Source organism: Rhizophagus irregularis, chromosome 29 (assembly GCF_026210795.1).
Source record: "Rhizophagus irregularis chromosome 29, complete sequence".
Lineage (NCBI taxonomy): Eukaryota > Fungi > Glomeromycota > Glomeromycetes > Glomerales > Glomeraceae > Rhizophagus > Rhizophagus irregularis.
In genome coordinates, this window is record NC_089457.1 from 3,170,826 (window position 1) to 3,301,072 (window position 130,247).

At 29.8% G+C, this 130,247-nt stretch overlaps 25 protein-coding genes across 25 annotated transcripts; 11 read left to right on the forward strand and 14 right to left on the reverse strand.

Annotated features, from left to right (window-relative positions):
* Positions 1 to 1,616: 1,616 nt before the first annotated feature.
* Positions 1,617 to 3,873, forward strand: OCT59_020030 (uncharacterized protein; the record flags this gene model as incomplete). Its single annotated transcript, XM_066143915.1, has 14 exons — positions 1,617 to 1,748; positions 1,814 to 1,910; positions 1,986 to 2,043; positions 2,111 to 2,130; positions 2,195 to 2,287; positions 2,360 to 2,463; positions 2,542 to 2,563; positions 2,637 to 2,676; positions 2,753 to 2,794; positions 2,860 to 3,070; positions 3,156 to 3,218; positions 3,300 to 3,390; positions 3,463 to 3,589; positions 3,678 to 3,873. The coding sequence occupies 14 exons, from the start codon at positions 1,617 to 1,619 to the stop codon at positions 3,871 to 3,873; spliced, it is 1,296 nt and encodes a 431-aa protein (XP_066005619.1).
* Positions 3,874 to 17,457: 13,584 nt separating this feature from the next.
* OCT59_020031 (uncharacterized protein) lies at positions 17,458 to 18,319 on the reverse strand (the record flags this gene model as incomplete). The annotated part of the gene is made up of 5 exons (XM_066143916.1): positions 17,458 to 17,714; positions 17,795 to 17,839; positions 17,919 to 18,002; positions 18,071 to 18,092; positions 18,164 to 18,319. 5 exons carry the CDS (start codon positions 18,317 to 18,319, stop codon positions 17,458 to 17,460), a joined length of 564 nt encoding a protein of 187 aa, XP_066005620.1.
* Positions 18,320 to 18,584: 265 nt separating this feature from the next.
* On the reverse strand, positions 18,585 to 19,391 carry OCT59_020032 (uncharacterized protein; the record flags this gene model as incomplete). Its single annotated transcript, XM_066143917.1, has 4 exons — positions 18,585 to 18,636; positions 18,717 to 18,752; positions 18,819 to 18,886; positions 19,290 to 19,391. The coding sequence occupies 4 exons, from the start codon at positions 19,389 to 19,391 to the stop codon at positions 18,585 to 18,587; spliced, it is 258 nt and encodes an 85-aa protein (XP_066005621.1).
* A 2,555-nt stretch (positions 19,392 to 21,946) lies between these two features.
* Positions 21,947 to 22,927, reverse strand: OCT59_020033 (uncharacterized protein; the record flags this gene model as incomplete). Its single annotated transcript, XM_066143918.1, has 3 exons — positions 21,947 to 22,155; positions 22,233 to 22,312; positions 22,395 to 22,927. The coding sequence occupies 3 exons, from the start codon at positions 22,925 to 22,927 to the stop codon at positions 21,947 to 21,949; spliced, it is 822 nt and encodes a 273-aa protein (XP_066005622.1).
* A 5,931-nt stretch (positions 22,928 to 28,858) lies between these two features.
* OCT59_020034 (uncharacterized protein) lies at positions 28,859 to 29,964 on the forward strand (the record flags this gene model as incomplete). Its single annotated transcript, XM_025326928.1, has 3 exons — positions 28,859 to 29,433; positions 29,507 to 29,855; positions 29,923 to 29,964. The coding sequence occupies 3 exons, from the start codon at positions 28,859 to 28,861 to the stop codon at positions 29,962 to 29,964; spliced, it is 966 nt and encodes a 321-aa protein (XP_025173720.1).
* Positions 29,965 to 30,896: 932 nt separating this feature from the next.
* Positions 30,897 to 31,910, reverse strand: OCT59_020035 (uncharacterized protein). The gene is made up of 4 exons (XM_025319475.2): positions 31,654 to 31,910; positions 31,472 to 31,569; positions 31,177 to 31,408; positions 30,897 to 31,101 (listed from the first exon to the last, which is right to left on the reverse strand). The coding sequence occupies exons 1-4, from the start codon at positions 31,884 to 31,886 to the stop codon at positions 31,065 to 31,067; spliced, it is 600 nt and encodes a 199-aa protein (XP_025173719.1). The 5' UTR covers positions 31,887 to 31,910; the 3' UTR covers positions 30,897 to 31,064.
* Positions 31,911 to 32,309: 399 nt separating this feature from the next.
* On the forward strand, positions 32,310 to 33,312 carry OCT59_020036 (uncharacterized protein). The gene has a single exon (XM_025319474.2). The coding sequence runs from the start codon at positions 32,630 to 32,632 to the stop codon at positions 33,131 to 33,133; it is 504 nt and encodes a 167-aa protein (XP_025173718.1). The 5' UTR covers positions 32,310 to 32,629; the 3' UTR covers positions 33,134 to 33,312.
* Positions 33,313 to 34,932: 1,620 nt separating this feature from the next.
* Positions 34,933 to 36,414, reverse strand: OCT59_020037 (uncharacterized protein; the record flags this gene model as incomplete). The annotated part of the gene is made up of 2 exons (XM_025326927.1): positions 34,933 to 36,079; positions 36,158 to 36,414. 2 exons carry the CDS (start codon positions 36,412 to 36,414, stop codon positions 34,933 to 34,935), a joined length of 1,404 nt encoding a protein of 467 aa, XP_025173717.1.
* A 490-nt stretch (positions 36,415 to 36,904) lies between these two features.
* OCT59_020038 (uncharacterized protein) lies at positions 36,905 to 37,824 on the reverse strand. Its single transcript, XM_066143919.1, has 3 exons — positions 37,751 to 37,824; positions 37,530 to 37,646; positions 36,905 to 37,437 (listed from the first exon to the last, which is right to left on the reverse strand). Exon 3 carries the CDS (start codon positions 37,433 to 37,435, stop codon positions 37,043 to 37,045), a length of 393 nt encoding a protein of 130 aa, XP_066005623.1. The 5' UTR covers positions 37,436 to 37,437; positions 37,530 to 37,646; positions 37,751 to 37,824; the 3' UTR covers positions 36,905 to 37,042.
* Positions 37,825 to 40,717: 2,893 nt separating this feature from the next.
* OCT59_020039 (uncharacterized protein) lies at positions 40,718 to 42,276 on the forward strand (the record flags this gene model as incomplete). Its single annotated transcript, XM_025319472.2, has 1 exon — positions 40,718 to 42,276. One exon carries the CDS (start codon positions 40,718 to 40,720, stop codon positions 42,032 to 42,034), a length of 1,317 nt encoding a protein of 438 aa, XP_025173715.1. The 3' UTR covers positions 42,035 to 42,276.
* A 249-nt stretch (positions 42,277 to 42,525) lies between these two features.
* On the forward strand, positions 42,526 to 43,422 carry OCT59_020040 (uncharacterized protein; the record flags this gene model as incomplete). Its single annotated transcript, XM_025333290.2, has 1 exon — positions 42,526 to 43,422. One exon carries the CDS (start codon positions 42,526 to 42,528, stop codon positions 43,420 to 43,422), a length of 897 nt encoding a protein of 298 aa, XP_025173714.2.
* Positions 43,423 to 43,904: 482 nt separating this feature from the next.
* Positions 43,905 to 45,257, forward strand: OCT59_020041 (uncharacterized protein; the record flags this gene model as incomplete). Its single annotated transcript, XM_066143920.1, has 7 exons — positions 43,905 to 43,921; positions 44,207 to 44,237; positions 44,312 to 44,344; positions 44,685 to 44,707; positions 44,778 to 44,906; positions 45,054 to 45,159; positions 45,237 to 45,257. 7 exons carry the CDS (start codon positions 43,905 to 43,907, stop codon positions 45,255 to 45,257), a joined length of 360 nt encoding a protein of 119 aa, XP_066005624.1.
* Positions 45,258 to 46,989: 1,732 nt separating this feature from the next.
* On the forward strand, positions 46,990 to 49,205 carry OCT59_020042 (uncharacterized protein). The gene is made up of 4 exons (XM_025311218.2): positions 46,990 to 48,085; positions 48,153 to 48,212; positions 48,298 to 48,376; positions 48,445 to 49,205. Exons 1-4 carry the CDS (start codon positions 47,155 to 47,157, stop codon positions 48,809 to 48,811), a joined length of 1,437 nt encoding a protein of 478 aa, XP_025173713.1. The 5' UTR covers positions 46,990 to 47,154; the 3' UTR covers positions 48,812 to 49,205.
* Positions 49,109 to 57,444, reverse strand: OCT59_020043 (uncharacterized protein). Its single transcript, XM_025319471.2, has 26 exons — positions 57,238 to 57,444; positions 57,128 to 57,147; positions 56,858 to 57,050; positions 56,687 to 56,790; positions 56,474 to 56,607; positions 56,244 to 56,406; positions 56,046 to 56,158; positions 55,848 to 55,964; positions 55,676 to 55,783; positions 55,503 to 55,595; positions 55,213 to 55,429; positions 55,025 to 55,137; positions 54,859 to 54,951; positions 54,699 to 54,781; positions 54,490 to 54,634; positions 54,299 to 54,413; positions 53,988 to 54,163; positions 53,765 to 53,923; positions 53,596 to 53,690; positions 53,038 to 53,512; positions 52,014 to 52,963; positions 50,972 to 51,951; positions 50,179 to 50,897; positions 49,936 to 50,094; positions 49,759 to 49,863; positions 49,109 to 49,674 (listed from the first exon to the last, which is right to left on the reverse strand). Exons 1-26 carry the CDS (start codon positions 57,429 to 57,431, stop codon positions 49,252 to 49,254), a joined length of 6,246 nt encoding a protein of 2,081 aa, XP_025173712.1. The 5' UTR covers positions 57,432 to 57,444; the 3' UTR covers positions 49,109 to 49,251.
* A 706-nt stretch (positions 57,445 to 58,150) lies between these two features.
* Positions 58,151 to 60,114, forward strand: OCT59_020044 (uncharacterized protein; the record flags this gene model as incomplete). The annotated part of the gene is made up of 8 exons (XM_066143921.1): positions 58,151 to 58,324; positions 58,622 to 58,866; positions 58,929 to 59,050; positions 59,125 to 59,221; positions 59,292 to 59,536; positions 59,608 to 59,729; positions 59,792 to 60,007; positions 60,085 to 60,114. 8 exons carry the CDS (start codon positions 58,151 to 58,153, stop codon positions 60,112 to 60,114), a joined length of 1,251 nt encoding a protein of 416 aa, XP_066005625.1.
* A 46-nt stretch (positions 60,115 to 60,160) lies between these two features.
* Positions 60,161 to 61,465, forward strand: OCT59_020045 (uncharacterized protein; the record flags this gene model as incomplete). Its single annotated transcript, XM_066143922.1, has 5 exons — positions 60,161 to 60,450; positions 60,522 to 60,668; positions 60,738 to 60,813; positions 60,895 to 61,017; positions 61,098 to 61,465. 5 exons carry the CDS (start codon positions 60,161 to 60,163, stop codon positions 61,263 to 61,265), a joined length of 804 nt encoding a protein of 267 aa, XP_066005626.1. The 3' UTR covers positions 61,266 to 61,465.
* Positions 61,466 to 66,128: 4,663 nt separating this feature from the next.
* Positions 66,129 to 66,644, reverse strand: OCT59_020046 (uncharacterized protein; the record flags this gene model as incomplete). The annotated part of the gene is made up of 3 exons (XM_066143923.1): positions 66,129 to 66,244; positions 66,355 to 66,534; positions 66,599 to 66,644. The coding sequence occupies 3 exons, from the start codon at positions 66,642 to 66,644 to the stop codon at positions 66,129 to 66,131; spliced, it is 342 nt and encodes a 113-aa protein (XP_066005627.1).
* A 434-nt stretch (positions 66,645 to 67,078) lies between these two features.
* On the reverse strand, positions 67,079 to 67,965 carry OCT59_020047 (uncharacterized protein; the record flags this gene model as incomplete). The annotated part of the gene is made up of 3 exons (XM_066143924.1): positions 67,079 to 67,330; positions 67,403 to 67,677; positions 67,776 to 67,965. 3 exons carry the CDS (start codon positions 67,963 to 67,965, stop codon positions 67,079 to 67,081), a joined length of 717 nt encoding a protein of 238 aa, XP_066005628.1.
* An 809-nt stretch (positions 67,966 to 68,774) lies between these two features.
* Positions 68,775 to 69,616, forward strand: OCT59_020048 (uncharacterized protein; the record flags this gene model as incomplete). The annotated part of the gene is made up of 2 exons (XM_066143925.1): positions 68,775 to 69,412; positions 69,613 to 69,616. The coding sequence occupies 2 exons, from the start codon at positions 68,775 to 68,777 to the stop codon at positions 69,614 to 69,616; spliced, it is 642 nt and encodes a 213-aa protein (XP_066005629.1).
* A 3,897-nt stretch (positions 69,617 to 73,513) lies between these two features.
* On the reverse strand, positions 73,514 to 74,106 carry OCT59_020049 (uncharacterized protein; the record flags this gene model as incomplete). The annotated part of the gene is made up of 2 exons (XM_025311217.1): positions 73,514 to 73,681; positions 73,756 to 74,106. 2 exons carry the CDS (start codon positions 74,104 to 74,106, stop codon positions 73,514 to 73,516), a joined length of 519 nt encoding a protein of 172 aa, XP_025173708.1.
* Positions 74,107 to 114,562: 40,456 nt separating this feature from the next.
* OCT59_020050 (uncharacterized protein) lies at positions 114,563 to 116,251 on the forward strand. Its single transcript, XM_066143926.1, has 3 exons — positions 114,563 to 114,771; positions 114,938 to 115,907; positions 115,972 to 116,251. The coding sequence occupies exons 1-3, from the start codon at positions 114,586 to 114,588 to the stop codon at positions 116,064 to 116,066; spliced, it is 1,251 nt and encodes a 416-aa protein (XP_066005630.1). The 5' UTR covers positions 114,563 to 114,585; the 3' UTR covers positions 116,067 to 116,251.
* A 1,396-nt stretch (positions 116,252 to 117,647) lies between these two features.
* On the reverse strand, positions 117,648 to 118,721 carry OCT59_020051 (uncharacterized protein; the record flags this gene model as incomplete). Its single annotated transcript, XM_066143927.1, has 3 exons — positions 117,648 to 118,267; positions 118,358 to 118,445; positions 118,602 to 118,721. The coding sequence occupies 3 exons, from the start codon at positions 118,719 to 118,721 to the stop codon at positions 117,648 to 117,650; spliced, it is 828 nt and encodes a 275-aa protein (XP_066005631.1).
* Positions 118,722 to 119,331: 610 nt separating this feature from the next.
* Positions 119,332 to 119,592, reverse strand: OCT59_020052 (uncharacterized protein; the record flags this gene model as incomplete). Its single annotated transcript, XM_066143928.1, has 1 exon — positions 119,332 to 119,592. The coding sequence occupies one exon, from the start codon at positions 119,590 to 119,592 to the stop codon at positions 119,332 to 119,334; it is 261 nt and encodes an 86-aa protein (XP_066005632.1).
* A 4,632-nt stretch (positions 119,593 to 124,224) lies between these two features.
* Positions 124,225 to 124,797, reverse strand: OCT59_020053 (uncharacterized protein; the record flags this gene model as incomplete). The annotated part of the gene is made up of 1 exon (XM_066143929.1): positions 124,225 to 124,797. The coding sequence occupies one exon, from the start codon at positions 124,795 to 124,797 to the stop codon at positions 124,225 to 124,227; it is 573 nt and encodes a 190-aa protein (XP_066005633.1).
* A 54-nt stretch (positions 124,798 to 124,851) lies between these two features.
* On the reverse strand, positions 124,852 to 125,139 carry OCT59_020054 (uncharacterized protein; the record flags this gene model as incomplete). The annotated part of the gene is made up of 1 exon (XM_025326921.2): positions 124,852 to 125,139. One exon carries the CDS (start codon positions 125,137 to 125,139, stop codon positions 124,852 to 124,854), a length of 288 nt encoding a protein of 95 aa, XP_025173702.2.
* Between the last annotated feature and the right edge of the window lie 5,108 nt (positions 125,140 to 130,247).

The following is a 130,247-nucleotide window of genomic DNA, read 5'->3' on the forward strand; positions in this document are numbered from 1 at the left end:
GTCGTCCTTGGTTGAACGGTAAGAATCTATTATAGCATGAAATGCTTCATATCCAACTTGCAGTATGTTTGCCCATCATAGAGCGGCAAATACGAAACGTGTATATCGCATTTAATTTGTAAATGTCTATTCTTTTTTATTCAAGGCTTTTTCTGAAGGGAACAGTATATCGGGATGGATCGGATTTTACGTCCTAGGTTCTGGTTGGCTATCTTTTGAAGCTTCGTGGTGATAAGGTTACGTGACTTTTGCTGGAAAATAGAATTAAGCTTTTAGTGTTATAACGTAAAGAAAAAAAGTTCACAAATATAACAGTTAATGCAGGTAGATTATGTGACGTCCCAAGACTATCCAACAACGTGTAGCACAGTGGAAGCTGACTGGATACTAGCAGATTATTATCAATTGGTGGAATGATTATGTTAAGATGTTCGTTATGAAATGTGGACAAAATCTCTTCAATATTTCATCTTTATTGCTTTTACTGGGAATTTAAAATTTTGATCACAATTATAAGAATCTTGGACTTATGATTAATTCTGGAAGAGGGTTTTTTATATTTTTGTAATATGTAAAATTAAAAATATGTACTCCTTTCTTGGATTTTTTTTCAATTATCCATGACAGTTACTCGTTTTTAAATGGCAAGATTTGTTTATTTTAAACAGATTTTAAATTATTATATTGTCAATTACTATTATTTATCAAAATTCGAAGGTCACTTACTGGTGTATACGAGGTTATATTGTCTACTGCAGGTTACTATGATTAATTAGATAATTATATAAAAGGGTTAAAGGTGACATATACAAATACTGGCTATGGAAACGTTCTTTAACGTTTCGAAATCTTTTTATGGCGCTAAAATTAATGGTAGAAAGGTTGATGGAACATAAGAGGGAAAAAAGAACTGGAAGATACAATATGAGAGGTTATTTGTCAACTTTGTCAACTTTATAATTCACTTTTTAAAGTATTCTGGAACTTATTAAAATTTTTGATTTTTCAACTTTTTTTTTCATCGTAGTATAATCGTTAAACAAAAATGTTTTTAAAGAATCCTAATATTTCATAATGATCGAACTTTTAGATCATAAAAGAAACTATATTTCCGTTGAATTCTGTATATCTGATATCATATAATCTGTTACTAACAAATTATCTAAATTATATTTTTTTCCTATCGATCTAACTAATCCCAAAATTATAGTATTATCAATCCCTTGAGTGATAAAATTTAAAAGTTTACACAAATTTTTTTGCTATGGGGTTGGTAAATATATATAAGCAGTGATGTGCATTTTGTGCTTCCAATAGAATAAAATTCGGATTGGAAGCTTCCAATCCAAAGGTTTTATTAGTAAATTATGCTTCCAAATCTTCCAAAGGTGCTTCCAAGAGTGCTTCCAATCTTCCAATGGCACATCACTGTATATAAGGTCTAGACCACGTTTTTTTAATCAAAAAAAGAATACTAAACCTAATTTAAATTATTGTATTACACACAAGTAAATAAATAGGTTGTTTCTTCAAACTCTTATCACTTGTCTTAAAAAATAAATACAAACTCATGAAATTTACGATAAAAAAAAAATCCTTGAATTTGAGGTCTTGATATGATGAGTCTAAAGGTTTCTCTCTCAATGTTTATGACATTATTTGGCTTAATTTGTATTATTAATGAAACAAATGGATTGGATAATGGACTTGGTAGAACTCCTCCGATGGGATGGAATAGTTGGAATAGGGTAATTGTTTACTGCGGAATGAATATCGAAATAAAATAATATAATTATTTCTCAATTGATTTCAGTTTAATTGTACTATTGATGAGAATCTAATTAAACAAACTGCTGATGCTCTTGTTGATTATGGATTACGTGATATTGGTTACAAATATTTGAATATTGGTAAAAAAAATTACATTTCAAATTTTTTTAAACTTATTTAAATGTATTATATTTACTACGTAATCGTTTTTCTAGATGATTGTTGGATGGGTGAAAGGGATGAACAAGGATACATTCATGCTAGCAACATCACGTAAGTTTAATTAAGTGATAATTTATAATATTAATTATCCAATGCTCATGACTGTATTCTCTATAAGATTTCCAGGTGGAATTAAAGGTAAACCAAATTTTATTTTCTCGAATTATGTAATTCTTAACCTAACGCGTATTTGATTTTATAGCATTGGCTGATTATACGCATTCAAAAGGACTTTTATTTGGAATTTATAGTGATGCAGGGTATCGTACATGTGCTGGACGAATCGGAAGTCTCGGTATTTTAAACTTCTACATATTCTAAATACGAATGTTTCAACCGGTTTTATTTATTTATTTTTTTTTTATAGGATTTGAAGATGTTGATGCAATAACATATGCATCATGGGGAATTGATTATTTAAAATATGATAATTGTTATAATGAAAGTATACCTGAGCGACAACGATATGAGGTGAGTGAAATTTAAATTTCTTTGACCCGGAATAAATCATTTAATGTTAATTTATATATAATTATTCTTTTTTTTTAGATTATGCGTGATATGCTCAATGGTATAAATTGTATCTGTTAGTTCGTTGCAGTTAATATTTGTATTAATATTTAACGCCATTTTTTCTTAATCAGCCACTAAAAGACCTATTTTTTATAGCATTTGTGAATGGGGGTATGAGATTTTTTATCGTAAAATGCGATTATATATTAAACTTTTCTTTTTAATTAACGCAATATTATATTTTTAGGGTAAGCCAGCCGTTCCTTTGGGCGAATGAGGTTGGAAACAGGTATCTCATCAATTTCTCTTTTTCATTGGTACTTTCACATATCTAAATTTATTTAATCATATAAGTTGGAGAACAACAGGAGACATTCATTTAGGATGGGAATCAATTCTAGATATATTACAGCAACAACATAAAATTACACAATATGCAGGTCCGGGTGGTTGGAATGATCCTGATATGTTACAAGTTGGTAATGGTAATTTAACTATTGATGAACAAAAAAGTCATTTCTCTTTATGGGCTGCTCTTAAAGCTCCTCTTTTACTTGGTTTTGATGTAAGTTATAGTTTTATTAAACTGATTACTATTTAAAAGACAAATGATGGAGATAATAATAAAGCTTTTTTTTGCTTGTTTGTAGATTAGATATCCACCTACTGATGTTTTGGGAATTGTGAATAATACTGAAATTATTGCTATTAATGTAAGTATTATTAGATTGTGAATTTTAGATTTTATAGAGATATAAGTTGAATTAATTAATAAATTATATACATTCTTTTAGCAAGATCCGTTGGGAAAATCTGTAAATATTGCTCAAAGTACAAAACGTATGGATGTTTGGACTGGCGAATTATCTGACGGTTATGTAGCTTGTAAGTTCAATCGGTTTATAAAAAAAAAGATAAATATATAATTTAGTTATTAATAAAATATTTTTTATTTAGTATTATTTAATAAGGCTGAAACATCTATTACCATTAATTTAAATTTTACTGCACATCTAAACGTACAAGGTGAACTTTCAATTAGAGATTTATGGGAACATGAAGACAAAGGAGCTTATAATGACAGGTAATTTATGATCTTTTATCTTATTTTAAAGAAAAAAAAGTTTCCATTTATTTAATCATTTATTTTCATTATTATCTATGTATAATAGCTATTCACGTGAAGTACCTAAACATGGTATAGTTGTATTAAAACTTACTGGAGGAACAAAGATTAAAGAATATCCTGATTTCATAGATCAATATAGTGATGCTGCATTAAGTGAATTTGTAATTAAATACGGTGTTTTTGTTTTATTATTGATTGTTATTGTATTTCAATATTATATTCGTTACTTTTGTAAATAAAAAAAATAAACATGTTTCTGTTCTTTGTTGCTTTGTTGGTGAATATTCCATATTTATAATAATAATCTTAAAGTTGATCATCGAAAAAAATAATTTTGACAAGCAATATTGAATTTTCAAGACCATAAAATATCTACACAAATTACTTTCTTTTAACAATTCTATTATCTCTCTTTGAGCTACTAATAATTCCACTTGTATGTTGATGACTTTTGTTCTTAATTCTTCATGTTCAGGACAATATTTTTGTTTCTTTCATAAATAGTTCATATCAGTATTGAAAAATAAAAAATTTAAATGCAATTAAATACCTTATACCATGCATTAACAATATCAGATATCTATCATATTTATCATAAATTTTTTCTTTGGATTTGGAATGAAGTTGCTTTTTAAAATGCTCAGCTCCTTGAAATAGGACTAATGTTTGTATTTCTATAAACTCTTTCAAAAATCCTATAATAAATTCTTTTATCAAAAAGTATCCATTTTTTTAATAATAAAACTTTAATATAGTTTTACCATATTTTGTTATTATGCCTTTAGTTTTAATAAATAACCTTATATTTCTTTAAATACTATATAAATAGGATTTACTTTTTTATAAAATAATTTATCTTTATCATATTTAAAAAAATGCTTGTATTTTAAATTTTAATATATATTAAAATATATAATTTCTAAAAATGATTAATAGTTTTAAAAATTATAATCCTTTTTGGTTTTATATAACAAAAAAACTGATTATATAAGATGCAATCTCTTATAATCTTTATTAATTATGTTATAAATCAATAAAATTGCAGTTTTTTAAGAATCATAATTTTCTAAAGACTAATTAATATATACTATAAATTATATTATAATATTAAAATAATAAATAGAATTTTTTTATTTATTTAAATAATTAAAAGTAAACTTTATATTTTTAAAAATGTTTAAAATTTTTAACTTAAACTAAATTAAATAAAACTAATATTGTAAATTACAAGTATATATTGATCAAATTTGTAAAACTAATATATAATGATGCAAATTTATTATTCAATATACTTTAAAATATTATTTTATAATATTTAAAAAAAATTTTTTGGAAAAATTGCTTTAAAAGCAAATTAATTTGCAAAAAATAATTTCTTGAAATGTATTAATTTATAATTCACCAGTGAACCATAAAACTTGGCTATTAAATTCTGGTAAAAGTTATATATATATTTACTAATAATGTGGAATCTACAATTCTAGTAATGCAAGGTACAAATTACTAAAATAATATAATATAAAAACTAATATTATAGGCATAAAAATATGCCAAATTTTAAGCATCAAAAGACACTTTTATAAGAGCTGAAAATTTGAATTTAAAAAAAAAATCTAGTATTTTAAAAATTTTAAAGATAATGTTCATCATCTAGTAATCATGGAAAAATAAAATTTGGTTCATCAAATTCGTTTCATCAAGATGCATTTAATAGTAATATCTCTACAACTAATATAAAGTAAGTTATCCCATATTTTTTTCCAGAATCGCAGATTTTAAATTATTGATAAAATATATGTGAACTTATCACCATCTTTTAATAGTCAAATTTTATAGTTTACTGGCAAATAATGAATTAACTAATTAAATATATTAAGTATTTCTTATTATAATAAATTAGCTAATTAAATTCTTTAAATTCTTTATTATAATTTTATAGCAAATTTGAAATGAAAACCAAAAAATTCATTATATCAAAAGCTAACTGTATATTTTATAAATTATAATTCAATAATTATAAAAAGATGAAATACTACTTATTGGATTTATTTTAATAAGATGAAAAATTAAATAGTAGTAATTTTATATATAATAAATATTAAATTATATCATATATTAGAATTTTATATTTTTATTTACTATGTATTTTTACATTTTATTAAAACTATCACCATTTGACTTATTTGCTAAGATAATAAATTTAATAAACTGTATTTATTTCAGTTTATTATAATTATTAGATAATAATATAATGATAAAATATATATTTTTTAATTTTATTAAAAAATTTTCTATTAAAAAATATTTCCAAATAAATCCTTAAATAAAAAAAAATTTCTCAAATAAAAAAAATTATATTTTTTAAAACAAATAAAAAATTTTTTTTTAAATGATTTTTGAAAAATTTTTTAAACAAAAAAGATTTTTAATAAAAATATTTCAAAAGTTTTTTAATTTTAAACATATAAAAAAAAATTTAAAATAAGTTTATTTAAAATTGAATTCTAATATTATATATATATTTTTTTAGGGTTTTACTTTATCTTTTACTTTAAATTAGTAAGTTTTAAAAGTTATTTTTTTTAAGTATCAGCAATAACCAGTGATACTTTAACATAATTATGTTAAAATGTTACTAATGATTTAGATTAGATTATGTAAGTAACTTCATAATCTATAAGTGATTTCATAATCTAATAATAACTTCTAGTATTTCTTACAAGTCAAATCGAATTGAATTTCAAATTAATTTTTTATATAATAAAATTTGTTTTACGCTAATTTTTATAGTACTTTAACTATATTATTTATATTATGCAAGTCTATGCGAGTTATTTTGAGTTACATATGCGGAACACTAATAACTTCATAATCTATAAGTAATTTTATAGTCTAGTGATAATTTCATAATCTATAAGTGGATTTATAATCTAGTAGACTAGTAGTAATATTATAATCTAATTATATAAACTAACAGTTACTTTATAACCTAATTACATCTAGCTGTGACTTTATAATCTGTTAATAACACTTTGATCAGTTATTTGTATGCTTTTTAGTTATTATTTTAATTATTTTATACTTTATTATAATAGGTAACATTATATTTTAATAGTAACTTTATTATATTTAAATTAAAATTTAAGTATATTATAAGACTATTATAAGTACATTTTTTATGTATTTAAAATATACTTAAAATATATTATAAAATATATTATAAGTATATTTTAAGTATGTAAAAAATATATCTATAATATACTTGAATTTTAATTTAAGTATAATTTAAATATATTTTAAGCATTTAGGCAAAAATTAAATATATTAAAAATATATTTTAAGATAATTTTAAATACATTTTAAGTATATTATAAGTATTTTGCAATTTTTAAATTAAATATATTTTAAAAAGTTTTTAATTATATTTTAAATATAAATACTTTTTATAGGGTAATGATTAGACTGATAAAGATAGAAAGACTGGTATTAGTATGATAAAATGAATATGATTTTTAGAGTACATTAATGAAAATATAACTCCTTCTTTCTGGTAAATAGAAAAATAGGTATATTTAAAAAAGAAGCAATTGAAATCAAAAAGAAGGATAAAAAACAGAAATAAAAACTTAAAAATAATATTAAAGTTATGGTTACGGCAATAGCTAAAATGAATCAGGTACAAGAAAGAATTTGGAAAAAAAAAATAGAAGTTAAAAAGAAGAGATAAGCATATAAAAGAGAAAGATCAAGGATGGAATTTGAATTAAGAATGAAAGAATTAGATTTGAAATTACAAAAAAAGATTAATTTTATATTTTAGCCTTTATTTTTGTATTAATTTTTTTTTTTATTGAATTTAATAAAACATTAAATATTATTGAAATAACTGGGTTATTATCTGATTTCTTTTTAATTTTCTTGCTTTTTTTAAAGGATTTTCACTTAAATTGTAAATATTATTATTTTCTTTATTATCATTATCACTATCATCATCATCATTATTGTTTTCATCTAGTTTATTCCAACTATTATTATTTGTTTCTAAAAAATTATATAAAATTATACAATACTTAGTAAAATGAATGGCAGTTGATATTTTCTAATATTTAATTCTTTTAAATTACTAAAACTATTTTTAAATCTACAAAATGCATTTTTTACTACTATATGATATAAAAAATGAGTAATATTAAATTGTATTTCTAAATTATTTTCAAAGATTATTAAAGAGTTTAATGAGAAAGATAAATAGTGGATATGTAGAATTCCCAAGTAAATAATCCAATCCTTTTATAAATGTAAAAACATTTTGATAAAAAAAAAGAATTTTGGTACACTTTAGTATTATGAATAAAACCTGGCCATTTTATTTTATAATCAATAAAAATGCTATAATAATTAACAATAGTACAATACCTTGACATTGAATTGAATACTTTTTTTATGATTCTAATAAATTTTAAATTATTTAAATGGAGCAGTTTCTAATATTATATGGGTACCATTTATATTACCAATAACATTATTAAATTCTTTAATATTATTAAATCAGGACCCAGAAATATATATATAAAGGTCAGGTGGTGAAAAATTTTTTTACTATAAGCTGTATGCAGAGACTTTTTATATGAGTAGTACACATAATTGACACCTGATATTGAAAATCCTGCAAAAATACACAAATAAAATTTCAGATATTAAGTTATTAATTATTTTATTATGGTTTCTATATTATTTATAAAACCAAGTACTAATGTGAAAAAATAGAATTTACCATTTTTTTAATTAAAATTTCACTTTTTAACCCTTAGAAATTTCTTTCAATTAATACTAAATATTACAATGCGGTTAATTAAATAAATATGTACAGTAAATATATTATATATATAAGATTAGCCAAATTTAGACTAAAAATACGCAAACTAATTTTTTACATATAAAAATTTTGATAAAAAATACGCAATCTTGATGATCTAACTATAGATGAAAAATTCTAAAATTGTACGCAAATCAAAACTTTACTCTGTCTAATTTCACTATAATAGCGACACATTTGTGTACCCTACCCCTATATAGTATATATTTCTGGATCCTATTAAATCCTAAATAAATTATCTTTCTTAATTTACCTGTTGGTTATTTAACTAATTTACTTTTTAATAAAAAGACAGCAATTATAACTCTTTTGCAATATAAATAAACAGTACCTTTTGAAATACTATATTTTGATGAACATATATATCAAAAATTTCATTCTTTGAACCTACTCTTCATAAAAAAAATAGCTAATTGTAATTTAACTAAAGCTTATTCGTAATTACTAGTTAGCTGAAAAATTAGATGTGGTTGATTTTTTATTAAAAAATTTTAAAAGCTTTATAAATCCATTTTCATTATTTTTTTAAATATTATATCATTATATTTAAGAACAATTAAATACCAAATTTAGTAATATTATAAATATAAGATTAAATAATAAAAACATAATCAAAAAAAAGCTACTTTATCTTTTTCAACTTCTATTCTTTTAAAATCATTTGCTTCTCCTAAATTCTTAAAAAGCATTTTATAAAATATGCTGATAATAAATTTTCAATATTTTGCTGATATCTTATTTACAGGTAAATTTTAAAATAAAATATTTCTTTTAGCATTATAAAATAAGAAAAAAATTTTTCTATATTTTTTTTCTAGAAGAAAAAATTTATATAGTGATCCAATTAATAATCATATATTTGGATTGGTTAAAGAATTTTGTAATTAAAAATCTGATCAATTAAAATTGAACAGGCTTAATTCATAAAAACTAAAAAAGATTTTGTAAAATAGACAAAAATAGTTACTTATAATGAATGTGAATTGAGTCATTCCAGAATTTTTTAATGGAATTGTTAGTGAGTTCTTTTTTATAATACTGTATACAAATGGTTTTTTATTGAATATCTCTAATTCAAGAAAGCAGAAATCCTGGCTGGTCTCTCAAAGACAATTATATATTATAATTACAAAAAAGCTATACAATATATTTTGGAGACAAAACCACCAAAAGATATTCTCTTGCCATTATAAAGCAATTGATGACAAAGATACAGGTTGAGTTATATCATTTTCATAACTAATTAAAAAGGTATTTATTAAATTTTATTTAGGATAGCAAAGAAATCAAACAGTTCTGGAAATTAATAACTGTAGAAAAGAAATATACAGAACAGTTAAAAGTTTTCAGAGATAACGATAAATTTAAAACTGTAAATATTATATTGTATTCACTAGCTTGTATGTGATTTAATTGATCAATAATTAAATTGGATACATTTTTTCTTTCAGAATATTTTCAAAATTTGCAGTAAAAGATTCAATGATGAAATTAATTCTACTATTGAACAAAATGCAAAGAAAAAAAACTTAATAAGAATAATAATATAGCATACCTACTTGCATGAGAATAATAACAGATAATGCAGATAAAGCTCAAAATGAAAAGGCAAATAATAAAAAATACATGAATGCTGATAAAGAAAAGATTGCATTTTAGATTATTAACAATTAAAAAAAAAAATGGAATTATTCATAACACTTCATAAGCTGATTTTCACATAACAAATATTTGATGTGTTATTTACAAAAGTTATACCTAAGTTGAAATCCTTTAAAAGTGTTGTTGCAGGATTCCAGAAAACACTTATATAGGTAAAATCACAAAAATATTTTTTATTAATAGCTTTAAGCAAAGCTTTTTATTATGATTGCTAAGCATTGTTGATATCTAACCTTAAAAATTATATAAAAATAAATAAATCAATCTTCTAACCTAATTAAATTTTTATTATAATATATATAATTTATAAAATATATTTATTAACTAAAAATATTTTATTAAATACAATTTTAAATATGATCAATACATTGTGAAGCTAAATTAAACATAATATACAAGTAGATTAACAATATTCAATTAATAAAATTAAATTAATTTTATTACAAAAAATGTAAATTTCTTCACAAGTATTATATTTACACCCATAAAAATTAATATATAGGTAGTTTTGACCTTGCTGAACAATTTCAATTAATTTAGAAAGTCAATTTCATTTGACTAAAGTGTGTAATTACACTCTGAAGTTATAAACAGAGAAATAAAAAATTTAGAAGTTAGTACCATTATGAAAAATGCACTTTTCTCCATAAGTATTATATCCACATTCATGAAAATTAATATATAAGTAGTTTTAACCTTACTGAACAACTTTTAATTAATTTAGAAAGTCAATTTCATTTGACTGAAGTGGTGTAATTATGCTTTGAAGTTATAAATAAAAAAGTAAAAAATTTAAAAGTTATTACTGTTATAAAAAATATGCTTTTCTATATAAATATCATACTTAGCCATATGAAAATTAAAATACAAGTAGATTTAACTTGCTGAACAATTTTACTTAAGCATAAAAGATAATTTGATATAACCAAAATAGTGAATAGTGAAATTATATTTTAAAGTAAAACATATTTACAGTAATTTTATTTAACAAAATAAACATGTATAATACAGTTAAACTTTGATATAGCAAACTCTTTATATAGTAAATTTTTCAGACAACTATAATAAATTTCTCTCGCTATAATAAATTAACCAATCAAATCTCTTAAAATCTTCACTATAACCTTATAGCAAAATTGAGGTCTGGACCCTAGGGTTCGTTATAACAAGTGTTGATTATATAGGCAAATGTAGGGGTATAACAGGATCCCATTTACTTATAATAAAGGTCATTGTAGAAAATTGGCCCTTTACTAATAGTTTTTACCTTACTTTTTTCTTAAATTCTATTGGTTAATTAGCTAAAAAAGAAAAAATTCATAATAATGTAACATAAAATTTCCTTTTATAGTAGGATCTGCAAAGAATTTTATATATGATTTTTACCTTAGGCCTGGGGGTGACCTATCTTATAAGTAAGCGGGATCCTAGTATAAGGGGCGTGCCAGAAATCACGTGATTATCTTTTTCATTAGAGCAGCCATCTTCTTGTGTGATTGAATTCTGATTGGCTAAAAATATATACAGTATAATATATAATATATTACATTAATATATATATTATAATACAATTAGTTTGCTATCTAATAATCACTGGTAAAAAAATGGTCTATCCTACACATATCCTACACATATCTTACATATATCGGCATCAAAATGTAGAAAATAAACTTATGAAATAATACACATAAATACGCATATCGGGTACTTATATATATAGTATACCTATCAGGTACCTGATATATGTATGATATATATATTAGTACCCGATATGTGTATGATATGTGTATTATTTGTGTATGATTTTCTACATTTTAAGTACCCAATATGTGTAAGATATGTGTAGGATAAATCATTTTTTTACCAGTGAATCCAATTTGCATAAACTTTTTTTTGTTTTGTAGCCCCATTTATGCTTTATAAAATAAAAAACAATTCATTGAAATTGGACTGCTAGATGGTGAAATAATTGCAAAAAAGCTTGTTAATAAATAAATTATTACCATATATTATATATATTATAATACAATTATTTCACTATCCAATAATCCAATTTGCATAAACTTTTTTTTTTGCGTAGACCTCTTTATGCTTTACAAAACAAAAAAAAATTCATTAAAATTGAACTGCTATATAGTAAGTTAATTGCAAAAAAGCTTCTTAATAAATAAATTACTATATATTACATATATATTATAATACAATTATTTTACTATCCAATAATTCAATTTGCATAAACTTTTTTTTATTTTGTAGCTCTCTTTATACTTTATAAAACAAAAAAAAATCATTAAAATTGGACTTTTAGATGGTGAGATAATTGCAAAAAAAAGCTTCTTAATAAACAAATTATATATTTTTACTATAAAAATATACTATTACCATAAAAGGTATATTGTGACACCTGATTGCAGGACCTGACCCCCCACCCACCCACTAAATCACGTAATTTCTGGCACGCCCCTAACCATTCTTACGAAGAGAAGAAGTAGATATTGCGAAGTCCGTGACTGAGGTAGTAGAGTCATAGGTGATGTCACATTCAGACTAATGACTTAGAAACACAAAAATAAATATCAAAACTACTCCTAAAAGCATCCTCAAAAAATTTTACCTAAGAACAGAGAAATTACATAAGGATATTTAAAAAAAAATAGCATACTCATTATCTTGATTAAATTTAAACTATAATCTGACTTCAGAAGTGTTTATAACATCTCATAAATGTACCTTGAAAGTAACAAAAAAGTTGCAAAAAGGTAACGGGAAAGTACCAGAAACTGAAGGTGTAATAGGTGCAGTAAATTAACAATAATTTTGGCTAATACTATTATAACATAATTTCAACCAAAACTTTAGACAATAATTTGGTACCTAAGCTGAAAATAAAAGAGATCTAACTGGTGAATTAATAGAACCACTTTAGCTTCCTGCCAGTTTTCTTTACGCTTCTTTCCAGTTTTATGACATTACTATAATACTGGCATAATGTTGAGATGGAACTTAAATCATATGTCTAAAGATCGGCCAGAATTATGGCATAATATTAGCCAAAATTAATCACAAATCTACTACCATCTGATATCTTTTTTTACATCATCTTGACACCATGAAAGGTAACCAAACAGATCCAGAAGAGATTACCCTCAACACCTTAATAGGCTACTAAACAGGTTCAGAAATAGGTAAACAAATGAATAGCATTTATTTTATTAATAAAAAAAGAAATAAAAGTATAAAAACAAACAGATAGCATCTTAGCAGTAAAAAGGCTAAAGATAAAGAAAAAAAAAGCAACAACTAGATCATGAAGTTGTCATTAGTTTATAATATTACAGTTATTATTAGATTAAAAAGTCACCATTAGAATATAATGTTACCTATTATAATATAGTAGGAAATAATTTAAACAATGACTAGAAAGTCATAAATAAAGGTATAGAAACAACCAATCAAAGTGTTATTAACAGATTACAAGACACAGTTAGTTTACGTAATTAGGTTATAGAAAACGACCAATCAAAGTGTTATTAACAGATTATGAAGACACAGTTAGTTTATGTAATTAGGTTATAAAGTAACTGTTAGTTTATGTAATTAGATTATGATATTACTACTAGATTATAAACCCATTTATAGATTATGAAGTTATCACTAGACTATGAAATCACTTATAGATTATGAAGTTACTTACATAACCTAATCTAAGTCACCAGTAATGCTTTAACATAATTATGTTAAAGTGTCACTGGCGACTTCAGCTTTAGCTTAAATTACAAATTAAAGCATTTAGTTATACTACTACTAAATAGTAAGTTTCAAAGTTTTTTGTTTTAAAACTTGTTTTTTTGTTTTTTTTTAAAAAAATAAAAATTCTAATTTATATATCAGCTTTGACATTACCTTTTGTCTTTTGAATTGGTAAATTTCAAAAATCTCCAATTTTTTTATAGATATCATTTTGATTTTAAGCTTAAATAAGTAAGTTTCAAAGCTTTTTTAAACTTTTTTTTTGATTTTTTATTTGAAAAAGAATTGATTTTTTTTATATAAAAATAAATTGTTATATTAAATGCAATTAGAATATTTCTGATTTAACAATTTAATATTATTAATAAATTCTAATATTAGTTAGTTCCCAATATTGCAATCGATTTATCCTGATTTATTAGCTTAAATCCAATAAGAAAGACTATTTGCATCTAATTGGTTATTATTTAAAATAGTATTTAGACCCGATAGTTAACAATTTGGTCTTTTTTTTTTGTAAAATATTGTGTTAAACCTAATGTTATTAGAATTTAGGTTTGACTATTAAAAAACCTGTTAACGAATTGTTCAAGAATAATTATCAACTTGTTATTACCCATTAAGCTATCCGATATCTATCCATTAAATAACTTTATCTTAACAGATTAAAATGGGTTAAGATGGTTGGACCTGATAAGAAAATTAACATTTATCAGCTGATCTATGGAATACATATTTTAATTTTAATATACTGGAACCTTGATATAATGGGTCTCGTTTTGTCTGTTAACAATCTGAATATTATTAGATCTGTGAAGTTATCGTCTGCGATACGTTTGTTATAATTGCTTGTGAAACTTTATGTCGTACATGATGACATTCATCAAATTCGAATCTGAATCAATTATACACCTAATGATTATTTTTCATTAAAAAACGATAGTTTTCCTCTTACTCCTCTATTAGTCTTTATTTTGTGTTTGATTAACACTAATGATAACTGAAACAGCAAATCAGATACTAAATCGCGTCGTCCCGGTTTGCACATGGCAGGTTCCAGGTTCAACTAATTCAACTGGGCCAGCTTATCCTCGCTTTCCAGGTGTCGTGAGAGAATGGCGTGACTTCGGCCTAGATGTCATTTTGAATCGTCATTTTCCGGGAGGACAGTTCCCTGCGTTTCCAACTAATACAGAGGATCTACATGTAGAAGAAGATGCAAAATTTCGGTTTTATTCTAATGTTATAAGCCCAGTTGTACCACTACTAGGAGGAGCATTATTTAAACACAGATGTATTGGAATGTTGGGTGTTTCCGATTTCATTTTATGCACTAATAATCCCCCAGTGGGTCTGATGCCCATGATGCCTGTGGAGGTTAAAACGTTTCACAATTTGAGGTTAGGTAATTACAACCTCTGGGAAATTTATCGATATGCTGACCGGGCTCAAATAACGGATCAAAATTTTAGGTTTATAAAAAGGATCTTATCTCAGGTGTTTGGCGAAATGGCCTGCAATGGCCTTCATTACGGGATCTTGACAAGTTATTCTGATACGTACTTTCTCAGACGATCGGAAAATGAACCAAATAACCTCTATGTTTCTCATGTTTTTCATCCTGATAGTATCAATCCGACTTTACGCGAGTGTGTTTTCCACATCAGTCACTTAGCTATTAATGATACCGTCGGTAATAGATTGGATTGTGTAATAGATGACAAATTTACATCTTATCAATGCTCTTTTCTAATATCTTCTTGTTGAACTAACTCTTGTTTTACCAAAAACTTAAATTAAAGGTACTTGTAAATATTAATGATACTATCGGGAATAGATTGGATCATATGATGGATGACAATTTTACATCTTATGATGATGATGACGACGAAGATGATGATAACGATGATGATCCTGATGATGATCCTGATGATGATCCTGACTATGATCCTGACGATGATTATATTCCTCCTGGTTCTTCTAGTTCAAAAAAGAGGAAGAGTTCTTCGATTCAGACTGGTAGCAAGAAGAGAGTGACTGCGTTATCTTCCAAAGGAATCACTACAATAGGTAAATATATAGGTAGTGGAACCTTTGGAAAGGTTTTTTCTGGCTATTATGATGGTCAATCCGTGGCATGGAAGACTTGTGATGTGTACAAGGAGCAAAAGGCGACGAAAATGCTAGAACATGAGGCTCATATTTACTCTATTTTGAAAGAATGTCAAAGTACAAAATTTTTTTATTCATAATATTTTTAGATATTATTAACTTATCTATTGCAATATTTATTATAGGTCATGCTGTTCCACGTTTGCTCTATAAAGGTTACATTTATGACGGATATCTTTTTGCGTTAGTATTACAGTTAATTGAGGGCGCCCATCACGTTGATCCAGAAAGACTCACTAAAGAGGAAAAAAAAATAATAGTCAATCAACTCAAGTCAATACATAATTGCGGCGTCCTTCACAATGACATCTCAAAGCAAAATATTCTATATGAACCAAAGAGTCGCCATTACTTTTTTATTGATTTTGGCTTAAGTGAGATCGTGGATAATGGGTCGCCGAAATTGCGCAAGGAAGAAAAGAGATTAAAAAAATTTTTACAACTTTAATTATCTGGATGTATAGTGTTTATGTGAGAAAATTAGAATCAATTATGATGATTGTCACTTCGACCAGTTTGTGGGCACTACAATTTGGAATTAGAATTACTTAATTAGGACTATTCTTTATCAATGATAATGTATCATTATGCTAGAAGGCTAGATGGAACATAAATAAATTTTTATTGCAAGTTACAATGTGTATATAACTTTTCATTTAAATCATAAAAAATATAATAAATCATGATATATTTGCGCAATTTATTTTTTGCAATGTATATTATTTAGGCAAAATTTTATTAAATAATAAAGCGAAGTAGCAAACGAACTGTATGATGCTATCAAAGAGGGAGGGAGTACGCGGATCCGGCATAATATATCTATAGCTAATTATTTTGTTTCTATTGCTAATATTGCTAATTACGAGATTCTCATCCCTATACTCTTTTTCTACACTAGATTTTCGAAATAATACATATCTACACCAATAAAGTATTTAAGTTGTTAATAAAACTTAAAAAATTTAGGATCTATAGCATAAATTCAGAAGATAAGTCACTGAAGAAAATAAAGCAATTTAATATTTCTGATTAACACTTACCACTAACTCCACTCCGTCTCATATTCAAGAAATTTGTTGAATGCGTTATTACAAATGTGTTTTGATTTTTTTTATCGCTAGAGCGATACTGCGCCAAACACCGATATTTAAGATTTTGACAGGGAGCCCCCGGCTGAAATTACAGTCATGTGAATTTTTCTCTATAGTTTTCATTGCGCCGAGTCAGAATTTCAGATTTTTTATTGTAAAACCCATTAACCAATTCAAAATGTAAATTGAGTATATTGAATCTTGACTTTGATTGAATTTCCAAATAAATTTCTATAATTAAGCCAGTTATAAAAAAAAAAAACAAAAAAAAACTATACTTTTTTTTGTAATTTTAATTCTAATTTTTTCAATTCTAATTCTTTCATTTTTAATTTAAAATCCATTTTTAATCTTTTTATTTTATATGCCAACCTTTTCTTTTCAACTTCTAATTGTTCCTTTTCTAATAACAATTTTTTTTCCAATATTCTTTCTTGCAATTGATTCATTTTAATAGTTATAACTTCAACATTATTTTTAAGTTTTTCAAATGCTTCTTTCTCAATGATACCTGTTTTCTTACTAATTGCTAAAAAAGGAGGTACATTTTAAGTACTCCAAAGATCTTATACATTTTTTCATACCAAAACCAATCTTTCTTCGCTTTACCTTCTTTAATTAATATATAATTCTTTATTAATCCACTAATTTTACCTTAAAAAATAAATAATTAAAAAATTTTAATAATTTTAATATATGAATTAAGAAAAGAAAAAAATAAACAATTATTTACTTTTAATTGACATTCCCCCTTTTTTAGGTAAAACATTCTTTGCAATATCATCATAAAAACTAGTTTTATTTCCTTCAGACCAAGCTGAATAATTTTCTTTAATATAATCAAGTAAAATATTGATTTCTTTACATGTCCACTTATTTATTAACTTATAATGTAATCCCTTTTAACCTAAAATAAATAAAATAAATAACTTATTAATACTTAAATGATTCTCAAATATATACTTATTTGTTACTGACTTGTTCAAGTTGATTTAAATTTTGAGGTGAAGTGGAGGAGCGTGTTGTTGAGGAAGAGAATTTCGTTGAAGAAAAGCGTATTGTTGTTGAGAAAGAATATGTTGGTGACCGGGAAGAGCGGAAAATTGTGGGTAGAATTGTTATCAAACGCGTCATTTTCTTTTTCATGAAAGTTCATGAAAGTCGGTGTTAATAGTTTGTACTTTTGTCAATAATTTATGAAAACGCGAAAAAACTTTTCGTAGTTCGGAAGTGGGACACTGATCGAGTTACACAATTTCGCTATCCAATAATTATCAACCCAAAAAAACTTGACATGTATTATTAATATTATTATTTGCACTACAAAGGCGATGATTTTAAATATTTTTAAAATACTGTAAAAATATAATCCAATAAACATAGAAACAGATTCAATTTCCTATTCCCCTATTTCCCTTATTTGTCTTATTTGTAAAATATTATCTTTTGATCTATTATGAAATATATATTAAAATTGATAAGCTTTAGGTGATTTGCAAAAAATATTTTATAATTTTCAATTATGACTTACTTCGTTCTTAAAACGATACTACCAAATACAGTACGACTACGGCATACGCCGTATATCGTAATGCCTTTATAGTTAAGTCATTTAAATAATTTCGACATATACCGTAAGTCCGTAACACCGACATCGTAATTCAGCCGTAATTCAAGAATTTCGATGGCATTCGATAGCACCTATAATACTTTTCAGTCAATAATATCGAAATTTTTGAAAGAAACATGATTAGGGATTGTTGACTGATTCATCGTTTATCTAGTAATCTAGTAATCTAGTAATATAGCAATCTAGCATTGCGTTGTTTGAAAATTTATATATTTTTTTAAACCTCATATGAGCGAGTGAGTCATATCGTTAATATTGACTTTTTGTTCTTTTTACTCATATGTGAGAAATTCTTTTTCAAATTCATCGATTTCGTTAAAAGTTTCATAAAAATTCTAAATGATGAATAAACACGGCTATGCTCAAAAGAAAATAACATATACAGTAAATTGATTTAATTACCCATTTAATGTATTCAATGATTCAAATGAATAATGATAAATTGGCAATTGATTTTATATCATACAATCATACATGCATACTAAATACTAATGTAGTAACGTTCCATTCCCTTGGAATAGAATTTTCCTTTTTTGAATACATAAAAGGAAGTATTTTACTATTTTCATTTCTCATTTCAATTTCGAATGAATTTAAATTTAAAAAAATCATGAGACAATACAAATATTACCAAAGATTAACTCAAATGTTGTGTACATTCATTCTCTTTTTTTTTTCATAAACTCAAATGAAAAAAAAAAATCGATTTTTTTTTTTTTAAAACAAACAAATAATAAACAGATAATGTAATATCATGTGGTTGACATTATAGAACATTCGCAAAAAATTTCGTAATATTTTTTAAAAATATTTTAATGCAATAAAATCTGATCCCATTGTACAATATTTACAATGCTTTTTTTTTTAAATGAAAGATATTCTTTATTTTATTTAATTTTTTAGGATTAAGTATTTTTATTAAAAAAGTAAAAAGTGGGTTTTACGTTTCACATTTGTTTTACTATAAATTTTTAGTATTTTTTTTATTTATTTATTTTTTTTTCTCATTAACACAATCATTTATAACTTAGTAGCACAAATGTTAATACGTCACCGAAGTCGTCACATTATCTCAGTTTGTAACAGACTATCAGATATTGACGGAATATAAGATATATAAGATTAATCAACATATGAAAAAAAAAAAAAAAAGTTATTTACCTAACATTTAATCTACGATAAATAGAATCAGATTTACGTAAGAACGATTTTTTTTTAACGAGTTAATTACAAATGGTACGTCACAATCAGCACCCTGGTGACCGGGTCACCAAGACACAACATATTGGTTAAAAAAAATTAAGTTCGATGATTTTACAATGAAATAAAATCTGCGCAGTACGCAGTAACAAAAAAAATGATAACAAGATAAAGCTAAAGTTAATCTATATAATCAATTTAACGGTAAACTCTTTTTTAAAAAAAAATCAGCCAAATTTACTTTTTTAAAAGAATTGATAAGAAACCTGTTTTATAAACAGAGAAATCTTTGTCCAAAAATCAAAAAAAAAGACAAATCAAAGCAATACAAGTTAAATCAATCAATTAATCGAATAAAGATGGAATGTTTAGCATTTGGCCACTTGGCGTCTAATAAATAAAGATCTTCTAAAGAAGGGTTTCTTTTTTTAGGTTTTATTGTTTCGTCAAATTTGTATATATGTATATATAATTGTAACAATATATAAAAAAATATATATATATATATATACAGTACAGTATATACAGTATAATAATATTTTGATTAAATTCATATAAATCATTAAATTTAAAAATAGAATTGATTTTACTTGATAATGCATAAACTACGAATAAAATCTGTAGGCTTACATCTTAATTCCAAGAAGTTTTATTCCTCGTGTACATATTTCGTTTATTCTTTGTATGACAATAACGTGAAAAAGAGGAAAAAAAAAGAATGTATGGATGTAAACAATTAAACAATCATAAACAAAGATTTTTTTATCGGTTAATCAGGTTCGGGATTTGTCCATGACAAAATGGAAAGATGCGAAAAAAAACGCGAATTTACTTAAAAAAAAAACAGATTGGCAGATGTTTTTTTAATTATGATTGGATCAAAAAAAAAAAATTCTAACTTTATTATTATCTCCGATAATCCTATTATAATATTATTATAATATTATAATATGCTTTTAAAAGAAATGTTACACATTTTATTATAATTTAATCTAGTTTAATCTTTTCAAATATCTTTTTACTTTTTCTTTTCTTTCATTGGTTACCTTTTACCAAATAAGTGTTAATGAAATCTTCTAGATTATTTACTTTTCTTTTATGAAACAAGAAAATAAACTTGTATTATCTGAAACTATTTATCACTTGTACTCCTTTTTTAACTAAAAAAAAATCAGTAAAAAAAAGGAATAAATACAAACAAATAAATCGCCTTTTTCCAATAAAAAACTGTATGTATCACATTCGCCCACCAAATAATATCAAATAATATGAAAAAGAATGTGGGGTATAATAAGTTTATCAAAAAAAATAACGGTAGAGTAATAATAAATTAAGTAATTAGTATTAGGTATCAGGCGTAATCAATATTATTATTATTATTTATTTGAGAGATGTCAATAAAAATAAAAATAATAATAAATATTTTTAATATTTTTTGATATTATTTTTGGTAGTTCATATAAGGACCAATCAAACTAACCCGAATATTTAATTTATTAGTAATACTCTATAAGTTTATTCCGTGTTTTTAATTTTAAAAAAATGGGATCAACTTTTTACTGCGTGTCATTTCCCACGTCAAAAAAAAATATAAGTTTTTAAGTACTATAATTTTATTTACTGTATTTATATTTTATATATATATATAATCTTTTGTTTATATTTTACATAATGGATCTTATGCGATCTTTTCGCTTTTGGCCATTAAATGAATAATCTTACATTACTAGCCCTGTTAGACTTTATTAGTCCAGGCATAGTTTTTTTTTAAAAAAAAAAAATTGTGTAAAATTGTGTAAAATTGTGTAAAAGTGTAAAAATTGAAAAATAAATTACATGATTTAGAAATATAAAAATATATATCTATTTTTTTTTTTCTTATGAAATTTTACCAAAATTTACAAAAAAAGTGTAATCACGATGATTGAATATTATAAAGATGGTCGAAAAATTTCGTGATTTAAAATTTCCGAACTATCAAGGACACCAGCATCAACGAGTATTTCACTTAATCGACCATTTGAATGCATAGTAGCAAGTTCATCGCTACCACCGATTGATTTACCATCAATAAATATATTTGGAAATGTACTTCGATATGTTGACTTTATCAATGCTTGTTTAAATTCATCTGCATCATCTATAAAGAATGTGTAAGTTATTATATAATTTGTAATGATTTATTAATTCTAAAATGAAAAGTAATAATAACAATACCTCTATTATCAACTTCGATTATCAAAACACTAGGTGAAATATGATACAGTGAAAGAATATGTTTTACCTTTCGTGAATATCTGTGAATGAATGAAATTAAATTAAGGATCAAAAAAAAAGATCAAAAAAAGTTCAAAAAGTTCAAAAAAGTTTTTTACTTACGGACAATAAGATTTACTAAAAACTACAACAGGATTATCATGAACCAAATCATCAATTTCCAATTCAACTTTAGTTTGTGGTTCAGAATCATAATAAAAATCCAATGCTTCCTCGAAACGTTGTTTTGCAATATTTGGTTGATGATTAAAGGTAAAATGATGATCATCTTGTGAATCATAAAAATTTAATGGTTCATGAACACCATGATTATGACCACTTGGACCAATACGACCATGATTTTCTACTTCCAATCCATGAAGTCCTTCTTCACCTCCTTCTCCCATAACGGAAGCAGCTGCCAAAGCAGCTTCATTATTCTTATTATAATATCGTAAACTATGAATATTAAATCCAGTACCACTAAATTCTGCTACTATCCATAATGAGATTAAAAATGCTACGAGTGTAGCTCCCAATATTCTAAATTTTTTTGTTTGAACATAATGATCAATAAAATCTGATAACGTATGATGATTATGTGCATTAATAGGTGTTATTGGATAATACGTTGGTAAGATCGCCGCTTTAGACATTTCTTTAAAAAAAATATATATAACGAAAGAAAAAAATGGTCGACCAAAAAAAATGTGTCTTAATTTATAACTTTTTTTTTTATGCGATTACGTAATTGACGGAAATTTGACGGATTATGGTTTGTTTCGTTAAATAATAAAAAAAAAAAAAATTTTTTTTTTTTAGTAAAGTATAAGGGCAAAAATGTATAAATTGAATAAGGAATAATAAATGAAAAGATACCCGTATCTGTAATTGTTAATGTATAGAAATAAATGATAAATCGTTTCAAAAATAAAACAAAGAAAAACAAGAAAAAAAGGAAAAAAGGAAAAAAAAATTTACAAGAATAAAAAATAATAATTTACAATATAATATTTTTAATATTTTTTTTTTATATTTTTAAATGATTTTAAATAAAAAAAGGTTTGTTTCTTTTATAATGGGAATTTTATTTTAAAAAAAATTTTCATTAATCATTTATTTAAAAATATTCGATTGAGAATAGAAAAAAAAAAATAATAATAATAAAAATAAAATTTTTTTTTTTTTAGGAACAAGAAAGGTGGAGGTGACCCTTTTGAGAATCCTTCGGAAATTGTGTACTTTTTAAGTTTTTTTTTTTATATATATCGGATATGGAATTAGTAGATTATATAATTTATTATACAAAATAAGATTATATATATATATATATATACTATATATTTTTTGTTTGATATTTATATTGAAACCAAACAGTTGGGGTGGTTACAAAAAATATTTGTAAAAATGTTATCCGACATTATAATTGGTGGATCAAATAGCCATACTTAATGGGCTTAATGGGCGGATAAATGATCTTAAATATTTTTTAAACAATATTAACAAAGTTGGGCACTCAAAAAGTCGGGTGACAGGTGACTCATATATTGTGAAACTAGTCATGTAAAGCATTAATTAAATTTTTAATACAATTGGAATTTTTTTTTATATTCAAATAAACATCTGACTTTGACTTTGATGAAATTTCTTTTCGAAACATTAAAAAAATCATTCCTTTTTTTTTAATTATTAAAAGAAAAAAAATATATATATTTATTTATTTATTTTTATATATAATATAATAATAATGTACATGATCAATTTTTTTGTCGATTTCACATTGTTACCTCGCATTTTGCCATCATTTATCCGGCTTTTATCGGATATTTAATCAAAGGTCGGTCAATAAACTAGCATTTAAGTTAAATTTTTTTTTTTTTTAACAATATCCATTTAAAATGCTATATCCAATTTTACTTTTATGGTTCCTTTATGTACCAATATTGGATTTGGATGAACACAATGATACTATTTAAGTAATAGTTTTATGTCACCAAATTTGACCAATAAAATGATTTTATTACCTTTTTAATTACTTTTAATAGGATAAATGTTTGAATCAAGATATGATATCTGATTTCGTAAATAAATAAATGTATACAATAATTACATTGGTTACTAAAGCGGATAAATAATAATTATTAAAATGTTTCAGATAATTGTTTCAAGACGATGTCTTTGTTGTAACTTTTTGCAGATCTTTCGTTTCGAGAACCACTTTATTTTGTAGTACTACGGAACGTTGGTCGATTTAAATTATTATAATAGTGATGAACGTGATGTAATTTGATATTCGGCTAGACACCTGCTTAGGAGGTAATGCTTTTCCGGAAGAATTTGTCCCATGTAAAAACTTCCATCCGATGATTTTCCATTTAAAGCTGCCTATATATGACTATACGACCCGTTCCATTTCACATGAATTATAATTTCTGTTCTTATAATAGATTTCCTGCCAAGAAAAAGAAATTTTTTTTTTTTAATTACAATTGTTTATTAAATGGAAATGGAAATATCTTTGTGTTAAAAAAAAGCCCGTACCATTTCTTCATTCCCTCTCCGGCTCATAATTCTTTCTCGATATCGTCTAACTTTTTTTAGTATTACCGATTTCGCATTATCAAAATTTTTTAAACTTTAAAAAATAATTTCTCAATAAGTAATAGACAATTTCCAAATTTGTATACTGCGTACCCAAACTTTATAATTTTTGGGATTTGAAAGATAGTGTAATATTTTTTTGGAATATCTTTTTTCTTGGCAAAAAAAAAAAATTGTTTCATTTTTTTAAGTCTTTCATATGTCTAAAAAGTATGTTTAGTACAAATAAATTATATAATTTCATTATTGAAACATCCACGAATTCTTGGCAAAATTTGTAACAAAAATTACGCACGTTTTTTTTATAATCTGCAAGCAACTTCTAGTTTCACTTTTTTTGCCAAGAAAAGATATGTATCACGTGATAAAATACGCCAAATTACATTGAATATCAAAAAGCGTTTTTTTTTTTTTCTTTTTCGTAATTACATATTTTTTTTATTACTCTAGGTGTAAAAAAGGATATTCATTTAAACAATGTAGAAAAATCTTTTTCTTTTTAAAAATACTTTGGTACTTGAACTGTTTCTTTTATTGTTTCGTGATTCTCCTTGATTTTGAAGAAGTTGATTATCAATCATGATTTAAGGAATAAAGGAAATAAACGGAAAATTAAAAAACAACAAATAATCAAGTGTAAAGGTACAAATTATTTGCTCCCCCTTTTTAAATTGCCCGTTTCAATCAATTAACTTGTTTCCAATTAGGAAAATCTTTCTAAATAAAAAAAACAAACCCGATTATCAAAATTTCTTACCCCTCCTTCTTCCCCTTATCATTTAACACTTGAAAATTTTTTTAATTTTTCATCCCTTAAAAATAATATAATTAATATGAATCTAAATTTATTGTTAAGTCGATTAAGGATGTGCATAATAGTGATATATTTCATCCAGTTAGTTGATCGATATTGAGATGAGAGACGATTAATTATGAATATCACTATAATGATCTTTTTTAAAAAAAAATCGAACATTCTTAATAGAAAAAAATCCACGATATATTAAATTGATTAACCGGGTTAAATGTACGTTTGAGTTACGGTACGTTTGAGTTACGGTACGTTTGAGTTACGGTACGTTTGAGTTACGGTACGTTTGGGTTACGGTACGTTCGAGTTACGGTACGTTTGGGTTACAATACGTTTGGGTTACGATACGTTTCGCCGAAGTTTATTTCGCCGAAACTCATTCATTTCACTGACGTCACATTTTCCGAAACCGCCTTTGATTCATTTTACAGTATTATAGCAAATTTTGAAATATAGTGGACACTTGATTGTCGGGATTGTCGGGTACTCCGTACTCGGATTACTCGGCTAGTCGCGTTATTAGAAAAGAAAATAACACGGAGTATATTTTAATTAAATTTTAATATAACATAATTTACATTATACAATTACTATATATATACAGTATGTGTTCACGTATATCTTTTCTAATAGCCCAGTAACCTGAGTATCCGACAATCCCAACAATCAAGTGTCCACTATATTTCGAATTAAGGAAAGCAAGAAACATTTTTAATGATATAAATTTTTTTGTTTCTAAATTCTAACCGTACTACTTCTATATAAGATTACATTTTCCCCATAAAAATGAAATATTAAATTCGTATGTGTAAAAAGCGGCTAAAAAAAGCACAATTTTGTCCAATTTATGTCTTATTACAAAACTAAAATTAAACAAAATGGTGCTTTTTTAGACATTTATTATATATGAGCATAAATATTAAATATAAAATAAATTTAACACATTTCTTCGGCACTTTGAAATTAATACGCAGTAAGGAGTGAAATGATGTCGGTAAAATGAAAGTCAGCAAAATGGCGTCGGTTAATTTCATGTCGGTGAAATGGCCGTCTGTAATTAATTTTCCAGATAAAGGGCATTATTCAAAATATCTCAATCACAATATCGTTATCATATTTTTTATTATTGGGTTAGCAGTTTGGATGATATTTTAACCACCATATCCAATAACTGGGTTATACGTGTTATACGTCCAAGATCATATTCCAATTGTTCCATATACAGTACAGAAAATAAGTATTAGTTATTTACTGATCTAGTAGTATATCATCCTTCGGATGATGACCCATTTATATACTAAACTAGATCATAGTATTATCATCCTAGATATACTAATTGGTCCGCCAGGCAGAAAAAATCCCAAATATCAATTAGTAGAGGATTAATATATGTGATATTTAACCCAAATATCAGCATATTAAAACCTATAATAACTAATTCCTAAAACGCAAAGATTATAAGGCTTTAAAAGGATATAATATAAAATCATTCTAATTCTCATTTAAGTAATAACCCCCTAAAATCTCAACTTAACTCCTTTGTACGAGCTGTACACAAGAAATTAAATGGTTAAAGTCATAATAAAAATTATTATGTGATTTCTTTATAAAATAGGGAGTAAAAATGTTGAACTAACTTAAATTAGGAAAATTAACAAATATATTACAATATATGTATTTGACCAGCATTATGAAAAATTTAAAAGGTATTATCTACAAATTTATTTTAAATGTGGGTCCCATTCACATATGATATCATATACGTTCACTTTTGGTGAGAATTTTAAAAAAAGTAGAAATCAAACGAATTCAACGAAAAGAAGGGATCGATCCATGGAATATTAGATTATCTCTAGGATCTTAGATGATTGTTGTAATATAAACTTTTCCTTTTTTATAAATATTAAAAAAGAGAGATGATTTTTCCAGAAAAAACAAATTCACACGAATTGTTATAAAAACTGGTTTTATTCCGGATTCAGATAAAGAAAATTCAAGGGTATAAAGATCTAAATGTCACGAGTCCAAAGAAACCTTAACCATATTTGTGCACCCCACGCTCACCACATGATCGACTAATTGATCGATAACATCATAGTTAACAATATACAAATTATAAAAAAAATGTAAACAAAAAAATATTTAACATCTAAAAATCACATATTAAAAAAAAGCCACCTTAATTGTGAAAATTCACATTTCACAGCATTGTAATACCATTATTTTTAAACACGCGAATGTGAGTCACCGTAATTCTCTTAGTTTTATTTCCGTAATGAGAAAACTTTAAAATATTACAAGTTTAAATCCGGAATAATTTTTTTTTTCTTTTTTCTCTCAGGTTTAAATAAAGTAAATCACGCGTTAATCAAACGGGGTAAATTTGCGTAACATTTTGGGGGATGTTTGAATGCGTTGATCTACACGTCATATATGTCATTTAAATTATATTTTTTTTCATTTTTGAATGTCAAAAATGTGAAATTTGAAAAATAACCCAAACTGTTATTACGAGTTAATATTGAAAATAAGAACGACTTTTGGTAAGAGAAAAAGCAAAGAAATCGTACGGTTTTCTTATCAGTCATGTACAGTATTTTTTAAATGTTATTTACACGATGTTTATCGGTTATTAATTATTTTTATAAAGATCTTTCCTATTTTAGAATTCACAAGGTTCATGAAAATCGCAAATCATGGTAGATCCAATCGTAACTTTTTAAGCTGTCGTGTAAAATAATAAAATTTATTTTCGAAACGATAAAAAATTTAATTTTTTCCTTCCCTGTTTTCTTCTTTGTACTTAATAAATATAATATACATATCTATTTATCTTTTGTGATCATTAAAAAATGCAAGTTGTAATTTAATATAAAAGATTTTGTTGGTTAGTTTAAAAAAATCGGGCATTATTAGAAAGTTTTCCGGAAAATCTGTTCATCAATTAACCTTAATAAGTAAAACTTCCGTTATTTAAAAAAGTGTAATGGATTTGTTTATCGTAACATTAAAATCCTGTAATCTAGTATAAAAACTTTGAAATTTTTTAGAAAGGTATTTTTTCAAAAAAAAATTAGAAATTAAATTTTTGTATTCATATCATATTTAATTAATAACAAACATAGAAATTTTTTAAAATATTTTATTTATTTTTCTTAAAATAAAAATCAAAAAAATGAGCACTTCAACTTCTAATATACGAGATAAAATTATTGAATCTATTAAACATTTTTCAGAAATAAAACAACTTGAAATTGAGGATAAAGTTATTCAAAATGAACTTGAAAAAATTTCTGAACAAGAAGAAAAATTTCGTGATTTTGCCAAAGATTATGATCAAAGATTAAGCAATCATGCTGATGATTTGATCACATTCGCTGAATGTTGTGAAGAAGATAATATTAGTAGTGATGAATTATTGGTATCTTTAAAAAAATTAAGTGATGCTAAACTTAATAAGAGTAAATCTGAATTAATATTTCAACTTGAAAATGTTAAAAATTGTTTAAATGGAATCATTAATGAAATTACTAATTATGATGATAAAATTACTAAAGAACAAACAGATTTGAATAATGAAATTAATAAATTAGATAAAAATACAAATGAAGCTATATTATTCGCAAAAGGTAGTGTATTCTTAGTTGGTGTGGCTGCAATTGCTGCTGTACCTTTCACTGCTGGAGCTTCTTTAGCTATTCTTCCTGTAAAACTTATCGTTACAATAAGCTCAAGTTTGATCGTTCATGGGTAAGAATTTTTTAAAATTTTATATCCTTTATCAAAATTATATTATTGAAATTTTTTTAAAATTCTTTTATAGTGCCGCCACTGCTGTAGTTTCTACTATTGCTGCAGGTACTACTACAATTCAAAGTAAAATTTTAAATTCTAAATTAAAGGGTATTAGAGAACAAATATCACGATTATTACAAGAAATACAAAAAAGTATCCAAGATATAAATACAATTATATCACATTGTGATTCCCATTTTGAAGAACAAATCGCTGAAATTGAAGAAGTTGAAAAAATTGTTGACATTTTTAAAAAATTGGATGATAGAAATGGTAGACAATTAATCAAACCTATCGCTAGAACTATTTCAACTAGAGCTCGAAAAAATTCTGAAAGTTATAGCGTTGACATGCGACAAGTTTTGAAGAGAGATTCGGTATGGATTTATCAAGTTATCTTTTTTCTTTCAAAAATTAAAAATTCATTTATTTTTTTTTTCCTAGGGATTCTACGATTGCTACGTTTGCGAAGAATTCGAAGATTAATTTTTTTTTTTTTTTGACTGTGATCGGGTTATTAATTGGGTTAATTGGATTGGATAAAATTTGGTTTTTTTTTATTGTTTTTTTATTGTACTTCAAATTATTGTAAAATTTTATTAATCGGACAATTGTAATTTAATGTAATTGGTTGGTTAAAGAATAAAATAATTTATTCTTGTGATTTTATATATTCTATTTCACGTGTGATACATTCCACCCAATAAGATTTGATTTACTCTATCCATGTGATCGATGTGATCTAGGCAGAATATGGAAGTGGGTGTTGAATGATTGGCTGTCATTGTGCCACGCATATCATATCGTTTAGTTAAATATGAAAATAGGAAGGAGTTCCATAATTTTCATAATTTTGATATAAAATTATCAGATCGATTTGTGATTGGTCCTAATTTACCACGTTGTTGTCGTTTTGGCAAAAATTAGATAACCAATCATATATTACTCTACTCTAAAATAATAACGATAATGATATTTAGTATTATACGAAGGAATAGTTTAATTGGAAGAAAATATTTGAATGTTTATTCTGCTGCTTTAGCAATTTTTGTCATATTATCTTTTGGGTATAAAATTATTTAATGCTTAAGGTAAAGAAAAGAAAGAATAAGAAAATTATTTAATGCTAAAGAAAGAAAAACGATAATGAGATTCAAACCAATACAAATATAGAATTTTCATTGGTAAAATGCTAATATCACGTAACCAAATTACTATATCTCTTACTATATTTGAGAAAAGCACGTATCATTGTTTTAAAATAAATTTCGGTCGGCTCTAAAAAATTTATGAAAAATAAGTCGATTTACTATAATAAATTTATGCAATGTATAGTCTATTCTCATAAATATAATTTAGTATATTCATCATAAGTGTATTGATACATTTCTTCACATAATTGAAATCTACTGCTTGGCTATACTTAGAAATATATGGTTTAATTTTATTAGAAATATGTTCAGTTAACCAAAAAATAATACATTTTAATAGTATGAATGGCTGTGTCTGCATTTTCGCATGTACTCAAAGCTAGAGGATATGTGTCATTACGGATATCGTAAAAATAATCGCATGATAGAATTTTATTAATGACTTAGACGGCAAGGATATTCGCGTAAACATCTAATAATAATATAGAATTGTTTTAAATAAATATATATGTGTGTATATATGTGAATATATACATAATATACTTACGACCAACAAAATTCATATCTACAGTTATCACAGGTCATATGGTCACATCCTTTATTTTTTTCAATAGATAAAGAGCATTTGGGGCATTTCTTCGTATTTTGTGATAAATATTCATCGGGTTTTTTCATATTTTCATCGTATTCTTCACAAGTTTGATCCTCATGCCAGGTAACATCATGAGTATAACATGACTTTACACCACAATTATAACAGATTATAATCGGTGAAATATCTATACGGAAGAAAGATCTTATAAATAACTCAAAATTATGAGTCTCATTAATATAGATTATACCTTTTCCCGTATGTATTTGTCCAACTCCACAACGAGCTTTGCACCATCTGAAATCAGGGTCCCGTTGGATCACAATATTGTAAGTAAGCTCATCATATCTGAATCAAAAAAAGAAATTAATGCGTTAAGTAATATACCCATCTTGATATAAGAAAAGTTATAAAAATAAACAGTTGATGTACTCTTTAAAAATATCATTCGTTGTGAAATTTTTAACATCATGTCTTTTCATTATTTCATTACAGTCATTCATAGGACATTTAAATTCAAGGATATTTTTACTATCGATTTGACCTTTAATGTATTCGTTAACACATTCCGCACAAATAACGGCATGATGTGTACATTTTTTAGTTATTTTACGGAAATCCCTATTTTCCGATTCACAACAAAAGATACATTCGAAATAAGACATTTTAATAAAAAATTTGTTTAATATAAAGCAAGAAATGTTTTCTTGTTAAAAAATAAGTTAATAATTTATGGAAACATATTGGCGTATTTTTGTAATTGGACCTAAATTAAGGCCCCAAATTATTATTAAATGTATGTATAAACTGTTGCACAATTTTCATAAGTCGAACACATGACGTATATATCGAAAATACCCTAAAAAAAAAAAAAATTTAATAATAATTGTCGCGTCAAACCCATCTCCTCCCATCTCTCTTCAAGGGTAAATTATATAGAATATACCTGATTAATATTTTTCAAAATTATAATTTTTTATTTTATATTTAAGGTATTGACCGTTATTTGGGGTCATGTCACAAAAATTGGGGTAGTATTAAAACGTAAAATCCATAATTCCCGATTTACAACTGATTTTGGATTAATGATGCCAATCATTATTGTACTAATCCTGAAATAATTCTGATTTATATCTGATTTAGAACACTAATTTATAGCGATTTATAGCTAAAAATAATCTAATTTACACTATTTCGATTAATGATGAAGACAAAATTTCCAAAATAATACGTAGTGGCGTTTGGTTCGTGTAAGATAAGAATGATAAGAATTTTTTCGTTTTCGGGATTTCCACGGAGTACGATTCGGATATTTTTTTATTTAGGATAAAAAGGATAAAAGGTATCTTGGTCTTGATAAAATATTAAAAGTATTCCTTTAATAAAGTTCTTGAACATAAAAAAAAAAATGTCCATAAAATTCTTTGTTACTCTTTCATACAACGGAGTTGAATTGCCACTTGAAATTTGTTCTCGTGATACCATTTATGAAGTGAAACAAAAAATTGAAAGATTAGAAAATATTACAGAATCCATTAGACCGGAGAAACAAGAATTACGTCTCGGTGCCGAAAAACTTAAAGATGAGCTTAATGTATCAGATTGTGAAATTCATCCAGGCGACAATATAAGACTTGTTCAAAAAGTTGCGGGTGTTATACAGGTGTTCATTAAAAATACTGTCACGCTTGAGGATAAGATGGTAAAGTCAATCGCTATTCTCATCGATCCAAGCTGTACGGTACTCGAGTTGAAGCAAAAATATTATGACAAGACAAGGTCTTTTCCGGTAGAAAAACAGAGACTTTTATGGAGCCGTCATCAGTTGGAAGATGAAAGGAGTCTTTCTTCATATAAAATTCCAAACGATTCAAATATTAATCTTGTTGCAAGATTGCCCGGAGGTCTTTAACAAATGGAATATAGGAGTATTTATTAATAAAATTATTTTTCATTAGGAGAACGGATTAGTGTTCTTATTGAAATTTCAGATTATTCTAGAGCAAAGTTGAATTAATAAAGAAAACATACATTATAACAAATTCTTCAAATGATTTTAAGAAATAAACGGATACCATTTATTATACTATATAATAAAGTTGTGCCAACAAGTTATGAGTTCAATAGTTCAATACAGGCATGAAATATCACAAGCCCTATATGGTCAAATTTTAATTAAATATTTTATTTTTCATATAGGAAGTCAATAATATTAAAAAAGGTTATAACTTTTCTGAAAGCTAATCCCTAAATTTATCATTAACAAACATCTTGGCAATTGTTTCGGATGAATTTTTATAATGGTCTAATGAACCTTTAGTACTTTCCCATAATTACAAAAGATCCTGATCTGTTTTTTTTATTTGATCCTTGGTAATAACAATTTTCGTATAATTAATTGAACGTGATCCTAAAGCGAGTTCAGTTTGTAAAGTGATAGTCCTTTACGAAAAAAGAAAATAAATGATATCATTAGGATATATATACCAACCTGCAAAGAGTATCTGGCAGTGATTTTAACAAGAAAGATGAATATCAATGCAAGATATGAGAATACCACCATCTGACGAATCTAACAAATTGTGTTTGATATCAATATTCCGATGTATATAATTGATGAAAGTATAAAATAGTACTCCCAACAAGAACAATTTTAACGTTTATGACATTTGTCATCTATTGGATGAAACTCAGTTTGTTGGATTTGTCAGAAAGAAAGGCATCAAACGGTGGTATTCTTATGTCTCTGGCATTGAGGAATGGAAAGTTAATAACGCTTTTACGATTTAGGAACTTTTGAGTTAATGCGGTTTAACGTTCTTGAAAAATTCTGCCGAGTACTACGTATATGTATTAATATGTAAGAACTTAGCATTCATTAAAACATCTTTGGTAATAATATTTTCATTTTATTTTCTGTGTTCTTTCAAAGTAATACATGTAACGACCGAATTTTTATAATATAATATCTTGAAATGAAGAGAGAAATACTTTAAAAGAGACTTTATAATTTAATATCTCTTTATTAACAGTTAAACTCTTTAATACTGTAAGTGAGAAACAAGATACATTTGGATATATATTATAACCCTCTTCAAAGGCAACAATTGGTTGTTAGAGTCAAAAATTCAGATAAGTTTTCTATTCTTCTCTTGTCGTTTAGTCCAGGGAATTCCTCTGTCACTAGAATATTAACGATGGACTTGCCAACTACCTGCACTCCTTGAGGTTCCAATTTCCAGGATACCAGCGTACTCGCACTCCGCCCCAGTCATTTGTCCATTTTCTCATTCAACTTTTGAAGAGTCAACCATCCTTGTACTGATCGAAATGATCGATTGAATACTAAATAAGGCATTAATGCGTAGGACCGGATTTATGAAAATTCTGAAAATCTGGATACGAAATCAAATAACCAAATTAAATTTAAATTAGAATCCGGCTAGAGTTAGATCATGAAGTTAATTCAATCTGAGAGTTCAATTTCATTACCCGATCCTCTCTTGGCACAAAGTTTCACTACAAATTTATAAATAATGTTTTTGTAACAGACTAACAGATGTTCTTTATTTTGATGAATACAAATTATTTAATTCTGTTTCTACGCGACGAATAAAATCTAATAAAAAAAAACTATATTCTATATTCTACATATATTGATATTACAAACTCTATTTTACAAAAAAAAAAAAAAAAAAAAAAAACCTAAAACTAAGATTTTACAACTTTAAATACTTCATAATCAGCCATAACAAAATTTAACTCAGTTGATATAATACGTTTATTATAACCAAAATGTTCACAATGACATCTAGATCCACAAATAGTTAAATCATCTCTAAAATTAGGTCCATTATCAAATTTACTCGCTACAGAATTTTCAATATAAGGTTTACTCGGAATATATTTTTCATCTTGATTATCAATCTTGAATATAAAACTATCCCTCGTTATACCCTCAACCCAATCAGGAGGAGATTGCCAATCTAAAGGATTATAACCACCAATTAATTCATTTGTTCCTTCAACACGTATAATAGTAAGAGTTGGACCTTTCATATCACATAATTTATGAAATGTTGAATTATCAAAACCATCCCTACTTGCTCTATATAATAAATGAAAATTGTAAGGAAATGTTGAAAAAGAATAATAATCATTTGATTTATTATCAATCCAACATGAAATTAATATACACTCTTTTATATTAATTAATAAAGAATCAATTCCTCTACGTTTAGGTTGTTCTACTGAAAAATTGAATGATAATCTAATCATATCCCTTATACTAGTAAAAAATATTTTTTTAATTATATCATAAATATATTCTTCAACACTTGCTCTATAAGGTAAAACTTTATCGGTGAAATCACTTGTTGTCATATGAGAAAATCTTATGTGATTAATAAATGGTTGTAAACTTTCCTTTAATCTAATAAAATCCATAGTATTCCATTCTTCGATGTTCGAATTATTAAGTTCTACTTTAAATTTACACCATTCTAATAAACAATCCCATAATTGGACTTCTTTAATCATAATATCATCCCTTTGTAATAATAATTCAAGAATCTCTCGATCTAAATTATAAAATTCTTTGCTAAAAAATATTATATGAGGTAAATATTTTATTGTGAAATCAACATAATCTTTAATCACATTAAAAGTTGGATATCGTATTGAAATATTTATGACAAGGACTATATAATCTTGTAAAGAATCTTTAATTGGTTCAAGGAATATATCTTGTAAGTAATCCAATATTTCTTCAAAATATAATTCATCTGAAGCGATCAATAAATCCAATATTTCTTCAGGATCTTCAGTATCGATTTCAACAATCCCTCCGTAAATATACCTACAAGGATAAGGGTTAAAGTTATTTTATTTTTTAAAAAATATTTTTTTTTTGTTCGACTTCATATTAATCACTTACTTGAGAATAATTTCGAATATTTTGGGAGAAATGTTTGGTTTATGAAAAATCATTTTATTATCTTGCTTTTTAACCCATTCTTTTGATAATGCAGCACGAAAATATTTTGATCTTGTAAATAATACAAAAGAATGTGCTTCGAATTCTTTATAATTATTTCCCTCACCTATCTTAATTATTACATCAAAATCATTATTATTATTTAAAGCACTTAAATAATGTTGTGATAAATACGGTAAAAATTGTTGTGTTATCATCTTTTTATAGGAAGAAAATTGCTGTAGAAATAATATCGTCGAGTTGATGTTGTTCGTTTTCTTTTTTAAAAAAAAAGACGAGAAAAAAATATTTTTTTTAAAAAAAAATATATTCGATTTATATACGTAAAAAAAAATTTTTTTTTTTTATGTACCTTAATGCACGAGCACTTTTATGTACATTGTTAATGCCTCGGCGTGAGAAATGTTCTATTTTATTTTAGAAACAATCTTCTTTTGAAATAAATTTACATTGTTATAGAAAGGAACCACGTGGAAGAAAACATATTCATTCACATTAATATTATTCTTTTTTTCGGAGTGTCAATGTGTCATTTAACGACTGTCACGTGAATTGATAGACTATTATTAAGGCATTAAAGCAATTTATACGCAAATCGGAACACGTGAATAAAAACCAACCTTTGGGTACAAATTAACGACGTAAAAAAACTTATTAGCATTAACCAAAAAAAAATATATTGTATGTACTGTATATATTATTAAAATATACTTTTGAATTCATAACATCATTTTATTCCATTGATGCGCAAAAAACTTGATAAACAAAAAAAAACAAAAGATGCATACTCATTAGTCCCTAATTCCATTAATTCAAACAATTATACTATTTCTTCTTTCTTTTACCAGAACTTTTCATATCATTACTTGTTAAGACAGGTAAATTTTCATCACTCTCCATAAATTCTAAATCATATTCTTCGTCACCAAATTTTTTAATAAATTTACTTAATTGACCACTATCATCATCTAATGCTTGTGATAATTGAGATGGATTCCATAATGGATGATTTCTAGTATCTTTTATTAACTTGATTCTTGGCTTTGGTGATGTTGTACGTAATGTATAAGTCGCTCCATTAGTTAACACTATTTGTTGAGTAAATAATCTAGGACGTATGAAAGATTTGGTTGTGGCGTAGGATCTTTTATATAGAGTTGAGGGATAATTAGGGGGGATATATAATTTTGTTATAATACTTAATTTCGTTATATTCATATCTATTTAAATTAGAAGGTAAACAATTATTCTAATTGTTCTCTATATTATAAAATAAAATAAAATAAAACAAATAAATAAAAATATTTTTTACCTGAAACTTTAAAAAATATTAGATCACAACAAATACAAATTAAAGTCTAATATATCAAACTCATTCATTTAACAATTTAAGTTAAATCTTCGTCAACAGCTTACATATGAGACTTATCTGAAACAAAATAATAAAATATGTATTAACAAGGAAAATTTAATAAGTATAAAAAAACAAAAACAAATAAAACAAAACAAATTAATTAAAACTTGGTAAATTACCTACTAATAAATATAAGATATGTTCATTAGTACTTGACACATTAAACAAATTCCTTTTAAAACGAAAAAAGTTTGAGAAAAAAAAAAAAATCTTTTTACTTCAGGTTTGTGGTCGTACAGCATCGTACAATAGCAACACGAAAAAAATCAATATTGTTACTGGATGGATTTACATCACGTGATTACTTATATTTTGGCCCCCAAATTACTAACAAAAATCATTATTCAAATATTTGTATATTACCCTGTAATCGACCATCAAATAATAATAATATCCGACTTGACTCACACACAATTAATCGGATTACCGCTTAAAGTTTACCACGATTATCGATTAGAACTAATATATTTCTAACAAAATTTATCTTCATCTCTCCCAAGATAAAAGACAATAATATTAATATTATTCATATTATTCTTTAGAGTAAATCGTAAATAATAAGTAAACTATTGGTTTCATTTGTAGATATCTCTATATAAAGATGATTCCCACTCGCTATTTAATACCTACCAAAGATTGACGTATAATTACGTAATTAATTAATTTTAATGGATTGGCCAAAATCCACATGGATCATAACAACTGTGAATTTCACAATATATTTACTACAGTTCTGCTCGGTTCAAAAATCCCAAGTTTGGTAAATATAATACAAAAAAAAGCGTTCGTGTTACAATAGAGAATGTATAATTAATTATTAATTCATACGTGATACAAGGGTTCATTAATCCTAACCAATTAAGATGGTGGAATAGGGGCTCTTACTTGTTTGATAATCATTACATAATAAGAACGAACATTCGTAACGAACGTAAATAAAAAGTAATTTTAGTATAGTATAGAAAAAAAAAAACGAAAATTCTTTTTTATTTTCTCTCAACCAAAAAAATTCATTTAAATTGATAATCATAAATTCATTCTTAAAATTCGGGTGGATATTTAAAGGAATCATGTGTTTATATATATTAATAATAAACTATCGAATTATATTGACTATATTGACTAATAATTAATATATTATTATTAATCGGTAAATAATATAATAAAAATAATATTATATATATATTTTACGAATCGAGGAATTTCCGAGAAATTTCCGTAAAAAAAAATTATTATTATTATTATTTTTTTTTAAAAAAAAAAAGTCGCAGGACATGAAAGATGTTTACGTACTAAATTTAGATTTTACTAATTTTACTCATTTTAGAAGGGCTGAAAATTCATCGTAAAGAAAACAAAACTGCATTGTAATGATAAAACGGTGATAAAAAACCCCTTTTATAGATTAGATCGCGTGATATTCGTTCAGAATTTTCAGAATTGCAACTCAAACAAAATAATAAAATACGGAATAATTCCGTTAAAAAAAAAGTTCTTTAACAAGAATGAAAGTTCTTTTAAATTATGATTTTTTTCGCACCACTAAAAAGTTAATTGTCTCTTTATCATAATCGAAATTAAAATTTTTATTTGTTTTGGGAATAAAAAAAGAATATAGTACTTAAATGTTTTTCTAATTATGGATATTTTACATAAATTTTTGTTTATATTGGTTAATAATTTGTGTAACAATATTTTTTAAGAGAAATTTTAATCCGTAAATGTAAAAGATCTTTAATGCATCAAAAAGACAAAGAAAGAAATAATAAATGAAAAAAAGTTCAGACAGTTTACGAACTTGTTTGTTATGTTTGATTCTAAATATACTTTAATAATTGTATATTTGTTATACACTTTCAATATCGAACACAAAAAAGAAAGCTAATAGAAAGTTTTTCTAAATGTTGCACACGTATGTCGATAATCCTAACTTTTTATGGTTTTGATCACCAATAAAATTGCAAAAAAAAAAATATATGAAAAGAGGGAACAGTAGGTTTATTAGGTTTATTAAGTTTCGGATATCGATTGATCAGGATAAAAAAGAAGCAAATCCTATCAAATCTTATTACATCCTATCGAAACTTAACCCGTATATCAACCAATCGAATCATTTGTTCTTAAAATGGCAAAGGTAATACTAAAGAAAGGGTCTAACATTTAGAAAAGTATAATTTTATAAATAAATGTTAATCAAATAAATAGCGCGTGAACTTTTTGATTTTCTCATTGCATTTATAAAAAATGATAAAATGATAAAATTATTATTGTGAAATTTAATTGATAATTTTATCATCATAATTTTAATGAAAATTCCCGAAATTAATATAAGTTATACAGTATAATTAATTATTACCCATAAAAATATCCGGTTTCGCGGACTTATGCGGTTAGATATGCAGATCATCCGAAAGTTTCTTTTAAAGTTCCGAATGTGCAGAATTGTACATCATTTCCAAAACGAATATATTTTATCACTAATCAATAATTAAAGGAGTGGTATTCTAATAAATTCCTGATATGCGCGGTAAAATATAAACAAAGTTTATCCTTTGATCGAAATAATAAATTTGAAATCTGAAACTGTAAATACATACTGTTTATTCATAATTATATATATATAATAAATACTATACATATGTATCGTGTTTCTTGCCGGTTAAAGGAAGTTATTTTTGAGTATAAATTAAGTTTAAAACCCCTTGTAGCTTTTTTCAAAATCTTACATAATTGGAAATTTAAGATTTTTTCTTTTGCTCATTTTAAAATTCTTGAAAAAATACAAGTCTTTCGTTGATATTCATTTTCATTTAGCGTTTCATTTTTCTTATCCTTTTTTTTTTAAAAAAAAAAAAAAAAAATCAAATAAAAATTTTCTCTGAAATGTTATATAAAAAACTTTTACTTTTTTTTTAATGAAATAAAATTCTTTTTTTTTTTTTAAAAAAAAAAAAAAAAAGGCGCAGGAAACGCCCCCTTCCTTTTCTTATTAACGAAAGATTTTAAACAAAAATTACAAAAATTACAAAAATTACACTTTTTTATACTTTTTATTTTGAACGAGTTGAACTCATTATAGATTTAATATGGAAAAAGCAGGATTAATTACTCTTATCGTAATAAGTATAATATTATCATTTTTAAGTATTGTACATATAATTCGAAGAGCGATATCTGCACCAACAATATTTATTCATATAAATTGTCTTTTTGGAGCTTTGATCATTCTATCATTAAGTATTTTAGATATATTAAGAGTAGAAAAAGTTGTGGAATTTACAAAGGACTTTTCAAGTATATATTTTCTTTCTACATCAATAACATTAATCTTATCTTGTTATATTTTATTACAAGTTGGAATTAATTTTTATCAAGATTATTCATTTATAAAAAATATATTAATGTTTGCACCTATAGTAGTTACAATGGGAGTATTCAGTTTATCGGTTTTAACAGCAATTAGAATATTATTAAGCGAAGATTTTAAATTATCACAATCTGAAATTAATTTAAAAAATATTACTTTTATATTAAGTTCAATATCAGGATTATTAAGTTTTATTTATGGAATTATTCCTTTATTTTCAATTAGATATCAAACAAGATTAAGACCTCAACAAACTGCTATTTCTATAGTACATTTCTTTATCGTTGCAACATTTTTTATAGCTCATTTTATAGTTTACGCTATAGTAACTTTTAAAGGTCCAATATTAGATATGAATTATAATTCTATACAAAATATGATCTTAATTTTAATATTTCCTGGTTGTTTATTCGCTCCTCCGAGAAGTATGGTTAAATTTATTAAAAGAAGATTTTTAGGTGTAGAAGAATTAGATATTGGTGGTGATTATCGTCCTAATATGTTACCTGATAATTATACAAGTAGAAACATCATTTTTAATATGGAAAATTATGCGAATAGAAACATCATTAATAATAATAATATTAATAATATTAATAATGTTGATGATGATGATAATGATATTACATTAAATCGTAAAGTTTACAGATTATCAAAATCTTTACCTCCTTTACCACCACAAATTTCATCATCCCCAGTAACAATTTCCTCTCCTACTCCTCCTCCAAGATCAACTCCAAATTCTGCCTCTCCAAGAAGAAATGAATCTCCAAATCCTTATTCTCGTATTCAGATTCATGGTCGTTCTCAATCTCATACTCTTTTTCGTTCTCCATATCAATTTCAAACTCATAAAAGAAGTAATACTACAAATACAGTGAATAGTTTGAATTCTATCGATTCCGATACTAGTTTTTATTTAGCTAAATTTTTCAACTATCCAACGAATGGTAGTTCTTCTAAAAACAACAACAACAACAATAACGACAATAATAATATTAATATAAATATAAATAATTTAACTAGTAGACGATAGTTATAATTATTATTATAACTGTATAATAATAATAATTATAATGACTATTTAATAATTAAATTTATCGAATTTACCGTTGTAAATATTTTTTTTTTTTTTTTTTTAGAAAAAAAAAAAAAAAAAAGGAAAAAAATAGAAAAAAAATTTTTTTTTTTAACTTGCGCTAAAATTTTACCTTTCCTCCGATTAGTTTAAAATTTCACGTGCTTTTAGATTATAGCACATTTTAATTATAATAGAGATTTCCTCGGTAATTGTTCCTAAAAACGCAATAAAGAATATATATTTGGAATCACTTCTATTGTTCGCTTTATTATCCCTCGCATAAAAAGTTTCTTAAAATGGTTAAAAAGAACAATGGTATTGGTAACTATAAATTGTAACCTAATTTTTTTTTATATAAACAAAAAAAAAAATTTTTTTTTTTTTTTTTTACCCAGAATTCCGAGAATTCCAAAACATTTCAACTTTTTCTTCTCCTTCTTACAAAAATGACATCCGAAAAACAAGCCTTATTAAAGAAAAATTTATCAATAATCTCAAAAAAATCATTTTTTTTTGATTTATCAAAACATTATTTAGAATTATTGGAAAATAGTAATAATTTTGATGTATTAATAAAAATTGGTCATGAAGATAATTATAAAGAATTTTACGCACATTCTTTTATATTAAATCAAAGATCAAATTATTTTAAAAAATTATTATCATCAACAAATTTTATTAAAAAAAAACAAATTATTATTGAAAAGAAAAATATTTCACCTAAAGTTTTTAATATAATTTTAAGATATATTTATGGTGGAATTCTTGATAATATAGATTCTCAAGAACCTAAATTTATTTTGGATGTATTGATCGCTGCTGATGAATTAAATTTCTTTGAAATAATAGATTATTTACAAGATATATTTCTTAAACAAACTCAAAATTCAATACAAAGATATTTTACTCATTTTTATGATGTTACTTCTCAATATTCAAATTTTACTAAATTAAGAAAATATGTTAAAAATATTGTAACTGAATTACCTCATATAATATTTAGAGCTGATGATTTTATTGGTTTAGATAAAGAAACTTTATTATATTTAGTAAAAAGGGTTGATATTGTTATAGATGAGATTGAAATTTGGGATTGTATTTTAAAATGGTGTATGGCAAAATCTAATTTAAAGAATAAGGATATAAAAGATTGGAATATTGATGATTTTTATTGTTTGGGAAAATCTTTGGAACCTTTTTTACCTCATATTAAATTTGAATATATTACAAAACAAGATTATTCTATCAAGATTAAACCATTTAAACAAAGTTTTGATCAAAATGTTTATAAAAAGATCAAAGAAGCTATAAATTTAAATGAATATATAGATAATAATATTTAATACTATGTTTATGTATTTTGTTATAGAATTTTAGATTTTAATATATATATATATATATATATTATTATTATTATTATTATTATTATTATTATTATTATTATATTATTTTTAATAAATTTGTATTATCAGTAATCCCGGGTTTATAATACATGGGTTCACCGTACACGTGAAGTTATTCATCATTCAATGCGTGTAGAAACAAGTTAGGAGTAGAAAGGTTTTAATATATATGGTGAACAAGTAAAGGAAATCCCATAAAAAAAACAAAAAGTTTTGTGTGAAAGCGTGAAATCAATTCTGGATTAACAATTTTCAACCAATCAATTTTGCTGCGCTGCGGATATATACTCGGAATTAAACCGTGTCTTATTTCTCTTTATGGAAATTTTTTTGTAGCTTACATGAGTTGAAGTATTATTTAAATCCCCTATTTCAACTTTCTCACGGCTTTTAGCAAACATTCGCCCTTAAGGCTTTTTAAGATGACACCGCAAATATTGTAAAATATTATCGTTCAGACTCATCTTGAGGAGGTGGAAGAATCTGATTCGTTTGACATAATTAAAAAAAGAAAATCACGTGAGATTTTGGAAAGTATGTTTATTAATTAGGCTTAATCCAACAGTATTGAACTGTTTAGTACTCAGTTAAGAACTTAGTCCAACAGTAATGAACTGTTCGTTCGACGCCTAGCGCAATTGGGACTGCTCGTCTGAAGGATAGTTCTGTGAGATTACGAATATTTTTTCAAGTTATTTCGGTTAACAATTAACCAATAGCAAAGTTGTCGTCATCACATACAAGAGCAGATACAGGTATGAGAATTGTTTATACGATGTTTCCAATTCAATTCAATTTAATTTACAACCATTAATAATCTATTGCATAGATTGATACTGAAACTAGAATAAAGAAGAGCAAAGTAAATGAACTTTTCGATAGCATGAAACGTCGCAACATATATCTTTTATGTGGACCGTTTAAGACATTGTCGGAAATAGACGCGGAGGACCGGTTTTCCACAATTATTCGCCGTTAATATAGATATTCCCATAGACATTAAGAAATATCTTCAAAATTTGCTTAGAGAAAATATTGAAATATGTGTTGTCGAAAATAGAAAAACCGCTTAGCAGATACGCGCAGCCATTATTGCTATGAACAAGGGAAGTTTCTTTATTATTACGGCGGTTTAGAGTTAGATGGGGACGAAAAAACATGACTGTATATCGAATCTTTGATTTATTCTCGATGTTTATCAGAGAATTGACGTCAGGAATCTCCTGTGAGCATTGTAATTTTTGTTCCTTTCATTTTCTTTGATATAATATAAATAATGATCAAAAGCCGTCTAGTTCAAACAGAGGAGATAAGAATGATGCTGTTGTATATCAAGACGAAGATGCTATGATTATATACGAACAGTCCTTTGGGGCCAATGGAATTCGACACAATGCACTATTTCTAAACTTGGACGAAATGAAGTGGATGATATAAACCATTATTTCATTTAATATCCTAATCCTTCAATTACAACAGCCAAGAAATTAAGATCAACCGGAATGCATGGATATTATAAATTGATTATTTTATTGACATTTAATTTCAATTTATCTTACAATCCTTATCAGTTGTAGAATCTATAGGTTATACGAGATATTTAGCTGTAAGATTCCAACAACGTTTACGGACAGATGGTTACTGGTTAAGATTGTTAATATTGGCGTCTATTTGAAGGTATTTCTTTTGCTAGACATATAAATGCATCTCATTTACTATTACTTGTTGTAGGTTTTATTTACTATTTATTATAGGCGTTGCTCATGGAACGATAATCTATAAAGGAAAAATTGGGCGAAGAAGCACAATCAATGAAAGTGACTCTGATTGTGTGCGTAACTGGATGTCAATTCCGGATAATACCTCAGAAAAAAAACCGTAATAAGGTGTAATACTGTAATAACTGTAATATGAATGCATGTCACGTTCCAAATTTAATACATTGCTAGTTCTAGAAATTTGCACAGTGATCACGTGATGACGATATTTCAAGCTTAAAAAGCCTGGTGTTAGTTAATGGCGCAATAATAAAATTCAAGATTAGTATAATGTATATTAATGTCTTTACTTTAGAATTTTGAAGTGGAAATGATAATTTATGGAAAATTGTGTTTTAATTTTTAATTGACATTTTAATTCGACTCACAATAATATACATTTACAATTTGATGCTCGAATTTCAATTTGACGTACAGTAACTCAATTTTAATTTACGCCCAGATATACGCCACAGCCCACGTGGAATTACCGTTTGTCACATAACAGATAATTCATAATTGTAAATAAAATTTTTTAAACCGTTATAACACCAACAATTTTATTATTAAAATTTCACCCCACGTGACCGGTGACATTTTAAAGGATGTGAAAAAAATGATTTTGTGAGGCAAAAAAAAACTAAGTCCCTCAGATAAATATAAACTGTGAAAACGCGGTGGGGTGTGATGCCGGTGATGAATATTGGGGTGTTGGTGTTACTGGGGAAGCTTATTAATTATCACCAAACACAAGTTTGTATTACTTATATAGCTGTGTCAAACAAAGGTTAATCGATTCACGAAGGTATTTTGCGTAATTATTTTGCATTGAGTTAAAAATTGATTATTAACGTAATATTTGTTTAGTAATTCTACAGCATGGAAATCCAAGTAACCAATTGTATAGTTTTTAGTAATTTATTAAAGTCCCCCAATCACTTATCAATTTAATCAAAAGGGCGCTCAACGACCCAGTGCCAAGAAAAACAATGTGAACTGTTGAATTCACTGAATCATTGTGACACCTGAACGAAGTTTAAAGTTGGGAATTTTGAATTTAATTAAATTACAAAAATATGATGTTTTTATTGTGTAAATATTTGTTCGCATGATTGGCATTAAATCTATAAAAATCATTAATTTCGTTTACTATTATTATATTTTTTCTTAATCATACAGTAATAAGATTAAAGGTCAGAAGGGTTGGAAAATTTAAAATATTTCTGTAAACAGGGTTCTTATTTTGTTTTTAGAAATTACAAATTTAAAACAATTCAATGAGATTATATGGATGGTTTTCTATTTACAATGTTTCAGGTTTTCTTGGCGATCTAAGAATTTTCTAGACCCTTCATTTATGAATGGAATGCTTGTATTCCTTATGTTGCATATTACAGGCAATATATAATTTGTCTTTTTCTCGTGAGATTAAAATAATAAACAAAAAGTCACAAAGGAGATTGAGATTGACAATGTTTACAATACATATGATCATGATTTTAAACAGACTTCGTTCTGTATAGCATTATATGCTAGTAAAAAACTGAAGAGTAGCAATAATTATACAAAAAATTTGATGAAATTGTGTGGCACGTAAAATATGTAAAATATGTATTTTTCAAAAATGGAAATGTGTTAATAAATTGGGTGTGGCAATACTGTTAATACTGTTAATGCTAAATACTATTTTGATTGGGGCTTATCGGAGTTAATTGTGCGCCATTTTACTAATCAAATTATTTTTACATTTGAATATATTTGGTTAATTCTCATTATTTTTTATTTTAGCAACGACTTTTTCAAATAAATACTAGACGAAATTTTTTTCTCTGGCTTTTGAAAAAGATTGAATATTTGTTGTTGTTGAAATTTTTTCTTCCTTTCTATAAAATAAAATAATTAATAATAATAAATAATGCACTCAAGCAATCCACCTCCATTAAATACTTCATTCTCTTCAATTCCTCCTTCAAAGAGAACTTCTGTTGTGTTTGAACCTTATGCCTTGCATATGATTGCAAGCGTTATTAGGGATTTACAATTTCTTCGTCAACAAGGTTATATTTCATTCGCTGCACTAGAAGAAATTATAGAAAGATTGCCAAAACCTGTAGTTCACGCGGCACCTCATACTCCTCCAGCTCCTTCACCTTCTTCCTCACCAATACCACAACCAGAGTCACCAGCTGTTTCTATAAAATCTGATATTTCACAAAAACGCAATTCAAATACTTCTATAACACAGAGACCTCCTTCAACGTCGTCTCAGCTTTTACAGCAACAACAATTACAACGAGAAGAGCAACCATTGCATTCTTTAGCACAAGGTAAATCTATTGCTGAAGAAGAAAATCAAAATCAACAGTTGCAACAAAAATCAGCGCGTCGACAAAGTCCTACAACCACACCTCAACAGGTTAATACGACACCACCTCCATTACAAAATTCTTCTCCCCCTTCCCAATCACAATTACAGCAAAATGAAGATGATGATGTTGTGAATGCTGGACAACCACAACTTGAATCAATTCCAAAACCTGCTGTACCTTCTCGCGCTTCTGTTTATCAACCAGTTTCTCCAGTTCCTTCAGTTCCTTCTCCACAATCTAGCTCAAATATAAGTTCAAACACTATTTCGAGTACAGGAGCTATATTGGCAACTAGACCTTTACCTTTGCCTCCAAATGCACCTAATTCATCACCCCCACGTCCCCAACCTCTTCCAATTTTCGATAATAAATATGAAGAAGCTGAATATGAAAAGTCAATTAATCAACAACAACTTAAAGATACTATTTTACCTGCCTATAGTCTTTCAATGGTTGAGGCCATGTGGGACTTTGTTAGTGAGTGATCTTTTTTTGGTTTTGGGAAAAAAAAAAGAAATGTGGTATTAATACGTTCTTTTAATAGGCGATGATGTCGGAGATTTAAGTTTTAAAAAAGGTGATATTGTGGAAGTGGTTGAATATGGTAAGTTTTATATATATGTATTTTATATAATAATGTAAATTTTTCAGTAAACTAATTAACAATTAATTTATTTATTTTTCAACAGTAAATATGGATTGGTGGAAAGGTAGAATTCAAGGAACAAGTAATGTCGGAATATTTCCAAGAGTATATACAAAAATTTTGTAAGTTATGTTTAATTAATATTTTAAAATTGTATTTATATTATTCTAATTATTTCCTTATAATGCAGGAATACACAAGTTCCCTTTAATCAGGTTATACCTGATCAGCCGATATCAAATAATACTGCGTATTATAATCAAAGATTGCCTCAACATTCAAATACAATGTCACCTTACTCTTCACAGCATTATCAACTTTCACAGTCTCCTTCACAATTACCCTCGCAGGTACAACACCAACAATTACCTCCAACACAACAACAACAACAAAATACTTATACAACGTATCAACATCACCCATCATCTGTACAAACCGTATATGATTCTGTATATGCTAATCATACTTCAAATGTAGCTTCACAACATCATTATCTTAATACAAGAAACAGTGCAACTTCATTAAACAATCAACAACAATATTATAAATATAGTTAGTTGATGAAGAGGTGCGAAAAAAAGATATTTATGCTTATTAAATAATTATTTAGCTTTTTGTTAGAGTATATTTAATTTTTTTAAATTGCACCTAATTCCAATTCAAATATTGTGGAAAAAAGTAAAATAAAAAGATCATTAGATAATTTGGATTATTAATAGTTTCTCATTAGAGTATATCTTAATTCTTACAAAAAAGAAATTAAAACCGAATTTTTTTTTTCATTGTATTCTTTTGTAATTTAGCTTCTTGTTTTTTTATTAAAAAAAAAAGTGATTATTAAATGGTATGATTTTATATTATTTATAGCGGGGTTTCTTTTATTTTTGATTTGTTTTCATTTTTTATATAAATAAAACAAATTAAACGTGTATTATATATACAAAATACATATGGTTTGATTAATTTGCATTAATTTGCATTAAATAGTCCGATATTATTAATTTTGGATTTGTTTCACTTTAACGTTAAATTCTATATTATACTGTTGATCAATTCCCAAATACCCATCGCTAACTAAGAATATCGTATATTGATATTTCCCTTCTTTTTCCGGCGCAATTAACTTCAATTTGACTGTATGCTTATTAGAAAATTCTCCAAATTGTCCATTACGCATATTAACTCTTTTAAAATCAATTATACTATCAGATGAACTATTTCCTAATATCAACCACCACGACTCATATTGTGGTTTAGAAAATTTAGGTGCATAAATTTTACCATCATATCCAGATACTTTCTTTGCTCTCTCCAAAGATACTATTAGAGTACGTTCCTCCTTGGGAGCTATTGAATCATTAGTCATATCAATACGACAATCAACATCGATCAAAGGAATATTGTTGATAACTTTACATATCTACGAGATTACAAAAAAATATGAATACATATAAGTTACGTATTTGTTTTCGGAAAGAAGAAAGACAAAATTGATAGTATTAACCTTTTGAATTTCAGGTTCGGAAAGTCCAGTAACGTTTTTGAAAATATTAGAACATTCTTCTTCTGATAGATCCAATAATTCACCCAAACACGTGACAACATGTCCCTAAAGTATTACGATATTCAGTATTTAAATCACACGAAAACTTAATCCATCGGATATTTAATAAATAAATACCTCATGAGTAATTGAATCAATCATATGATTTTCAATTCCGGGAAGAATTAACAATGATGAATCTTCAGGCCAGCGGGATTGTTTGATACATTGCAATAATGACATAACATGAAGACATGGTGTTAACATACTTTTTTCAACAATAGTATCAATCATCGCCTAGTGAATTGATTAGAAATTATTAAAATCTTCGTACATAATAAATATTGACTAAATAAAATAAATTTTACTGCCTATTCTTGCCTGTAATATACGAATTGCCTGATCTAAAACAGAAAATGTATCCGTTACATAGTCAGATATTGGCAAATTAGTCCTTGTGAGATGAGCTTGCAAAAGCAGGAAGGCTTTTGCATGTGGATTATCATATGGTTGATGGGGTTGGACGGACCACGGAAGTTCTTTTTCTAAATCACGATTTAAAAGATCCTCATTGTGTCGAACCGGAAGTTCAGAATATTCATCCGAATCACATAAAATGCCTAAAATATCTCGAATAGTGGATTTAATTTGGACGCGATCTAGGAAGAGTCGGATAGTTTTGTGTGAGAGATAATAATATGAAGCGATCTTGCCAAAGGACGTTGATTCTACATTAAATTCGTCATCCATTTTGTCTATTTTAATACAACCAGAAAGATTCAGTTCAGACATAGATTTTTTAAACAATTTGATCAAATAGTCGTCAATAGCTTTATTCGTAGCTGCTTCCAATTCGTAATCATAATAAGTTGGGTTTTGTTGTAATCTACGATACAAGTAAGTATATTTAAGATATTGCACGGCCTCTTCTTCAGACTTTATGGTAGCAGCAACTATTTCAGCATTAAAATGGTTTTCAAGTTGCAAATGTAGACTGGATTCTACCGGAAAAGGTTCATACAAGAATTTTTTATAAAAGTTCTTTTTTGAATCTTGTATAAATATGCAAGCAACACCACTATTATCGAATTGTGGGCGACCTATTTAATTAATAAATTTAGTCGCATTAAATTAACAATAAGATTAATACGAAAAAAAAAAATATTTCACACACCAGCTCTACCCATCATTTGAAGTACATCAGTAATAGGAAAATCCACATATCCTCCAGACTTAGCATCATAAAATTCCGTTCCTTTGATTATCACCAAATGAGCAGGTAAATTTACGCCCCAAGCTAAGGTACTAGTCGCGACCAAAATCTGAATTTTTTGATTTAAAAATAATTCCTCCACAATTTTCCTATCACCTTCAGTTAAACCAGCATGATGCAATCCAATGCCGAAAGTGAGTGTATTTTTCATACTATTATCCTTAATTCGAGATAGAATCATTTGTAATTCTTCTTCAGGCATTCGCAAAAAATGATAAGGATTCTCAGTCAAACAACAATAAGCAATTAAGTCCTGAGCTGTCAAACGCGTTTGACGTCTCGATGAAACAAATACAATTACAGGTTTTTGAGGAGAATGCCTCATAATACTATTAAAAGCTGGTTTATTCATAGTAGCCATACGAGGGCAATAGTGCCTTCCGGAAAATCCTTCAATGTGAATTTCCAATGGAACAGGGCGTACTGTATGGCTAAAGTTGAACAGTCCATCCTTATCAATACCCAGCCAGTCAGCTAAATCTTGAGCATTTGCTAAAGCTGTTGATAATCCAACAATACGAACTTTCTTTTTAGTTTGAGAACCAATGTAATTCATACGTGATACTATGACTTCTAATGTAGGTCCTCTATCTCCGCCAAGTAAATGGATTTCATCGATAATCACAAGTGATACATCTTGCACATAACTTCTATGTTGCCAACTACGGCTAATACCATCCCATTTTTCAGGCGTTGTAATAATAATGTCAGAATTTTTAATAGAATGTAAGTCTGGGGTAACATCTCCTGTTAACTCGACAAGTCTTCTTTTCATTGGACCAGTTAATCTAGCTTGCCAATCATCTACACGTTCGCGAACTAAGGCTTTTAATGGAGCGATATAAACTACCTTAGAACGTGGGTATTCACGAAATGCCCACCTTAAAAAGTAAAGATTCAATTAATAATTTTCAGTATTAATTTAATACTAATACACACTTACCACATAGCTAGCTCTGCAGTAACTGTTTTTCCCGATCCTGTAGGTGCTCCAATCAATACATTTGTTGAAGAATTATAAAGCGTCTCAAATACTTGAGTTTGTACAGGATTAAAATGAGAAAATCTTTTAGCGCATATTTCTTCAAGTGTTTTATCTTTAAGATGAGTTATAGGTAATGGTGGTAATTTCTTCAATTCTGTATGTTGGTGATAATGTTTAGGCAAAACTATATTATTTAAAGAAATAGGAAGAGTTGACTCAGCTCCTATCCACCTATCTGAAATGACACGAATATATAATTGGGGAGGTAAAGGTTCTTGTACTGGAATTGTGAAACCAAGTTTTTGGGTTTCGCCAAGTTGCTTTTTATTTAGTATAAAATATTCTGAATGATATAATTCAACATTTTCAGAATCTTCAACAAATATCCACCATGGCTCTACAGTACCATGAATACGATCATTCCAAACGAAATCAGGAGTAATAATTAGAGTTACACGTAAAATGTTACGTGTAATAGGCGCAATTTGAGCCTCCAATATAAGCATTGGAAACATATCTACGCATTTGGAAATGATACTACCCATACGATTGTTTCGAACCAATTGTCCAAGTTCAGCTGGGGGCATATCTCTCATTTCCTCTATTAAAGGAGTATATGAATTAGATTGAAGTTTCATTTTAATCTCTCGGGGCAAATTAAATTGAGCCAAAGGTGTCTCATACATCCACATTTTTTTGTCAATACATTTGCAAAAAGTCAATAGAATAACCGTCACTTGGGCCCAATTACGATTCACTGCAATTTCAAATAAAGCTCTAATTATGCGACTTGCATTTTGAATTACATATGCCGAATCAGATACTAAAGCAAAATCCTTAATAGTAGCATTCGACAAATATGATTGTAATAATATATTAACTTTTCCTGGAGTTGAATCAATAGTTTGCTATTGTTATAATAAATAAAATATTAACACCTTAGCTACTAATTTAAGAAAAATTTCCTTATGTAGAATACAACCTTAATCTGACAAGAACAAGCATTCTTCTTAAGATCTTCTAGTTCTTTAATCTCTTCTTCTCTTGATTTCAAATCTTCGAATTCACTACTTTCACTTATCATTGATAGAACATCAGCTTCAGTCATACGTTCTTTCAATTGACGATCAAAAATTTCTATACTCTTATATCTTATATAATAATTTGAAGCGATACGACCCATATCAGTAATAGCAAAATAATCAGTCTCTTTTTCCAACTCAATCATTTTATTTTTATGAAGTGCGTTTGCAGCATCTACTATAAGTTCTCGTCGTCGTTTTCCTAGCTCTGGATCCTCTATTGGCTGCGAGTGGTCCATTCCATATACGAGCGGATTCTTTTTCATACGTACAAATAAATACGTATAACCAAGCCATCGAACTCCTTCATCAACATTTGTTACCGTGCCAAGCGAAATCTCTGCATTTAAATTGTCGACCATACTACTTACGAATCTATAACAATTAAAAAAAAAAATTATACATATATATATGGGATGTTTATTCGAGAGTAAATCTCAAGCTAAGCTGAAACTTACTTTGATTCAATTGGATGTTGTTGTGTCATCGCGGAGACATAATGTGGTAATTTATCAAGTGTTGTTAAAATATAACCAATCCCGTATGATTCATACTAATTTGTTTATATAAAATAAAAATGATTAAAGGTCGAATAACTTCCTGTTAAGATAATCTAAATTAACAAACCTGTGGACGACCTGCTCTACCAAAAATCTGCATAACATCTAAAATTGATAAATCAACAAAATTACCCTTTTGGGTATCATAAACTCGTGTTCCCTTAATTACAACTGCATAAGCAGGTAAATTAACACCCCAAGCTAACGTTGCTGTACAACATAAGACCTATGTATAAAAGCATAAATTAAAAAACCTCCCAAGTTAGATATTAAGTCAAGATATCGAATACCTTTATGAATCCTTCAGAAAACAGTCGTTCTGTCATTGTTCGATCTGATCTTAACATGCCAGCATGATGGATACCGAAACCTTGTGCAAACAATTCTATTAATTCTTTATTTCTTGATTTAGATACTTCTTGTTTGATTAACCCAAACCGTTCATGAGTAGAACTATCAAAAATATCTTGTATTTAAAGGAATAAAAAAAAATATTACTTTTAATGTAAGCAAAAAAGATCATAAAAATTTAGCTTGTAAATTAAAAAAAAAATCATCTATATATATTCTCATATATTCTCTAAAGAAATTATATATATACCTGAACATCCTTCTTTGACAGCGAACTCGCTTAGTGTTCTTGCAGTTTTAACGGTGTCTTTACGTGAATGAACAAAAACCATCACTTGATGGCCTTCCCTAACAAGATCCGAGACCTAAAAATTATATTAAAAATGTCAATAAATTATTCAATACTATACAATAAAAATACTTAACATTTGGAAAATTTACTTTATCCCAGCAAACCCGATTGAGATTATTATTAGAAACAGTACCGAAACTACCTTTGACGCCAATAAAATGTTGTTCTAAAGGTACCGGTCTAAACCCCCCACCAAAATAAAATAATCCCTCTGCACCATTTTTTAGATCAACTCTAAGAATTAAAATATATTAAATTTCTTATATAATCGATTAGAAATTAAATATTATACAAATACCCTAAAAATTGAGCTACATCAATATAATTTGGTAATGTAGCAGAAAGACCAACGATACGGATCATTTTTTGACTTGATTCAATCTGAGATGAATCCGTAAAAATTATGCATAAGTATCAAATATAAAACAAGTAACGAATTAATCAAAGTTATGAAATACCTGGCGATGAGTACGTGCTACTAAACTTTCAAGAACAGCGCCTCGGTCATCATGTAATAAATGAACTTCATCAATAATAAGAAGTTTCACTTTCTGTACATAATATAAATATAAAGTTGTCTGTTAATATGCATTTAAAGATTATTAGTCAATTGAAGAATCATACTTGAGAAAGTTCGACATCTCCAGTGCTTTTTCTTGTAATTACATCCCATTTTTCTGGAGTTGTAACAATTATTTGTGTACTTGAAATTTCACCCTTAGTCAATTGCATGTCCCCTAAAATCAATAATATAAGCATATTGTTTTGACACGCAATATTTAGTACCATTTTTTGATGAAAGTAATTAATACCTGTAAGTTCTCTAACTTGAATACCGAGCCATGCTAATCGATTGCCAAGCTTTTTTACAACTTCAGCCGCAATAGCCTTCATAGGAGCAATATATATAATTTTAAATTCACTTTTTTCAATAGTAAATTCTTGAGGTTCTTGTGTAGATAAAGGCTCAGGATAACAGTAATCTCTTATAGTATGTAATATTGTAAGCATAGCTATATCTGTTTTACCCTACATTTAAAATATACGTTGGTTTAATATTACTGGAATTTAATGGAACAAATGAAATCTACTAAATACATACAGCTCCAGTAGGTGCACAGATTAACAAATTTATATTTTTTTTGTATGCAATGGGATAAACAAGTGATTGTACACGATTCAGTGATCTATAACCCTGTTTGATGAAATTACATATACATAAGAAATCTTAAATTATTATAATATTATAAGAGAAAATAGGGTATAGACACGTGCCTCAAATGAGCCCCTGCAAAGAGTATCCATATCACTCAAATGAATTAATTGTTCATCTTTCATCTGTGGAGCTCGTTTTGTGATTGGAACAATAATTTCTTCGTGAAGCTGTAAAACAACTATTGTCAACTTTAAACAATTTTTACTCAATAAATTGACGTGAATCACTTACATCATAATCTTTACGTTTAGTACCAACTGGCAGAGAATATGTGGACCCAAATACAGAAAGTATGCTACCCGTTTCTGTGTTTCCAAAGACATGTTTAAAATTCTTGGATGGAGTAAACTATTCAAATATAAAATAAATATAAAGATTATAACCAATTTATCAAACACTTTAGAAAGTTTGGTAAAGAAATAAACCAACACTTTGAGGGCGAAGTGGAATGTCTCTGGCAGAACGTAATTGTTGCTCTCTAACAGAGCGTAATACATCACCGCGAAATCCCAGAATATTTGCCGAAATTGACTCCTCATCCTCTTTATTAACATAAATTATAATTAATGTTGATCTTAAAATATAAATATGTATTATTAAGAAATTAGCATTAAAAGATAATAACACCTGATTCTTTTTTATGTTTCGCTGCCTTTTTTTGTTCTTTCCGTAAACGTTTTTTTTCTTTGAGATCATCTTCTGATTGAATAGTATATTGAGAACCAAATATAGGACGTTTAGATTCAGTTTTATTAGGTAGTTGCTGTGCAGGAAAATTTTCCTGCTGATCCTGTAAAATGATTCAGTATTAATAAAAAAAAATTTATAAAAACTGAATTAAAGCTTTATAGACCTACTGGTGGTATTTTTTGATAATGTGATTCTCTACTTATATTTTCAACAATTGTAAACCGTTTAGTTACAAGTGTAGTAACAAAATTTAAATTATCGAAACCGAGAAGATCGACTAGTTCAATTTGAATATCGTCATCTGATTGACAATTATTGCACATCAGGTACCATGTCTACTAGAAACCAAACAAAATTTATAATATCATAATATCACAAACCGTCACTTTCAGATCTTAAAATTGTAAAAATATTTATACATAATTTTTCGGGTATTATGGCTCCATCTGCATCACCGAATGATTCAATATGTAACCGACACTGCCTAGAATTCGATTAAGATTATTGATTTAATGTAAAGAAAATTAAACATACAAAGGAACAAACCATACCTTAATAACCATTCTTTGCCATACGAATCATTATTACTTATATAGTCGAAGGCAAATTGATCATCCATGTAAGCATCTTGAATACCGTCTTCATAAATGTAAGAATCATTTTCTGAAAAGTCTCCATAGAAATACATGGTCGGAAGGCTATTATATGTAAGATCAGACCCATATTCATTTTCCAATAATTCATCTAAAAATTCCGTAAATATCATAATGAGAAAATTAAAGATTTTAAAAATTTAAGGGTTATTGTATGTAAGAACAAACCTCGAAAATCATTTTGAACGCTTTATAATTAATAAAATTCAATTAATAAAAGAATTTAAATAAAGCATTTTTATTAATCTTAGTCAACATTCTAATTAAGCTTTAGTCACCTTTGACTTTCTTGAAGACTTTCTTTGAATTTCGACAATTTTGCCTCCCATTCTTCTTGTACTTTATTTGCATACTCTAATAAATTCGTTGCAAGATCAACTACAACGGCCTTTCCTTTACCTTTTCCTTTGACTGTACTAACATCATTTTTACGCAACAGGTCAGAAATTCTCAAATAACTAGAAATAATCATATCGAATTTTTTTTTTACAAGGAAAAGGTTTTAAAAGGAACTGAGCTTTTTTTAGATTTCGGAAAAATTCATATTAGATCTGCAAAAATAGGGATGGCATCTGGTTGGCTGACTGGTTTTGGGTTTGTACTTCAAAAGTGACTGGCACGTGACTGCATTTTATTCATCACAACCGTCACACCCCCTGAGGGACTTAGTTTTTTTAGTTTTTTCCTTACCCCTATTTTTATTCCTTTTTGGTCATATTAGTGGTCATATTCCTTTTTCCCAGTGCGTTTCTTTTTATTTTTTTTATTTTAATCGTTTCATCTTGGCTGGTTCTGTCGTGTTCTGGTCGAGGTTTTTCTTGAAACAACTTGAGGGGTCCGGCGTTTGCTGGATGGTGTCTTTTTGAATAGCGGCTTTTAGCAATTTATATTCATGTAATGATCTCCCGATTTACAATAAATAAATAAATAAATAAATAAATACTTAGTTTTTTTAGTAGGTAAAACTTATTCGTCACCCTTATTCGTCACTGATTATTTTCACGTGTTAGTGCATAACGCCGTAATGCGGGCCAAAAGTCACGTGTCAGTCACTTTTTTTTTCGCCATACTATTTCGGATCCTATTCTGAATTTGAAAATCCATAGTTCCATACCGACAATCTGCCGATCTGTAATATAAAATTGAAAAAATTTTTTTGGTCGTAATTAATTTTTCCTTCCAGTCTGATAAATGCCGCCAATTTCAAAATTACATACAGAGGAAGGCTTCGTAGAAGCCACTGATTTGTCTCGATGGAGACTCAAAGTTGGTCATGGAAGACAAATATGGCATTATCTAGAAAACGGCGAAGTTGAGAATTGGCCTCAATCTATAATAGAAAAATATTGGCTGGGTTTACCATTTGTAAGCCACAAAAATTTTTTTCCTTTTTTAGTTTGAAAAATGTGAACAGTTCTGCATTAGGGAAAAGTAACTATGCTCTAGTCATAATTTTATAATTTGCACTACTAACCCGCAAATGTTGCAATGAGCGTGGTGAGAGGAGGTATAGAGTAGCTTTAGGATGCCCCAATCTTAGTGAGCTTATAAATGAGTTTCCATTAGGTTTAGGAATTGCAAGAAGCGGCAAAAACCTAATACCTATATCATAATTGTTATCACTCCTTTACTGATATCAAATATTTGAATTTTATTGTCTAGGAATCAAAGGAATTTGACAAACCGAAAACTGCACTTGAGGCAGCACGAAATGGATTTGAATTCTTTAAACAACTCCAAACTGAAGATGGTCATTGGGCCGGTGAATATGGTGGACCAATGTTCTTACTACCCGGGCTTATAATTTCAATGTACATTACACGTATTCCTATTCCTGAAAGTTGGCGAATTGAAATTATTCGATATCTATTTAACAAAGCCAACCCAGATGATGGTGGATGGGGAATGTATGTTAATTATAACATTATTTTTTAATTGCATGGACACTGAATGATAAATATTTTTTAAGACATACTGAAGGCCAGTCAACAACATTTGGAACAGCGTTAAATTATGTTGTTGTTCGTATTCTTGGGGTGGATGCTGATCATCCATATATGGTCAAGGCTCGTGCAACTTTGCATAAACTTGGTAAATTATTTATTTTTATTTATTTTAGTTTATAATTACAAATAACCGCTCATTGTTTTGATTATAAATTATAGGAAGTGCGATTGCAATACCATCATGGGGTAAATTTTGGTTGGCGTGTTTAAATGTTTATGATTGGGAAGGAATGAATCCTATTCCACCAGAATTATGGTAAAAATTTTTTTTCTGTTTCAAATTTTTTTTAGATTATCATTTCAAAATTTTTTTTTTATTAATAAAGGTTGTTACCATATGCAATACCGTTTCATCCTGGCCGATATTGGGTTCACTGTCGTGCAGTTTATCTTCCTATGGGATATATGTATGGAAGAAGACTTAGTGTTGACATTAATCCTTTTATTGAATCATTACGACAGGAATTATATGTTCAACCATATGATACTATTGATTGGGTTCGAGCAAGAAATAATGTATCAAATGCTGATATTTATTTACCACGTACAAAGTCTTTAACACTTATAAATAGTAAGTTATTTTATTTAAATCTTTTCTTTATGAATTGTTTCATTAAGGAAATAATTGGGTTGATTTTTTAGTTATCTTGAATGTATATGAAAAACTTCCTAATTTATTTGGTTTACGTCAAATTTCTCTTGATGAAGCTTATAAATTAATGCAATATGAAGATGAAAATACAGATTATCTTGACCTTGCTCCGGTATGTATTAATGTTTGTAATTTAACAATATTATAACATATTTATGTTATGGCTTATTATAGGTTAGCAAAGCAATACATATTCTTTGCACTTATTATGAAGAAGGATCTAATTCTGAAGCATTTAAACTTGCCAAGGAAAGGTTAATCGACTTTATGTGGATGAGCTCTGAAGGAATGATGATGAATGGTACGAATGGTTCACAGCTGTGGGATACTGCATTTGCAGCTCAAGCATGTATTGAAGCAGGATTGGCTAATAATACTGAAAATCATAAAGTTATGTTAAAGACGTTGGAGTTTTTGGATGATGCTCAAATTAAACGTAACCCAACTAATATGGAATATTGTTATAGACATCCATCCAAGGGCGCTTGGGGATTTAGTACACGTGACCAAGGGTATACTGTATCAGATTGTACTGCCGAAGGAATGAAAGCAGTTTTATATCTTCAGAATAGACTGGACTATACACCCAATCTTATTTCAAAAGAAAGACTTTATCAAGCTGTAGACATTTTGTTAACTATGCAAAATAATGATGGTGGTTTTGCTAGTTATGAAAAAGTTCGTGGACCAGAATTTTTAGAATGGATCAATCCATCAGAAGTGTTTGGTAAAATTATGATAGAATATAGTTATCCAGAATGTACGACTGCTGTATTAACTGGATTAAGCATCTTTAGAAAATATTACCCTGATTATCGTGCTGATGAAATTGAGTAAGTGATTATATAATTAATAAATTTCAAAGAAAGGATTAATTTTTATTTAAAAAAGTATATAATTATAGGAAAGTATGTCAAAAAGCAGCAAATTTTATACATGCAACTCAAAGAAATGATGGAAGTTGGTATGGTTCATGGGCTATTTGTTTCACATATGCTTCAATGTTTGCTCTTGAAAGTTTAGCATATTTTGGTGAAACTTATAATAATAGGTAAAGTTTTCATTTTGTTTATTTTGAACTTTATATGAGTTATTGTTTTAACTGATTATATTTTATTAGCAAAAGTGTAAGGAAAGGATGTGATTTCTTAATTTCTAAACAACGTAAAGATGGTGGTTGGGGAGAAGCCTATAAAGTAATTTAATTCTAATTCTTATAAATACGTTATTTAAATTTTTACAATTTAATTAATTATAAATTCCTTAATAATATCTAGTCATGTGAAACAGGAATTTACCATGAACATTCCCAATCTCAAGTTGTGAACACAGCATGGGCATTATTAGGTTTAATGTCAGCTAAATATCCTGATGAAAAACCAATTCAACGTGGTATTGAGGTAAAAATTGTTAATTAAAAAAAACTTTAAATTATATTGATTTTAAAAGGATTTTGACATGATTTTTAACATATTATTAGCTTTTAATGTCAAGACAATTAAGTACTGGAGAGTGGAAACAGGAAGCGATTGAAGGAATATTTAACAAAAGCGTTGCAATCAGTTATCCAAATTACAAATTTATTTTTACAATTTGGGCATTAGGAAAATATGCTAAAATTTATAATAATCCAATAATTAAATATTAATATGGTATAATTAGATGGCCATATTATATAACTAAAATTATGTTTATTTTTTTTTTATGATTTATATATGCTTTATTGATATTAAGTTTATATACCATACAAACAAATTATCATGAGCTATATCCATCCAGATCATCAAAATACAAATAAAAATAAAAGAAAAATAATAATAAATGATACTATATCTATTGATTTAAATTACAATGATTTTGATTTGATTTTTTTTTTCTTTTTATCCAACCCTTTTTTTCTGCACGTCTGAAATCTGTGCCAGGTTAGTGTCGATCACGGTGACAAATAACGGTGACAAATAAATTTTTGGCACAAAAAAAATTCTCTGTCCCTCAGATACTTAGTGTTTTTGAACTCGTGGCTGCACGTGATCAGGTGACGCGCATTCCTATTATAGAAGTGATCGACACTAACCTGGCACAGATTTCAGACCAGCATTTTTTCTTTCAGAATTAATGAATTTAAACCTAAATAAAATTAGTTATATTGTTACTAGGTCTATTATAAGTTTATAATATTGTTAATAATATTTTTTGTCTTCTTATAAGTTCAACTATACCACTCCCACTCTATAGCATTTTAATAAAATGTAATTTTCATTTAATAAGTTTTCAGACTATACTGAATCCAACTCAAATGGAATATCATCAAGTACTGCAATTTAATTTTCCTATAAATCTGAAAAATTATTCTTTTTTAAAAGTTGTTTATTCTGTTCTGAGTGTTTAACCTTTTAAATTTCTTGAAAGTAAATTCCATATTGAGTACTTTATCCAAGTTAGCTCAAATATCATAATATGTAATTAACTTTCTATATGTTCACGTTTTTGAATGATCTTGTATGCATAGCAGCCTTTATAAAGTGCAAGCAATGATTGAGCTAGATTTTTGGTGAGGTACAGAACACTTGCATTGAGGCCAATAGGTATATTCATAAATACAGCCTGGAATCTTTTGCATTCTTTGTATTGCTTCAAAGTTCAGAATACTAGAAATCATTTTACAGGCAGTCCGCCAAAAGGAGCTATCCAAGTAGAGCTGAAAATAGAAATCAAAATTTACTGGCCAGATATCTGATGAAAAAATATTTTACCAGATTTTTTCTATAAATAGTTAAAATTTATCAGCTTTATTTTTTGGGTAAATTTATATCTAGCACCCCTATATTATGCTTAAATCTAACTTCTGAGATGCGATTTACATAAATCTCACGTGAAAAAAAAATTTTCTGAAGTTTAAACTCCAGAGTTAATTTTATTTGTACAAATTTTTTACTGTATTCTTATATCGCAAAAATATTCTTATATCACAAAAATTAAAATCAACTTAGTGATTTTATTGGTTTAGATACAATTAACATCACACGTCGAATGACCAAAAACAGGCAAAAAAAATGGCTAGAATTGCATAAACTATTCGCAAATTTATATAAACTATTTACAAATAGTATAGGTTAATTCGCAAATAGCCAAAAACAGCCAAGAATAACTAAGAATAGCCAAAAATAGCCAAAAATAGCCACTGCTTTTCACGCCATTTTTTTGCCAATTTTTAGCATTTCGACCTGTGCATGTAAAGATATGATCACGTTACAAAAAAAAAATAAAAAATCTCTGTCAAATATATCATGTAATATAAACCAACAGCTATACAAAGGTATTCTCATTTGTCTTTTAGGCTTGTTACTTATTACCTGCATTTTTATGAAAAGCAGCGTTGTATCCTATTCCATTACAAACGTAACATTTATAAGAGCCCCTAGTTTTGGGTCTTTCTCGAACACTTTACTCTTTCTCTACACTACTCAAATACCTTCATTTAGGCGGTCGACCTTTAGTAATAACTCTGTTCAGATTCTTTACAGTTTGGATGTTTATATTATTTATTTCTCTTTCTTTTTCAGTTTCATCCTTCTCTATTTGACTTCTATCTAATATAAAGTTAGTATCACTATCATTTATTTGCATTTCTTGAGAATTACTGGATATTTCATCAGTAGCGTCAACAGCAGGTCTTTCATCAATAGTGGGTCTTTCATCAAGCGCTGAAGACATTTCAGGCGTATTTTGGTTTGATTTTCTTTTAATATAATCTTGAAGAATAATAGTTATTTCATTATCTTTTTGTTCAACTGCAAGTAAAGTGGCCGTTCATGCTAATTCCCACACACAGCCATATAAATTCCTTTTATGAACAGCCTTTTTAAGTATAGGAACAGTTGTTGGAATTGTGGCAGCAGGAGAGTCATTGCTGCTCCCTCCACCTGTTTATAATGACAAAAAGAGGGAGTCTTCAGTAGTAAGGTTTAGTATTAAATTACATCGCAACACATCGTGTTGATACATTGTTAATATTACCAATGTGAATTTATGTTAAATATAAATAATATAAATATTATAAATTTAATAATGTTCATGATTTTTACAAATAAATAAAAAATTTTTACGATTTTAATGTAATCAAGTGTAATGTTACGTTATCCAGTGTAATTGTTATATTTTTTTGTGTTTTTTAGTGCAATTCCACATTTTTTAGTGCAATTCCGAATTTTCTAGAATAATGTTACATTTTTCAGCATAATACGAAATTTTCTAAAAAATATAATAATTGTGGTATTTTTTTAGTGTAATGCTACATTTTCTAGTGTAATTACGGTATTTTTAGTGCAATGCCGCATAATCTAGTATAATGCTACATTTTTTAGTGTAATTTAATGTAAGGCCGCTCCAAGCTAATTCTTTGTTTAACATAACATAAAAGTCCCAATCTAGGGGGGGGGAAACAAAAAATAATACATAAAATAAAATACATGGCCAGAATTACCATTAATTTTAGCCAAAATTTTGATCAAAAGAGTAAGCAAAATTTTGGATGATAATTCCAGCTAAAACTTAAAGATTTGTCTAATTCTGGCCTAAATTACATGTAATTTTTTTACATAAAAAATCCAAAAACAGGGGGGGTTATGTTAACGAAACATTGAATTGGTGCGGCCTAATGTGGAATTTTCCAAAAAATGTGATAATTGTGATGCTTTTTAGTGTAATTTGGTGAAATGCTACATTTTCCAGTGTAATGCTATATTATTGAGCATTTCCTTGTAATATTTTAACATTCTGACGAAAATGAAATATTGGACCAAAAAAATGTAAAATTTGCTAAAAATATGCAACATTTGACAAAAAATATAGAATTTTCATAAAAAAATGCACCATTTGCCAGAAAATCGAAATATTTGATAAAATTTGATTTTAATTGATAATGTTATAACAATTTTATGAAATGTTGTTACAATGACATCACATTGGAGATAAAATGCGGCATTTTCATAAAAATGCACCATTTGCAAGAAAATTGGAACATTTGACAAAAAAAAAGCAAAATTTGATTTTAATTGACAATGTTATAACAATTTTATGAAATGTTATTATATTTGAGGTAAAATGTGGAATTTTTATAAAAATGCACCATTTGCAAGAAAATTGGAACATTTGACAAAAAAAAAGCAAAATTTAATTTTAATTACAATGTTATAACAATGTTATAAGAATGTTACGAAATGTTACATTTGAAATATAATGTAGCATTTTCCCAAATTTTCATAAAATTTGCTAAATCAGACAATGTTGTAACAATGCTATTCCAAAAAATTGCTCAGCGTAATGCAGCATTTTCCACAATTTCCCACCATTTTCCAGGAAAATGTGGAATTTGCATTTTTTGAATTTTGGACAATGGTGCCCCTTTGACCTGTAAAATAACTGAAGTAAAAATACATTTTATGACATAACTCTGTCAATATTGAAGCTAGGAATTCGATTTTACTATCATTAGAATCCTCTCATCAAGACGAATCTAATGATATAAATTTTATTAAAATCAAATCACTGGTTATGTTAAAAACAGAGGTATGTAAAATAACGAAATTTTGAAAACATCTCTGTAATACACAACTTTTGAAAAATTTTAATATAAACTCTACGCAAACTCAAATATAAGTTGTATCAGTATTATTCAAGATCCTGATACATTCATATCCTTGAAAACTGGTGGAAGTAAGACTTTATGTTATGCCTTATCAGCCATTTGCTTTGAAGGTTTAACTATTGTTTTTAGTTCTCTTAAAACGCTTATAAATGACTAAAAAGTTAGAATGAACTTTGTTATATGTTATATTGTATTTTTATACTTATGATTATTATTTAATTTTATATCTCAGCAAAAACTCATAAATGCAGGTTGTAAACGAAGTGCAAATTGTGGTGAATTTTAGGCAAATTTTTAGTAATTTTATGCAAACGTAATGCAAATTGTGGTGAATTTAGTCAAATTTTTAGAAATGTTATGTAAACGAAGTGCAAATTGTGGTGAATTTAGTTAAATTTTTAGTAATTTTATGCAAACGTAATGCAAATTGTGGTGAATTTAGGTAAATTTTTAGTAATGACGCCAAATTTACCAAATTTGAAATAAAAATTGTCAAAAATATTACATATATTTTGATATTTATTATATAATCCATTAATATCCCTACATATTCTTCCTACACCCTTACTGTTCTTTTTCTTTTTCTTTTGAGGTTCTTTTAGGAACATTATCATGAATATGTTCCTGTTCTTGGGACGATGGTTTGGATGATGATTTTTTATTTGTTTTTTTCGATTGATCACGTATGTTGTCAATAACTTCCTGCAATTCATCAAGTGCTTCGTTGTTTTTGTTTGTGGATTTTTTATTTTTTGAAATTCTTTTTGATGATCGTGTTTGTTGAGAAGTTTTCCGTGATGATGGGGGTTTTTGCAGTGGTAATGGTGGGGTTTTGGAGGATTGTTTAGATCGTTTGTTTGATCGTCATCCCGATGTCTGTGATAATGACGTTTCCTCTTGCTCCAGCTCATTTACCTCATCCTCACCCTCTTCTTCTTCATCAAATTCAGCATTTATATCTAATTTATCGACGTTGAGACCTTAAAAGAAAAATTTAAAAAATTTTCTAAAAATTCCATTCCATAAAAAAAAAAAGAGAACGGTAATATTCAATTACCATAACTTCGTTGACTTTGTTGACTTTATTGACTTTGTTCCTCCTCTTCGCTCTCCGATTCCGACTCATCATCTGATTCTTCGTCAATAGATTTATGGACTGAGGGAGATTCTCGCTTTTCGTCTTTAAGTGTCCACCAAATTAAATTTGGTGGTGCTTTCTTATTTTTCCAAAATTCATCTTTAAGGATACGAGGACGTACTCTCTTATTTTCTGGAAAATATTTTTCCACGTACTTGTCAATTGAATGTAGAAGGTTCGTTAATTAAAAATAAACGTGTATTAGAAATAGATAAACTTCTGTTATTTTTGAGGTTTGGCATTTTTCCAAAATTCGAAAGCATGCAAGGAAATTGATATGTCGAGATTTGGCGAAACCAGAAGCATTAATCACGTATTGATAAAGACATTTTAGTGTCACTGCGCATAAACAAAATGAATTGTCTGACTTACTTCATCAGATCTCCATGATAATTTGTAAACAAAAAGGTTTTTGCGGTCTGTGGATGCGTTTGGATCATCGGATCACTCTCTTCAGGAGAGTGGTATTCGTTCTTGTTTAATATTTCATTAATATCCTTGATCCCGCATTTTTTAAAAGATTTTCGATAATCGGGGTGATTCTTCATGGCTAATGCGCCCTTCATCCTTCGTTCCCGTTTCTGAAATTAAAATAACTATTAGTAATTTTCAATATTACCTAAAAATTTGGAACTTGATTAACTTACTTCTGATAAACGGTTGATTATATGGCTCATTATTTTTTTTGTTTTATTTCTGCCTCGTTAAGCTGGCTTTCTTTCCATTTATGTCGGCCATTTTTATGCAAATCCAAGAACACATCCCAAACTATACTTAATGTTGCACGAATACCACATTGTTCAAGAAGTGATTGGATACGGGGGATCAGATCCTTTTTCAATTGTGGTGCAATCTCGCCGAACTTCTTCGTATAATCGATGGGAATTTCATCGATTTTTGCGCTACAAATTAGAATTTTAATTTCGTTCTATAAAATGAAAATTGATAAAATTAATGAGTTTAAACGTCACATAAATAATAAAAATATACCAAAACAAACTTTTATTTCTTTTCGATGCTTCTTATTATATTGTTTTTGTGCTGTTTCTTGCAACGAATGTAGATCTTTTTTAGGGATATATTCCTCATTGTCTTGTTTATCAAGTTCATCTTCGTCATCGTCATCATCAACCTGAATATATTCTATTTGTCGATTTTGTCGTGAACGTTCTTGTGAGTTCAGAGAACGCTCCAGCATTCTCGTTATTTGCCCGAACCCAGTGGACATTTGTTCTTGAATTGACGACATTCTCCGTTCAAGTCGTGAAATACGTTCTTAATGTACAAAAAAATAGTAATTTTTAAATTAAATTTGCTATTTAATCAAAATTTCGAATGATCTGCCAAATTATCCGCCAAAACGTAAATTATACCTTCAGTATCCAGACTTGATGACCTATTTAATCGATTATGATTGTATATTTGGTCGATGGATTCGGCTGAATTTAAGTGTGATAAAGAGCGAACTGTCTGAATGCCCTGTCCATCATGAGAAGCGTCGATGGATAAAGGAGAATGTAGTGTACGAGTACGACGCATTAACAAACTTCTTTTTTTGGTCATTATCAGAAAAGAAATGAAGTAAAAGCTAGAAATGTGGAAGGAACGAACGTAAAATTGAAGAAACGTAAAGTAAAAAAAGAGTTGAGTAAAAAAAAAATTAGAAAGGAACAAAAATAAAATAATTTGAAAATTGTAAAGACGATTTTAATGTAAAGGAACAAAAATTGCAAAATCGACGTTTGTATTGTAAAAAAAAAAATCACTCTTTATATATTTATTCCAATTAAATGTTTTCTTCGCGTAATTGTTTGAAATAATTAAATAATTTTTGAATTGTTCTATTTTGGTCATCGCTGATTTTGGAAAATAGTTAAATAGTTAAATGATTTGAATTGTTCTATTTTGGTCATCGCTAATTTTGGAATTAGTTAGCCAATCGCTAAGTATATTAAGAATATAATTAAGAATAATTTGGAATTTAATATATAAATTTAGTCAAACAAGATTACGAGGAGTATACTGAAAGTTAAATTTATTGTTATCGCTGATATATTTAAGTATATAATTAAGAATAATTTGGCTATAAAAAGTTAAACAAGGAGTATACTGAAAGTTAAATTTTATTATAGATCTGTTAAAATGTAACATATTCACTTTCGATTATGTATTGATCTACAATTGATGTATTGATGTTTGAAAAAAATATACAATTGATGTATTGAAGCTCGAAAAAAAATAAAAATGTATATACAATTGATGTATTGATGTTCGAAAAAAATAAAAATGTATCGTCTGATTATTTATTATAGCGAAATGCTGGTATTTTGGTTAAATTCACATTTTGTAAAATTAAATCAAAATTTGAAAAAATGATGAATGTTAATGAAAGACGCGTTAAAACAAGAACTAAAGAAAAATGTTATTGTAATAAATGCAACGGAAAGTATGTTGATCCAAGAACCAAACAAAAACATTCAATGAGTCTAAGTCTTGATGATGCAACTACTTCAAATGATCCAATGAGTATTGGATCATCATTCGTTAATGAAAAAATCTCTATCGACCCTCAAGAAAGCACATCATCATCAGAAAATTTGTCAACATTTTCTTCGAAAAGGAGAAAACGAAGCAGGTATAATACTTATTTGGAGCGTGACACTCAAATGCAAAATATAAATGACAGTGATGATAACAATGACAGTAACGAAGAAACTGATAATTATGGCGATAGCGATGATGAGGATAATAGCGATGATAATGATGATGGGGATGATGGGGATGATAACGATGATGGGGATAATAGCGATGATGGGGATGATAACGATGATGGGGATGATAGCGATAATGGGGATGATGGGGATGATAGCGATAATGGAAATGATGGGGATGATGATGGCGAAGAAACCAACATTTTTGAAGATTACTCTCCACCGAATTATGATTTTCCAAACAATATTAATGAAAATCTGCAAAATATTGAAGATTGGATAATTGTGTTTGTTTTGAGGTATCAAACTAGGTTTCGGCTAGCAGATACCGCAATCGATACATTAATTAAATTCATCAAACATATTTTAACAAATTTTAATTACGATCGTTTTAAAGATTTTCCTACTTCGTTGTATACTGCAAGAAAGAAATTAGGATTGAAGCATCAATTTGTCAAATTTTCCGTATGTCCTTCATGTCACAAATTACATAATATAGATGATGTTAAACAACACACAATCCAACAACACAAAGCAATAAAAAAATGTGGTCATGTACAATTTCCAAATCATCGTTCACTTCGACAATGCAATGCTCCATTATCAGAACAAAAAAAACTAGACAATGGTAAAGTCGTTAATGCGCCATTATTAATTTATCCGATGCCCAGTATAAAAGAGCAACTTTTACAAATGTATCAAAGGCCAAACTTTGAAAAAAATCTTAAATTATGGGCCAATAGAAGCGTCAATGACCGAGTCTTATGTGATATATATGATGGTGAAATTTGGAAGAATTTCTCAAATAGTGGAATAATAGTGAATGATGAATCTGACGAACAAAGATTTTTTAATAAAGAACATGCAGATGATCATTTGGGTATTATGATTAACGTCGATTGGTTTCAGCCATTTGAAAGGACAATTCATAGTTCTGGTGCTATATATGGAGCTATTTGCAATCTCCCAAGAGAATTGCGCTTTAAACCCGAAAATATGCTCATTTTAGGATTAATGCCAGGCCCTAATGAACCAAGCCTACATCAGATAAATCATTACTTGGCGCCAATTGTTGATCAATTTCAAACTTTTTGGGAAGGAGTGGGATTAGACAGAACTTCTGAACATTTATCCAGAAGATTGATAAAATGCGCAGTAATTGCTTGTTGCTGCGATATACCAGCTGCTAGAAAATTATGTGGCCATTATTCAGCCAATGTAAGCTGTCACAGATGCTTAAAGGTTGCAAGAAATAGAAATTTTAGTGGCATGGATGATATTGACGAATGGTTTGTTGCTAAAAGCGCGAATAGTCATCGAGAAATGGCTTTGGAATGGAGAAAATGTAAAAGCAACGAAGCTAGAAAAAGACATGCGAAGCAATATCACGCGAGATGGTCAGAAATGCTCCGTTTGTCTTATTTCGATCTGATACGATTTTTACCTATGGACCCGATGCATAATTTATTTATAGGAATTGCATCATTTATCGTAAAACGGCTTTGGTTAGGACATAGTAAAATAAATATGGATGATCTGACGAAAATTCAAAAAAACATGAACAATATTCATCCACCATCAGAAATCGGTCGAATTCCTCATAAAATAGATATTGGGAAAGGATTTTCCAATTTAACGGCTAACGAATGGAAAAATTTTTTCCTGATTTATGCCAGAGTCGTTCTTTGGGATTTTTTGGACCAAGAAGATCAGAAAATCTTAGTACATTTTAGCCAAGCTTATTCTATATTAGTCCGAAGGATTGTTACAATCAAAAATTTAGATGACGCACATGAACATTTAATTGAAATTTTGAAACTTATCGAAACAAATTACGGAGAAGTTTCAATAACACCAAATTTACATCTTTCATTACACTTGAACAAATGTTGTAAAGATTACGGTTCTCTTTACTCATTTTGGTATTTCTCCTTTGAAAGGATGAATGGAATTCTTGGTTGGTATTTACAATAATATTATTCAAATTATTCAGAATTATTACTTACGATTTTACAATTATACAGGGAGTTTACCTAATAGTAGATGAAAAATTGAACCAGAAATTATGCGATTTATGATGCAGAGTTCTCAAATTGAACGAAGATTCAATATATTGGCTCTAAATCATCAGGCCATTTTTTAAATACTTGATTTAAATGATGATATAACTGACGATAACGAAAATGAATCTCTCGAAAGTGAGGAATTACAGGCATTTTTAGACATATCTGAAAAGCTGGTTTCTGGCAGGGCAACAGGAACGGAGGAATATCCTGGAGAACTTTTAAGTCCAATAAAATTGAATGTCATATTACCGGATGATATTTTGGATTTACTAGTTGATTACTACAATCGCGCTTATGAAGAATATAATTTTAGCCAACCACGGTTAGATCCTTCTTTATCAACCAAAAATTACATTGCTGTAACTGGAAATATCACACAATGTGGCAGATTGCGCATCGGTGCAGAATATTTTGGGTCAATATTATCCAAAAGGTATATTAGAAGCTCTTATATTTTAGCACGTTTTATAGAACAACGTGGAAATGATATAGACACATATTCCGGCCAGGTACAATTCTATTTCAAACATACAGTTCATCTTCCGAATGGTCTGACGGAACATTATTTGGCTTTTGTGAATTGGTATAAACCCGCTGCGACCGCAAACATCAGATTTTTTTTTCCAGCGAAGATTCTGATGATTTTACGAATGATCCGGAACTTTGGAAAAAGGAGTTTTTTAATTCTTCGATTGATAGTATAATTCCGGTTCATCACATATTAGGTAGATTTGTTCCAGCAAAATTTAAATACAAACGTACTGAATACTTGGCCATTTTGCCGTTAAATGGAAGATTTCACATTTAAATTTACCATAATAAATAATTTTTTTTTTTTTGCGAAATTATCTGATTATTATATCAAATTAATGATCTAATTTTTTGATAAAATGTTACATCTTTCTAGAAAATGTCAACAAATATACATTTTGCAAAAAAAGTGTCGAAAAAAAATAACATTCTAATGAAAAATGTAACATTTGACCAAAAAAACAATGAAAAATGTAACGTTTGACCAAAAAAACATGAAATTTGCATGAAATTTGCTAAAAAATGTGGAATTTTCATAAAAAATGTACCATTTGGCAGAAAATCGGAATATTTGACAAAAAAAAAGCAAAATTTAATTTTAATTGACAATGCTATAACAATGTTATGAAATGTTGTTACAATGATATTACATTGGTGGCAAAATGTGGAATTTTCATAAAAATGTACCATTTGGCAGAAAATCGGAATATTTGACAAAAAAAAAGCAAAATTTGATTTTAATTGACAATGTTATAACAATGTTATGAAATGTTGTTACAATGATATTACATTGGTGGCAAAATGTAGAATTTTCATAAAAATGTACCATTTGGCAGAAAATCAGAATATTTGACAAAAAAAAGCAAAATTTGATTTTAATTGACAATGTTATAACAATGTTATGAAATGTTGTTACAATAATATTACATTGGTGGCAAAATGCGGAATTTTCATAAAAATGCACCATTTGACAAAAAAAAAGCAAAATTTGATTTAATTGACAATGTTATAACAATGTTACGAAATGTTACATTTGAGGTGTAATGTAGCATTTTCCCAAAATTTCATAAGATTTGCTAAATCGGACAATGTTGTAACAATGCTATTCCAAAAAATTGCTCAGTGTAATGTAGCATTTTCCACAATTTCCCACCATTTTCCAGGAAAATGGGGAATTTGCATTTTTTGAATTTTGGACAATGGTGCCCCTTCGACCTGTGCTATAAACTAAAGCTATACGTTTTATTTTCTAATAAATTGATTTTCTAAATAAAATTTTTCTAAAAACTAATTATTCTAAACATAAATTGATGCTTCAAAATATGATTTTGCCATTTGAGGTGAAATTTGACTACACGCAACTAATAATGCATATACAGGATCGTTACAAGCTTTCATAAAATCACGATTATGTCTAATCCATGATTTGATAGTTGAAAATGCAGTCTCAATGGGGTTAAAATCAGGAGAATAAGGTGGAAGAAAAACAACACGACATCCTAATCCCTCCAATAAAGCTACTAATTCATTATCATAATGGATTCTTGCATTGTCCATTACAATAACACTATTATCTCCTGGATATGGATTCATTGTTGGCACCTAAATAGTAATAAAATTATCAAAAAAATAATTCAAATTCTTGTAATTAGCACAATTATTACTTACTACTTGATTGAGAACAAAATCAACAAATTTTTTTCTATCACAAGATCCTTCAAATATATCAATACCAATAAATCCTTCCATTGTAAGTGCAGGTAAAATGGTATATCGTTTTTCCCGTATAAAAACTACTTTTTTTTAAGCAGGTGTATTTCTGGGAGAATAACCATATAAACGCGACAAACTTCTTTCATCTTTAGCACTTTCGTCAATAAAAATAAGTTGATTTCGGGTATAATGTTCACCAATTGTAGCTAAATAGTGTGCTCGTACAATTTCATTTCTTTCTAGTGCTGCTTTTTGCAACTTCATACAAGAAAAATTTTGAGAAAATTTTTGAGATAATTTACATCAATTATTTACAGCATATAATGTTTTACCTTTTTTCGAGTAATTCCTAAATATTGAAGCGACCTCCAGAGAGTTGCAATGGATGCTCTTTTTCCTATTAGACATTCCATTTCATATATCAATTCGTCTAAGTACCAGTCTACCTTTTCTCTGACAAGACCTCTAAGTATAGTCATGTCTCTTCTACTAAATAGTTTTCTTCGGCCAGGAACACCTTTGAAAGGATTTATAATACATGCCCAACGGTTATATCTCTTTTTTATTTTATTTACAACACCTTTACTCATATGCAACGTATTGGCAATATCCATAGTTGACAAACCATCGGTATAAAGGTAAACTATACGCCAGTACAAATCTTTACTGAATTCTCGAGGCATAGTTGAGCTTACCTATAAAGAGTAAACACTTTTATTTACAAATTATATTTATAATTATTGTAATCGTTTGGAATTTGTGGAATCGGAACACGTCAGTTTATATACTACCGTCAAAACGAACGCGATCACGATAAAAAATTATATCAGAGGTGATGCAACAGTGGCTTAGCATTACGGAGATCAATTAATATTTAATTTTTATATGTGCACGTGATGGTTATTTTTGTAATTCTGAGATCAATATTTTTATTTAAATAGTAAAATATGGCCAATCACACTAATTCGAAAACGGCGATAACACTGGTAAAAAAATGATTTATCCTACACATATCTTACACATATTGGGTACTTAAAATGTAGAAAATCATACACAAATAATACACATATCATACACATATCGGGTACTAATATATATATCATACATATATCTGGTACCTGATAGGTATACTATATATATAAGTACCCGATATGTGTATGATATGTGTATTATTTGTGTATGATTTTCTACATTTTGAGTACCCGATATATGTAAGATATGTGTAGGATATGTGTAGGATAGACCATTTTTTTACCAGTGTAAGTTGAGCAAAAATAGCATCACGTTCTTTGTAATGAATAGAATGATAAGGAGGAATATAAACAGAAATAATAGAAATTTTTATTTGATGAAAAAAAAGATCTAGTTTTAATAAACGACCTTTCCAAGGATCGATCTTCTGAACATGTTTATGTAAAGGATGGTGAAGTAAAAGACCAACACCATCATGTGGTCGTGAATTAGAAAGGGAAGGAGCCCAATAGGACTTAAAATTATATAGGGAATGTTCATTTTGATAAATAAATTTAGCATCAGAAGAAGTAAGGCGAGTATCATTTAAAGATAAAATGCTGAAAGAAGAATGGAGAAAATAATTTAACAAATGCAATTGTCAAACAGGAGAACACAAACCATTAACATTGATTTGTCCAAAATTAATAAGAGGGGAAGAAGGAGAAAAACGATTATTAGGATTATTAAAATTAGGTATCGCACTATTAGGGGTGAAATCCCTGTGATGCACCTGATATAAATTGGTGTTCAATCATTGGAAGAGGAGGGTTTTGAAGGAGAGAATGAGTCCAATTTTTCCATAATCGAACCATGTTGGGTAGAAAGATTCTTTTGTGTATTAGTAACATTAAAAATTTCCGATTGTAGACGGGAAGCATTAGCATCAGGGGCAATAATAGTAGGTCAAGAATTAGATAAGAGAACATGTCATCTTGATAGAACGGAGTTAGGATCTAAAGCTGAAAAGGAAGCATCTGGGGAAGTGTTCATAAGAGAAGGTGAAGTATGAGGAGGAAGATTGAATCCTAAATTCGTGTCATGGGCAGAGGCATCATCCCATCCATTATCATAAGAATGAATTTCTTGATTATCATGAGATGGATACATATCTGAGTCACCAGGATTATTGTTATCATAATTCATCATTGATTCGAGCTCAGATATTCTATAATCATGATGCGTGATAGTATTCTGCATCCAGAAAAGAGTTTCATTGAGAGATTTGAGGGTAGTAGCAATCTCTTTGATTTGCGTCTTTAACTCATCAATGATATGTTGAGGAAGTATATAGGCAGAATTGTCAGAAGAAGAGATATGTGTAGAACTATTAAGATGAGGTTCTGGTGGAGGTTAAATAGTATCAGAAGAAAAACCATTGTTACTGGGAATGTTATTGTTATTATTGTTGTTGGTACGGTTGTTACTACGAGAAGTATCAGGACGAGAATTATTAGTACGGTTATTACTGGTATTAGATCGGGATGAAGAAGAATAATTGCGGAATCTGGAATTAGATCGTGATCTTGAACAGGAATTGGATTTATCATGTGATTGGTGTGAATCCTGATGAGGACCAGCATTGAAGCGTGAATATAGTTTGTTAAGGCGATCGTCCACTTTTCGTGTAGAATGAGGATTACAAACAGAAGGTGAACAACCAGGACGCCCACAAACATGGCATAAAGTATGTGCTTCATTGGGAGGGTGCCACGTCAACCCTTTGCCACGAAAAGCTACGGTCATTTCTTTTGCAGCCTCAAGAGTGTCAAATGAAGAGAAATTCAAGTATGCATAGAGTTTAGGCTTGTAAGAGTTAATAGATAGTGGAACGTTAAGGGCTTTAGCATTAACTTGATCAGCAATTTCTAGAAGGTCGGCCTCTTTAATATTTTTTGGAATGCCGGCAAGGATAGCGACATGTTCTTTATGGCTGTCACGTTGGGATTTCAAGAAAGATGCCGGGCAGACACGTAAAGAATTACCAAGGCAAATGATCGCCCAAATATCATTAAATTGGGTAATTGCATCCGCGGAGGAAAATTGGATATGACCATTGTAATAGTGTTTTTTAGGGGTGAGTTTGTATTTAATCACAGTGCCATATCGGGAAAATGCCTGGCGGACTTGCGTCTCATTCAAGAAAAGTGGAATGTCGGTAATAAACAAAGACTTTGCTTTGTCATTGAGTTTGGCATTTGCAGGGGAATAATGAGTAAAGGCTAAATTGAAAAGATCAGCACGTGGGGAGCTGACATAATCGGTATAATCATGCTGATCATTAAAGAAGACAAAGATCATTTTATTATCACCTGATCCAACGCAATATGCGCGGGCGCCATAAGAAGGATATCAAGAGAGTAAACAATCCACTTCGTTACACATAGAACGATTGGTGATGAATTTAGCTTTGAACGCGTCAGGCGCATCACGTAGGTAGGCCTAAAGCTCTAAATGGTCCGGATTGGTCCGGATTAAAGGGTAATCTGGGACCAGACCAAAAAATTATTTCATTTCGGTCTGATCCGGGTTATATTAAAAAGATAATCCGGGACCAGACCGAACCAGACCAAAATAACTGGTCCGGTTCGGTCCGGTCCTTTAAATAAAGATTAAATATTAGAAAAATTCTTACGAACTTTTCTTAATATTATCTATTTTTTTTTAATGTACAATTTTAAACATAATTTAATTTATTATTTACTAAAAAAATTCGTTTTTATGTCATTTTTTTTTTAATTATTATATTACTTTCTTAATTATTTATTAAATTTGAAATTATTTAATATTTACAGTCTAAGGTTGCCTGCCGAAACTGAAACCGAAATCTGGAATGCTTTCCGAAATTGCCGAAACTATTATTAAGCAAAAAAAAGAAACATTGAAAGGTTTCTTGATAAAAAAATTAATCATAAATAAAACTCCCATTACCTATATTTTCATCCAGCAACCCTACGAAAAGAAATGGAAAATGTTAGTAACGGTTCTTAAAAAAATAACGAATCCCCTCCCTCTCAGTTCCTCTTTACCTCATTTCAGTTTTTTCGTCCGGAAAATCTACAAAAAAGCAAAAATAATAAATTAGTTAAAATTTAAAAAAAACATTAAAAATATAACGAAGTCACTATACCTCGCTCAATTTCAAAAGTCCGGTTGTGCTTTTCGTTCGGAAACTCTACAAAAAAGAGAAAAATAATAAACTAGTTAAAATTTTAAAAAATACATTAAAAATATTACGAGTCCTCATACCTTCGCTCCATTTCAAAAGTCCGGTCATGTTTTTCGTCCAGAAACTCTAAAAAAAGAAAAAAAATAACAAATTAGTTAATTTTAACAAATATTAAAATATAACGAAGTCACCATACCTCGCTCAATTTCAAAAGTCCGGTCGTGCTTTTCGTTCAGAAACTCTACAAAAAAGAGAAAAAAACAATAAATTAGTTAAATTTTAAAAAAAACCATTAAAAATATAATGAAACTTGGTCCATACCTCGCTCAATTTCAAAAGTCCGGTCGTGTTTTTTGTCCGGAAACTCTGCAAAAGAGAAAAAAAAAACAAATTAGTTAAATTTTTAGGAACAAATTAAAATATAACGATAGTTCCCATACCTCGCTCAATTTCAAAAGTCCAGTAGTTTATTTTCGTCAGAAACCCTACAAAATAGAAAAAAAAAACAAATTAATTAAATTTTAAAATATAACGAAACCTGATCTATACCTTGCTTAATACCAAAAATCCGGTCGCAATTTTTATTCAAAACTCTACAAAATAAAAAAAAAAATGCGAGTTTACATTAGAAAAAGTTGCCCAGAAAAGAAAAAAAAGATTGTCAGTTGTACTGCGTAATCTGATTTCTGATAATCTTAAAATTTTATTTACCGGAAGAAAAAGAAATTTTTTAATATTTTTTTTAATAATATTAGTATTTAGTTAAGTATAATTTGATTTATATTTTATACTAATATTATATTAAATAAAATTTATAATTTCGGCCAAATTTCGGCCTTTCGGCAAGAATTTCAGCATTATAAGTTTCGGCAAATTTATTTTTAATTGCCGAAACTTTCAGCAACATAAAAGTTTCGGCCTTAATTTACATTTGTATAATAATCGCATAACAGAAATACAGAAATTAAAAGTAAATAAATTCAAAATTAATTTGTTATTTTTAATTATTATGACGCCACCAGCTTTTAAAACACATGCAAACTCTGATAGTTTCTGGTGATAAACTGCATCTTCTATGAGAAACTAGGTCAGTACCACCAGAAAATACACGTTCCACTGGTACACTTGTGCCTATTTTATATAATTAAATTTTAGTAAATTAACCATATTTACAATCAATTTGACCTAAGCTATTAATTATTAAAATATACCTGGCACCGCTAAATAATCTCTGGCCATTTTGGCCAAATTTGGAAATTCTTTTTCGTGAAGCTATACAATTATATAAAAACAATAATTAATAATTAATAAAAATAATTTAATTAATTGTATTATTATAATTTAAAATAAAAAAATGATTACCTTCCAATATAACAAAGTATCTGTTTCAATATTTGCTGGCGGACTACTCAAGTAATTATCAAGTTCATCGGATTGTACAAATTTGCGTTTTTTGTATATATGATTTGCAAGTATATTTGTTTTACTGGGTGGATTAACGCTAGCTACTTGAGTTGACATATAATTTTTTTTCCATAATTCAATTATTTGTTTTTTATATGTTTCAATATAATCATCAAACCCATTTTCATTATAATATTCAATTTTATTTTTTGGATCTAAAACTTTTTAAATAATTGATATTATAATAATGAAATTATTATTTATCATTAATATGTAAAAAAAAAAATTTAAACTCATATATATACATACTGGTTGAGATTATATATACAAGTCCATCGGATGTTGGATAATATTGTAATAATTTATCTTTTGCACTATTGGTAGCTACAACAACATCTTCTGAAGGATTTTTTTGATCAATAAAATCCTCAATTATATCAATTAAATAGTTATAAATTGGAATTGTTTGACAAAGAGTGGGGTGATTTGCTTCACTCATTGCAAGGGTTGCTGTTTGAAAACACTAACAATAAATTTAAATTTGTTAAATATTTAATACATTAATATAAAATTTATTACATATTTACATACTTCCATCAAACTTTCAACTTCTTGGATTCGTTCCCAGTCTTCATTTGATAATAAATAATTCTTCAATTCATTATCTGCTGATGCCATATAATGTAATGGCTAATAAATAAAATGTGATAAATTGATAATATTAATTATATACTATTAATGTATAATATTAATTAATTATTATAGTAATTTTACCTCACGTAAATGTAATGCTCTATCCATCATCATGTACGTAGAATTCCAACGTGTTTTCACGTCAGGTATTAATTCTAAATCTTTAATTTTTAAAGCAGTACATTGCAAACTGAAACGTTCACGTCTTTGGGGCGATGCTTGGATTTTAGCTACTAGGGTTCTCAACTATAACATTTAATACACAATACAATTGATAAGTTTAAATATGATTGTATGAATATAAAAATTAAAATTGTAATAATTTAAAAAATATTACTTTTGCAATAACTCCAACAGGATTTTTATCATTTAATACTTCTTCTTCACTTTCAGGTCCAGTTCCTTTAAGTGCTTTTAAAGCATCCTGTGCAGCCAAATTAATAATGTGGGCAAGACAGCGTATACGCTGATTTTTAATATCAAATATGACATCATTCTCATTGCACATTGTTTTAAAATGGTTAAAGAATGTATTCATGTTAGAAGCATTATCACTTGTAACGCCTAATAACTATAAAGAATAAAATGTTAATATAAATTAAAACTATTAAATATTATAAAAACATGAAAATTAAATTTACTTTTGTCAATAGTTTATATTCTTTTAATACTTGAAAAAATGCTTTGGCTAAGTTTTCGCCGGAATGTGGCCCTTTTAAATGATAAAATTCAAGCGTTATTTTTTTAAGTTCCCAATTTTTACTGATCCAATGGGCAGTGATTCCAAGAAACGGAATTTGATTTTTTGATGTCCATGCGTCAAGAGTGAATGAAATTTGCCCAGGTACATTTTGCAATTCCTTTTGTATAGAGGTTTGTTCATCATTGAATGCTTGATGAATATCTTTACGTATAGTAACGGCAGACGGAATAATGGCTTCACGATTAAGTCTTTTTATCATTACTTTAAAATGATCATCATCTACAACGGTAAAGAGTTGATCACTTACAACCATCCATTTGATTAAATCATTACGCCAATTATCTTGTGTAAATTTCTGTAATTAAATACATATATGGTTATTAATTATCTAAAACTAGAAATTAACGAAATAAATAATAAAAATTAATAATACATACTAGTTCATCTGCTTTTTTTACGAACTTATCCATTGCTCCTACTTTTTTTTCAGCAGCAATTATATTATTATGCTTATTTTTAAGATATTTTATAAGTGTAGAAGTTGAACCATCTTTTGATACTTTATAGGTCATACTAAAAGAAATAATCAAAAATAAACAATTTTTTAAAAATTTAAAAGAAATTTATAATTATAAAATCAAAAGACACAAACTTTACCCGCAGTGAATACAAGAATGAGTATTATTTTGTTTATTCAAAGTAAAGTTTAAATGAGCAATTGATGTTTTTTTTTTACTTTTTTCAATCGTAATTTCTTGATCGTCATCTGCTTCATTCATTTCTTGATCAGGTTCAGTTTCAGGTAATCTGTCATCATCTTCCATATCGTATCCATCTATATCGGTATTAACATCATAAGAACTACCGCTTGTACTAGCCATATTTTAAAAAACTAATTTTTTTTATTTTATTTTATGTGAATATTTTAAAAAACTAATTTAAAAGTGCGTAAAAAATTATTTTAAAAAAATGACGCGCAAAAAAAGTTTCATTATTAAAAAGAAATCAAGGACCGTGTGAATTGAAAAATAAAGGGGCTATGCAATAAAATCATAATGACATAATGATTAAGTAATAATGATGTCAATTTATTAAATCACAATTCCGTAATTCACAAATAAATAAAAAAAATGATTTTATTAATCATTAATCCTATTAAGTAATTTAAAAAAACTTTTTTTTATTAAAAACTGTGCAGTATTTTGATATGCCATAATTAAATTATCCACAATATCGGCCAGTTTCGGTCATATGATTTCCGTACCATACTGATTTACTAATCTGATCGTGGATGATCTTTTTTTTCAAAAAAAAAAACTGTTAAAGTGAAAAAAAAACGGTTTATTGGTGAAACTTCCCCTATTTCATTTCTTTCCCCTTGTCCTTTTCTTTCTCTCTTTCCTTAGTCTTCTCTCTTACTTCCTGTTAAAAAACTTCTTTAACGAAACGTTTTCTAGCGTTTCAGTTTTATTCTTTTTTTAGGAAGTTCTTTCGGTCTCCTTGGATGTGACAGTTCGGTAAATTTACTTTTAATTCTTTTGTTTTTAATGAACGATTTTTAAGGTTATTTTTCTTAATTTTTTAGACAGCACGGTGACGGAATAAAATTTTTTTTAACGAAACAATCACTAACGTTTCGTTTATTCTGTTTTTGTAGACGACTGATACTTCGGAACATTTGGGCACGTGAGAATCAGTAAGGGAGATTTTTGTGAATAATTTTTTAACAAAACTATTACTAATTATTTCGTTTAATTTTTCTTTTTGTAGGCAGACCGGTACCTCAAATATTTACTGGGATTGGTGAGTAGGGGAGAGGAAATTGTTTTTTGAATAGTTCTTTGACGAAACTATAACTAATTGCTTCGTTTTTTTCTTCAGTTTTGTAGATGGCCGATTCTATGATGTATTTGGACGAATGAAAAATTTGGTGGAGGTGCTACTTTTATTAATTCTTTTAACGAAATGATCACTGACGTTTCGTTTATTTCTTCTGGTTCTTCGAAACATTGGACACGTGGGACTTTAGTAAGACCTTCCAGAGACTTGGAAATAACCTTGGGAAAAGGGAGGAGCTTTCTTTTTCATTTGAAACATTAGAATTTTTTTCTTTTATAGCTTTAGGAGATAATTAAAAAGGCCTCGCAGTTTCTAGAATCATAGGTTAATATATCTTATTATATATGTAGAATAATTTGTAATTTAATTTTAATTTATATAATAAATAGTTAAATATAAAAATGAAAATGCAAGTGTAATAAATATAATTAACATATAATAAATAAAATCTATTGTAACTTGGCCATAAATAATTAATATTTCAATATTTATTAGTATAATTAATTTGTACTAATATTACGGCAATTGATTATGCTGAGTATAATTAAAATTACTTTAAAGAATCGTTTTTTAATTAAATTAATTATAAACATTTAAAAAAAGCATTATTTTAAATAATTTAAATTACTTATAAATTTAATTTTATTAATAAGTTTAATATGGTCCGATCTGGTCCAATCCGTCAAATTTGGTCCAGATTAGATTTATAATCCGAAATCGGACCGGACTGGAGCGAATATTTTAGTCCGGGTTGAAACATCAACCCGGACCTGACCAATCTGAATTTTTGGGCTGGATTGCCGGATTAGGACCGGACCGATTAGAGCTAGGTAGGCCGCAGCATGATAACGAGAGAGCGCAGATTTGATAGCAGCAGCATTACCATCAGGAAAAGGTCAGCGTTCCGGGATATCAAAGGCAACAGCTTTGCCTTTACCATCGGTATTAGAGGGAGCATGGATAGAAGCGTCAACAGTTTCAACAGGAGTGGTAGTAATTGGAGGAGATGTAATCACTTGGACTTTATTTGTTGACAAGAAGACCAGAAGGAACGGTAGAAATAAGGTTGGGAGCAGGAGTAGAAGGCGAAGTTATATTAACATTCATAGCGTCCTCAGAGACAGTACGTGAACGTTTGTTTGGCGCGCCAGCGGTATTAGTGGGAGACAAAGGTTGGTCTTCAGAAGGAGCTGAAGTATCAGGACGTGGTGGCGGCGGAATATCCGGGTTAATAACAGAAGGAGCTGGAGGTGTAGTCATAGTAAAAAGCTCAGCAAAGAGGAAAGCAACTGGGGAATTGTTAGTACAGTCAACTCCCTCTATAGTCACTCCCGTTATAGTCACATTCTACTATATAGTCACACCAGTTGAATGTTCAAAACACTTTATTATTAAAATTCATCCTATATAGTCACAATCTATCTATAGTCACTATCACACCTATCCTCAAAAATCTTATATTAAAAAAAACCGTTTATAATTACAGTTATATAAAGAATATATTAAATAACTTGGCATCTAATAATCGTACAAAGATGTATCATAGCTTGTTAGAATCGTTTTACTGAGACGAATCGAATGGTGGTAGTTTTACCTTTTTCCTGTGCAAACAGTCTTATGACTTTATCTTTTATTTATATTTTAACATCGAAATTTTGATCGAACAATATTACAAAAATAAGAAAATAAACTAAAAAATAAAAAGAGTAGCTTCACGACTCATACAAGTAAAGAAATCTAAACTAAAATAAATTAAAGCAAAGAAAAACTAAACTATTACAGAATCGCATACCCCAACTTTACCCGAAGGCCAGTGTGAGTCAACTATCCAACATCCAAAAATCCAGTCCGTTACCAGAAAGAAATCCTAAGAGGTTGAACTGTTAAGCGGCGCAGAAAATCCAAGTGCGAGATCCATGATCCACCCCGAATTATAGAAGAGGATATCCAAGAAATCCAGGAATCCTGAGGAACTGACGCCAAAGAAGAGTTGTGAATTTGTGGAGAAATAGCAATAGAAGGAGGTTTTGAAGATGGGCCACGTAATTTGGAAGCAGCCGAGATACCCTGCGACTCTTCCCAAGCATGGAAAAGAACATTCTGACATAACCAAATTTCACCATATAGTTCAACCTGAAAGTCGTTAAGAAGAGGAGAAATAGTCTTGTATACAACAGAAAGAGGAAAATATGGTTTCAAAAACGTCGTCAAGTGTGCAGGTAGTAATCCTCTAGTGAGCCAAAGACAGGAGGAAAAAGGAGTTTCATAATTCCAACAATCAAGAGCAAAGAATTCAGTTTGGAAAGTAGAATCCAAAGATTTCAAGGATAAGAATGAGGATAAACACGAATCTCTGAATTTAACAACTGCAGAGTGATGTGTTAAACATGGATTAAGTTCTGGAAGGATATAAGGACAAGTCCAAAGATGGTTCATATCTTCAGGAGCAGAGTTGCATTGTGGACAAAGCCAATCCGGGAAGTATAGATAAGGTTTGCATTGTTGAAGAGTAGTTAAAGTAGGCAACATATCCAAGAGAAGTTTGATACGGAAGATCCAAAATTCAGGACGACCATTCTTATGTGAAGCGAAACCTTTAATTTGTGAAAGGCAAAAGTGTATACCAGCCCAATCAAAGAGTGATGGAGAGCCAAGAGCAGTGAATCGTGCCATTGAACAGAAGGATAAAAGAGCGCGAGCATCAGCTATAGAGCGGAGGAAATGCCAAATATTCATATCAATAGGCAAGGAATTAAAAGTTAATACACAGGGGACGTGGCAAAATGCCAAAGGCAGGACGGTAGGTTGCAAAGACAAATGAGTATCTTTTGCCAAAGAATCCGCATGTGCATTGTAGATATCATTACTATGAGCAGGGACTTTAATCAAAGCGACTGTAAGGTTGCGGTCCATGACAAGTTGTCTAATAGAAAGCCATAGAAGGTGATTGTGTTCACGAAGCAGCTTTGGTGAAAAGGGAACATCAACAAAGCGTTTCCATAGAGAAATTAACTGACTACAATCGGTATAAATAGAGATTGAAGAGCCATGGGAAAGAGCGTTTAATTCTAAGACAACAGCATAGATCTCAGAACGTAAGGCTGAAGGGAAACATGAAGGAATTTGTAAGGACGAAGATTCAAGAAGAAGTCCATCATCATCAAGAGCAAGCCATGCAGAAGTCATAGAAGGAGGTGAAAAGTCCGTAGCAGGATGAAAAGAACCATCAGTATACAAAGATTGCACAGAAAGTGGCAAAATATTATCTTCAGTCTTATTCATAAAGGAAGAAGAGATGGCGGAAGAAGTAGGCGGAGACGGATTTGTCAAATGAACAAGAGCCAGAGAAGTAGCATAACTCCAAGAAGTAGATAAAGTTATGGGAAGGTAAGCCGCAAATACTTTGGCATTTCTGGTAGGATAGCCTACGGTATCTGATAAGACCACATTAAAAAAACATTTCTCACTATTACAGCGTTGTTTGATTGCAGATTTCATGGATAAAGCGGGAATATTAAAGGAACAACCAGGACAAGGATTGTAAGATCGTTTATCAGCAGAAGAAGATACAGAAAGCCAATGAGACATAATAGCAGAGTTTTGTTTCCTGTAGGTGATACAAACACGGCCCACAGATAAAGTTTGGGTAGCAGAATTAAAATTAATAGCCCATTGAGGATAAAAATGATAATCTTTAACAGTATGATCTAATAAACAAGGTGAAGCTAAAGTAAAAGAAGAATTAATAAAATATGAAGACAAAAATAAAGAAGAAAAAGAAGAAGAAAGAAAATTATTTTTAATAAAATTAAACCAAGTAGGAATCCGTCCTTTACGACCCACGACACTAAGGTATTGAAGATCAAGCCAATTCATGAGATAACGTCCACAAGGAGAAGCCAACTGGGCAAGAACAAAGATATTCAAGTTCTTCCAAAGTTTCCAATTTGTCTGAAAAACGGAATGTGATAGAATAGATCAGAGGGGCAGAGCAGGTTGTAGATCACGCCTCAAAGGTCGGAAGGGGAGGGACCACGTGATATTTAAACGTGAAGAAAACAACAATGAATTAAATAAAGTATGCGTCCGAAGAGAAACAACTTGTGACCATGGTTCCAAGTTAATAGTGGTTGGGCAGCTTTTAGCACCCAAATATCCTTGAAGATAGGAGATAGCATAGAGGGCAAAGTCTTTGAAATCAGGATGTGTGAATATTTTTTGCCAAGAAGCCACATGGGAGGAGAGGAAACGGTAAAAGGCGTTTTGAATAGAGAAGGGAAGTTTTAAGAAAAGCAAAGCTAGCGGAGTAGTAGCCGCTAAGCCAGCTTTTCTTCTGAGTACTGAAAACATAGGCTTGACTATTGATTGAATATTACTATCAGAGAAAAGAGTAGTTTGAAGACGAAATTCCAATCTCGGAAGAAGGACAGCATTATAGAGATAGGCCACATGTTGTGCTAATAATTTCTTTGGACCAAAAAGAGCAGCCATATCTTTAACCATGGAGCGCGCTTGTTTAAGAACAAAATCAGAAGAGGCGGATAACGAAAACCAAACTCCTAAAAAATGAAATGAAGTATTAAGAGGTAAGGAAGAAAAGGAAAGAGAGGAATCGGAAACTAAAGAAGAAGGTGAAAGTTCAAAAGTGATCTTCGAAGAAGGGGAAGAAGAAGAAAGAAGAACATATTTTGCTGAATTGGCTTGAACATTATTTAAAGTATAAAATTCAGCAGCAATAGAGAGACGATCTTCTATACCGGACTTTGAAGAAGCAATAAGTGTAGAATCATCCATAAACGTTAAATGTGAAATTGGTAAAGAATGTTGTTCAAATTCAAGTGGAGAATAATTCAAAAGAGCTGAAGATTTCAAAATAAAAGGGTCTCGTGCTTCTTGATTTAAAACAGTAAGTAAAGGATCCAAATAAATAACCCAAAGAAGAGGGGAAATGATTTCTCCTTGATCGATACCAACACGTACTCGATAAGCAGCTGTATCACCATGACAAGTAATAATCTTATTATTTCGTCGTGTAAAAAGATTCAAAATAAATCGCACTAAGAGTGCAGGGATATGTAATCTATCTAAAGCTAATTTAAGCATATTTAAATCCATAGAATCAAAAGCTTTAGAGATATCTTGAGAAATGATCCATAGTTCCTGATCATCAGTAGAATCATGTTTTTGTTGATGAATAATCGCATCAAGCATTTTGATAGGGACATCAGTAGAACCACCAGGTAAACCAGCAAAATTACCACCTTGAAGAATTTTATTATCAGCAAGGATATTGGAGAGACGATTCGTGACGACCTTAACTACACATTTTTGAACTGTTTCCAGAAGAGTAATAGGTCGAGTGTTCTTGAGTTGAGCATCAAAATCATGAGGTTTAGGAATAGGATAAACCACAGCTTCACGCCAGTTAGCAGGAATATCACCTCGAGAAAGGCAGGTATTGGCAAGTAAAAGAGAGAAATCCAAGGCTTCACCGGACAGATGTTTAATCATTTCATAAGAAATTTTTGAAGGGCCGGAAGCTTTGTTATTTGGCATGGAGGAAATTACATCAGACTATTCTTGTAAGGAAATAGGTGCCAAAACAGGATCATATAGTGAAGCGGACACATCAGGAAGAGGGGTGTAAGCTTGTTGCCAACGAATAGGAAATGAAGCGATAGAGGAGTAATGGACCAACGGAGGAGAAACAATTGATTGGAAATGAGTTATAGCAGCTTGTTTAATATCCGAAGGATCTGTTAATAATGTAGGAGTAGAGTCCAGGACGACCAAGACGCGGTCAAGAACAATCGAACGTTTTTCAACTGATAAGGCAGAGTCAATAAAAGTGCCGAGCGAGTTCGAAAAGTGTTCATCACGTAATGCGGTGTAGTATTCCACAGAATCCGTAAGATGTTGGGCGAATTTAGTAGATAGAAAAGCAGAAACTAAATTCTTTTGTGATCGTAGAAATGATTTCAATTCAGATACGGGAGTTATAGAATAACTAGGAACTGAATAATCAGGAAGCAAGGATGCAAGATTCTCTAGATGAGAAGGTAAAGCAGCAGTCATTTGTGAAAGCTGAGTGGGCCGATTAGGACGACGAGTCGTAAGACGATATAAAAATCGATCTAGAAACTTGTTAATGGCAATAAGCTTAGTTAATTCAGGAGAGTACGAATGTCGGTGTGTATTAGAGACTTTCTGAAAGGGTAATGTTTCAATAGCAGCACTAAGTATGGCAGCTTTCAATGCATGCCACATTCGATCAAGAGAAAGAGAGGAGAAATCAAAATTAGGGCGGTATTGTCTATCTAAGTAAACTCCAAGAGAATCATCTACTTCAGTGGTAAAATTATTCCATTGTTCAACCGAAGTGGAAGCATAAGAGAAAATAGTACGCATTTCTTTTTTTTGTTTAAGACGAGATTTAGCCAAAGTTTTACCCTTTTCCGATCACTGGCTGGCGAGTTATTCAACAAAATGTTGAACATTGGCATTATAATATTTCTTGATTTACGTTTACTGCGCCATTTAACATTTTGCTAGATTTCTCGGTACCTAGTGATTGTAAAAAGACGATTTATAGCTCGTTGGATTCGCCTCATCGAGACGAATCGAATGGTGGTAAGCTCATCTCTCTGTGATCAATATTGACGGAGTTATTACTTAAAAACCATTTAATATTTTTTAATTTCGGAAATTGATCTAGTGATTGGATTTCGATGTATCTTATACCATTAGTTTCGTCTCATCAAGACGAATCGAATGGTAGTAAGATCGTCTTTCTAGGATCAATATTGGCAGAGTTATTACACAAAAATCATTAATATTTTTTTAATTCCGGAAATTAATCTAGTGATTGGATTTCGACGTATTTTATACCATTAGAACCGTCTCATCAAGACGAATCGAATGGCGGTAAGATCATCTCTCTACGATTAATATTGGCAAAGTTACGATACAATAAAGTTTTAAGTATAATTCTGGCTAAAATTATGTTAATTTTTGGCCGGAATTATGATATACAAATATAAGAAATTTTTTATATACAGACCTCTACACTAATTTACCGGATTTCATGAAATTTACTTAGTAATATATAGTAAAATTGATGATTTTCGTGATGCATAAAAGTTTATGAATTTTTAATAAAATTCAGCCAGAATTTTTTTTTTAAAAAGCCAATCAATTATAATTGTTAAGTATTAAAACAAAAAAGAAAAATTTTTAAAATATAAAAAAATTTTCTCATTGCAAAGTATAAGCAATAATTTTTCTATATGTTTTTTTCATTTTTACATATAAAATTATCTCATCCATTACTTTACAAATAAATATTTCTTTGCATTTTAAAATAGAATATTTCTGATTACATTTTTAAAAACTATAATCAATTGGCTTTCAAATAAAAAAAATTTGGCCAAATTTTATTGCGAACTCGTAAATTTTTATGCAGCCCGAAAATCATCAATTTTACTATATATTACTAAGTAAATTTTATGAAATCCGGTAAATTAGTGTAGGGGTCTGTAGTCACATCTCTTTATAATCACCAAATATGGACTGTCCCAAATGTGTGACTATAAAGAGAGTTGACTGTATTTGTACGAGCACTTAGAAATTTTCGAATGAAAATTTCAAAAATAAATTTTTATTAGTATTTTCAAAAATTCAGGAAAGAGTTGCGATAATCCTCCATATTTGGTGATTATTTTACAAGTGTTTTGTAAGTTTAGTGGCCACTACTTTCCGCACCCTCTATTGAAGGCTATGGAGGTAGGTCGTTCATTGCATCATCCTCACTAAGCCATGATGTAACCATCCCCGCCACCTTTTTAACAGGAACAATTCAACACCACAACCGAAACGCAAGGACTTATCCCAGGGACCCAAAGGCCTTTGAATCTGCTGAACACCACCCTACTCGTCCTTTAATCCGCTACATGATACTGTAATGGCTACTATTATAAACCCCTCACCATTACTACTGTCACGGAGGACTTTCGTCAGATAACCTTCAAACATCTAGACCCCTTCCATACCACTATATTAGGTACCAGGTCTCACTCCAAAGCCACTACAGCCCGCGATTACCCACCACCGATAGTACAGTTGTAATCCCCAAGTGGTATACTTTGTAGCGACCACCTAGACAGTAAGCTTGTAGGTGTTACCCAGGATCATCCCTTATGGTGGGTATCAACCACCAGGAATCACCAACCAGGGCCAGTCATGAGAGGTTTTAATCGAACCTAATCACCAAGCTATCTGTCTGCGCACGAACACCTTGGTTGGTCTAAGACCTAACAGAAGGTCAAACTACCACTAAGACATTGCACCCTCAGCTTTACCATCTAGGACGACCATCTAGCCATTACTGACCCCAAGTGGTATCGTAGAGTGACCACCTGGACAGGAAGTCCCCCCAAGGTATAGTAGTGACCTTAAGGACAGGACTGCACACATACCAATGGCCTCATAAGGAACATTAGAAGGACACCATGACCCTTAGTTGAAATGTGCAGCCTAACTGTACACACTAATTCACCATGATGCAGTCCAACTACACTAATTCCTGTACCTTCACGCTATTGGTTGTAATATTTGGTGATTATTTTACAAGTGTATTGTACGTTTAGTGGCCACTACTTTCCGCACCCTCTATTGAAGGTTATGGAGGTAGGTCGTTCATATCCTCGCCATCATTGAACCACCAGATGTCATCAAGGCCACCTTTTTAACCAAGACAACTTATCCAGCCCGTCCAACATTCAGGCATACCCCAGGGACCCGAAGGCCTTTGGATCGGAAGAACACCACCCTACTCGTCCTTTAATCCGTTGCATGATACTGTAATGGCTACTATTATAAACCCCTCACCACTACAACTGTCACAGAGGACTTTCGTCGATAACCTTCAAATATCTAGACCCCTTCCATACCACCATATTAGGTAACAGGTCTCACTCAAAGGCCACTACAGCCCGCGATTACTCACCACCGATAGTACAGTTGTAATCCTCAAGTGGTATACTTTGTAGTGACCACCTGGACAGTAAGCTTCAGAGGCATAGGATCATCCCTTATGGCGGGTATCAACCACCAGGAATCACCAACTAGGGCCCATCAGAGAAGGGAATCGAACCCAATCACCAAGCTATCTGTCCGCGTACGAACACCTCGCATGGTCTTACGACCTAACCGAAGGTCAAACTACCACTAAGACATTGCACCCTCAGCTTTACCATCTATACGACCATCTAGCCATTACTGACCCCAAGTGGTATCGTAGAGTGACCACCGACAGGGGGGAGAAAGACCCCCGCGTATAGTAGTGACCTCGAGGACGGAGCGCGCACATGCTTTCACTAGGGAACGTTAGAAGGACATCATTGACTTAGTTGAAATGTGCGGCCTAACCATACACACTAATTCACCATGATGCAGTCCAACACACTAATCCCTGTACCTTCACGCTATTGGTTGTAGCGTCTGCAGTAAAATTCTTTTTATTTCCGTGGTCAGCGGAATCGAACCTCGCGATCTCACCATACTCGAAAGCTAACGGAGGTCCTCAGCAAATAATTAACCACTCAGATAAAGGCGCGACCAACCCATATATTTGGTGATTATTTTACAAGTGTATTGTACGTTTAGTGGCCACTACTTTCCGCACCCTCTATTGAAGGTTATGGAGGTAGGTCGTTCATATCCTCGCCATCATTGAACCACCAGATGTCATCAAGGCCCACCTTTTTAACCAAGACAACTTATCCAGCCCGTCCAACATTCAGGCATACCCCAAGGGGGTGGACCCGAAGGCCTTTGGATCGGGAAGAACACCACCCTACTCGTCCTTTAATCCGTTGCATGATACTGTAATGGCTACTATTATAAACCCCTCACCACTACTACTGTCACGGAGGACTTTCATCAGATAACCTTCAAACATCTAGACCCCTTCCATACCACCATATTAGGTAACAGGTGCATTTCAAAGGCGTACTTCGCATGATCCACCCGATAGTACAGTTGTAATCCCCAAGTGGTATACTTTGTAGTGACCACCTGGACAGTAAGCTTGTAGGTGTTACCCAGGATCATCCCTTATGGTGGGTATCAACCACCAGGAATCACCAACCGAGGGCCCATTGTCAGAGAATCGACCCAATCACAAGCTATTTGTCTGCTTGCAAACGAACACCTTGGTTGGTCTATGACCTAACAGAAGGTCAAACTACCACTAAGACATTGCACCCTTAGCTTTACCATTTAGGACGACCATCTAGCCATTACTGATCCCAAGTGGTATCGTAGAGTGACCACCCGGACAGGAAGTCCCCCCCAAGGTATAGTAGTGACCTCAAGGACAGGACTGCGCACATGCCAATGGCCTCATAGGGAACGTTAGAAGGACACCATGACCGCTTGAAATGTGCAGCCTAACTGTACACACTAATTCACCATGATGCAGTCCAACTACACTAATCCCTGTATCTTCACGCTATTGGTTGTAGCGTCCGCAGTAAAATTCTTTTTATTTCCGTGGTCATGGGAATCGAACCTGCAACCTCACCATACTCAGGCTTAATGAGGGTCTCAGTGACTAACCACTGAGATAGGGTGACCAACCCATATATATTTGGTGATTATAAAGAGATGTGACTATATAAAAAATTTCTTATATTTGTATGTCATAATTCCGGCCAAAAATTAACATAATTTTAGCCAGAATTATACATGGCCCCTGAATACAAAGATATCACATTAAAATAACTGTTTCGTACACTTTGGGAATAATTTCTCTAAGTAACATAAGTGTAACCATGTACACTTTGGCCATTTTGATACTAGTAAACATAGTAGATATCACATCAATTATCACGACGAGGTTCCAATCATCACATTCAGGGACCCTAATTATACTTAAAACTTTATTGTATCGTAACTTCGCCAATATTAATCGTAGAGAGATGATCTTACTGCCATTCGATCTGTCTTGATAAGACGGTTCTAATGGTATAAAATACGTCGAAATCCAATCACTAGATTAATTTCTGAAATTAAAAAAATATTAATGGTTTTTGTGTAATAACTCTGCCAATATTGATCCTAGAATGACGATCTTACTACCATTTGATTCGTCTTGATGAGACGAATCTAATGGTATAAGATACATCGAAATCCAATTACTAGATCAATTTCCGAAATTAAAAAATATTAAATGGTTTTTAAGTAATAACTCCGTCAATATTGATCACAGAGAGATGAGCTTACCACCATTCGATTCGTCTTGATGAGGCGATTCCAACGAGCTATAAATCGTCTTTTTACTTTGCTATGTTTATGGCCAGACCACCCATTGCCTCTTATGAGACTAATCTCGGGTCTGTGTCCTATCATCTTCATTTGGGCAACCATTATACCGAGTACTTAATTCCTCAGGTAATAGCACCACTTTTAGAAGACATTCCCATCGGGCCATTTTAGGCTAATCTGAAGCTAGGTACACGCCCTATATCCATTGCATGATACTGATACTCAATTTATTTTACAACCTTTAGAGAGCATCTACTTTCATGGAGGACTTTCGACAGGTAACATCAACCATCTAGTACCCTTCCATACCACCATTTTAAGTACTAAGTCTCACTCAAAGGCCACTACAGCCCGTGATTACCTAGCACCGATAGTATATAACCTTCTGTTAGGTCTTAGACCAACCAAGGTGTTGAGGGTGCAATGTCTTAGTGATAGTTAGACTTTACCATCTAGGACGACCATCTAGCCATTACTGACCCCAGGTGGTATCGTAGAGTGACCACCTAGACAGGAAGTCCCTCCCGAGGTATAGTAGCACCTCAAGGACAGGACTGCGCACATGCCAATGGCCTCCATAGGGAACGTTAGAAGGACACCACGACCCTGGGTTAAAATGTGCGGCCTAACTGTACACACTAATTCACCATGATGCAGTCCAACTACACTAATCCCTGTACCTTCACGCTATTGGTTGTAGCGTCCGCAGTAAAATTCTTTTAATTTCCGTGGTCATGGGAATCGAACCTGCGACCTCACCATACTCAGGCTTAATAAGGGTCTCAGCGACTAACCACTGAGATAGGGTGACCAACCCTTATAAATCGTCTTTTTACAATCACTAGGTACTGAGAAATCTAGCAAAATGTTTAATGGCGCAGTAAACGTAAATCAAGAAATATTATAATGCCAATGTTTAACATTTTGTTGAATAACTCGTCAGCCAGTACTCAGAAAAGGATAAAACTAAAAACTAAAAACAACTCTCTCCCGTTCTGTTCACTTGACAATATTTACGAAAAAAATAAAAAATTTTTTCAAAGTTTTTTATTACTTTTTCTTTATATTTTCTTTATTTTAGATAACTACGACACTCTACAAAATGACTACAAATAAAAAAAAGAAAAACAACAAGTCTAACAACGATACTACTTCTAAACGTCCTACCTCTAGCTCTCCAGCAGGCAACGTTTCTGGTCAAGGTTCTTCTATATCTGGCCCTTTGAACACTCCACCTTCGACCACCTCTACTAATAAACGTACCAGAGTCAGCGCTGATGACTCTGTTATGGATGTTGATAAACCTCTCACGCCTCCTGGTCCTGTTGAGACAACTTCCGCAGAGATACCTTCTCAACCTGATACCTCCTCTCTTGATGCCTCCCAACATGCACCTGCTAACAATAACGATAAAGGCAAAAGCCCAGAAACTACTCCCGTAGTTTCCTTCCCAGAACGTGCTGCCTCCCTGGATGCGTCCCAAGTTGCAGTACAATCTCAACCTACACTTTTCTATGCTTTGGCCGCTCCTAATGACGTCGAAGGCTTTTGGACTCACTTCGCTTCGAACCACGACACGTGTGACACGGTTGATCGACAACTTTCCTTGTTCTCCTCTTATGGTAGTCGTGCCACGTGTAGTAGATCCAACGATTTGAAGAGGATCATCATATATTTCCGAAAAAAGGATGACCTTGACAAAGCCACAGCTTCCCCTATGGATTCTTTGTTTGGCTTGCATTTCCATGCATATGACCCCAGGCTATTAAGGCAGATGAACACGCGCGTACCCTGGTGGTTACCGATATCCCCTTTTTTTAACTGACGCACTTTTGCATAGTACCTTTTCTCGTTACGGCAATATTACTCGCTGCCATACCCGTTTATCTAAACTTTATCGTACTGCATACATTACATTTGAATCTACTGGTGCTTTACAGAACCTCGACTCTACCTGGGGCGTCCTTTGTGGTGGACATTGCTTACGCATCTGCCCCGCTACTTTCTCACCTGACCAACGCGCTGAAAGACACGCTTATGTTGCTCTACTTGCCGGCCTTCCGCGTGGTACTATAGCGGTCGATCTTGCTGAAATCGCCGATGAAATTTCCGCAAAATCGATCAATGTTCCCTTCTCTATGAATTCCTATAATCCCAAACCTTACGCCTATTGCCATTTTGCTTCTGAAACTGCTATGGAAAATGCTAAATCTATTTCATGTGCCCTCAAAAAAGTTGGCCTTACTTGGCATTCTCCAGATGAAGTCATTTCTCTTTGTCATCGATGTGGTCACCCTAATTGTAACCCTGATCGATGTGGTTCCTCGTCTAGACCTAATCGCCCTTCTCACCCTTGGCAATCTAATGATAAATTACGTGCTTTATATAATAAGCATTTACCTCCTTCTCACCCTGCTAAACGACATAATCGTTTTGCCCGCCCTGATAATAATAATGATGGATACCGCCATACTAGTGCCTCTCGCCATCGTTCTAATTCTAAATCTAATAATCGACAACAATCTCGTTCTCGCTCTCAATATCAACCTTGGAATCGCGACAACCTCAATAACAATAATAATAATCAACATCGTCGTATTCCTGATGCTAATGAACTTGATCACTATGCTGATGGCATGGATGTTACATACCCTGCTCCTCCTACTGTGCTTACTGATTGGAAATCTATTGGTACTGCTCTTGAAAAAGTAGTTGAAGATTTAGCCCTCTTTACCACACAATTTGTTACCTTGAACAGCCGCATCACTAAATTGGAATCTGCTATGGCTGCTAGTGCTCCTGTTCCTGGACCTTTTGTGACAAAACCACCCTCTTACATCCCTTCCTCTATGCAAGGATGGGATGATTCGGTGACTAATACTAACAGTAATATCCTTGTTGATATTAATTCTCCTCCTTTACAATCATCATGTGGATCTATTCCGATTCCTCAATTTGCTCCTATTCCACCTTCTAATGTCGCTCCTTCCTCTCCTATTGATATGGAACAACGTCTCTCCTCTCTTTCCAATACTGTTGTCTCTTTGGCTGGCACGATTAAAGAAGGAATCCAACAAAACAACTTCATCTTAGCTCACCAAAATGGCCAAGCTAATTATTGATTGTTTTCTTTCTTTCTCCCTCTTTATTACCGATTTATCAGTGTGTAATAATGATGGACAACAAAAAACATAATTTTTTTTCTCACCCCTCTCCCCTTATTAAATTTGGTCAAATTAATGTTAATGGTTTATGTTCCCCAGTTCGACAACAACATTTGCTTAATTTCTTTCATCACTCTTCTTTTGGTGTTTTATCTGTTAATGATACTCGCCTTTCCCCTTCAAATGCTAAATTTATTTTTAATAATGAACACTCCCAACATCACTTCAGGTCCTATTGGGCCTGTTTTTCTTCCTCTCGTCCTCATGATGGTGTTGGTATTTTACTACGTAATTCCCTTTATAAACATGTTCAAACAATTGATCCTTGGAAAGGTCGCCTTCTGAAATTAAATTTATTTTTTCACCAAACTAAAATTTCAATTATTTCTATATATTACCCCCTTCTGGTTCTATTCATCAATCTATTTGTAATGATCTTATTGCTAAACTTCTTTCTTGGCTTGATTATGCCAGAACTAATAATTATTTTGTAATTATTCTTGGCGACTTTAATATTTATGAAGTTGCTCATTCCCATTATTCATCCAATCACTTTAAGCTTCTTCGCCTACTTTCTTCTCAGTTTTTTACCGATCATCAAGCTCACTCCTCTACAGATGGTCCTGATCCCACCTTTTTTCATGATAATGGATCTTCCAGACTGGATTATATCTGGTCTTCACCTGGTTTTCCTGCTCCTGGTCTCTTTTCGCAAGTGGTTACTTGCCCCAATCTTCTTGATCATCCTTTTACTGATCACAAAGTCCTTACAACTGTTTTTGACTTTAGTTCCTGCCTGGCTATTTTGGCTAAATCTCGTCTTAAACAAAAAAAAGAAATGCGTACTATTTTCTCTTATGCTTCCACTTCAGTTGAACAATGGAATAATTTTACCACTGAAGTAGATGATTCTCTTGGAGTGTATTTGGATAGACAATATCGCCCTAACTTTGATTTCTCCTCTCTTTCTCTTGATCGAATGTGGCATGCATTGAAAGCTGCCATACTTAGTGCTGCAATTGAAAGATTACCCTTTCAAAAAGTCTCTAACACACACCGACATCTGTACTCTCCTGAATTAACTAAACTTATTGCCATTAACAAGTTTTTAGATCACTTTTTATATCGCCTTACGACTCGTCGTCCTAATCGGCCCACTCAGCTTTCACAAATGACTGCTGCTTTACCCTCCCATCTAGAGAATCTTGCATCCTTGCTTCCTGATTATTCAGTTCCTAGTTATTCTACAACTCCTGTATCTGAATTAAAATCATTTCTACGATCACAAAAGAATTTAGTTTCTGCCTTTTTATCCACTAAATTCGCCCAACATCTTTCGGACTCTGTGGAATACTACACCGCATTACGTGACGAACACTTTTCGAACTCGCTTGGCACCTTTATAGACTCTGCTTTATCAGTTGAAAAACATTCGATTGTTCTTGACCGCGTCTTGGTCATCCTGGACTCTACTCCTACCTTATTAACGGATCCTTCGGATATCAAGCAAGCTGCTATAACTCATTTCCAATCAATTGTTTCTCCTCCGTTGGTCCATTACACCTCTATCGCTTCATTTCCTATTCGTTGGCAACAAGCTTACACCCCTCTTTCTGATGTATCCGCTTCATTATATGATCCTGTTTTGGTACTGATTTCCTTACAAGAATGGTCTGATGTAATTTCCTCCATGCCAAATAACAAAGCTTCCGGCCCTTCAAAAATTTCTTATGAAATAATAAAACATCTGTCCGGTGAAGCCTTGGATTTCTCTCTTTTACTTGCCAATACCTGCCTTTCTCGAGGTGATATTCCTGCTGACTGGCGTGAAGCTGTGGTTTATCCTATTCCTAAACCTCACGATTTTGATGCTCAACTTAAGAACACTCGACCTATTACTCTTCTGGAAACAGTTCGAAAATGTGTCGTTAAGGTCGTCACGAATCGTCTTTCCACCATCCTTGCTGATAATAATATTCTCAAAGGTAGTAACTTTGCTGGTTTACCTGGTGGTTCTACTGATGTCCCTATCAAAATGCTTGATGCGATTATCCATCAACAAAAATATGACTCTACTGATGATCAGGAACTATGGATCGTTTCTCAAGATATCTCTAAAGCTTTTGATTCTATGGATTTAAATATGCTTAAATTAGCTTTAGATAGATTACATATCTCTGCACTTTTAGTGCGATTTATTTTGAATCTTTTTACACGACGAAATAATAAGATAATTACTTGCCATGGCAATACATTTGCTTATCGAGTACGTGTTGGTATCGATCAAGGAGAAATCATATCCCCTCTTCTTTGGGTTATTTATTTGGATCCTTTACTTACTGTTTTGAATCAAGAAGCACGAGATCCTTTTATTTTAAAATCTTCAGCTCTTTTACATTATTCTCCACTTGAATTTGAACAACATTCATTACCAATTTCACATTTAACGTTTATGGATGATTCTACACTCATTGCTTTTTCAAAGTCCGGAATAGAAGATCGTCTCTCTATTACTGCTGAATTTTATACTTTAAATAATGTTCAGGCCAATTCAGCAAAATATGTTCTTCTTTCATCCTCTTTGCCTTCTTCGAAGATTACCTTTGAACTTTCATCTTCTTCTTTAGTTTCTGATACCTTTCTTTCCCTTTCTTCTTTACCTCTTAATACTTCATTTAGATTTTTAGGAGTTTGGTTTTCCTTATCCGCCTCTTCTAATTTTGTTCTTAAACAAGTGCGCTCCATGGTTAAAGATATGGCTGCTCTTCTTGGTCCTAAGAAATTATTAGCACAACATGTGGCCTATCTCTATAATGCTATCCTTCTTCCGCGATTGGAATTTCATCTTCAAACTACCCTTTTCTCTGAAAGTACTATTCAATCAATTATCAAGCCTATGTTTTCAGTACTTAGAAGAAAAGCTGGACTTGCTGCGACTACTCCGTTGGCCTTGTTATTCCTTAAACTTCCCTTCTCAATTCAGAATGCTTTTTATCGATTCCTCTCCTCCCATATTGCATCATGGCAAACAATTTTTACACATCCCGACTTTAAAGATTTTGCCCTCTATGCTATCTCTTATCTTCAAGGCTATTTGGGTGCTGAAAGTTGCCCAACTACTATCAACTTGGAACCGTGGTCACAAGTCATTTCTCTCCGGACACATACTTTGTTTAACTCATTGTTGTTTTCTTCGCGTCTGAACATCACGTGGTCCCTCCCTTTCCGACCTCCGAGGCAGGATTTACAACCAGCTTTGCCACTCCGATCCATTTTACCGCATTCGATTTTTCAGACTGCTTGGAAACTCTGGAAAAATTTGAATCTTTTTGTTCTTGCCCAGTTGGCTTCTCCTTGTGGACGTTATCTTATGAATTGGCCTGACCTTCGATACCTTAGTATCGTTAGTCACAAAGGACGGATCCCTACTTGGTTTAATTTTATTAAAAATAATTTTCTTTCTTCTTCTTTTTCCTCTTTATTTTTGTCTTCATATTTTATTAATTCCTCTTTTACTTTAGCTTCTCCTTGTTTATTAGATCATACTGTTAAAGACTATCATTTTTATCCTCAATGGGCTATTAATTTTAATTCCGCTACCCAAACTTTATCTGTGGGCCGTGTCTGTATCACCTACAAGAAATAAAACTCTGCTATCATGTCTCATTGGCTTCCTGTATCTTCTTCTGCTGATGAACGATCTTACAATCCTTGTCCTGGTTGTTCCTTTAATATCCCCACTTTATCCAAGAAATCTGCAATCAAACAACGCTGTAATAGTGAGAGATGCTTTTTTAACGTGGTCTTATCAGATACCGTAGGCTATCCTACCAGAAATGCCAAAGTATTTGCGGCTTACCTTTCCATAACCTTATCTACTTCTTGGAGTTATGCTACTTCTCTGGCTCTCGTTCATTTGACAAATCCGTCTCTGCCTACTTTTTCCGTCCTCTCTTCTTCTTTCAAGGATAAGACTGAAGATGATGTTTTACCACTTTCTGTGCAATCTTTGTATACTGATGGTTCTTTTCATACTGCCACGGACTTTTCACCTCCTTCTATGACTTCTGCATGGCTTGCTCTTGATGATGATGGACTTATCCTTGAATCTTCATCCTTACAAATTCCTTCATGTTTCCCTTCAGCCTTACGTTCTGAGATCTATGCTGTTGTCTTAGGATTAAACGCTCTTTCCCATAGCTCTTCAATCTCTATTTATACCGATTGTAGTCAGTTAATTTCTTTATGAAACGCTTTGTTGATGTTCCCTTCTCACCGAAGCTGCTTCGTGAACACAATCACCTTCTTTGGCTTTCTATTAGACAACTTGTCATGGACTGCAACCTTAAAGTCATTTTGATTAAAGTCCCTGCTCATAGTAATGATATCTACAATGCACAAGCAGATTCTCTGGCAAAAGATACTCATTTGTCTTTACAACCTACCGTCCTGCCTTTGGCGTTTTGCCATGCCCCCTGTTTATTAACTTTTAATTCCTTGCCTATTGATATGAATATTCGGCATTTCCTCCGCTCTATAGCAGATGCTCGCGCTCTTTTATCCTTCTATTCAATAGCACGATTCACTGCTCTTGGCTCTCCTTCACTCTTTGACTGGGCTGGTATACATTTTTGCCTTTCACAAATTAAAGGTTTTGCTTCGCATAAGAATGGTCGTCCTGAATTTTGGATCTTCCGTATCAAACTTCTCCTGGATATGTTGCCTACTTTAACTACTCTTCAACAACGCAAGCCTTATTTATACTTTCCGGATTGGCTTTGTCCGCAATGCAATTCTGCTCCTGAAGATTTGAACCATCTTTGGACTTGTCCTTATATCCTTCTGGAACTTAATCCATGTTTAACACATCGCTCTGAAGTTGTTAAATTCAGAGATTTATGTTTATCCTCGTTCCTCTCTTTGAAACTGCTGGATTCTACTTTCCAAACTGCATTCTGTGCTCTAGACTGTTGGGACTATGAAACTCCTTCTCCATCCTGTCTCTGGCTTACTAGAGGCTTGTTATCTGCGCATTTAACGACATTTTTGAAACAGAATTTTCCTCTTTCTGTTATATACAAGATTATTTCTCCTCTTTTTAACGACTTCCAGGTTAAACTGTATGGTGATATTTGGTTATGTCGAAATGTTTTTTTCCATGCTTGGGAAGAGTCGCAGGGTATCTCGGCTGCTTCCAAACTACGTGGCCTATCTTCAAAACCTCCTATTGCTATTTCTTCACAATTTCACAACTCTTCTTTGGCGACAGTTTCTCAGGATTCCTGGATTTCTTGGATATCTTCTTCTATAATTCGGGGTGGATCATGGATCTCGCACTTGGATTTTCTGCGCCGCTTAACAGTTCAACCTCTTAGGATTTCTTTCTGGTAACGGACTGGATTTTTGGATGTTGGATAGTTGACTCACACTGGCCTTCAGGTAAAGTTGGAGTATGCGATTCTGTAATAGTTTAGTTTTTCTTTGCTTTATTTTATTGAGTTTAGATTTCTTTACTTGTATGAGTCGTGAAGCTACTCTTTTTATTTTTTATTAGTCTATTTTCTTATTTTTGTAATATTGTTCGATCTCATTTTCGATGTTAAAATATAAATAAAAGATAAAGTCACTAGACTGTTTGTACAGGAAAAGGATAAAACTACCACCATTCGATTCGTCTCAGTGAGATGATTCTAACAAGCTATGATACATCTTTGTACGATTATTAAATGCCAAGTTATTTAATATATTCTTTATATAACTGTGATTATAAACGGTTCTTTTTAATATAAGATTTTTGAGGATAGGTGTGATAGTGACTATAGATAGATTGTGACTATATAGGATAGATTTTAATAATAAAGTGTTTTGAACATTCAACTGGTGTGACTATATAGTAGAATGTGACTATAACGGGAGTGACTATAGAGGGAGTTGACTGTAATTCCTAAATTAAGTATACTTTTCGTATAATTTAAAACTAGGAAAAGGGAACCATTATTAAGTCTGAAGCGCAGTTATCATCATGTGCCGGATGGATAACAGGACATTTGTATAATTTGTCTTACGTAATTTTGTAATTTTGTGAAACTGATACGAATAGTATATAGTTCTTCCTGGAATATTACAATTCGAAATACTATTTTAAATATCCATTTGTACAATTTCAGTATATTTTAAGAATATTATATTAACATATCTAAATTACTGATAAATTACTTTTAAGGATATTTTTCATATCTAATCAGAATATTTTAAAATACCAGTCAATATTACATTTAAAAATTAAGTATATTTTTTGTATAATTTAATTCGTGATCCGTCTCCAAACCAGTGAAATCTACTAATACATTTTGGGAAATTATTTTGCAAATTAATTTAGTGAGAAATTCAGATATGAGCAATAGATACAGCACGCAGGAAATGTGAAATGAACTTACAAATTATTAGAGAAAAGTAGTTTAGAAGAATTGCAAAATTACTAGATACACCACTCAATATAAGCAAAATATAATACGACCTGTGTTTAATAGAAATAAATAATTTTAATACTTTTTTTTTGTTTTTTCTTATTTATAACCTTTAAATAAATTATTTACCAGCAAATAAATAACATTTTAATAAAAAAATATCAATTTTGGGATTGTCACACCTCTTGTATTGAATAATTATGCCATTTTTAAAGGCTGGAATCCAGCGTCGCTAAAGAAAAAATTTTTAACTAATCGTTCAATGTAAAAATTTTTGATGGATCCTGATTCCCTCGATTTTAAGCAATTGGTTACACTATTTTTCAGCCGGGTTGTAATACAAATTTGGCTGGTTACTTTTTAGGCAATATCGCCAATTTGTATAACAACGTAGCCTTAAATGGCAAGTATATGTTGATCAAACTTGTGATATTAATATTTGACGATGCAAATTTATCATTCAATATACCCAGAACATTATTATATAACACTTAAAAAAAAAAAATTCTGGGAAAATCAACTCAAAAGCCATTTAAGTTATAATTAATTTGTAAAACCAGTTCCCCGAAATTTATTAGTAGTTTTCACTGGTTCAGAAACGGATCACGAATTAAACTTATTTATTATTATAAAACACTATTTTAAATATACTGTTCATACAAATTTCAGTATATTGTAAGAATATTATTTACTATATAAGGATATTTTAACCATAAAACTAGTACAGTTTAAGGATGTAGACTTTTTATAGGAATATACTATATAAGCTAGAGGTCTGCAAATGGGACCTGCAACCTAAAAATCTGAACCCAGCCCAGACTCGGATCCAGGTTTGGGCTGGCAAATTTTCCTTCAAAATTCACCTGGACCGGGTCTAGGCCGGCATTTGATTTTCATAAATTTTCCAGGCTGGGTCTGGGTTTAGATTCTCAACCCAGAATTTTATTAATTCTGGCCAAAATTTTGTTGATTCTGGTTGAAATTTAAATTTAAGTTTTTTGATTTAATTTTATATAATTTATTTCCTTTTTAGTGTATTATAGTATATTATAGTTAACAAATTTTTCTAATATAACTTTTCACTTGTATTGTTTTTTAAAAAAATTTAAATGTTATGCTACAATTTCATTATTTTTTTTAAATAAATAGAATAAATAAATAAATAAATAAAATTTTATTTTGTTTTTTATTATTATTGAATTATAATTGTGAAATTAGTTTGTTTCTTTTAAATTCTTATTGTTTATTTTAATTTTAATAAAAAAAAAATAAAAACGCGCATCATAATATGAACTACGATCAACAAAAATAATGGTTGATTTGCTAAAAAAAAATAAATAAATTTTTATTTATTAAATTATTTATAATAAAATTATTTTTTTTAAAAAGAAATAGTAAATTACTATACAAAATTTTTATTTATAAATAAATATATTATCTGTTATTTCAAATCATTAAGTTTTCGCGTTGTTTAAAATTATCAAATTGCTGTGACACAAAATTTATAATTGTGATCTACATTATATTTTCACGTTATACTTCAAAATTTTTATTATATATTATTAATATTCACAATTTTTATTATATTAAATATCAACATTTTCAAATAATTAGTGAATTTTGTTTCAACTGTTTATATAAATAAATATTATTATTGAATTTCTTGATTTGCCAAAAATTACTACACAAAAATGATCTACATATAAATTTATTTTGATTTGCCAAAATCACTATACTAAAATAATTTACATTTATATACTAAATAATTATAAGAATTCCAGGTTGGGCCAGGTTTTGATATTATGAATCCAGGCCAAACCGGGTTGGCATAAAATATATATTTAAGGCCTGGGCTGGCCTGGGCTGGTATATATATTCATATATTATTTCTGGACCAGGTCGGGTTTTAAAATATGAGCAAATGCAGACCTCTAATATAAGCTTTTGCGGCAACTTATAATTGTAAATTAAAGATGCTTAATTTTGAAAAAATTTTTTAAAATAATAAATATACTGCAGCAACAACTTCGCAACTTAATTGTAAATTTCATTTTTATTTTATTTTTTTTTATTTTAATTCCCTACTTTTTGTGGATTTTGCCTAAGTTTAATTTAAAACTATTAATCTAACTAATTTATTAACCTTTTAAACTACACTATAAATTCAAACAATAATACACATAAATAAAAGAAAAAATATTAAATTATTTCCCTTAGTTTACCTTCTTCATTAATCGTATTATCTTATCTTTTACATATACTGTTCTTGTGACACTCTCCTCTGATCCAACTACCCCAACAGCACCCAGAAAAATTCTTCGATCACGTGATATTGTGGCACATATGTGGCATATACTCTTATCATTAATTGGATAAACAAATAATTATACTGTATATCGATCATATCAATCATCTTTTTTTTTTCACAAAATATAACACGTTAAAAAAAATATAACCCATCTTAAAAGTTAAAATTTGAAGATTCAAAAGGTATGTATACGCGTATATTATGGTTTTTTTTATGGGTTTTGTTTTTTATCGCACCTGCGTTATGTCGTATCCCTATAATATGTTACATATAAAAGTCAAAAATGACATTCTAAATCCTTTTTGATATATTAAGAAAACTTGTAGAACGGTCAAAAATACGTATAGTATAAGGTTTCTTATAGTACATAGTAAGTGCATAAGGTCTCACGCAAGGATTTTTTAAAAAATGGGAAATCTGAATGAAGTCATGTGATAAAAATGATCGACATAATTAATATATGAAAATTACCAAAAAAGGGAGATGCGACATATCGCAGGTGCGAAAAAAAACATATTCCTTTTTTTATATTATGTATTTAACAACATAAAATATATAATAAAAATATTACCATATTAGAAACAATAAAAAACAGCTTATTCTAAAAATATACCCTATAAAAAGTATTATACTTAAAATATACTTACAATATATTTAAAATATACTTAATTTAAAAATTGCAAAATACTTATAATATATTTTAATATATCTAAAATATACTTAAAATTATCTTAAAATATATGTCTAATATATTTAATTTTTACCCATATACTTAAAATATATTTAAATTAGGATTAATTTTACATTCACCTCCGGTGAATTTCACCTTGATCTGCAATGCATTAAAATTTTAAATTTACCCCGGTAAAATTCACCAGGTGATTTCATATTACACAAACACGTAGCGCATATTTTGTTTTTTGCTTTCTTGTAGTATTATTTCCAAAATGGCTGGAACTTCTTTAAGGTAAGATTTTTTTTATTTTCTTATTACTTTGCTAGTTTAATGTTCTTTTTCTCTTATGCTAACTTGTTAACTTGTTTTTCAGAAAACAATTTCAAATAACTTTAAGAGGTTTAAGGTAAGACTCACTTTTATTGCTAGTATTTTGCTATTTTATTGTTTTCTTTATTGAAAATAATACTAACAGTTTCTTTTATTTTCTATCATCACTTTATTACCTTTTCATTTTCTATATCCATTTCACTCCCTTTTCATTTATTTGCTATTATTTTTTTTGCTCCTTTTGTTTTTTATTATTTCATTATTCCCTTCGCCTCCATTTTATTTTTCTATCATTCCCTTTGCTCCCATTTTGTTTTTAATTATCCTTTTCATTTATCATCATCCCTTTCGCTCCTATATCATTTTTCATCACTCCATATCGCTCCATATCATTTTTCATCACTCCATATTGCTGATTGCTTCATATCATTTTTCATCACTCCATATCATTCCATATCGTTTTTCATCACGCCATATCGCTCCATATCATTCTATATACTCCATATCATTTTTCATTACTCCATATTGCCCCATATCATTTTTCATTGCTCCATATTGCTCCATATCATTTTTCATCACTCCATATTGCTCCATATCATTTTTCATCACTTCATATTGCTCCATATTGTTCCATATCATTTTTCATTACTCCATATCGTTCCATATCATTCTATATCGCTCCATATCACTCCATATCACTCCATATCATTCCATATCATTTTTCATCACTCCATATCGCTCCATGTCATCTTTCATCATTCCATATCGCTCCATATCGGTTTTCATCATTTCATATCACTCCATATCATTTTCCATCATCTCCATATCATTTTTCATCACTCCATTTCGTTTTGCAACATTTCATTTCATTTTTGTCATTTCATTTCATTTACATCATCCCATTTCACTCCCATTTTGTTTTTCATCATCCCTTTACTCCAATTTCATTTTTCACATTGTCTTTTTAATTTCATCATCCACTTCATCCCTTTTTTACATATTCATTTCTTTTCCGTCATAAAATTATTAATTGTTAACTAAATTATAAAGGATTATATATCTTATGCATTACTATAGGTTTTAAATTAATAAAAAACTTAGATTAAATGGTTAGTAGATGGGTGTAATAGTTTAATTAAAGTTATGTATATTCTTGTAATTTAAAAAGAAACTTTTCGTTAATAAAACTTTATAAGTTCATGCTAAATGGTCAATAGAAAAACTTTTTTACACGTTTTTATTCAAACATAAAAATTTGAAGTTACGTAATTACCGATCTTAGCAAAATTTTAATATAATAATAAATATCACGTGATATGGTGAAATTCACCTCCCAGAGTCCTCCGGTGAATTTAACCTCCGGTGAGCGTTAAAATGATCCTTTAAATTATATTTAAATTAAAATTTAAGTATATTATAAGATTATTATAAGTATATTTTTTACATACTTAAAATATACTTAAAATATATTATGAAATATATTATAAGAATATTTTAAAAAATATATCTATAATATACTTAAATTTTAATTTAAATATAATTTAAGTATATTTTAAGTATTTGGGCAAAAATTAAATATATTAGAAATATATTTTAAGATGATTTTAAATACATTTTAAGTATATTATAAGTATTTCGCAATTTTTAAATTAAATATATTTTAAGTATATTTTAAATATATTTTAAAAAGTTTTTAATTATATTTTAAATATAAATACTTTTTATAGGGATAGTATATTTATTTTAAAATCTTTCCAGGTTCGTGGATTGGTATGGCGATTTTGATATGTTTTTACATCAGAATATAATTTATGAACCCCCTCCAAACTATTTCTTATTGCTTTGGCCCATCTATAATTACCGAAAGTCTTTTGTTTACGAATTATTTCTAATGTACCATTTAACTATTCCTCATATTCATCAAATATTTTATCAGTTTCATTTTTATCATCATCTTCAATATTCGTAACATCTTGTAAAATACCTATTATTAAAAAAATAATATTATTAATATTATCAGAGATTATTATTAATATATTTACTATTATGTTACCTTTTTGAATATTATCATTCTCTATTAATACAATTAGAGGTAGGCTCCGGTGAAAAACGTAAATCCGGTCATCCGGTCAAATCACGTGATTTGTGTCGATCATTTCCTTTTTTAGGTCGAATGTTACACTAATTTCCAAAATCGGTAAGATCGATTTTTAGAAAAAATATTTTTTGTGGAACGGGTATCGCCCAAAAAGGAAATGATCTACATACCCGTGATCTACATCACGTGATCGGATGAAATAACGGATTGAACGGATGACCGGACCCTACCTCTAAATACAATATCTGATTCACTAGTGGTTTCCATAGTATTAAAGAATATGAAAGGATATCTTTCTTGACGATAAACATCATAAAATGATTCTGGTCTACCATATTGTTGGACAAGATGTTTACAAATGAAAAATCTATTACGAGTAAATGATAAACAACTGCAAATCCATCTTGTAATATCTGTTAAATAAAAATTATTGATTTTTACATTTTCAAGTTTTTTCCATTCTCTCTTAAAATCTTTTTTCCAAGATATGTGTTCTCTTTCATTTAAATATTTTTGATATTGTTGCTGATGATGAGGGATCAACCGGCTGATAATTATATAAATAAGAAGATCAATTCGTGAACGAAAAAACTTTAGTAAAAAATCCCGTTTTATAACTTTCCAGTGGGACTCCATCAACATTGTTGTACAAAAAATACAAATTTGATTTTCAATAGCAGCACGACTCACATTTTTTTTTGATACCAGTTGATCCAAAGATAAGCTCACACATATCGTAAATCATACTTAAAACAAAATTCATAAATTTCCTGAACTGACAATTTTCATATATCTTCTTTTGATAGAAATTCTCCTGCACAATTGGGAATAAGTGGATGTCGATGCAAATGAGTTTCTAATAATTCAATAATTTTAGGTCTAAGATCTATCTTTTGGACAAAAAATGAAATTTTTTTCTTTTTGATTAGATATTACAGGATAAAACTCAATATCAATAAAATCAAATGTTTCGTGAGCATCATAAGAACTATAAGTTGTAGTTTTTGGATATGTATTATCTGAAAACTTCTTTTTTAATGCTTTTTTGATATGTCATAAACATAATTGTATTTTTATATTATTCCAGGTTGATTGGGCAGCTGTAATCTGAGCGAAATCCTTGTCAGTTAAAAAAAATTGTAAATAATTTAACCCTCTAATTTGCAATTGGTTAAAAAATTCTACAAGAATTTCCATTTGTATACCATCATTTTTTTTTATACTATCTAATAAAAGATAAGCCAGTGCAAAACCAGTACCATCTGATTGCCCAATTACTGAATAGAGTTCAAAATCTAGAGCATTTGTTTTATCTGATAAAATAAAGAAAAGTTAAAATAAGTAAATTAAAAAAAAATCTTTTTTACTTACATGTTGCATCCACAACAATTTCCTTATTTGTTGACAAAAGTTCAAAGAAGAGTGTTATAAATCCCAAGTAATTTATTTCACCTTCAATATTCACTAAAATAATTTCATAGTTATATTCTTCAAGGAGCAATTTTGCAGATTTCAATTGATTATTTTTATCACGAATATACTTCTGTTTAATAAAATTAGCCCACCATGCATGAACTTGTTTTTGGATTAAATCTGGATTTTCTTGTTCAAGTTGCCGAAATATATCCTTTGGTGTAAAATTGATATATTGCTTTATTTTTTCTTTAATTGTATCACTAACAGCATATCTTTCTGAATGTTTATGCAATATGTCATATTTAAGATGAATAGTCACAAGAAAAGTATTCATATTAATAGATATAGTTATAAGTCCAAACGTTTTATATATTCACGATCTCTTTGTTTATTCAGATCTTCATTTTTACAAGGTTTTTTTGCTAATTGTTGACATTGAGAGCAATAATACCAATAAGTATAAATTTTGTCAGATTTTTTTGATAAATAGTGTTCTTTGTAACTATATAAAAGTATAATAATAATTAATAAATATAATAGTAATTATTATTTTAGTATAATATTAGTAATAAAAACACTCACATATAATAATAGCCATCTGCTTGTTCCACTAATTTTGCGACTTGTTTAGAAATATTACATGGCTCTTCTTTTAATAATTCATTTTTTATTATAAGAATACATGAAAAAAGAACACCATTTTCCTTATTTTCCAAGTATTCATTACTCCCAATTTCAACAATTTTATCATAGAGCTTTTTTTTAACATTATTCCAATATAATTGTTCTAGCTGATCTTTATCATTAAGATAATGAGTCCGATAAACAGTAGCTGCTTGTTCTTGACAATTAATATATGTTTTTAAATCACGTCCAGTTTTACTTGTAAAAAAATTTGTATCAAAATGCTGATAACATTTAGAACATTGTTTTTTACTGATAGAAGTCATCTTTATTGCATATTTTATGTTGTTAAATACATAATTATAAATAAAAAAATAAAAAAAATATAATATACACGTAATTATATATTTTATGTTGTTAAATACATAAATATAAAAAAAAACCATAATATACGCGTATACATACCTTTTGAATCTTCAAATTTTAACTTTTAAGACGGGTTATATTTTTTTTAACGTATTATATTTTGTGAGAAAAAAAAGATGATTGATATGATCGATATACAGTATAATTATTTGTTTATCCAATTAATGATAAGAATATGTGCCACATATGTGCCACAATATCACGTGATTGAAGAATTTTTCTGGGTGCTGTTGGGGTAGTTCTCTGATCCCGTATCAATACTTTGTTGCGTGGAAGTTGATTGATTTTCTGATCTCAAATCATTTATAACTTCCACTACTTTTTCTACTGATTCGTCATCCACCTTAAACTTCCCTTTATCTCTATCTTCCTCAAATTGTTTTGCGTTACAAAATTTTCTTACTCGCAAAGAACAGAATACTTGAAGAAAAAAGGATGAAATTAGAAAATGAAAATGAAAGAAATGAAAAAAAACAAAAAACTTTTCTAAACACATACCTTTTTGCGAAGAGCAGCAAGAACTGAAAACCTAAAGGAGAGAAGAACGAAATTAACAAGGAATGAAGAATGAAAGAAGCAAAAAGAATAATTCTAACCATTGCTTGCCCATAAAAAACTGCAAAGAACCGAATACCGAAATAAAAAATGGATGAAATTAGTAAAGGAGAATGAACGAAAAAAAAACAAAAAAAAAGATATACAACACCTGCCTTTTATGAAGAGCTGCAAGGAACCAAGAACCTAAAGAAAGGGTAAAATTAGAATGAAGAAACTACATAAAAATGAAAAGAGAAACACTGATCTTACTGAAAATCTAAAAAAAAAAGAGAAAACAAAATCAGCAAAAATAATGGAAAGGAAACCAAAAAAAGAATCAAAAGTAAAAAACACTTGCCTTTCACAAGAACTTAAAATTGAAGGAAAGGGATAGTAAAGGAGGACGAGAAAGAAAATTTTTTTTTATTATTATTGTGAAGAACTGCAAAGACTGAGACCTAAAAAGAAGAAAAAAATGTACATTAGCAAGGGAACAAGCAATAAAAGAAAAAAAAAATTAAAGGCCACCTTTCCGTATATAGAGAATTAAAGAACTGAAGTAATCGAGTTCTTGAAGACGAAATTAGGGGTTAATATAAGGAGTAGTTTCTTTTTTTTTTCTTCGTTATATACTCGTTAAGTTCCAGTATAATTATATATATCTTTTTTACAAATTTTTGTAGCTTAACGTACCAAAACTTAAAGACACACTCCTTGATTCTTTACACTCGCTTAAAAAATCTTTTTCGCTTAGATTCTGTTTATTTAAAAAAGAAACAACTACATTTGCAAAGAAACTAAGACCTAAAAGAAGAAAAGAACGTACATTAGCAAAGGAAAATAAGAAATAAAATAAAAAAAACAATATTTAAGCCTACCATGCTTTGAAAACCAACTAAAGCTTAGGAAGGACAGAAAAATATCTTGTAAGATATTTTGAAGATATGACATAGTATACACATTATTTGCATTCTTATAAGAATTATTGCAATGCTGATTAATTATTAATGTGAAGCTCAGTGGTCGAATATAAAGGTTTGAAACATTTTATTTCAGATGTAGAACCCTTTCTTGATTAGTGAAAGTCTACTATAGACTAGTTATTTTAAATGAAGAATTAAAGAAGTAAAAAAAAGCCTTTCTTTCAGCTTTTCGAAGCCGCCGAAGGGAAAGAAAGAGAGAAGTAATATAAATTTTTTTTTTTTAAAAAAAAAAATTTCATCAGTTCCACCAGTTTCCAGTTTGGTTTTCAAGTCGGATTATTAAATAAACTGAACCAGAACTGGAATTGAACCAGAAATTTTGGATTAAAATTTTTTAGAACTGAAACGGATTTTCAGTTCAGTTCCAGTTCAGTTTTTGGATAAAACTGGAACCGTTCAGAGCTTTAGTTTGGGATTCTAAATAAATGCTTTCTCTATCTTAATAAACTATTTATATTTTAAAAAAAATTAAAAAAAACTATATAAAATTAAAATTAAAAATTGGATAAAAAAAAAATAAAATTAAAAAATCTAAAATTAAAGATCAAAAATAATTCTAGTAAAATATATAAAAGGTTATATATGCAAAATTTTATTATAATATTCTATTTTATACTTTAAATTCTTTTAAAGAAAAAAATCTTTATAAAATAAAATTTACCAATACATTTTTTATTATAAAATTTTACTAATAAAAAAATATTATTTTCTATAAAAAATTTTCAAAACTCTTCAAATAAAAGATTCCATTAAAATTTCTCCAACAAAATTCTTTACCAAAAAATTTACTAATAAAAGTTTCTATATAAAAAAAATAAATGCTTTGTTTATCTTAGCAAACTAATTGCACTTTAAGAAAATTAAAAAATAACAAATATTAAAATTAAAAATTGAATAAAAAAATAAATTAAAAAATCTAAAATTAAAGATTAAAAATAAAATTAATAAAATATATAAAAGGTTATATATGCAAAATTTTATTATAACATTTTATTTTATACTTTTTTTTATTAAAAGAAAAAAATCTTTATAAAATTTTTTTATTATAAAACTTTACTATTAAAAAAAATATTTTATCAATAAATTTTCTGTTAAAAATTTTCAAAACAAAAAAAATCCCATTAAAACTTCTAATGAAATTTTTATAAAAAAAAAATCTTTTATTAAAAAAAAAATTTTTCCAACAAAATTCTTTACCTACCTTAGCAAATACTTTGCCTATTGGTAAACTGTTTGCACTTTAGCATTAAATGCTTTGCCCATCTTAGTAAACTGCACTTTAATGTTAAATTCTTTGCCTTTTGGCAAATTGTTTATACTTTATAGTATTAAATGCTTTGCCTACCTTAGAAAACTGTTTACACTTTAATATTAAATGCTTTGCCTATTGGCAAACTGTTTGCACTTTAACATTAAATGCTTTGCCCACTTTAGCAAACTGTTTGCACTTTAACATTAAATACTTTGCCTATTGGAAAACTGTTTGCACTTTAGTATTAAATGCTTTGCCTATCTTAGAAAACTGTTTGCACTTTAACATTAAATGTTTTGCCTATTGGCAAACCGTTTGCACTTTAGCATTAAATGCTTTGCCTATTGGCAACTGTTTGCACTTTAATGTTAAATCTTTGCCCATCTTAGCAAACTATTCACAAATACTTTGCCTATTGGCAAACTTTGTGTAACATAATTTTAAAGTTAAACTGTTTGACGATATTGGCAAAAGAATTTGACTGTAAGGTCAAATAGTTTGATGATAACAGCAAATCATTTAAACTTCGCAGTTAATCTTGACCGTCAAACAGTTTAACTCTCAACGTTAAACTTCTGTCCAGCCTAGCATTCCATAGACAGATACTGTATATGTATTAACGACTGAATTTCTACTGTAACTATGATGTAACTCTGTAGATCTATTACGCAATATAGTCATTAAAAGCAAGTAATTCCGTTGCACAATCTGTTCGATCTGTATCGAATTTTTCTTTTATGGATATTTATGATATTTATATTCCTAAGTATATCCGAAAGTATGACACATTTTTACGTAACGTCAAATCGTTTTTTTTTGCACTAATAATTTTCATTTTCAAGGCTATACGCTTATTATTGGTTAGACACTTTAAAAGAACCATGGGCGAGAAAGTTGATAGCAGATTTCGTGATGCCATTCAGGTATGTTGAAGGAAAACCAAAACTTCATTTTTAACCTATTAAATATGAAAATAAACCAAGAACTAAGCAAAGAGAAGCAAGCCATATTAATACTATGTCAGAAGAAGGTCAACTATTCCAAAAGAAAAAAAAAATGAATGTAACGTATCATACATATTTTATGTAGGGCAAATGGAACCGTAATTCCATTCGGTACAGCGGGAATTATGGTACAGCCACCTTTTTGTCGTCCAGTTTTAATGATAACGGTGTGGGACGTAGTGTGTCTCCTTTGGACGCACTACATCATGGGAATGAGTTTCCTCGAGGAGATGAGTTATCGAAACAAGAAAAAATATCTTTCCAGAATGCTTATCAACTTGACCGACAAAATGGAGATGATGGAGGAGAATGCGTTGAGTCGCCCAACGACATTGAATTTAACGCTTTCGGTGGAAAAAAGGAAGATTGTACTATTTATGTTCGGAGCGTCAGTCCGCAGCGGAATAGCAACACAGAGATCGGAGAGACGGACGTTATATTTCAACAACAGGTCAATAGCGGAGTCAAGAGTGGAAGCTATACCAGCATTATCGAATGTTGTCCTAATCAGGAAAGAACCCAGACTCTGCAGTCATCAATGGGGCAACTGCTCCGAATCGGTACCTTGGCAGGCACTACATGGACGAAAGAAATACCGAAGACCCCGTGTCATCTTGTTGTCCCAAACGTTCAATCTAGAGGAGCAAATATTCCTGAAACCATGTCTCCAGTGCCAGCGGGTGGCAAGCAGGATGAAGTTCGAGGGTGTCGCAATAGTTCAACCAATCCCCTAATGATAGTTGATATGATCGCAAGTGAATCAGATCGTTGCCGTGTTGCAACTTATATTAACCGTAATCTTGAAAGTGGAGATCCTCCTATATGTTATATGCGAGATGTTAAACAGTTTGGTTTTGATCATATCATCATTATCGGGAAACGTTACTGTGGACTTCTTTTTCTAGACTGTTTTGGTCGCGTGTTTGATTGGGACTCTATGAGCGATGTATTATGGCCACTTGGGGATTATTGGAATTTGACAACAAAAGAATCCCGGACTAGCAGTATAGTATGGGGTTTGGAATTCGATGGGACTATTGTTGAATTTGAAGATGGTATGTGAAGATTCTGCTCATTCTTTGTTATCTTATTTTTTATAATTATTTTCTTTTCTTCCAGATTCACCAAACGAATACTATACCTATCCTGTTGCAGAAAAAGACAAGAGAAAGAGTTCGAAAAAGAAGAAGAGCTCGAAAAAGAAGCATCACTGATTTGGTCTTTATATTGTGTGTCGATTAAGGATGATGTGCACTTTTTTCAATTTATGTTTGCTATTAATGGGTTATTTGTGCATTTCAAAAATAATGTGTATGCTACGTGTGATTCACTGTTACAAATAAACGTGTAAAAAATATAATTACATATGCCCTAGTCTCAAAAGATAGGATTGAAAATATTTTTCTGGCAGCATTGAAGACCCAATTTTAGCCATGTGATTTTTTTTTTCTGGCTTGCGAAATAGGACAGTGAAATCTGAAAAGATGTATAAACTTTTAATGGCATAGGTAAAGAAAAAATAGCGCGGATTAAAACCACACCTCAGGTTTCATCTTAAATCTAACTAAGGATGAAAAGGATTATGTAATGGCCGAAGTCTTAAAACAGAAACTTCGTTAATGTCCTGCGCATTTTTGCCGAGCCCGGACACGGTGTCCAGACTCTACCATTAGAAAAATAGTATTTCTTACACATGTATTTTCAAACATATATTAATAAAGCATCTGCAGTTAGTGTAACACTTTTATTTTAATATTTACTGCTAAGTCTTTTTTGCCAAACGTCATAGAAAATAGTATTTCGAATTCAAATTTCCAAAATGTGCAGGAACGTGGCGCAGGAAAAAAGAAAATAACGAAAATAAAATAAAGGTAACGACAGAAAGAATAAACCAAAATATATACTAGGTAGAGGGAGGACTAAAAATAATGACAGAGACAAATAAAGGTAGGGAGCTCAAAAAGAACCAAAACTCAGCACACACATTTCATCAACAGGTAGTAACTTCGTTGGTAAGAACCTCTTCTAAAGATGAAGGTCCAGCTTGCGAACCGCTTGGCCAGTTAGCTTTAAAAGCGTAAGAACTAAATGCACTACTTTTTATAAAAAAAACATGGCTAATTTGCTGACTACTGCGCCATGTGATTAATTCTTTTTTTCTGCGCAATTTATTTATTTATTTATTTTATGTGAAGCCGGACAGCCAAATAAACAGGATAAACTCCCATCGGAGTACGATCCTAATTCTTGTCATCATCCCGCCAGGAACCAGTAAAAGCTCAAGGAAGGACCCTAACTTCTAATTATATAAAAGGGCCATAGCTTATCCTACCGCTACGGCCAACGTAAGGATAAGGAACATCCAAAAAAAATAAAAAAAAAAGGAACCATAACGAATATGAATATATAATTATAAGAAGTTGTGGCAATCTACACATTATAAATAGAATAGTTCAACGTACAAACAGGTGAAGAATAGTTAATTATATCAGTTCTGTCTAAATGATTAAAAAAAGGACCACTATGTAAAAAATTTGAAGAAGTGAATAAAATAAACAAAAAATCTTTTTCTAGTTTAAAGTTCCAAAAATTATTACAAAAAGGATTGGAATAAACAATAAATTTTCTCTTCCGGGGGTTATGGTCGGAGATTAGTAGAGTATTTTCGTGAGTATCTGAACGGTTGGACCTATTGTTTTTGCGATAATCCACAAAAGATTTTTTTGTAAGGTTTAATTCTTGACGAAGAACCTTCCATTTTTCATTACAAGGTTTCCATAGGTCAGTTTTAAAGATTAAACTACAATGATGGAAGAATGGTAATAAAAGGTGGTAATAGCTTTGGTGGTATTGAAATGTGATCGAAAAATTCCAACCAGATCACGTGTGATGTAAGATCTCATTAATAGTAGCACTACCGGATGAATAGGTTCATTCTGAAAAGCCCATCTGAACGTTTTGGAATATTTAATTGAATCATTAATTAATAAAGGATGCTTGTCCGCATTATTAGCAAGTATATCAATCAAGTCCTGTCCCAGCTTCTTGAAGATATTAACAATTGTAGTTCGCAGTTGAAGACATGTCCAAAAATGATCGTTCGTTTCTAGGATATTATTACAGAAAAAACAATTAAGTTTATCCGCAGGTAAAAGTAACGGAAAGTTTTGGTGTAGGATATCTTTAGTTGGTAAAGAAAAAGTAGAGCATCTAATTTTCCACTTAGTATCTTTGGAGTGTGCGATCGTAGTCGTATCATTTCTTCCATTATAATCAAACCATTTAGCAGATAAAGACCAATCAATGAGATTATCTTTGGTAGCTTGTTTAATTGGTCCAAGTGATTGGTGATTAAGGTGAGTTTCAATTCTTCTATAATTTAGTATAGTGCCTACACATTTACGTACATCCTTATCTAAAGGGATGTTATTGTTCCATTTAAGAGTTAGGGTTTGATGAGGTAAATGATCCTAAATGATCTGAGTAGGTATTGGTTGAAGAAGACCTACTTTGGCTAGTGCATCAGCTCGGTCATTATAATGATCATTTGAATGTGCTTTAACTTTAATAAAACAAACGACTAATTTTAATTCCTAAATTAAGTGGTGAATGGAAGACCATAGGATATTGTTATTAATTTTGTTAAATCTTCGTGGAGAAATTGAAGAAAGATTTTTAGATTTGTGAAAAGTATCAATTGCTGCTTGTGAATCTGTAAATATTCGAACTCTGCAAGATGGCGGACATACTGCAAGATACATTAGAATTGCCATGGTTTCAGCCTTGGTCAAGGAAGGAAAATATTGAATAGATCCGTTATAAGTAAAATTAACAGTAGTTAAGTTGGATGTCGTCCAACCATATCCCATAGGAAAACCACCTTCTGTCGTATTAGCATCAAATAAGCCATCTGTATAAAAATCTAACAATAAGAATTCAGAAAGACCATGAGCAATATTTGACAATTCAGTTTTATGTTCCTGATTGTAGAATAGCGAATTAATTAGTCTAGAGTTAATTCTAATATGTTTATTATGCTCTTGGGAAATTCCCACTGGACGAAAGTCTATTGTTGAACTATGACCACGTTGGACCAAAAAATCATTATAAGCCAATAATCTATAATGGGGTGATTATACTTTAATAATTGAAATGAATTAAGCAACCAGGTAGGCGAACAACATAACTCTGATTTTTTCTTTTTGCCCAGACAAGTAGTTAAAATTAAGTTTTTAAATTTAATCTGAACGATACATTTAGGTCTCATATCTCCAACATAATAGCTGTAGTGTGAGGAACATCCAGAATACCGAACAATAGTGTTAGGAGTAGAACGAGAGTATTGTCATTAGATGATGGTGAAATGTTTTGATGAATCTAATGTTTCACATAAGAAACAGGCGTGCAATCTGGAAAATGAGTAGTGCTCAATAGTTTGCTATAAATTATATCATTAAGGTGTAGAACCCAAGCAGTGACCTATTGTTGAGAACGCTTATGATGTATGTGAGGTTTCATAAAGACTGGTAGAACGGTAGGACGCGGTGTGGTAGGGTTTTGTATAATGGGTTTATCCAAATTGAACATTAATCTTCCTTGATTGTTAATCGTAATAATGTTATCTTTTAAAAATTGGTACCATCTTGGGATTTTACCACCTTTGTGTTCCAGTTGAGCTTTAATTTCGTTATATTCTACTAAATAAGCATTATCTTTAGTAATGATATGGTCTAAAAACATAATACCTTTAGTCCTAAGACTATTAAGGTGAGCGAACAAATAATTAGGATCAATAACATAATGTGCTATAGGAAAATTACCACCTTTACACTGGTAAAAAAATGGTCTATCCTACACATATCCTACACATATCTTACATATATCGGGTACTCAAAATGTAGAAAATCATACACAAATAATACACATATCATACACATATCAGGTACTTATATATATAGTATACCTATCAGGTACCTGATATATGTATGATATATATATTAGTACCCGATATGTGTATGATATGTGTATTATTTGTGTATGATTTTCTACATTTTGAGTACGTATGTGTAAGATATGTGTAGGATAAATCACTTTTTTACCAGTGTTAGTAGTAAATTTAAAATTTGAAGAAAGGGAAAGATTGTAAAATTTAAAGAAAGTTAACAAAGATTCAATTCGAGAAAAATATTTTAAAGGTTGTTCAAATAAATCAAAAAAATTAATAGGTGAATTAGGTAAGAAATATTTTTGTTGAGTAAGCAAAAATAAAAATTTTAAAGTATTTGAAGTGTGAGGACAATTTGCTTGCGCAATTAATAAAGATGACTGAACTTTTAATTGGTGATCGAAAAAATTAATTATATGCAGATAAATTAAACTGTGAAAAACAGTATTAAAAGTGCTTTTAGAGAGGGATAAAGATTGTTTTAAAGTGGAGCGTAAATGAATGTTAATTTTATTACATTGGTTTGTGGAAAGAATAAAATGTTGTGAGAAATATTCAATCCTCAGTATAATAACTTTGTTAATCACATAAATCACGTGATCATACGTAAGTTTTTTCTTTTTGATAAGCATGGTAACGTATCTAATTGAATTGTAAATTTTCTTAATACTGTTTATGTGACAATCATCAATATTAAAATGAACGCCCAAAATACGTGTAGCTTTGTTTTTGGAAAGTACCGGGACTTTAATTTTTGATCCAAATTCAATTTCAATATGTGTAATAGACCTTGATGAATCTGTTGTTAATTTTTTCCTGGCGTGTCTATTGGCTAAAATAATAGTTTTCTCTTTGTTAATGAGAATATTAGCCAATTGGTAAAAGTTATCCGCAATCTTCAAGTTATGTTTAAGTTGATTTAAATTTTCAGCTAACCATGTAGTATCATCAAGATAACCTAACACTTTGAGAGAAAGTGATTCTTCAATATAATCAATGTTTTGTTGATTAGGAGGTACCGGAAAAAAGCATGTTTTGGGTATTCATGCTGTGTAATCAATACCCTTATATGGTGATTCGTTGATAGCTTCAAACATCAGATCATAATAGATAACTCATAAGAGAGGGCAAATAGATTCACCTTGATCAATGCCAGTATAAACCTTATAAGGATCTCTTATTCGCTCGTTAAAAATGACTTGATTGGATCTACAGTCAACTCTCTTTATAGTCACACATTTGGGACAGTCCATATTTGGTGATTATAAAGAGATGTGACTATATAAAAAATTTCTTATATTAGTATATCATAATTCCGGCCAAAAATTAACATAATTTTGGCCAAAATTATACTTAAAACTTTATTGTATTGTAACTCCTCCAATATTAATCGTAGAGAGATGATCGTACCGCCATTTGATTCGCCTTGATGAGACGGTTCTAATGGTATAAAATACATCGAAATCCAATCACTAGATTAATTTCCGAAATTAAAAAAATATTAATGGTTTTTGTGTAATAACTCTGCCAATATTGATCCTAGAGAGACGATCTTACTACCATTCGATTCGTCGTGATGCGACGAATCTAATGGTATAAAATACATCGAAATCCAATCACTAGATCAATTTCCGAAATTAAAAATTATTAAATAGTTTTTAAGTAAGAATCATCAATATTGATCATGTAGAGATGAGCTACCACCATTCGATTCGTCTTGATGAGGCGATTCCAACGAGTATTAATCGTCTTTTTCACTTATCGTTTACTGGCCAAGACCACCCATTGCCTCTTATGAGACTAATCTCGGGTCCTGCGTCCTATCATCTTCATTTGGATTAATCGTCTTTTTACAATCACTAGGTATCGAGATATTTAGCAAAATGTTAAATGGCGCAGTAAACGTAAATCAAGAAATATAATAATGCCGATGCTTAACATTTTGTTGAATAACTCATCAGCCAGTGATCGGAAAAGGATAAAACGGGGTTGGTGCCCTATCTTGTGGTTGTTACCTCCGAGACTCATTAAGCTCGAGTATGGTGAGGTCGCAGGTTCGGATTCCCATGACCACAGAAATAAAAAGAATTTTACTGCAGACGCTACAACCAATAGCGTGAAGGTACAGGGATTAGCGTAGTTGGACTGCATCATGGCGGAATTGAATTGGGCCTGGGCATCGGTTAAGAAGCCGCACATTTCAACTAAAGGTCACAGTATCCTTCTAACGTTCCCGCGAGGCCATTGGCATGCGCGCAGCCCCTGTCCTCGAGGTCACTATTATACTGGGGACTTCCCGTCCGGGTGGTCACTCCACGATACCACTTGGGGCCAGTAATAGCTGATGGTCGTCCTAAATGGTAAAGCGAGGTGCAAGTGCCTTAGCCGGTAGCTAGACCTTCGTTAGGTCTTAGGACCAACCAAGCGTGTTCGCACAGAACAGGTAGCATGGCTATAGGGTTCGATTCCTACTCCTGGGTTCTCATGGCTGATCCCCTGGTGGTCCGATACCTACCGTAAGGGGGTGATCCCTGGACAGATGCCTCGCTACTTCTGTTTGAGCTGGTCACTACAAAGTATACCACTTGGCAAACAACTGTATTATTGCTTGGTAATCACCGCGGCTGTAATGGCCTTTGAGTGGAGGACTTAAGTATCCAACATGGTGGTATGGAAGGGTACATAGATGGTTGACTGTTACCTGTCGAAAGTCCTCCATGAAAGTAGATGCCTTTCTAAAGGTCGTTAAATAAATTGAGTATCAGTATCATGCAATGGGTATAGGATGAGTAGACGGCGTGTACCTAGCTTCAGATCAGCCTAAATGGCCCGATAGGGGTGTCTTCTGGTGCTGTTACCTGAGGAATTAAGTACTTGGTATAATGGTTGCCCAGCGAAGATGATAAGACACTGCATTCCGCATTAGTCTCATAAGAGACAATGGGTTTGGTTTCTAGCCAAGCTACGTAGCGGAAAAGGATAAAACTACCACTATTCGATTCGTCTCAGTGAAACGATTCTAACAAGCTATGGTACATCTTTGTATGATTATTAGATGCCAAGTTATTTAATATATTCTTTATATAACTGTGATTATAAACAGTTCTTTTTAATATAAGATTTTTGAGGATAGGTGTGATAGTGACTATAGATAGATTGTGACTATATAGGATAGATTTTAATAATAAAGTGTTTTGAACATTCAACTGGTGTGACTATATAGTAGAATGTGACTATAACGGGAGTGACTATAGAGGGAGTTGACTGTATTAATAAATAGCGCTAAAAAAAAAGTAATAATATGTAATGGTAAATTAATTCGCATTAAGGCCCATTTTAAAAGAGGTATATCTGACCGATTATAGGCTTTAGACAAGTCCTGAACCATGATGAAAAGTGGTTTCTTTAAGGTATTAGCAGCGGTAATTGACGCCTGTATGTTAAAAATGATTTCCATACAAGAAGAACCTTGTACACCAGCTCTATTATTATATTGGAGAATATTATTGTCACTTAAGTATCTATTTACAGTCCTGGTTATAAGTTTCCTTACGCCAACATTTATGAAGTCATGTGATAACCTATTCTGAAAATTTCCAGGATTGAAAATCAATACTAATCTTGGTCACATACAAAATTATAAGTCTGTACAATATATAAATTAAAAGTTAGATGATTGATGAATTTTGTGTTATATAAAATATTATCGCGCTTTCATGAATATTTTCGTTTCTTTATTATTTATCTTTCTATTAAGCCTTTTAGTATATATATATATTTTTGATATATTAATTTTTAAGTATCATTATGCATTTCTTTAGAATTTTTATCAGATTAGATACATAGCCAGAGAATTTCAATTATACTATAATCTTCCTTTTATTTTTTCACAATTTTTGAATGGTGTTGAAAATTATTAATTTTATGCAGTATTTATTTTAAGTTTTTTTTGTTAAAAATCTTATAGGAATAAGCCAAGAGATCCCTTTTATAGATACTGTGCATAAAATGGGTATTAAGGTTCTGCTGAAAGCAAATTGGTTTGCTAAATTTTTAAAGCAAAAAAATGACTATCAAAATGGATTTTTTGCAAATAGTATGATTTTTTTATTATTTAAATCTTTATTTTAATGGTATTTTTGGCCAAATAAGTGGCCATAATTTTAATTATAATGAATGTAAGTAACTATTTTTACAAAATTTTACTTTAGTTCAATTGAATATTTACGCACAAAAAACTATTTTAAATAATTTATTAGGAAAAACCAACATTTTGCAGCTAAAATTCATTGATCATCTAACTTTTGATTTATATATTATACAGACCTTTAATTTTGTATGTGATCAAGATTAGTATTGATTTTTAACCCTGGAAATTTTTAGGATAGGTTATCACATGACTTCGGAAAATATAGGGGTAAAGAAACTTATGACCAGGCCTGTAGGCGATCATTAAAAATCTTTGTCAGAATTTTTCTTGCTACTTCCAGCAGAACAATAGAACGTGTATATTTGATATCGTTATCCCACCATTGCGGTTTGAGAATTAGATATAAAAGGGCTTTTTGCCAGCTATCGGGAATGACGCCTTGTTCAATAATGAAGTTATATAAGTAAACCAATTCATCAAGAAATCGCGATAAAAGTTTTTTAAAGATTTTATAGGTAAGTTTGGATATGCCTGGTGCCTTGTTATTGGGAAGTGTTTTAAGAATATCGATCAATTCCTCTTTATTTATGGGATTACATAAAGTATCAAGCGCCTCTTGAGGAATATTTGGTCTTTGTAAGTAAATTCTATTCCAATAAGGATTAAAGCCTATGTTTTCATCAAATTTGTTTTTACTTGTGTCTTTTAATCCTATATTTTGAAAATGTGAATTTGTGATATTAGCTATAATGTTCCGATCATTCGAAAATTTAATTTCATTATCCTCTGAATATTTGATGCGATCAAGAGTAATTTTGCGAGGTTGCCTTTCCAATATTGAGTTTAGCATTCTTTTATTATTATGTTTGATGTCATCATCGCGTCGATTGATGAATTTTGTGATTTATTCTGTATCCCATTTAGAACGTTTTTGATCAAGTTGCGTTTTAATATGCGATGTAAGGAATTTGATGGTATCCAGGACTTCAACAAATGTTTCATTGCTATTAATAGTGGTGGGTAGTATAGGTAATGATTTAATATCATTAATACGTAATAATTTTTGTAACCATTTCTTTTTCTTCTTCCAATACTTATAAAACACCTCATGTATATCATTGAGTGCGATGAAGTCTTTGTCGTTATTATTAAGCTCCATATTAAAACGTTCATATAACTGCTGATCCTTCATGATCGATTCATTATCTTTAAAGAAAATTTTTATTGAATCCAACTGGTAAAGCTAGTTATATAATATTCTTATGTGTAGAGGTAAATTCGAGCATTTTGGTGAAGAGTGTTTATATTTTTTAGCCTTAGCTTTATCTAATGCTAATTTGATATTTCTATTAATTTGATTCATTCGTTAATTAATAAAAATGTTAGGTGTTAGAGAATTGTTGTCCAAATAACTTAGGTTATTCTTGATGTGTTAAAAAGTTTTGAAAACATGCCTATTGGTCTTTGTCCATATCATTTGTGTTGTATTGGAATTCATAATTTGAAGAGTCACGTGATATTGAGAAGGACTTGTAGCTTTTAAAACCATCGTTAGGATGATCTATAGATATTTTAAGCTAGTGTTCCAAAAAAATCCGATCTGATCCGGATCGCGATTTGATCCAAGTCGAATCGGTTCGGTTTTAAAATTCTGATCCGTAGATCAGATCAGATTTTAAAAAATCTTATCTGATCAATTTCAGATCGGATCAGATCATAACACAAAAAAATCTGATCCGATCTGAATAGATTCGGATCAGATTTTTTTTTAAATAAAAAAAAAAATTTTTTTTTTTTAATTTACTTTTCCTGGATGAACGGACGAAGCCGGACGACTAAGATTTAAAAGAATGAACCCTTAGGTAAGTTTCGTTTCTTTTTTTGTTTTTTACTTGAGAGAACGTAATTAACGGTTCCTTTCTTTTTTAGTAGGAAGCCTGGACGAACGAAACCTAACGACACGACCAGAATTTAAAAAAAATGAATGAACTATGGTAAGTTCGTTCCTTTTTTTTATTTTTTATTTATTTTTTATTTAAAGGGAATGTAATTAACGTTCCTTTCTTTTTTTAGAAAGCCTGGATGTGAGACGAAGGAATGGCCAGGATTTAAAAAGAACGAACATATTTGATTCGTTTTAACATTTTTATTTTTATTTTCTTAAGGAATGTAATTAATGTTCCTTTCTTTTTTTTAGGAAACCTGGACGTGAGACGAAGGAATGGCAGGATTTAAGAAAATGAACTATGGTAAGTTCGTTTCTTTTATTTTATTTTATTTTTCTCCAAGGGAACGTAATTAACGTTTACTTTCTTTTTTTAGGAAACTTGAACGTGATACGAAGGAACGACCAGGATTTAAGAAAATGAACTATGGTAAGTTCGATTTCTTTTATTTTATTTTATTTTTTTTACTTAAGGGAACGTAATTAACGTTACCTTTCTTTTTTTTGGAAACCTGGACGTAAGACGAAGGAACAGACCCAGGGATTTAAGAGCAAACTATGGTAAGTTCGTTTCTTTTATTTTATTTTATTTTTTACTTAAGGGAACGTAATTAACGTTCCTTTCTTTTTTTAGGAAACCTGGACGTGAGACAAAGGAACGACCAGGATTTGAACGAATTATGGTAAGTTTGTTTCTTTTATTTTATTTTTTACTTAAGGAAACGTAATTAACGTTCGCCCTTTCTTTTAGGAAACCTGGATGTGAGACGAAGTTGAACGACCAGGATTTAAAAAAAGAACGAACTATAGTAAGTTCGTTTTTTTTTGTTTTTTTTTTATTTTTTACTTAAGGGAACGTAATTAACGTTATAACTTCTTTTTAGAAAACCTGGATGTGAGACGAAGCTGAACGACCAGGATTCAAAAGAACGAACTATGATAAGTTCATTTTTTTTTGTTTTTTTTTATTTTTACTTAAGGGAACGTACTAATTTGTTCCCTTTCTTTTTTAGAAAACCTGGACGTGAGACGAAGCTGAACGACCAGGATTCAAAAAAATGAACTATGGTAAGTTTATTTTTTTTATTTATTTTTTATTTTACTTAAGAGAACGTAATTAACGTTCCCTTTCTTTTTCTTTTAGAAAATCTGGACACTGAAATGAAGCTAAACGACAGGATTCAAAAAAATGAACAGTATGATAAGTTCGTTTCTTTTTTTCTTTACTTGAGGGAACGTAATTAATGTTCTCACTTTTTTTAAGACAAAGGACCAGATCCGAATCAGATTCGGATCGGATTCAAATCGGATTCAAATGGATTTGAGTCAGATTCGATCAAATTGAACCAGAATGCTGATTCGGATCGGATCAGATCAGATTTATTAAAATAAAAATCAGATCAGATCAGATTTAAGCTGAATCCAGTCTGAATCGATCTGTTAAGAGCGCTAATTTTAATTACACGATGGTCAGGAACTTATAATAGGAATTATTAACAATTGAAAATTCTGTAATATTATTGAAAAAGGTTAGTTGATCCAAATATATAATTAATAGTAGAAGGTATTTTGTTTTTATCTTCTGAAAAGAACATTGTAACCTGAGAAATCAGAATAATCACGTGAGCGGATGAATAAAAGACCAAATGCAACAAGGATAAATAGTTAACCGATGGATAAATAATTAGCTGAAAGATAAATAATTAACCGATAAAATAATATTTATAGTTTAGTCACGAGATAATTAAATATGATAATATATCTTTATTTTCTTATTGTTCTTAAATTTTTATTAGTAGAAAAGTTAGAAATAGTAGAAATAATTTTCTTAAAAATGTATAAATATAGGTGTGATTTGTTAGGAATTCCGCAGTCAGTTTTTGACTCAAATTTAATAAAATAAATATTAATTATTAAAAGTTATTTTGAATATATATAGCTCAATTATACGCTTGAGAATTAATTAATGTTATATTATTAAATTCAGGAAAAGTAAAGAAAGGAAGTTATTATTGTATGAAATATAATAAGAAGTTAGGAGAACCTCGCAGTTTATAAGAATAAGTAGTAATATTTGAAAGAATAAATATTACGCTGAAGAATAATATTTTGGGAATATTATGAATAAGTGGTAGTATTTGAAAGAATAAATACTACGAATATATGAGAAAGAAAGCGAGAAGTTAAGAGAAAAGTAAATCTAAAAGTAAGCGAAATAACGAGAAATAAAGTTGTATGAGAAAGATGTGTTTATCGCAATTGGCGGACGTGGGTGACAATTTGGTGCAATCGCTCGAAAGGAAATGATCAATGATTAAAAGAAATGAAATATGATCATTCTGACTATCTTCATATAGTTAGGTACGCTGCGTGGTATTTTAGAGGATCTGGACTTGAGTATAAAAAAGAAAAAAGTTATTAAGTGTACAATGAGAAATAAAAAAGAAGTACAAGTAATGAAGGATAATCAAAGCGCAGTGTTGCTTGTGATTAGGAGATTTATCAGGAAATTATGAAGTTTATTATAAGAAGTAAAGAAGTATATGTTAGTATGAAAAAGGACTAACATGAAATGAAAGAAAAATACACTAAACGATGTATAAACCTGATAAATAAGAAATAAAAAGTTGTTAATGACAAACCTCAGAAACTACCTACTTCGATGTGAAGGTAGAGGTAAGCCTTAGTATAGGTTATTGAAAGTAAAATAAGTAAAAGGAGATAATTTACATAAGAATTATTGGAGTTAAGTTAGTCACAATAATTGACTATAGAAGAAAATAAGACCGTATTGAGATTTCGCAGTAGAAAGTAAATCTAATAAAAGAAATAATGCAAAAGTTGCGGGTGATATAAACAAGAGGTTGCGTGGGAACGCTACAGAAAAACACTAGTGGTTATGTGGGAACCTTTAAAATGACTTGCATGCTCGGATTTTTAAGCTGCGTAATTGTAAATTTTTGTTTAATTATATTCGCTTCCAATAAATAGTGCTTTAAAATTAAGGTTTTTATTCGTGACTCAATTTAGCTCTCCTTATTAGAAGGTCCAGTTATGTGGGAATCTTTAAAACGCTATAAGATTATAAGTTGTGGGTTAAGGTTAGGGTTAGGGTTAAGGTTAGGGTTAGGGTTAAGGTTAGGGTTAGGGTTAAGGTTAGGGTTAAGGTTAGGGTTAGGTTAAGGGTTTGGGTTAGGGTTAGGGTTAGGGTTAGGGTTAGGGTTAAGGTTAGGGTTAGGGTTAGGGTTAGGGTTAGGGTTAGGGTTAGGGTTAGGGTTAGGGTTAGGGTTAGGGTTAGGGTTAGGGTTAGGGTTAGGGTTAGGGTTAGGGTTAGGGTTAGGGTTAGGGTTAGGGTTAGGGTTAGGGTTAGGGTTAGAGGTTAGGGTTAGGGTTAGGGTTAGGGTTAGGGTTAGGGTTAGGGTTAGGGTTAGGGTTAGGGTTAGGGTTAGGGTTAGGGTTAGGGTTAGGGTTAGGGTTAGGGTTAGGGTTGGGGTTAGGGTTAGGGTTGGGGTTGGGTTAGGGTTAGGGTTAGGGTTAGGGTTAGGGTTAGGGTTAGGGTTAGGGTTAGGGTTAGGGTTAGGGTTAGGGTTAGGGTTAGGGTTAGGGTTAGGGTTAGGGTTAGGGTTAGGGTTAGGGTTAGGGTTAGGGTTAGGGTTAGGGTTAGGGTTAGGGGTTAGGGGTTAGGGTTAGGGTTAGGGTTAGGGTTAGGGTTAGGGTTGGGGTTGGGGTTAGGGTTAGGGTTAGGGTTAGGGTTAGGGTTAGGGTTAGGGTTAGGGTTAGGGTTAGGGTTAGGGTTAGGGTTAGGGTTAGGGTTAGGGTTAGGGTTAGGGTTAGGGTTAGGGTTAGGGTTAGGGTTAGGGTTAGGGTTAGGGGTTAGGGTTAGGGGTTAGGGTTAGGGTTAGGGGTTAGGGTTAGGGTTGGGGTTAGGGTTAGGGTTAGGGTTAGGGTTAGGGTTAGGGGGTTTAGGGTTAGGGTTGGGGTTAGGGTTAGGGTTAGGGTTAGGGTTGGGGTTAGGGTTAGGGTTAGGGTTAGGGTTAGGGTTAGGGTTAGGGTTAGGGTTAGGGTTAGGGTTAGGGTTGGGGTTAGGGTTAGGGTTGGGGTTGGGGTTAGGGTTAGGGTTAGGGTTAGGGTTAGGGTTAGGGTTAGGGTTAGGGTTAGGGTTAGGGTTAGGGTTAGGGTTAGGGTTAGGGTTAGGGTTAGGGTTAGGGTTAGGGTTAGGGTTAGGGTTAGGGTTAGGGTTAGGGTTAGGGTTAGGGTTAGGGTTAGGGTTAGGGTTAGGGTTAGGGTTAGGGTTAGGGTTAGGGTTAGGGTTGGGGTTGGGGTTAGGGTTAGGGTTAGGGTTAGGGTTAGGGTTA

Coding starts and splice junctions, on each gene's coding strand:
- OCT59_020042 (XM_025311218.2), top strand. CDS start 47,155: ATGCACTCAAGCAATCCACCTCCATTAAATACTTCATTCTCTTCAATT. Junction 48,086..48,152: donor GGCCATGTGGGACTTTGTTA/GTGAGTGATCTT, acceptor TTCTTTTAATAG/GCGATGATGTCGGAGATTTA. Junction 48,213..48,297: donor TGTGGAAGTGGTTGAATATG/GTAAGTTTTATA, acceptor ATTTTTCAACAG/TAAATATGGATTGGTGGAAA.
- OCT59_020043 (XM_025319471.2), bottom strand. CDS start 57,431: ATGATTATTTCTAGTTATTTGAGAATTTCTGACCTGTTGCGTAAAAAT. Junction 57,051..57,127: donor CGTTCAAAATGATTTTCGAG/GTTTGTTCTTAC, acceptor CGGAATTTTTAG/ATGAATTATTGGAAAATGAA. Junction 54,952..55,024: donor GAGATGTCGAACTTTCTCAA/GTATGATTCTTC, acceptor TATTATGTACAG/AAAGTGAAACTTCTTATTAT.
- OCT59_020050 (XM_066143926.1), top strand. CDS start 114,586: ATGGATATTTATGATATTTATATTCCTAAGTATATCCGAAAGTATGAC. Junction 114,772..114,937: donor GATTTCGTGATGCCATTCAG/GTATGTTGAAGG, acceptor TATTTTATGTAG/GGCAAATGGAACCGTAATTC. Junction 115,908..115,971: donor TATTGTTGAATTTGAAGATG/GTATGTGAAGAT, acceptor CTTTTCTTCCAG/ATTCACCAAACGAATACTAT.
- OCT59_020038 (XM_066143919.1), bottom strand. CDS start 37,435: ATGAATATAACGAAATTAAGTATTATAACAAAATTATATATCCCCCCT.
- OCT59_020035 (XM_025319475.2), bottom strand. CDS start 31,886: ATGTCTTATTTCGAATGTATCTTTTGTTGTGAATCGGAAAATAGGGAT. Junction 31,570..31,653: donor ACGAATGATATTTTTAAAGA/GTACATCAACTG, acceptor TTTTTGATTCAG/ATATGATGAGCTTACTTACA. Junction 31,102..31,176: donor AGATATGAATTTTGTTGGTC/GTAAGTATATTA, acceptor TATTATTATTAG/ATGTTTACGCGAATATCCTT.
- OCT59_020036 (XM_025319474.2), top strand. CDS start 32,630: ATGTCCATAAAATTCTTTGTTACTCTTTCATACAACGGAGTTGAATTG.